This window comes from Dendrobates tinctorius, unplaced genomic scaffold (assembly GCF_039654945.1).
Source record: "Dendrobates tinctorius isolate UK_male_01 unplaced genomic scaffold, ASM3965494v1 ptg000073l, whole genome shotgun sequence".
Lineage (NCBI taxonomy): Eukaryota > Metazoa > Chordata > Amphibia > Anura > Dendrobatidae > Dendrobates > Dendrobates tinctorius.
In genome coordinates, this window is record NW_027361741.1 from 37,328,946 (window position 1) to 37,473,124 (window position 144,179).

The 144,179-nt window shown below is 46.5% G+C and overlaps 2 protein-coding genes across 6 annotated transcripts; one reads left to right on the forward strand and one right to left on the reverse strand.

The window, feature by feature from the left end:
• Positions 1-25,638: 25,638 nt before the first annotated feature.
• DRG1 (developmentally regulated GTP binding protein 1) lies at positions 25,639-33,485 on the forward strand. Its single transcript, XM_073582790.1, has 9 exons — positions 25,639-25,884; positions 28,559-28,682; positions 29,781-29,956; positions 31,185-31,254; positions 31,342-31,511; positions 31,823-31,953; positions 32,034-32,201; positions 32,317-32,439; positions 33,251-33,485. Exons 1-9 carry the CDS (start codon positions 25,843-25,845, stop codon positions 33,348-33,350), a joined length of 1,104 nt encoding a protein of 367 aa, XP_073438891.1. The 5' UTR covers positions 25,639-25,842; the 3' UTR covers positions 33,351-33,485.
• Positions 33,486-56,420: 22,935 nt separating this feature from the next.
• Positions 56,421-113,626, reverse strand: EIF4ENIF1 (eukaryotic translation initiation factor 4E nuclear import factor 1). Of its 5 annotated transcripts, none has more exons than XM_073582792.1 (19): positions 113,363-113,626; positions 112,089-112,207; positions 109,412-109,485; positions 109,141-109,268; positions 107,288-107,580; positions 106,954-107,155; positions 106,633-106,799; positions 104,631-104,766; positions 93,073-93,249; positions 88,698-88,930; positions 88,184-88,255; positions 87,925-88,096; positions 86,626-86,705; positions 85,860-85,996; positions 85,686-85,773; positions 85,352-85,481; positions 84,935-85,264; positions 83,730-83,873; positions 56,421-57,103 (listed from the first exon to the last, which is right to left on the reverse strand). In XM_073582792.1, exons 2-19 carry the CDS (start codon positions 112,176-112,178, stop codon positions 56,898-56,900), a joined length of 2,859 nt encoding a protein of 952 aa, XP_073438893.1. In that variant the 5' UTR covers positions 112,179-112,207; positions 113,363-113,626; the 3' UTR covers positions 56,421-56,897. The 5 variants fall into 5 exon arrangements, with proteins under 5 accessions (XP_073438893.1, XP_073438895.1, XP_073438894.1 ...); XM_073582794.1 differs by having other exon boundaries at positions 87,925-88,093; positions 113,363-113,625; XM_073582793.1 differs by lacking the exon at positions 113,363-113,626 and adding an exon at positions 113,182-113,317.
• Between the last annotated feature and the right edge of the window lie 30,553 nt (positions 113,627-144,179).

Here is a 144,179-nt window from a genome sequence, read left to right on the forward strand (position 1 = left end):
AATAATTTTCATTATATTCAGTAACCTTGTTAATCACGTATGAATTTTATTGTAGGAATTGAATGGGGACTGTGATTGTGGACTTTTCCAATTGGGGTTTGTAGGCTCCTGTAAGTTGGAAGTTGTTTACATGCAATTGGAGTTATAAAAAAAACTCCTGTAAGTTGCTAAACTCCATAGTGAATGGGGTTTCTTTGTTCTCGTAAGATATTCCGTAGAATAATAATAATCTTTATTTTTTATTTTTGAATGGGTGCAAAGCCACTGTGAGAAGGCTACTGTGGAATAAAAAACTCTGTGTGTATGTTAAATTTGTCAGAGACACCGCACTGCACTTGCTCATAGAGCCAGTGCGCGTGTCCTGAGTACAGAAGCAGTGCTGAAAGTTACCTGGGGAGCAGGGCAGCAGAGGTGACCATGCGTGCTTCAGGCTAATAGTGTCAGGGTCCAGTCAGCGCTGGAAAGTAAAGAGGCATAGGACCTGCGGACACTGAAAATGAGTAAGCTTGCACGGGACCTATGGTCATGTGACTGCAAGGGGCGGGGCTTAGCGTCCTGTATTCAGATAGGACAGGACACCATACAACAACTCAGAGTCAGGCAAAACAGAGGTCACAGCAGTACGGGCAAACGAGGTACAGGAGGGACAAACAGACGGGTAGTCAGACAGAGCCAAAGGTCATACACAAGAGGGCGACGTGGTACCAAGTAGACGAGCAGAGAGGAGTCGGGTCACAAGCAGAGAGTCATACACGAGAGGTAGCGCTGTACAAGAGGGTCAGGCAGAACTCGTAACAGGGACAGAACCAAATCAAAACCACACAAGCAAGCAAGATATCAGGCACAAGGCACACGTATACAAGAGGTCACTTAACTCAGCCGAGGGCAGGAGTATAACTGATACCGGACCCAGGTCCAGTGAGCACTAAATAGCCTCCTGCTGCCAGAGAGAGGCAGCACAATTAACCCATAGTATAACCAGGACGGGTCAAAGCGAAATCCCGTCCTGGATCATGACAGTACCCTCCTCTCAATGGGGGCCACCGGACCCCCAGGTCTCTCAGGGTACTTGGCGTGAAAGGCTTGGATCAACCGATCCGCATGAACTGATCGAGCAGGAACCCACGAGCGTTCCTCAGGACCGTAGCCCTTCCAATGTATCAGATATTGAAGGGCGCGACGGACCAACCTGGAGTCGACAATTCGTTCCACCTCGTACTCAGCCTGCCCATCTACTAGAACCGGTGTCGGGGACGATGATGATCCCTCCCCACCGGACCTCACAGGTTTCAAAAGGGCCTTATGGAAAACAGGGATCCTTAGAGATGGCGGAAGACTCAACCGAAAAGCCACCGGGTTAACTGCTTCGGTAATTACATAGGGACCTATAAACTTGGGTCCAAGCTTCGCAGAGGGGACCTCGAACCTTATATTTTTGGTGGATAACCATACCTTATCTCCGACCTGAAACACTGGACCCACGGATCGTTTTTTGTCCGCAAAAAATTTAAATTTGTCCTGGGCCTTCGTAATGTTATTCTGGACCTCCCGCCATACCTCCCCCAACCGCTGGATCGTCTCGTCCGCCCCAGGACACCCAGAATTCAAGCGGGAAAATTCTCCAAAATGAGGATGAAACCCATAATTGCAAAAAAAAAGGAGATGTACCCGTAGACTGGTTAGTGCGGTTGTTAAATGCAAACTCAGCCCCAATGGTAACACAGAACACCAATCATCCTGTCGAGCTGAGGTCAAACAACGCAGAATTTGCTCCAGAGACTGATTGGTCCGCTCAGTCTGCCCATTAGTCTCTGGATGGTAGGCGGATGAAAAGGACAGACCAATACCCAACCTCCTACAAAAGGCTCTCCAAAATCTGGACACAAATTGCACTCCCCTATCAGACACCACATTCAGGGGTACCCCATGCAACCGCACCACATGCTCCACAAACAATCTGGACAATGTTTCCGCATTAGGTAGAGCTGCCAAAGGTACAAAATGTGCCTGCTTACTAAACCTGTCCACTACGACCCAGACCACGGTATTACCCTTGGAAGGGGGAAGGTTGGTGATGAAATCCATGGACAGATGAGTCCATGGTCTCTCAGGAATTGGCAGTGGTACCAATTCCCCGGCCGGCCGGTTATGGGGAGTTTTCGCACGGGCACAAACCTCACACGCAGACACATACTCCCCAACATCAGAGGCTAAAGAAGACCACCAGAATATTCTAGCAATGGCCTTCCGGGTCGCTGAGATCCCTGGATGTCCACCCAGAACTGAGTCATGGAACTCCAGGAGGACCTTGAGACGAAACTGAGCTGGCACAAAAAGTTTATCCACCGGCTTAGCTGGAGGTGCAAGAGCCTGGGCTTCTCGAATCTCCCGTTCCAACACATTAGAAACCTCTGCCACCACCACCCCAGGCTGAAGAATGGAGGATGGAGGTTCCGGGGGAGACACCGGATCAAGACTGCGTGACAACGCATCCGCTCTGATATTCTTGGATCCTGGCCGAAAAGTGATCGAGAAGTTGAATCGGGAAAAAAAAAGTGACCATCTAGCCTGTCTGGGAGTCAACCTTTTAGCTGACTCAATGTAAGCTAGGTTTTTGTGGTCCGTGATTACCGTTATAGGATGAACAGCCCCCTCCAAAAAATGCCTCCATTCTGCAAAAGCCAATTTTACGGCCAGAAGTTCCCGATTCCCCACATCATAGTTTCTCTTCGCAGGGGAGAACTTCTTTGAGAAAAAGGCGCAAGGTCTTAAATTGGTCAAAGTGGCGGGTCCCTGGGACAATACCGCCCCCACCCCCACCTCTGAGGCATCTACCTCAATAATAAATGGTTCAGAGGGGTCCGGTTGGATAAGAACTGGGGCCGACATGAAACATTTTTTCAAAAACTGAAATGCCGCTACCGCTGCGGTTGACCAATTCTTGATATCGGCCCCCTTTTGAGTCATGTCTGTCAGGGGTTTAACCACCTGTGAAAACCCCCTTATAAATTTCCGATAATAATTAGCGAACCCTAGGAACCGTTGCAGACCCTTCAAATCACACTGTTGAACCCACTCGAGAATGGCCTTCACCTTATTAGGATCCATGCGATACCCTTCAGCAGACACGATGAACCCCAGAAAGGACAGTTCCTGAACAAAAAATAAACATTTTTCAAGTTTAGCAAACAGACAGTTCTCCCTGAGCCTTTGGAGAACTGCCCGAACATGACCAATGTGAGTCTGTTTATCAGGCGAGTAGATTAAAATGTCATCCAAATACACCACCATAAAACGTCCAATCAAATCGGAGAACACATGATTTATGAAATTTTGGAAGACCGCTGGAGCGTTGGTCAGGCCGAAGGGCTGACCAAATTTTCAAACAACCCTTCAGTAGTGAGAAAAGCGGCCTTCCATTCATCTCCGTCCCGGACTCGGATAAGGTTATACGCTCCCCGTAGATCTAATTTCGAAAACCACTTAGCTCCGGACAACTGATTGTATAAATCAGGAATAAGTGGAAGGGGATAAGTATTCCTCACAGTTATTTTATTTAACTCACGAAAATCGAGGCATGGGCGCAAACCACCGTCTTTTTTTTTTACAAAAAAGAACCCTGCGCCACAGGAGAAACAGAAGGACGAATATGTCCCTTACGGAGGCTCTCGGAAATATATTCCTTCATCGCAGCCCGTTCCGGACCCAAGAGGTTATACAGGCGGGCTTTGGGCAATTTAGCACCTGGAACCAGGTCAATGGCACAATCAAATGGGCGGTGTGGTGGTAAAACCTCAGCCTCTTTTTCGGAGAAAACGTCAGTATAATCTATCAGGCACTCCGGAATGCCTTCTAGACCCACGGACGACACAGACACAGAAACAAGACATTTCTCAGAGCAATAGGGACCCCATTTAACAATATCCCGAGATTCCCAATTAATCACAGGATTATGCAGCTGTAACCAGGGGAACCCCAACACCAGTCCCGCAGGCAGGTTGTTCATTACAAAACATGAAATACGTTCCTGATGTAAGGAACTCACTTTAAGGAGAAACTCTTCAGTACAAAACATAATGTCATTCTTAACCAGTGGTGTTTTGTCAATAGCAACAAGGTGAATCGGAGTCTCCAACCTAACTGTCCCTAACTTACACCTGGCCACCAAGTCAGAGTCAATAAAGTTCAATGATGAACCGCAATCCACGAAGGCAGAAGTGGATGTGGAGACACCCCCACAACAAAGTTCCACTTGAAATGACATTTTAGAAAATGCAGAAAAGGGTACCTGAGAGCCTGGGTGACCTCCACGATAATCACCCGGGCTCAGTCGCTTGTTGGTTAGTGGCCAGAAGGGGCAATCCTTTTTCCAATGTCCAGACTCGCCACTGTGAACACAGCATTTTCTCACATGCCGTTGTCTCCTTTCTTCCTCCTTAAGGTTGATGGTTCCCATCTCCGTGATTTTCAATGAAGAACTGGCTCCCCTTCCTTGGGAGAATAATGATGTCTCGGTTTGTATCACTCCCCTTGCCCGTAACCTGCGATCCATTCGGACGGCCTGTGTCATAGCTTCCTCCAGGGCATCAGGTGGGGGGTGGAGAGCCAAGGCGTCTTTCAGATGCTCAGACAGGCCTCTACGGAACAACCCCCGGAGAGCGGCGTCGTTCCAGCAGACCTCAGCAGCCCAGCGTCTGAACTCTGAGCAAAACCACTCGGCTGAGTGTTTCCCCTGGCAAACATTCATCAGCCTGTCCTCAGCCATACGCACCCGATCAGGCTCATCATAAATATGTCCCAGGGCCTCAAAAAATGCATCCACAGTCATACGCTCAGGGGCCGTGGTAGGAAGGGAGAAAGCCCAGGCTTGGGGGGCTCCCCTTAACAGAGACATAATGACCCCCACTCTCTGACTTTCATCCCCAGAAGAGTGTGGTCTTAAGGAAAAAAAAAGCTTACAGCCCTCCTTGAAAACTCTGAAGTCATTTTTATCTCCAGAAAAGGTATCTGGTAACTTCACTGGAGACTCAGGGGAAATTAATGTAACATCCCGAGCCCCCAATGAAAGAACTCCCTGCACAGCTGCTGAGACTGAGCCAGGACTCTTTGTTCTCCAAAGAGTCTCTGAGACATCTGCGCCAGATGCTTAACCTGCTCAGAAAGAGTGTGCACAGGATCCATCACACACACAGGTGAATGGGAGCAGAGAAAAAAAAATGGTATGGGTCAGTTATAATGTCAGAGACACCGCACTGCACTTGCTCATAGAGCCAGTGCGCGTGTCCTGAGTACAGAAGCAGTGCTGAAAGTTACCTGGGGAGCAGGGCAGCAGAGGTGACCATGCGTGCTTCAGGCTAATAGTGTCAGGGTCCAGTCAGTGCTGGAAAGTAAAGAGACATAGGACCTGCGGACACTGAAAATGAGTAAGCTTGCACGGGACCTATGGTCATGTGACTGCAAGGGGGCGGGGCTTAGCGTCCTGTATTCAGATAGGACAGGACACCATACAACAACTCAGAGTCAGGCAAAACAGAGGTCACAGCAGTACGGGCAAACGAGGTACAGGAGGTACAAACAGACGGGTAGTCAGACAGGGCCAAAGGTCATACACAAGAGGGCGACCTGGTACCAAGTGGACGAGCAGAGAGGAGTCGGGTCACAAGCAGAGAGTCATACACGAGAGGTAGCGCAGTACAAGAGGGTCAGGCAGAACTCGTAACAGGGACAGAACCAAATCAAAACCACACAAGCAAGCAAGATATCAGGCACAAGGCACACGTATACAAGAGGTCACTTAACTCAGCCGAGGGCAGGAGTATAACTGACACCGGACCCAGGTCCAGTGAGCACTAAATAGCCTCCTGCTGCCAGAGAGAGGCAGCACAATTAATCCATAGTCTAACCAGGACGGGTCAAAGCGAAATCCCGTCCTGGATCATGACAAAATTGATCTAGATGGGAGAATCAAGGGCGATTCTCATCAAATTAAGGAATCCAGTATAAGATTAATTTTTGCCGGTATTCTGTATTGTCTTCTGTACTTTGTTGAATGTTGTTTCCTGTTAAATGTGCTGTTTTTGTCTGTCTTTAAAATTATATAGAACTAAAACACCATAAATATATGTTTTATGTTACACATGAGACTCCTTGAATGTTCTCTTGAGTGAATGTATAAGGATTGAAATATAAAATCCTGAGTGTATAAGGGAGTCCAGTAGGTGTGGTTGACAGTCATCTGTGGACTGGAGACAAATCATAAGTTATTATAGTGGTATAAAACACCTAGGTATATGCCACCTTATCCCCATAGAGAATATTTTATGTTGTTTTGTTATATGTTTTTCTTTAAATAGCACAGAGTGACTGAACCCTCCTCATTTAATCCCTTTCCTACATTAGATGCACAGTTGTGGCCAAAAGTATTGACACCCCTGCAATTCTGTCAGATAATACTCAGTTTCTTCCTGAAAATGACTGCAAACACAAATTCTTTGGTATTATTATCTTCATTTAATTTGTCTTAAATGAAAAAAACACAAAAGGAATTGTCCTAAAGCCAAATTGGATATAGTTCCACACCAAACATAAAAAAGAGGGTGGACAAAAGTATTGGCACTGTTCGAAAAATCATGTGATGCTTCTCTAATTTGTGTAATTAACAGCACCTGTAACTTACCTGTGGCACCTAACAGGTGTTGGCAATAAGTAAATCACACTTGCAGCCAGTTGACATAGATTAAAGTTGACTCAACCTCTGTCCTGTGTCCTTGTGTGTACCACATTGAGCATGGAGAAAGGAAAGAAGACCAAAGAACTGTCTGAGGACTTGAGAAACCAAATTGTGAGGAAGCATGAGCAATCTCAAGGCTACAAGTCCATCTCCAAAGACCTGAATGTTCCTGTGTCTACCGTGCGCAGTGTCATCAAGAAGTTTAAAGCCCATGGCACTGTGGCTAACCTCCCTAGATGTGGACGGAAAAGAAAAATTGACAAGCGATTTCAACGCAAGATTGTGCGGATGTTGGATAAAGAACCTCGACTAACATCCAAACAAGTTAAAGCTGCCCTGCAGTCTGAGGTTACAACAGTGTCAACCCGTACTATCCGTCGGCGTCTGAATGAAAAGGGACTGTATAGTAGGAGACCCAGGAAGACCCCACTTCTTACCCCGAGACATAAAAAAGCCAGGCTGGAGTTTGCCAAAACTTACCTGAAAAAGCCTAAAACATTTTGGAAGAATGTTCTCTGGTCAGATGAGACAAAAGTAGAGCTTTTTGGGCAAAGGCATCAACATAGAGTTTACAGGAGAAAAAAAGAGGCATTCAAAGAAAAGAACACGGTCCCTACAGTCAAACATGGCGGAGGTTCCCTGATGTTTTGGGATTGCTTTGCTGCCTCTGGTACTGGACTGCTTGACCGTGTGCATGGCATTATGAAGTCTGAAGACTACCAACAAATTTTGCAGCATAATGTAGGGCCCAGTGTGAGAAAGCTGGGTCTCCCTCAAAGGTCATGGGTCTTCCAGCAGGACAATGACCCAAAACACACTTCAAAAAGCACTAGAAAATGGTTTGGGAGAAAGCACTGGAGACTTCTAAGGTGGCCAGCAATGAGTCCAGACCTGAATCCCATAGAACACCTGTGGAGAGATCTAAAAATGGCAGTTTGGAAAAGGCACCCTTCAAATATCAGGGACCTGGAGCAGTTTGCCAAAGAAGAATGGTCTAAAATTCCAGCAGAGCATTGTAAGAAACTCATTGATGGTTACCGGAAGCGGTTGGTCGCAGTTATTTTGGCTAAAGGTTGTGCAACCAAGTATTAGGCTTAGGGTGCCAATACTTTTGTCTGGCCCATTTTTGGAGTTTTGTGTGAAATGATCAATTTTTTGCTTCATTCTCTTTTGTGTTTTTTTTCATTTAAGACAAATTAAATTAAGATAATTACAAAAGAATTTGTGTTTGCAATCATTTTCAGGAAGAAACTGAGTATTATCTGACAGAATTGCAGGGGTGTCAATACTTTTGGCCACAACTGTACTATTCCGTCCATGTGCCCTGGGACCTAAGTCCCAAGGACGGAATAGTACGTCTAGCGCGATCAGCTGCGCGGGGGGAGCGCAGGGGGGGAGCGCAGCTGATCGCGGCCGGGTGTCATCTGATTATCACAGCTGACACCCGGCACTATGTGTCAGGGGAGGTCACGGACCGCCCCCGACACATTAACCCCCGGCACACTGTGATCAAACACGATCGCAGTGTACCGGGGTTTAGGGAAGCATCGGCAGGGAGGGGGCCTCCTTCCCTGCAGGTCCCCGGATCCAATATGGCGGCGGGGACCTTCGGGGGCCTGCAGGGAGCTGGCTTCCTCATACCTGCAAAGCGCTGGCATGAGGAAGCCTTCTGCACAGCCTGTCACAGATCGCTGATCTGTCACAGCGATCTGTGATGTGACAGATCAGCTATCTGTCACATGACAGTGATATCCCCCTGGGACAATGTAATAAAGTAAAAAAAAAAACAGTGAAAAAATAATTTATAAAAAATCGCTAAATAAATAAAAAAATATATATTCCCTAATAAATTCATTTTTTGAAAATAAAAAAAAAAACAATTAAAAATTACACATATTTGGTATCGCCGCGTCCGTAACGACCCGCCCTATAAAACTGTCCCACTAGTTAACCCATTTAGCGAACCCCTTAAAAAATAAAAATAAGAAACGAAGCAAAAAATAAAGCTTTATCATCATACTGCCGAACAAAAAGTGCAATAACGTGCGATCAAAATGACAGATATAAATAACCATGGTACCGCTGAAAACGTCATCTTGTCCCACAAAAAACGAGCCACCACACAGTGTCATCAGCGAAAAAATAAAAAAGATGTAGCTCGCAGAATAAAGTAATGCAAAAATAATTATTTTTTATATAAAATTGTTTTCATTGAATAAAAGCGCCAAAACATAAAAAAAGACATAAATGAGGTATCGCTGTAACCGTACAGACCCAAAGAATAAAACCGCTTTATCAATTTTACAACACGCCGAATGGTGTAAACGCCTCCCCCAAAAGAAATTCATGAAACGCTGGTTTTTGTTCATTCTGCTTCCCAAAAATCGGAATAAAAAGCGATAAAAAAAATGTCACATGCCCGAATATGGTACCATTAAAAATGTCAACTTGTCCCGCAAAAAATAAGACCTCACATGATTCCGGTGGGTCAAAATATGGAAAAATTATAGCTCTCAAAATGGGTGATGCATAAACTATTTTTACAATAAAAAGCGTCTTATAGTGTGCGACAGCTGACAAAAATAAAAACCCGCCATAAATAGTAAATCAAACCCCCCGTTATCACCCCCTTAGGGAAAAATAATAAAATTAAAAAAAATGTATTTATTTCCATTTTCCCATTAGGGCTAGCGTTAGGGCTAGGGCTAGGGTTAGGGGTGTGTTGGGGTTAGGGTTGGAGTTAGAATTGGGGGGTTTCCACTGTTTTGGCACATCTGGGGCTTTCCAATCACGACAGGGCGTCCGATCTCAATTCCAGCCAAAAAAGTCAAATGGCGCTCCTTTCCTTCTGAGCTCTGCCATGTGCCCAAATAGTGGTTTACCCCCACATATGGGGTATCAGGGTACTCAGGACAAATTGCACAATAACTTTTGGGGTCCTGTTACTCTTGGGAAAATAAAAATTGGGGGGTGAAAGGATCATTTTTGTGGAAAAAATATGATTTTTTAATTGTATGGCTGTATGTTATAAACTTCTGTGAAGCTCTTGGGGGTTCAAAGTGCTCACCACATATCTAGATAAGTTCCTTGGGGGATCTAGTTTACAAAATGGGGTCACTTGTGGGGGGTTTCCACTGTTTAGGCACATCAGGAGCTCTCCAAACGTGACATGGCGTCCGATCTGAATTCCAGCCAATTTTGCAGTGAAAAAGTCAAACGGCGCTCCTTCCCTTCTGAGCTCTGCCATGCGCCCAAACAGTGGTTCCCCCCCACATATCATGTATCGGCATACTCAGGACAAATTGCACAATAACTTTTCCACTCCAATTTCTCCTGTTACCCTTGGTAAAATAAAAAAAATTGAACCTGAAGTAATTTTTTTTGTGAAAAAAGTTAAATGTTCATTTTTTTTAAACATTCAAAAAATTCCTGTGAAGCACCTGAAGGGTTAATAAACTTCTTGAATCTGGTTTTGAGCACCTTGAGGGGTGCAGTTTTTAGAATGGTGTCACATTTGGGTATCTTCTATCATATAGACCCCTCAAAGTGACTTCAAATGTGATGTGGTCCCTAAAAATAAAATGGTGTTGTAAAAATGAGAAATCGCTGGTCAACTTTTAACCCTTATAACTTCCTAACAAAAAAAAAAATTTTTGCTTCCCAAATTGTGCTGATGTAAACATGTGGAAAATGTTACTTATTACGTTTTTTGTGTGCCGTATCTCTGTGATTTAAGAGCATAAAAATTCAAAGTTGGAAAATTGCAAAATTTTCAACATTTTCGCCAAATTTCCGTTTTTTTCACAAATAAAGTTATATGAATGAAATTTTACCAGTAACATGAAGTACAATATGTCACGAGAAAACAATGTCAGAATCACTGGGATCCATGGAAGCGTTCCAGAGTTATTACATCATAAAGGGACAGTAGTAAGAATTGTAAAAATTAGCCTGGGCATTAACATGCAAACTACCCTTGGGAGTTAAAGGGTTAAAAGGTGGACATAAAGTCAGATTTGTGGCAGTCAATTAAGATCTTATAACGATCACTGAGGAGAGTTTGCACCTGTGGTGCTCTGAATACCTGATTTTAAGAACGGGAACGTCTCTAGATATAAAGAAGCGGTGTCATTAGACTTTATCTCAGCACTTCAGGTGTAGGAGTACAGGGAACTTTAATCTCTTGTCTTATATGTCTGTGTATGTGTGTATGTCCAGTTCCTAAATGTGAAAATCGTTGTGTGTTTGTACTATTCAAAAGCTCTTGTAAACATACGCATCTTTGTCATATCAGTGACCATAGCCCTTGGGGACTTTCATGTTTGTTACACTGTGTTGTCATACTTGCCCCTTACAGGCCTTCATTGGATGGAGGTGGCAAGATATAGAGATACACGCTGGTAAATACCTAGGACATAGTGTAATCAGTGAGGATTATTTAGATCCTGGATATTAGTAACAATAATTGAATTGTTGCTACTTGTTTCTTATCTTCTTGTTGACATATGAATTTCACTGATATTTGTCAGACTTCTTATAAGTGGCTAGAAATCCATTGTGCTCCAGGGTTTATATTGTGTATAGTCCTCATCTTGTTGTTTGTCTTTTTCTTGTGTATAAGAATTTTACGTAACATCATTACAGAACGTAGGCCCACAAATATATTTTAAGATCTTGTCCTCATTGTAAGGCAGAATTGTTATTGTCCATTTTATCTGATGGCTGGAAAGTTATTAAGATTGTACCAAGAAGGTATCTTTTGAACGAAACTGGATATGGTCCTTTCTCATCAGGTACCCAAAGAGAACAGTCTTCAGATTAAATGTGCAATGTGTTCTTTTTGATTATAGATTTATAAGCCTAACTTTTGCACCACATAGAGAGTAAAATTGTATGTCTTTGAAAATAGAACATTCAGATGTCTTTTTAATCATGAACAACTAGGAGAAGGTACCACACAAGCTGAACTAACAGCTTTGAGGTTGTGAGATAAGCTGTGAACATGGGGAACTTAATGGATAGAGTAAGGACAAGGTACACAGGTACAGCAAATTGGACATAAATTAATAGGACTATACAGCAGGATGACGAGGATGTCGATAGATATTATCACAGAATTAAAGAGGTATTTGACATCCATAGTGGCATAGTCCCACCTGCTAACATGATGAACGATACCCCCTATGAACAGCAATTAAAACACTCCTTCTTAAAGGGTTGTCAGTCCCAGAGAAGTGAGTATATTGCCAAGCACATGGTTACGCACAGGACAGCCTGACTTTTTGAAGTTTTAGATTACGCCAGACATGCAGAACGGTATTTCAAGGACAAGAAAATAACAAAGAAAAAGGGACAGGTATTTTTAGTTGATATAATAGGTGTGAGATCTTCTTTGCCCAAAAAGAGCCAAATAAAGGACAAGGACACAGGGGTAGAGGAAGAGGAAGGGGGAGAGGTAAGAGAGTAGGAGACAGACTATCTTGTTGGCATTGTGGGATGACTGGACACCTTATCCGACAATGCCCAGATAGACAATACGCCCCAGACATACAAAACCAATGACTAAATGCAACTGATAAAAACAACACCACATCACAAATATCAGGTCTCTTTTTGCCAGAGGAAAAAAGTAAGATTCCTGAAGTAATATTTAACTTGGATGAAATAGAAATGTATATACAGAACACTTCACTTCCAGAAGTAACTCTCCTTGTGGGAAACCATGAGGACACTTTTCTTGCTGATTCAGGAGTCACTAGAACCTTAGTACATCCAGAAGAGATACCGACTATTAGACTGTCTGTTGCAAGCATAATGGTAAAAGGAGCAAGACACAGAGAACCATTGTCTAGGCCTGTGGAGATACCGGGCCCTCGACACAGGTAAAAGTGAAGTTGCACAAATTATATTATCAACTGTGTGGGAGGGATATGATGCATACCCTGAGCCCGGGAATAATTCCTACTGCTGCAGGACTATAGGTAAAATCCATGGCTGAGACAATGGTGCTCCAGAGGTATGGGGAATCTAGATATTATTACAGTCTAAATCTAATAACTGCAGGACCATCCTTAGTTACTGAGTCCTTCATCAAGGAAGCAATAGATAAAGGTATACAAATGTAGATATTCACATACCTGAAGAACTACACTGCACCATGTACTATAGGTATTTTAGGGGTCCTGATGTAAAATATTAAAATATGCTGTGGAGTGTTCTTGGACACTCTATGCTGGGATCATAAAGGGAACTGTGTTATTAGTTTTAAACTGTCAGAACAAATTAAATTGTTGTTTTTGCTTCTTAGAGCTACTGTGCCACATGTCCAGATGTAAAGGTAGATCATGGAAATTCCTTGGTGATTTTGTTGAAGAGTGTAAGGAAAGTAACAATGGGAGGTCTTGGGTGATGGCTCATTTTACAATGCCAGACTGCAGGCATGTTCACAAGTACTAAAGTGGCGCACCATTTCTAAACCCAGTGTCCACCTGCAGCGAGGCAGGGTAATGAGTGAGAAATGTTGATCCTTTCCCAGAATTAGAGGAAGAATTGACCACATACCCAGAATCTTTGTGGTCCACATGACCTGCAGATGTGGGATTGATAAAAGGGGTGATTATACCCTGTCCCAGCTCACCCCATCTGTAAACGAGGCTGTGATTCCAAGAGCCCCCACAGTACCAGACCCCCAAGCTCTGCTGAATAACTGGAGGCTGGAAAATAAGGTCTTTACAGTTACAGATATCAGTAATATCTGCTTCAGCATCCTGGTACATCCAGATAGCCAGTTTTGGTTTGTATTCACATATAAGGGGAGCAGGTATACATTCACTAGAATCCCACAAGGGTACTGTGAACTACCTACTATTGTTTTCCAGGTAAAATTGGCTAACCTAGCTCAATGTGAGTCACCAGAAGGTAGCCAGATGCTCTTATATGTGGATGACATGCTACTGGCATAAAAAATAAATCAATTAATTAATTTAAAACAAATTGGTAACAAAAGGGGTTATCTTTAAAGATTACTTATATGTATAAACTGCTCAGTAACCTCCTAAGATATGTCACAGTATTGAGCCATGTCATAAGCTATGTCTCAACAGGAGGGATGGTAGAGATCATATTGTCACGCTCACGCCTTGGCTGAATGGCGCGAGCCGGGGGTTTGTGGCCCCACTGTGCCACAAACCAGACTACCCTGGAAGGGGCGTGACTACGACAGCTACCTCGGTCTTCACTGGAGCCTCTGATGGTGAGGTCAGGCTTGTGCGGCAGGTAGCTGTCGGGTGCCACTCCAGGGTGGTGTCTGGCTGTGGCTGCTGATCCCACTCAGGGACAAGTCACTTGGACAGGTGCTATAGACAGGCAGGCAGACACGACAGGCACTGCTGAGACACTGGGCAAGCAGGCGTGGCTTGGAGACACTGGGCAAGCGGGCACGGCTTGGAGACACTGGGCAAGCGGGCACGGCTTGGAGGCACTGGGCAAGCGGGCACGGCTTGGAGGCACTGGGCAAGCGGGCACGGCTTGGAGGCACTGGGCAAGCGGGCACGGCTTGGAGACACTGGGCAGGTAGGTGATGGCTTGAGACACAGGACAGGCGGGCGTGGTATGAAAAGGGACAGGTAAGAACCTGTTCACACAGCAGGTGTAGGCAGGAGGGAGTGGTGTATGCTGGAACAGGATTTGGACCTGTTCACACAGGAGGTGCAGGTATGGATATAGGCAGGAGTGTGGAGTAGGCTGAGCCGCAGGAGTGCGGCGTAGGCAGAACCGCAGGAGTGCGGCATAGGCTGGGCAGCAAGGGAGCCGGGCAGGCTGAGCGGCTAGAGAGCCGAGCAGGCAGAGCGGCTAAGGAGCCGAGCAGGCAGAGCGGCTAAGGAGCCAAGCAGGCAGAGCGGCTAAGGAGCCGAGCAGGCAGAGCGGCTAAGGAGCCGAGCAGGCAGAGCGGCTAGGGAGCCGTGCAGGCAGAGCGGCTAGGGAGCTGTGCAGACAGAGCAGCTAGGGAGCCGTGCAGACAGAGCGGCTAGGGAGCCGACGCACAGATAGGGAGGTCACAAGGAAAGACACGGCAGAGAAGGAACCACAGACAAGGAGACTGACAGACAGAGGTAAGACTGAGTTCAGACAGAGACACAGGGACAAAGACACAAGGACCAGGATATTCTGCCTCCTGGCAGGCGGACAGAGAACAGACAAGGCACTGGAACAAGACTCAAGGGCCAGGATATTCTGCCTCCTGGCAGGCGGACAGAGAAATGCTAGGCAAGGTACCAAGACACAGGAATACACAGTAAGAGCCTACAGAGAAGGCAAGACATAGGACAGGGCCTGGCTGGCTCAGCAGCAAGGCGCTAACTGAGTTTAGACATTGCACAGGCAAAGGTCAGTGGGTGTGGTGAAACTAAATAGTCAAGGCCTCTTGGTGATTGGTAAGGGACAGATTACACAGGTGCACCCTGACTGCATAAGAACCAGAGAGTTCAGGCGCCGCCCCCCTATACACACAGTCTGGAAACATGGAGAGCAGAGGCACAGAGCTGGCAACAGAATTCACAGCATGGCTGGAAGCAGAAAGTAAGTTGGTGTGCGGGGGATGGGAGGCCATGCAGTGATGCCAGCAGGGTTGTTACACATATCTTAAGTATTTATGATGTATGGCTTTACTAACTATTACAATTTTTGTATGATCTACATTACTTGTGCAAAAAACTAATTCCTAAGGGAACTTGAGACAAAAGAGAGGACAATTTTCTCACCCTGAATACTTATTCCAACAGATTTGTATGGATTTTATTGAACAAGTGTGAGGGAAAAAGTACTGCCTTGTTATTATGGATGCTTTCAGCAGGTAGATTGAAGCTGTCCACCCTGATGCATTAATAGTAGCGAAGGCCCTTCTAAAGGAAATCATACCCAGATTTGGGGATCCAGAAAATATATAGTTACAATGGTCCACACTTTATAAACTAAATAATATCATTATTACCTAAAATATTGTCAATTGAACTAGGAAGCCCACTGTGCCTGTCATCCTCAGTCAGCTGAACTGGTTGAAAGACACAGTGGGATCTCGAAAAATAGGTTGGCAAAGACCATGCAGGAAACAGGAAAAATTGTTTGCACTGTCTCCTATTGGTTGTACTAAACATGTATATCACACGGACATCTGTAGGACTGACAACCTTTGAAATCATATATGGGAGACCTTTTTCTGTTACCTCAGCTAAAACTCTTTAGAAGGATAGATGAGGAAGTTGATTGTACATTAGCAGAATATATGTCTAAGCTATTAACTCACAAAGAAGTTTCTACTTGTAGTTTTGTTCCAGGAAACCCACTAACTAAACCTGAGATTGTGAAACCTGCAGGCTGGGTACTGGTGAAGGTGATAAAGAAGAAACACTAGCACCATCCTAAGTGGAAAGGTCCTTACCAAGTCCTGTTGACTTCTCCTACTGCGGTCAAGATTCCTGGTCCATCTCTCACACTGTAAACTTGTCAGACAGGTAGGGACAGAGCAGGATCTGACTTGATTGTCATAGTCCAGCTACATAGTGAGGTTTTCCACAAGGGAAAGCTTGTCTCAAACTGGTGAAGTCTCCCATTCATCCCCCTACCCGGACAAGACGGTCAGATCTAGGATGTGTACGTCAGGGTAAGGGTACTGTTACACATAACGATGTCCCAGCGATCCCACCAACGATCCGACATGGATGGGATCGCTGGGACATTGTTAGCTGATTGCTGGTGAGCTGTCACATAGACAGCCCCTCCAGCGATCAGGACCAGCGAGCACGCTGGTTACCAACGTAAACATCGGGTTTCTAAGGGCTGCGGGGCCCTTAGAAACCCGATGTTTACCCTAGATACCAGTGTGCACTGCAGGCAGGGCGGGAGGTGGAGGCAGAGCGGCGCAGACAGACCGGCGTAGCTCTGCTATCTGCTATTCCAGTCTGACAGACTGGACATTGTAGATGACATTGTAGTTCCCAGGGGAGTGCCCAACGAGTACAAGGCTAGGATCCAGGTAGCAGCCAGGTGGGAATCCATAATTTGGTGGGTGATTATAAAAAATGAATGTAGATTGGATAAACTACTTATACTATAACCAGCAGAGATTTGTTAATTATACCCAAGATGCAGTTAAATGGATAGTTGAGTAATTAGGACCAACTTCTCTCATGGCTTGATAGAATAGGATGGCATTAGACAAGTTCTTAGCAGAAAAGGAAGGTGTATATAAAATGTTTGGAGGATTTTGTTGCACCTTTATTCCTAATAATACAGATCCTGATGGAAGTTTCTCCAAAGCTCTTGATGGACTGGCTGCCCTGTCTAATGAATTAGCTGAGATCTCTGGATATGATGACATATTTACTTTCTGGACTGAAGGAAGGTTTGGGAAATGGTCCGGATTATTCACTTCTGCGTTGACATCTCTTACCATCGTGGCCAGAGTGCTGATTGTTTGTGGATGCAGTGCTATTCTATGCATTAGAGCAGGGGTCCCCAACCACCTGTCCGCGGCCCAGCACCGGGCCGTTGCAGTGCCCTTGCCAGTCCGCAGACAGAAGGGGAGCCAGGGGGCGGTGCAGCAGCTGATACTCACCTAGCGGTCCCTGTCGGCGCGGCCGAAGCGCTTCATCCAGCGCTGAGCGGTCAAGTGTGCCGCTCATTTAAGGTCATGAATATGGACGCCACTCATCTCCCATAGGCGTGGCGTCCATATTCATAGACCTTAATGAGCGGTAGCACGTGACCGCTCCGCACAGGAGCTGAAGTGCCGCGAGATGCAGGGAGGGAAGTTCAGCGACGGGAAGGAAGGTCAGCGATGTGAGGGTAAGTATGATGGGGGAGGATGGGGGAGCCGAGTGGAGCCATACATACAAGGGAGGGAGAGTGGGAGCGGAGCCATATATAAGGGAGGCCGGGAGAGTGGGAGCGGAGCCATATATACAGGGGAGGGAGAGTGGGAGCGGAGCCATATATACAGGGGAGGGAGAGTGGGAGCGGAGCCATATATACAAGGGAGGGAGAGTGGGAGCGGAGCCATATATAAGGGAGGCCGGGAGAATGGGAGCGGAGCCATATATACAGGGGAGGGAGAGTGGGAGCGGAGCCATATATACAAGGGAGGGAGGGTGGGAGCGGAGCCATATATACAGGGGAGGGAGAGTGGGAGTGGAGCCATATATACAGGGGAGGGAGAGTGGGAGCGGAGCCATATATACAAGGGAGGGAGGGTGGGAGCAGAGCCATATATACAAGGGAGGGAGAGTGGGAGCGGAGCCATGCATACAGGATGGGACAGGGGAGCCATGTATACAGGATGGAAGAGTGGGAGCAGAGCCATGCATACAGGATGGGAGGGTGGGAGCAGAGCCATGCATACAGGATGGGACAGGGGAGCCATGTATACAGGATGGGAAGAGTGTGAGCGGAGCCATGTATACAGGATGGGAGGGTGGGAGCAGAGCCATATATACAGGATGGGAAGAGTGGGAGTGGAGCCATGTATACAGGATGGGAGGGTGGGAGCAGAGCCATGTATACAGGATGGGAGGGTGGGAGCGGAGCCATGTATACAGGATGGGAGGGTGGGAGCGGAGCCATGTATACAGGATGGGAGGGTGGGAGCGGAGCCATGTATACAGGATGGGACAGGGGAGCCATGTATACAGGAAGGGAGCAGAGCCATGTATACACGATGGGAGGGTGGGAGCAGAGCCATGTATACAGGATGGGAGAGTGGGAGCGGAGCCATGTATACAAGGATGGGACAGGGGAGCCATGCATACAACAGGGGGAGCCACACAGAGCTGGACAGGACGGGGGGAACCACACATACATTTTCTGATGATTAGAAAATAATCAGCATGTACAGTACTCCAGTACAATTTTTCTTAAGTGCTCAATGCTCCATTTCCTTGTAGGTTCCAATCATCATTAGCAGTGACGGTCATCAGTAGAAGTAGCCCAGTGCTCCCACTGAAACAGAGAAACAAGCCAGGTGCTCCCACTCATTCAAAACCTATGGTGAGTTGAGTCACATTATAAATGTTATAATTAAATGATAAGTATGCACTGCTAAACTACAACCGTGTCCATAGCCCCACCCCCTTATGACCAAAGCCCCGCCCCTGTCACACCTCCATCCCCGCCCTGCTGGGCCATGGAAGAATGGTCTTGCTTCAAGCCGGTCCCTGGTGCAAAAAAGGTTGGGGACCACTGCATTAGAGGACTTGTTCAAAGACTGATTGACTCTGCCATAACAAAAACTATGCATCAAGGAATGGAGACCTTGGAATCCAATGAAAGAATGAAAATTTTGGGAGTTAATGATAAATATACTGAACATATTAATCTCCCTCTAGATTATATGAAGATCTTCTGTAAAATCTGACAAAAAGAAATCTGTCTCCAATGTGTACAGATAAATGATTTTATTACAAGATGAGGGAATGTTTTGATAATTGTAATAAAGTCTTTTCTTTTATGTGCGTGTATGTGTATATATATATATATATGTATACCTGTATGTGTGTGGGTATATATATATATATATATAAATATACATGCACATGATTGCATATATGCCATTATTATGCTTAGACTTAGAAACTCTTTTCAGCTGACGTATTGAGAACATATGGGTGTTACCTTTGGGTGTTACTTTTGCGAACGCTAGCTGGCTTTCCTTGTCTAACGTACAAAATAAAATGTCATATCTTTACTTCTCAGGGTAACGTAGATAAGGATTGCTAACAGCTAAGCATATTCCAATGTATGTACTATTTTGCAAGCGTAGTATTTTGAACGCCCTCTTCTTGTTCTATTTAAACTCTAAGAATATGTATTGAGTTAGACAGATGGCTGCTCACAGCTGGTGTGGCTGTCATTCTTTCTCCATGTCGTCATGATCAATAAAGAAACATCTTACTTATTCAGGTCTGGACGATTTCTAATTGGAAGACTGAAACTCCACTGACAGAAATCTATCAAAATTCAGAAAAAAAAGAAATAATAAAAATAGTATTAAACATTTTTTTTATAATTTTCAAATACCATTTTAAAAAATTCTGAGTTATCGGAATGGAGTCTACACCTAAATTTTCTGGTCTTACCCAAGAGGGTGTGGCTCACAGGATCCTCTGGGGCGTGTCTAAAGGCTGCGCTGCATAACTACCCTGTGAGCCACGCCCTCTCGGAAAAACACTAAATATTTGTGCTTAATTAAAAAGGCCAATAACTCTGGAACTGGATGAAGGATTTATAAAAAAACAAAATTCTCAGGGGAGCAAGAGAGATGAAATAAGAGCAAAAACTGGCCACATTTGACCTGGTGACAGGTCCTCCTCAAATTTTCCAATTTCTGGCATTAAGATGTGGGCAAGTATGATGCTGCCAAGTTAATTTCCTTAAATCGCCCGTGTTCTGCGCTAACGCTTACACTGTCCCATGATGATTTTCTGAGAAGACTCTCAGGGCGAAATCTCATCAACATTGGGCTCAAAGGAGAACGGCACCACTATGTACTCTCCTTGGGGGAGCTTGGTCCGAGTGCTGACTTCTCGCAGGTTAATGAATTGCTCGGATCACGCACGTGACAAATTGTATAGGAAAAATTCACGTTTAAGGTGCACGATCTACTGTCCCACGAACTAGTGAAGCAAGAGTGAACATATTTCTGGGAAAATATCAAAAATTACCAATATACAAAAATTATATTAAAGAAGCGCTGAATGCAATCCAAATATCACGGATAAAGGAATGTACATTAAAAAAAAAAATTAAAAAATAATCATTTGATTTTTTTTTTTTTAGAGAAGTCAATTAAATACATAGAAAGTCATTAAAGAATTCGGGGGAAGCAAAGTGTGAGATATAATAGTTTGTTAGGCAATTACCAAAAACTGTCTATAAAACTGAATTAATATGAATACTAACAAATAAAATGGGTAGGAGAGAGAGGTACGGCGCTGCAAACGTTGCAAAGCACAACCAACATTCAAAAGTGACCAAAACATCAGCCAGAAAGCATTGGTACTGAGATATGGTCTGTGGTTCCCACCTGCAGAACCACTCCTTTATTGAGTGTGTCTTGATATTTGCCAATAATGTCCATCTGTTGTCTATTCCATTTGCACAACAGCATGTGAAATTGATTGTCAATCAATGTTGCTTCCTTAGTGGACAGTTTGATTTCACAGAAGTTTGATTTACTTGGAGTTATATTATTGTATTACATTATTGTATTATAGAATACCAGCTACCTGCTTCTTCCCTAAATAGTTCTTGCATAGTTTGGAGGTGTGTGTTGGGTCATTGTCCTGTTGTAGGATGAAATTGGCTCCAATCAAGCGCTGCCCACAGGGTATGGCATGGCGTTGCAAAATGGAGTGATAGCCTTCCTTATTCTAAATCCCTTTTACCTTGTACAAATCTCCCACTTTACCAGCACCAAAGCAACCCCAGGCCATCACATTACCTCCACCATGCTTGACAGATGGCATCAGGCACTCTTCCAGGATCTTTTCAGTTGTTTTGCATCTCACAAATAATCTTCTGTGTGATCCAAATACCTCAAACTTGGATTTGCCTGTCCATAACACTTTTTACCAATTTTCCTCTGTCCAATGTCTATGTTCTTTTGCCCATATTAATCTTTTCCTTTAATTAGCCAATCTCAGATATGGCTTTTTCTTTGCCACTCTTCCCTGAATGCCAGCATCCCAGAGTCGCCTCTTCATTGTAGACGTTGACACTGGAGTTTTGCGTGTACTATTTAATGAAGCTGCCAGTTGAGGACCTGTGAGATGTCGATTTCTCAAACTACAGACTCTAATGTACTTGTCTTGTTACTCAGTTGTGCTGCGGGGCCTCCCACTTCTCTTTCTACTCTGATTTGAGCCTGTTTGTGCTCTCCTCTGAAGGCGGTAGTACACCTCTTCAGTTTTTTGGCAATTTCTTGCACGGAATAGCCTTCATTTCTAAGAACAAGAATAGATTGTTGAGTTTCACATGAAAGTTAATTTTTTCTTGCTATTTTGAGAGTTTAATGGAACCAACAAATGTAATGCTCCAGATTCTCAACTAGCTCAATGGAAGGTCAGGTTTATAGCTTCTCTAATCAGCCAAACTGTTTTCAGCTGTGCTAACATACTTACACAATGGTTTTCAAGGGTATTCTAACCATCCATTAGCCTTCTTACACAGTTAGAAAACACAGAGTACCATTAGAACACTGAAGTGATGGTTGTTGGAAATGGGCCTCTATACACCTATGAAGATATTGTATTACAAACCAAACGTTTGCTGCTAGAATAGTCATTTACCACACTAACATTGTATAGAGTGTATTTCTGAATCATTTAATGTTAGCTTCATTGGAAAAAACTGTGCTTTTCTTTCAAAAATAAGGACAATTTTAACTGACCCTAAACTTTTGAGTGGTAGTGTATGTATAATATATATCTATATATGTAATTGCCTTAAATTGTCCGTCATCCACTTCCGTCCGGATGTCCCCGAATCCCACAATCCACTTCTATTTTGGAACACCCAAGTAATGCCGCTCGGATCTAGGACGCAGCTGCGATCCCGAACGCCGCTGCGATCCCAACCACCGCTGGGATCCCAGCTGCCGCTCGGATCCAGGCCACCACTGCGATCCCAACCACCACTGGGATCCCAGCTGCCGCTCATATCCAGGCCACCGCTGTGATCCCAACCACTGCTGGGATCCCAGCTGCCGCTCGGATCCAGGCTGCCGCTGCGATCACGAGGTTGTGAAAGGGGTGTAACAAGGTGATATAACGAGAGGGGTGTAATAAAGGGGGGTATAATGACCTCCGCCAAGACCCACCGCCTGATTAAACGCGCCAGATCCCGCCGCTGCCTGCCCAAACACCTCCGTGCAGTCACAGCCGGCAGGAAAGACGGCGGCTTGAGACCTGTGCTGGAGATTGGGTGCGGCCACCCTCTGGTGGCGCCGCACACCATCTCCAGCACAGGCCGCAAAACACCGTCTTTCCTGCCGGTTGTGGCTGCATGGAAGTGGGTGGGCCGCCACTCCCAGCGCCACAGAGCTGCCCCCATCGTGATGTTACTGCCCTCCCGATGCGATAGCATCGGGCACACATCTAGTATATATATATATATATATATATGTATTCTATGTGTATATATCTAATGTTTTGTGAGCTGTCAGTGTGATTTTACAGTAGCCGGCCATGAATTGCCGACTTTTCAAAGGACACCGGTGCATGAAAATCGGACAGCACTCGCACCCACTGACTTGCATTGGCGAGTCTCATCCGAGAATCGCAGCAATATGCAGCATGCTGCGATTTTTTTCTCAGTCCAATTTCGGCTGAGAAAAAACTCGCAAATGAGATGTCACCTATTGATTGAATAACATTAGTCCGAGTGCAATCTGTTTTTTTTTTTTTTTAACGGATTGCACTCGTCCGTATTTCTCGCAACTGGGTATGAGCCCTTAGTAGTAGACTTTCCATGATTTCTGTTATATTTGGGGGGTTTTAACAGAACCCAATGAGAATTTTGTTACTATTTTTCCCTCCATGTATTAGGCTGAGTGCACACGTACTTTTTGGCCCTGCGGATTTTTCCGCGCAGAATGGAAGAAATCCGCAGGTCAAATGACCTGCATTTTTCCCGCGGATTTCTTCCATTTTTCATGCGGTTTTTGTGCGGTTTTCCCCTGTGGATTTGGTGACAGGGGAGATGGAAAACCGCACAAAAGAAGTAACATGCTGCGGATTTTGTACCGCGGGAAAACCGCGCGGAAAAATCTGCAGCGTCTGCACAGCGTTTTTTTTTTTACATTGATTTTAAGGCTACTGTACATCACAATGCGGATATGCAACGTTTCTGCGCGGTAAAATCCGCTGCGGATCCGCTACAAATCTGCATCGTGTGCACACAGCCTTAGACCCATATGGACTCGACATCCTCATTCCCTTCGCTAATATCCTCCCTTAAAGTGAACTTTAGACAAGACTTTACATAAAGACAAACCCCTCCTCCTCTCCGATTTTTACGATCCTTTCTAAACAGACTGTAACCCTGTAAGTTAACTGCCCAGTCATAGCTTTCATCTAACCATGTCTCGGTTATTCCCACTATGTCATAGTTACACATACACCTGAAGGGAAACTCCTGTCAGTTGTCGTGATTATTGTGCCGTGCTGCACATTGTTCTTTGGGGTATATGCAGACATCTTGGGGTAGCATGGTGTCTTAGTAGTTAGCACGGTATGGTGGCTCAGTGGTTGACACTTGCTTTGCTGGGGTCCTGGGTTCAAATCCCAAGGACAACATCTGCAAGGAGTTTGTATGTTCTACCCGTGTTCCTGTGGGTTTCCTCCCACACTCCAAAGACATACTGATAGGGAATCTAGATTGGGAGCCCCAATGGGGACAGAGATGATAATGTCTGTAAAGCGCTGCAGAATATGATGGCGCTATGAAAGCAAATCATAATAAATTAAAATAATCTTTAATTATAGGGATTATCAAAGCTAAAAACATTTTCTTTGTAGGCATGGAACAAACTCCCCTTTTATTATCCCCCATAGATGCAGCGCCGGGCGCTCTCTCTGCAGGTCTGTGCTGGCTCCATAGGCAATGTCTGCGAATGTATCCGATAATGCACTTTTCTAGGCACCTGACCAATCACCGTTGTCCTGTTGAAATCCGGACTGGGCACACTTTTGCTTTCAGAACTGGCGCTGACCTCCGGAGCGGATTGCACGGAAGTGATGGAACGCGAGTGCGCCTCCGCTTATTATTAACATCCATGCCTATAATAATATAATCTATACCTAAATCATAATGCTTGGCGGAACATGCAAGAGGGTCCACAGGAGGTTTCATCACAATTAGGCCTGATTCACACGTTTTTCATCTACGAGTGCTATCCATGGTTCTCACTGACGGCTCTCGGAGCTGTGATAGTCTATGGGGCTGTGATATTCCATGGACCAAGTGATCCTTGTAAAATCACGGAGACATGTCCGATACTGATCCAAGTGTCGGATCAAAATAATGCAAGTCTATGGGTCCGTGAGAAAAACGCACAGCACTAGCATGACTTCTGAGTGGGGTCCGATTTTCACAGACTGTCACATTGGAGGAGGTGGATCATTTTTTATTTTTCTCTCCTCATATGAGAATAACGGATGATACTTGGATCACTCGCTGATCCAAATAATCCATTGTTCTGATGTGTGAAAACAAACGTCTGAATCAGGCCTTACAGATGAAGCACCTCACATACTACGGCCGCGATTCATCATTTGCCCTATAAAAAAGGGGGGCAATTTTATTTTTTTTTTGTCTAGCGATATTAGTTGCCGTTTTGCTGCGGCACATTCATCAAAATGGGGCACACAGATCGTGAAATGTGCGCGAATTCAAGAACGGTCTTTATTTGGAACATCAGATGGAAAACACTAAACCACCGGCCAAAATGGTGGAAAACCAGAACATGCGAACGCATAAATAAGTGACTTTGAAAAAAAAACAGGCAAAAATGCACAACGTAATGATGACTCAGCGCCAATGTGGTTGTCTACTTGGTTTGGAGCAAACCGCATGTGTCTCGCCTCCATGTGTGAACACTGTCTGTACTGAATCCTGAAACCTCATCAGATCCAGAACGGAGGCGAATTAATGGATGCCCACTACACACCACAAAACCCCAACACCTAAATAAAACTTATAACGATTTCAGCAACTGGATTGCAAAGAGAGAAAATTCTGCAACGTTTCTGCAGTGAATGTTACATGAGCAGAAGCGGCTCTGGATCTATCAGACAGCGCAGCACAGACTACATTTCCCATCAGCCTCCTAGACCTAGACTGTATGGGCTCCTTCCAGCTGTGACATCATTTCCGGGGGAGTCGGACTGACTGGACGACTCAGGAAGCCGCGTATCATAGAGAGCGCTGATAGAAAGTCTGTACTGTACGCGGCATAGTCATCTCGTTTCCCAGCTCGCTCTTACTGCGCTTGCGCAGTACAGTCGTGTGCGGTGCTGTGCTCTGCCGGTCACATCGTTGGAGTGCGCAATACCGGCTCAATCATGAGCGGGACACTGGCCAAGATCGCCGAAATTGAGGCCGAGGTGATTCATTTGGGGCTTTATCTGGGGGTATTGGGGACTGTGGAGCACTGACTGTAGTCAGGGCCTGACATGTGTTTGCCCACCAGGCGCTGGGTGACAGTGGCAGAGACGTGTGGGGCACAGGCTTGGAAGGCAATGCTGTAAAATGTAATTCCCAGTGTTTGACTGCTGACACTCACTGTGTATCGTGCTGAGTGTATAAAGGCGCTGTCTGCTTTCAGGAAAGGTTACCCTAAACACCCTGAAATAATAGAGCAGGTACTCGCCCTCCCCTGGCCCGGCAGCGGCTCCTCGCCCTCCCCTGGCCCGGCAGCGGCTCCTCGCCCTCCCCTGGCCCGGCAGCGGCTCCTCGCCCTCCCCTGGCCCGGCAGCGGCTCCTCGCCCTCCCCTGGCCCGGCAGCGGCTCCTCGCCCTCCCCCCTCACCCTCCCCTGGCCCGGCAGCGGCTCCTCACCCTCCCCGGCACCAGCTTCTCACCTCTACTCATGTCTCTGACATCACCATTGGGGCCAATCACAGATCAGCAGCTATGTAACTCTGCGTAGCCTCGGATCCCAATTATTTGCTACAGCGGTGATATTAGCAGTGGGCAGTACGGTGGCTCAGTGGTTAGCACGGCAGCACTAGGACTCCTGGGTTCGAACCCCACCAAGGACAACATCTGCAAGGACTTTGTATGTTCTCCCCGTGTTTGCGTGGGTTTCTTCCCACATTCCAAAGACATACTGATAGGGAATTTAGATTGTGAGCCCCATCGAGGACAGTGATGATAATGTATGCAAACTGTAAAGCGCTGCAGAATGTTAGCGCTATATAAAAATAAAGATTATTTATCGCCGTTGCACATAAAACACCGAGGACAGAGGAGCAGTGGGGAGCCAGGGAGGGGGGAGACTCTGCGCTCTTAAATATCATACAGCATTTGGAGCCCCCTTTCCTGTAAGTGGACAACCCCTTTAATAGTTATATATTAGATGTGCCCATTAAATCTTGTTTTCTAAAGTACCGTAATAGTTGCAAATGTGATTTAAAAAAAAAAAACAACAGTTACTTATCAAGAGCTACCCATCACTGACCCTGATTGTCTTCTCCCACTCTCCACTGATTGGCTGTGCTGGTCACGTCTGTACAACGTGTCATCACTGCAGCAAAGCAGTAATTGTAGTCCATCATAGACGCTGTATATCCTAGTGCTTCTGCATTATACATCATTAGTAGTATAGAGCAGGTTTGCAGGGAATGGCGGCACCGACCAGCTGCAGTGCCTACTGAGTCCTAGAATTGATGCAGGGTTACTGTACTGCACCTGTCATGGAGTCTGCAGAAATTTCTCTTGTACAAATGCATTTTTTCATGTGTGGATAATATTATTGAGCTCAGCCTGGATGCAATGAAATTCCTTGTAATTATGTGTGAAAACCCTAATCTGTGATGGCAAATATGTTACAGCTATATAAGCAACATGGTGGGTAATATTCTCATGTAAGATGATGATGCATTCATATGATATGTAATTGATGCACAGTCAGCAGGATCCGTAGATGGATTAGCCATCTATAAGTGTAGTGCAAAGGATTATTGCCAGTCGCCCGCTGCCTGTGAAGTGCCGCAAACTGCTGCCAGTCGCCCGCTGCCTGTGAAGTGCCGCAAACTGCTGCCAGTCGCCCGCTGCCTGTGAAGTGCCGCAAACTGCTGCCAGTCGCCCGCTGCCTGTGAAGTGCCGCAGACTGCTGCCAGTCGCCCGCTGCCTGTGAAGTGCCGCAGACTGCTGCCAGTCGCCCGCTGCCTGTGAAGTGCCGCAGACTGCTGCCAGTCGCCCGCTGCCTGTGAAGTGCCGCAGACTGCTGCCAGTCGCCCGCTGCCTGTGAAGTGCCGCAGACTGCTGCCAGTCGCCCGCTGCCTGTGAAGTGCCGCAGACTGCTGCCAGTCGCCCGCTGCCTGTGAAGTGCCGCAGACTGCTGCCAGTCGCCCGCTGCCTGTGAAGTGCCGCAGACTGCTGCCAGTCGCCCGCTGCCTGTGAAGTGCCGCAGACTGCTGCCAGTCGCCCGCTGCCTGTGAAGTGCCGCAGACTGCTGCCAGTCGCCCGCTGCCTGTGAAGTGCCGCAGACTGCTGCCAGTCGCCCGCTGCCTGTGAAGTGCCGCAGACTGCTGCCAGTCGCCCGCTGCCTGTGAAGTGCCGCAGACTGCTGCCAGTCGCCCGCTGCCTGTGAAGTGCCGCAGACTGCTGCCAGTCGCCCGCTGCCTGTGAAGTGCCGCAGACTGCTGCCAGTCGCCCGCTGCCTGTGAAGTGCCGCAGACTGCTGCCAGTCGCCCGCTGCCTGTGAAGTGCCGCAGACTGCTGCCAGTCGCCCGCTGCCTGTGAAGTGCCGCAGACTGCTGCCAGTCGCCCGCTGCCTGTGCAGTGCCGCAGACTGCTGCCAGTCGCCCGCTGCCTGTGCAGTGCCGCAGACTGCTGCCAGTCGCCCGCTGCCTGTGCAGTGCCGCAAACTGCTGCCAGTCGCCCGCTGCCTGTGCAGTGCCGCAAACTGCTGCCAGTTGCCCGCTGCCTTAGTGACTATCAGTAATTAGCCTTACATCACAGACGATTGCTTTAAACCACTGTGATTCCTGTGTCTGCATTCCTGGGTGCCAGTCTCATATATTTATGGAAAAAACTCATGCACTTTGCTTTGCAGATGGCTCGGACTCAGAAAAATAAAGCCACCGCACATCATCTTGGTCTCCTAAAAGCCCGCTTAGCTAAACTGCGGCGTGAACTCATCACCCCAAAAGGTGGTGGAGGTGGTGGTCCTGGGGAAGGTAGGTGTGATTTTGAGCTTTCGAAGGTGACCTCTTTGTATGCAAATGTAATCACGAATGCGTGTACTTTCTGGTTGCCCACTTTAATTTCATGGTAACCTTTGCAGATTTGCTGACCCATTTGCTGCTGCCAATTATTCAAGAGGTGGTTGCATTTATAATGCATTTTGGACAACTGAGTAACCAGGAAGTTACACAGGAATCTTTATTTTTCCTCCGCAAGTAAGGATATCTTCAGTTAGAATAGATCCATCAGCAATCCGCTGTGCTGACACAACTTTTTTTTGTCCAGTTAAAAAAAAAAAAAAAAAAAATTTCAACTGGATGTTTGTTTTTTGTTTAAACATTGGAGTCTGTGAAAAACAGATCCGTTAATTAGCCATCAGTTTTTCTTTCACTTGAAAAGGACTAGTTTTAAATTGAACATTATGAATGGCTATTTCATGGACCTGTTTTCCATAGACTTCAATGTTAGGCTGTGTGCACACGCTGCAGATTCTGCTGCGGATTCGCAGCAGTTTTTGCTTCAGTGTACAGTACCTTTATATTCTATGGAAAACAAAAATCACAGTGCAGATTTTTCCGCACGGATTTGCTGCGGTTTTAAAACAGCAGCATGTCACTTCTCTGTGCGGAATCTGCAGCGGTTTCACACCTGCTCCACTGTACAGGTGTCAAATCACAGGGGAAAACCGCAGGGTAATCCGCAGATAAACCTGCTGGTCTTTTGATCTGCGGATTTTGAAAAATCCTCGTGGAAAAATCTGCAGCAGAATCCGCAGCATGTGCACACACCCTTAAATGGATCCAGTTGAAATCAGTTTTTGCAGGCGGGCAAAAATCTTCTGTCTGCACAACTTTTTATCAATAGATTGCTGCTGGCTCCGTTCTAACGGATCGTTACTGGACATGGGAGCATAACCTTTCATAGACATTAGTATGTCTTTCTTTCTGGGCTCCTTCAATCTGGATGGCACACACTTGCAGCACACACACTGCCAAACCATAGCTGCTTGTGCTGGTTTGCCTAACATAAGCTTGTGATGCAATATTCTTATATATAGATGATTTCATTTGATCATGGATTTATTCTTGTAGGCTTCGATGTTGCAAAGACTGGAGATGCCCGAATTGGATTTGTGGGATTTCCATCTGTGGGAAAGTCAACACTTCTCAGCAACCTGGCTGGTGTTTATTCTGAAGTGGCAGCTTATGAATTTACTACATTGACCACAGTACCTGGGGTTGTGAGATACAAAGGGGCAAAAATTCAGGTAAATATGCTCTCGTATGGTAAGACAGGCATAGCTCCTAACCACATAGCATTAGCTTACTTACAGAGAAGAGACAAATAAATAATCATTTGTGTCTTTTGTCTTCAATAGTACACATGCATGAAATACCCTTAAAAGGAATCTGTCACCCCATTTTCTGCCTATAAGCTGCCGGCACCGCCATCAGGGGCTTATCTACAGCATTCTGTAATGCTGTAGATAAGCCCCCAATGTAACCTGAAAGATAAGAAAAACACGTTAGATTATACTTGCCAGGGGGCGGGGCGGTGGGTGTTGCGGTCCGGTGCCTCCCATCTTCATACGATGTCCTCCTCCTTACTTCTGCCGCGGCTCCTGCGCAGGCATACTGTATCTGCCCTGTTGAGGGCAGAGTAAAGTACTGCAGTGCGCAGGCCCCGGGAAAGGTCAGAGAGGTCCGGCGCCTGCGCACTGCAGTACTCTGCTCTGCCCTCAACAGGGAAGATAAAGTGCACAGGAGCTGCGGCAGAAGTAAGGTGGATGTCATCGCTAGAAGATGGGAAGCACCGGACCGGACCACAACACCTATCAGGCCAGGCCGGACCGGATCCCCAGGCGAGTATAATATAACTCGTTTTTCTTATCTTTCGGGTTACATCGGGGGCTTATCTACAGCATTACAGAATGCTGTAGATATGTCCCTGATAGCGGTGGCCGCATCTCATAGGGGAAAAATGAGGTGACAGATTCCCTTTAAAATCAGCTGATGGCAGCTGTGAAGACCCTCCTCCTTCCAGCAGATTTCACTTTGTATGCTTTCTGAAGTTAGGAGCAAATGTCTGTACCCCGTAACAAAACAGGGACCTGTTGACATGCTGTAGCGGTGACATCACAACTACAGCTCACGTGATTGCTACAGTCAGTCACTTGGCTCAGAGGCTCATGCCATCTACATCACCATCACTACTAAGGCCAGTTATAGGCTGCAGCGACGACATCCAACTACAGCGCGCTTGACCGCTGCAGGCAATCGCTGTGCTCGGTGGCTCACCCCATCTGCATCACCTTCTATTAGCTGCAGCAGTCATGTGCACTCTCATTGTCACGTTACTGCTATAGTCTGTCAAAAAGTCCTGTGCAGCAGCGAAGAGTCAGCATAGCTATGATTGTTAGTTTTGTTTCCTAACCTAAGGGGAATTAAAAATGAATCATGGACATCCCTCTTAGTAGTGTTTTTTTTTTCCACCAGTTGCTTGACCTTCCTGGAATCATTGAGGGAGCTAAAGATGGAAAAGGAAGGGGACGCCAAGTCATTGCAGGTGAGTTGGCTTGTGCTGATTCATTTGAATACAAAATGTGCAATATTTTATCATTTTTTTCAATATATAAATATTTTTAACACACAGTGGCACGTACATGCAATTTGATCCTTATTGTCTTGGATGTTTTAAAACCTTTGGGACACAAAAAAATTATTGAAAATGAACTGGAGGGCTTTGGTATCCGACTCAACAAGCAACCACCAAACATCGGATTCAAGAAAAAGGACAAAGGTGGCATTAATCTTACTGCTACTGTGAGTATTGTGGCAACATTAAAACCTGCAAGGAACCGGCAGTGTTTCAGTACAGACTCGTAAGGGTTTGTAAGAAAGGGAGCGGTAAATGAATGTGTGCGCTTCGGAACAGATTGTAGCTGTCGTTCCTACATATGGCTTCTTCTAAAACTTTTAATACAGGTCCATACTTGGTAAGTAAATGTTAGTAGATGCATCTTTGCACTCAAGCCAGAACATGAGCGAGAAAACTGATAGATGTAGTAATTTGCGTGTTGGATGAGATTTTGTTTAATTTTCTCCTTATATTCCTTTCATTCTTAAACCCTCAGTGTACCCAAAGTGAGCTGGATTTGGAGACAGTAAAAAGTATCCTGGCAGAATATAAAATTCACAATGCAGATATCACCCTGCGCAGTGATGCTACGGCTGATGACCTTATTGATGTGGTTGAAGGCAATAGGTATTTTAACTTTAAGTGATGTTTCATTATGGAAGTAAGTTGTTTGTTGTCTTTTTCTATCCTGCTCGTCTTTCTTCCAGAGTCTACATCCCTTGCATCTATGTGTTGAATAAGATTGACCAGATCTCATTAGAAGAATTAGATGTTATTTACAAGGTGCCACACTGTGTTCCTATCTCTGCCCATCACCGCTGGAACTTTGATGATCTTTTAGAAAAAATCTGGGATTACTTACGATTGGTTCGAATGTAAGTGGTAAACCAGATTTGTTATTGTGTCAGACTTTGTCTCCTGTGACTGATAATGTTGTATGGTTTGTAGTACCCCTAAAGACGATCCTTTTATGCTTTATTTTTACTTCAGCTACACTAAACCCAAGGGTCAGTTACCGGATTACACGGCACCAGTTGTGCTTCCTGACAGTCGCACAGCAGTTGAAGACTTCTGCACAAAAATTCACAAAAACCTCATCAAAGAATTTAAGTAGTGAGTATCTTGTGGATCTGTGCTTAAGAATAATGCTTTACCATTTTCCTTAATTCATTGGTTTCTGAAATTACTGCTGTTGATTTTTGTACATCTGCCTTGGTCTTTTATCTTTGCTGCTTTTACATCAGTATACATTTTTGCTATTCTGCATATTCTAAACTCAACTTCCTAATTGCTCACAGAGCATGGCAAAATCCTAGCAAATAAGTTGTGGTACACCTCACCAATTAATTGGTGGCTTATGTACCAAACTTGTGGAGGGCTGAGACTATGTAGAAGCATATGTAATGCAACAAAACTGAGGATGGATTGAGTGATGGTAGTAGAGAGGATGTCATCTTGTGAAGTCAGTCACTAAAGAGGTTGTCCACTATATCATTGATGACCTGTTTCTGATTGGTCAGAGTTTGACACTAGGCCCTTCGGACAATCAGCTGTTCTCGCTGTATGTTGCGACTGCCATCCGGAAATACTCAATTGTGGAGCTGCTCCATCTGCTAATAGCGGCCGGGTACTGCACATCTGCCCCCCTATTGATTTGAATAGGAGGCAGATGTGCAGTACCCTGCCACGGCCGCTATCGGAAGACAGAGCAGATCCGCAATTGAGCATTTCTGGCCACCGAGAACAGCTGAACGGGTGTCAGACGCCAACCGATCAGACGTTTGATGACCCTATCCTAATGATGGGTCATCAATGATAAAGTGGTGGACGACCTCTGTTTATGCTTGTCACTCTTACATGACATGCAAAGGAACTGTATTGAAGTTGTATTATTGCTGATTTTCTTTCTTTATCTTGCCAACAGTGCATTGGTTTGGGGTTCATCTGTAAAGCACAATCCACAAAAAGTTGGTAAAGATCATGTAATGGAAGATGAAGACGTCATTCAAATAGTAAAGAAGTGATCAATACAATATTGCCTTGTTACCTATGGCTGCAGTCATTGAACATCCCCGCATCATATTTCTGTATGTAGCTGGTCACCCATCTGTAAATATGTCTTATGCAAAAGTGTCAATAAAATTTTGTTCCACAAACCATCCATTAGTGTTATTTTTATAAAAACAAAATGGTGAAATGAGAATATATGATATGCACCAGCGTTTATATCAGATTTGTTTTTTTTTTTTTTTTTACTTCCCAATCAAAGGGGAAAAAAATGCTCTATATGAAATCAGAAGCATAGAGATGTACAATAGGGCCCTGTAACATTAATGGGTGATGTATTGGTTTGTACAACTTTGAGTTTGCAAGGAGCTATTATAAAGTTATAGACTGCCTCTGCTTGCATTGCTCCTCCTTCCAATCAAGATCCTGGGATGACACTCAGTGACATCAGCATGTTAGAAGTCTGACTGAAGAAGATTGCTCCCTCTGTCAGTCCAGCACACCGGAGACACAGACAGGAGCAGAAGCAGAGTGCCGTGGAACGGTACAGAGGTGAGTATGTAGTTTTTTTGTTTTTTTTCATGTGTATGGGATGTTTGGGTGGGCATGGGGATGACATGCTGCACATGGTGCTTCTCTGCATATGGGGGTGACATGCTGCACATGGGGATGCTATGGGGGCCTCATGCCGTGTATATTGGGGTGACGGTGCACATGGTGCTTTTCTGCATATGGGTGTGACATGCTGCACATGGGGAGCTAATGCAGTGCATATAGGGAGGCTGTGTTGGGCTCATGCCATGTATATAGGAAGGCTGTTGGAATGCTCATACAATATACAGAATGGGCTGATATACTTATTTCTGCTCAATATTAACTGATACTATTATTAATATAATATTGAGTCAAATTAATTTCAGCCTATTGGTTCAGCCCTCCACAACAGTCACAATCTCTCATGTAAAGGAAAAACACTGTATGCACAACTTCAGAAGGGGCTCAAGTAGGGCCCCACACCATACATGAAAAATAAAGAAAACTTGCCACTCAACTTCTAGAATATTTTAGGATTTTTTAATGCAGCCAGAAAATAGACATTTCTCCTATGCCTCATTAGGGGACACAGGACCATGGGATGTCCTAAAGCAGTCCCTGGGTGGGAAGCAATCACAACTGTTACTACCTAATGTACCACTGGCTTACTGCTGTGGTACTGCCAATTGCAGAATGCGCCTGCCAAGAGCTGCATCTGCAGAGGCCCGAGAGTGAATTTGGTAGTGCTTTGTAAAAGTATGCAAGCTGGACCAAGTCGCAGCCTTGCAGACCTGTTCTGCTGACGCCTGGTGCCGAATGGCCCAAGAAGCGCCCACTGAACAGGTAGAATGCGCCTTAATCCCTGCTGGGACAGGTGTGCCCCTGACACTGTAGGATTCCTGAATAGCCGAGCGAATCCACTTGGCTAGTGTGGCTTTTGAGGCGGCTAGACCCTTCCTATGCCTCTCTGGAAGCACGAACAGGGCATCTGACTTGTGGAAGGGAGCCGTCCGCAAGATGTATCGTCTAAGAGCCCTAACCACATCCGGGGTGTGGAGGTCCTTCTCGACACGATGGACTGGTGCCGGACAGGAGGAAGGCAAAACAATCTCCTCATTGAGATGAAAGGAAGACAAGACTTTGGGCAGAAAAGACGGAGACGTTCTCAAAACTACCTTGTCCTGATGAAAATTCAGGAACGGAGGGCGGCAGGACAGGGCCGCCAACTCTGAAACTAGTCTGATGTAATCGCCACTAGGAAAACCACCTTCCAGGAAAGAAAAGTTAGAGATATGTCCTGCAGTGGTTCAAAAGGGGCTTCCTGTAAGGATCCGAGGACCAAGTTAAGATCCCATGAGTCCAACAGCCTTTTATAGGGAGGCGCCACATGGGAAACTCCCTGAATGAACGTCTTCACCTGCAATTTGGTGGCAATTTTGCGTTTGAATAGAACTGACAAGGCCGAAATTTGACCCTTGAGCGAGCTAAGCGCGAGACCTGACTCTAATCCGGATTGTAGGAATTCCAAGATGGAAGGGATGGAGAACACCAGAGGGGAACAACCATGGTCCTTGCACCACGAGAAAAAGATCTTCCAGGTGCGGTGATAAATGCACATGGACACGGGCTTCCTAGCACTAATCATGGTGGAGATCACCTCGTGAGAGAAACCAGCTTGTGCTAAAATCCAGGATTCAACAACCACGCCGTCAAAGACAGGGCCCCTTGAGTTCTGGTGGTAAATCAGGCCCTGTGAGAGTAGATCCATGCGATCTGGAAGTCGCCAGGGAACGTCAGCGACAAGTTGGACTAGTTCTGCGTACCATGCCTGGCGCGGCCAATCCTGCGCGAATAGGATCACTGGTACCCCCTCTGCTCTGAATTTCTTGATGACCCTTGGAAGCAAGGGAAGAGGGGGAAAAAAATGTACGGGAGTCAAAATCGGTGCCACAGCAGAATTAGGGCGTCTGCTCCGATGGCGCATGGATCGCGCAATGAATTGAGGAACTTTGTTGTTTAGTCTTGACCCCATGAGATCCATATCAGGAGTCCCCCAGCGATGGCAAATCTGCTGAAAAACTTCCAGATGAAGAGACCACTCTCCTGAGGTGAGGCCCTGGCGGCTGAGAAAATCTGCCGCCCAATTTTCTACCCCCGGGATGTGGATCGCCGAGATGGGCGAATGGTTGATCTCGGCCCAACGGAGGATGTGACTCAATTCGTGCATGGCCATCCTGCTCTGGGTACCCCCAGCCGTGACATTGTCGGATTGGATCCTGATGGGGTGACCTGCGAGGAGATGGTGGAAACTCAGTAGGGCTAGTCTGATCGATTGTATCTCCAAGATGTTGATGGGGAGACGTGATTCTCGAATGGACCAACGACCCTGTGCCATGTGGTAGCGAAAAACCGCACCCCAGCCAAGAACACTGGTGTCGGTGGTCACCACCAACCATCGTACTGGGAGAAAGGACTTCCCTTAATTCAGGGAGGATTTCCGTGTCCACCACCTGAGGGTTTGTCTGACCCCCGCAGGGGCAGAAGGAACCAAATGGTCCATGGAATACGGGTTCTTGTCCCAAGTGAACAGCAGCACATGTTGCAAAGGGCGGAGATGAAACTGTGCAAATGGGACCGCTTCTATCGCTGCTACCATCTTTCCAAGAACCCTCATGCTGAAACATATGGAGTGAGAAACTGGTCGGGAAAGAGTCCGCGCTCCCTGTTGTAAGGCTCGGACCTTTTCTGGAGGGAGAATGACCAACCCGCGGGAAATGTCTAAGATCATTCCCAAAAAGGAAAGCAGCTGAGCTGGTGCAGGAGAAGACTTTTCGAAGTTTATCTTCCAACCCAGGCGAGAACGTGTATTTACTGTGATGCCTATGGATTCCTCACTGGCTGGAAGGGACGGGCCTTTGATCAGTAGGTCGTCCAGATACGGGAGTACCACCACTCCCCGAGCGTGAAGGATGGCCATGACAGCCGCCATGACCTTGGTAAAGACTGGGGGCGAAGACCGAAAGGCAAGGCAACGAACTGGAAGTGTTCCTCGCGAATTGTGAAACGCAGGAACTGCTGGTGGGATGGACAAATCGGGATGTGCAGGTAAGTATCCTTGATATCGATGGATGCTAGGAACTCTCCTCTTTCCATGTAGGAGATGACTGACCGGAGAGATTCCATTCAGAATCGCCATATCTTGACAAACTGATTTAACAGCTTGAAGTCCAGTATGGGCTGCATCATTCCCTCCTTCTTTGGAACCCCAAAAAGGTTTGAATAAAAACCCTTGAACCTTTCGTCTTGAGGGACTGGAATGATGACTCCGTCCCTTTGCAGCGCATGGACGGCCCGAAGGAAAGCTGTTGTCTTTGTTTTGGGAGGTGAGGACCGGAAAAATCGTGTCGGGGAGGGGAAAGAAAATTCTATTTTGTATCCGAGGACACCAGCTCTCTGACCCACTCATTGTGGACGACCGCGAGCCAAGTCTGACTGAACGAAAGCAGATGACCGCCTACTTTGTCGGTGTCCGCCGGATACCGCAGCAAGTCATTGGGTAGAGGATCTATGGGACCTGGCTCCCCTAGATCCAGATGCCCTTGGCCTGGGTTTTCAAGAACGGTTAGGTCTGTATGAGACCTGGGAACCTCTGTCTCAACGCGGGGACCGACCTGATCCAGAAGACAAGGTTGTGGAGGACCAGCTGTAGTTGTTGCGAAAGGGCCGAAAACGAGTTGGCTGTTGATTTCTAAATGGCTGAACAGCCTTTGTTGGGGAAGAAATTTACTCTTCTCCCGGTAGCATCAAATGAGCTGATCCAGTTTCTCTCCAAATAGATGACCAGTCCGGTAAGGCAGAGAAGTTAACGATCTTTTGGAAGCGGAATCCGCTCGCCAGTCGCGGAGTCATAGGGCCCTTCTAATGGAGACTGCATTTGCGGCTGCATGTGCACCACAATTGGCGGTGTCTAAAGAAGCATCCACTACAAAGTCTCCTGCGTGAACTGATTGGTGATACTGGCTGCCTCCGGAGGAAGGTTGCTATCCTGGATGGCAGTAACTAACACCTCTGCCCAAGCGGCCATAGCCTTGGCCACCCAAGTCGCCGCGAAAGATGGAAAGAGTGCCGCTCCTGAAACTTCAAAAACTGAGCGAGCAAGGTAGTCAATTTGACGATCAGAGGGGGTTTCTGACTGAAGAACCTTCAGAAACGGATTGAAGCATTTTGGAAGCAAGACACTATATAGGAGGATCCACAGAAGGGGACTGTAACCAATCCTTCATTAGATCTGGAGCAAAAGGGTATTTAGCCTCAATAGGCTTTTGACCCGAGAACCGTTTATGTGGTCGGTCCCTATGTCTCTGGACAATGCCCTTAAACTCTGGATGGCTGGCAAATAACCTGCGCACGCGTTTTGACTTCTTAAAGGAAATGTGTTCCGGAGCGGGCATATTTTCCTCGTCCAACTTCAGAATCTTGTTGACTGACTCTATAAGAGAATCAAGCGATTCTTGATCATTTGGGGGGTTCTGAGGTACTGACGTGTCAGACTCGTATTCAGTCATGATCACTGCAAACATTAGGAGAGGGAGAGCGAGAGACGGAGCTCGCAGATGCAGAAGCGCGAGCATGACTAGGGGACGTATCATGGGTCCGCTTTTGTACAGACCTGACCATCCCTTGAGCGAGTACGACCCCTGCTGGTGGACGGTTCCCGGCCGTCGCCAGAGCCCTCTTCGGGCGGCAATGACACATTCTGACTTAGGAGTCCCGGAGGGAGTCTATATCCTTGGTCAGTGACTCCACGGACCGTGACAGGGACGCAGACCACTCAGGGCGACTAAACTCAGAGGGCACAGTAGCAGCGGCGGCACATGGCATTTGAGCACAAGCTGGGTCACAATCCGTGCATAAGAACAGTGTGTTTCTTGGTAGCTTCTTTAGATTGAGACATAGTGCCCCCAAAGGGTTACAGGCAGAGCCTGGGCAGCAGATGTCAATGTGCAGAGAAGGGGTTAATGTCACTGCTGTGGCACAGTGCAGCTTACCCGGGTCCTAGTCCTGATATTCCCAGGGGGGTTCCAATATTCCCAGGGGAGCTCTCCGCAGTGCTTCTGCTCCTTTTATCGTTAGTCACGCAGTAATAGGGCAAAGTATGGCCAGAACGAGAAGTGCCAGTAACGTGGGCGGTACCCACTCGCGGTGGGTGGATCTGTGGGACTGCGACCTAGCGTAGCCAGAAGCCGGGGCCTCAAGTTATGGCGGCCGCCGGCGATGTGCTCCGGCTGAAGAGAGGCGCCAGACACAGCGCAAATGCTCGCCTTAAAAGGTACATCACTCAATCAATCCCCCTTTACAGAGGGGGATGGAGAGATTGCCGCTTGTATCCATGGGCTGCAGGATGGGTCCGGGGGAGGAAAGATTGAAGGAAAACCTCGATTTGCCTCTGCTGCCGTTGGTAGACCGGCAGGAACAGTTTTCCTAAATGAGCCTCTGCATGACCCCTTTGTCGCAGGAGAGGGTATGGGGAGGTATACTACGCGTTCTCGCCTGTTGAGGTTTCGGGGGAGAGCGAACCCCATAAAAAAGGTCTTTCGCACCCTTCACTCAGTTAGCTAAAAAATAAAAATTTACAGAAAATTGAAAATAAAAACGGTGGGGTCTGAAGCCAGACACAAGTGCCTCCTGCAGACACTAAGCAAGAACTGGGGAAATCTCAGCCAGCAAGAGGGTTTAAAATGCACAGAAGGAGTTAGTTTTTCTGTGTTCACTTAGTGTCCAAACAAGGAGAATTGGAACTACTAACACAGGAAAAGAAATATGATGTCATTGGAATCACTGAAACTTGGTGGGACAATACACATGATTGGAATACAAGACTAGAAGGATACAACTTATTTGCAAGAAACAGACTTGATAAACGAGGAGGGGGTGTCGCATTGTATGTTAGAAATGCGTATATCTGCACAGAGATTGAAGCTTCAGAGACTGGGAGTTCTGTGGAAACTTTGGGTAAGAATACAAGGACAGAACAATGGAAAGGACACCATTGTAGGCATTTACTACAGGCCGCCTGTGCAAGCTGAAGATATGGATGAACTCTTTATGCATCAAATGGCCAAGTTCTCCAAAAAATATGACATAGTTGTCATGGGAGATTTCAACTATCCAGACATTTGTTGGGAATCTCTCTCAGGCAAAACTAACAGGTCAAGGAAATTCTTATCCTCTCTTGCTGACAACTTTATCTTCCAAAAGGTAAAGGAGAAAACAAGGGGAACTGCTACCTTGGATCTAATCCTTATAAACAGGGAGGAAATGGTTGAGGAGGTAAAAGTGGCTGGGACCCTAGGAGGTAGCGACCATGCTATTTTAGAATTTTGGATAACTAGAGGCGGAAGACCTGTGAAGACTCAGACGTCAAGGTTAGATTTCAGAAAGGCAGATTTTAAGGGATTCAGAAAGAGAATTGGAGGGATCCAATGGCTGGATATCCTTAAAGACAAAAATGTCCAGGAAGGATGGGAAATCTTGAAAAATGAAATTCTCAAAGCACAGTTGTTAACAATTCCGAAAAGAGGGAAGAATAGGAAGCATTTAAGGAAACCAGGATGGATGAACACAGAACTTAAGCACATGCTAAAAAGGAAGAAAAAAATGTTTATAAAATGGAAAGAGGGAGGCATATCTAAAGAAGAATATAATGCTGTCTGCAGAACCTGCAGGGCACAAATCAGATTAGCTAAAGCTGAAAATGAATTGAGGCTTGCAAGAGATGTCAAAAGCAATAATAAAGGATTTTGGGGATATGTCAAAAGTAAAAGAAAAGTCAAAGATGCTATAGGATTTTTACAGGATGAAAATGATGAAATGGTAAGACAGGATGTTGAGAAGGCTGAACTTTTAAATTCCTATTTTGCATCTGTTTTCTCTCAGAAAGGAAATGTAACATCAACTGTTATTCACTGTCCTATTAAGGGAATAGAAGAATCCAGGATATCTATAAACAGAAAGATAGTGAGGAAACACTTAGCTAACCTAAATGAATTCAAGTCTCCATGTCCAGATGAATTACACCCCAGAGTACTGAAGGAGATAGCAGAAGAAATTTTTGAACCCCTCTCCATAATCTTTGAAAATTCTTGGAGAACAGGAGAAGTGCCAGAAGACTGGAGAAGAGCAAATGTTGTTCCTATCTTCAAAAAGGGGAAGAAGGTGGACCCAGGCAACTATAGGCCGGTGAGTCTGACTTCTATACCAGGAAAGATCTTTGAACAAATTATTAAACAACATGTATGTCAATACCTGGATAAGAATGAAGTGATTAAACAGAGTCAGCATGGGTTTGTAACTAATAAGTCATGTCAGACTAATTTAATTTCCTTCTATGACGGTATTACTGATTGGGTGGATCAAGGAAATGCTGTAGATATAGTATATCTTGACTTCAGCAAAGCATTTGACAAAGTCTCTCATACAATCCTTATTGAAAAAATGACTAAGTATGGAATGGACAAGGCAACTGTTAGGTGGATTCATAACTGGCTTAGTGATCGGACCCAAAGAGTGGTCGTAAATGGCTGCACATCCAGTTGGAAGAATGTCTCAAGTGGGGTACCACAGGGCTCTGTCCTGGGCCCTGTATTGTTCAACATCTTTATCAACGATTTAGATGAAGGAATTGAGGGTAAACTGATTAAATTTGCTGATGACACAAAGCTAGGAGGGATAGCTAATACTAGAGAAGAGAGAGAGAGGATTCATAAAGATTTAAATAAACTGGAGAAGTGGGCAGCAACTAACAGAATGGTTTTTAACAGGGAGAAATGCAAGGTACTACATCTGGGCAATAAAAATGAAAAAAGCATATATAGAATGGGAGGAATAGGGCTAAGTGACAGCACATGTGAAAAAGACTTGGGTATACTAATAGATCACAGACTGAATATGAGTCAACAGTGTGATGCAGCAGCAAAAAAGGCAAATGCAATTCTAGGATGTATTAACAGAAGCATACAGTCTAGATCACGTGAAGTAATTATTTCCCTCTACTCCTCTTTGGTCAGACCTCATCTGGAATATTGTGTCCAATTTTGGGCACCACATTTTAAAAAAGACATCAACAAACTGGAGCAAGTTCAGAAAAGAGCGACCAGAATGGTGACCGGTCTGCAAACCCTGTCTTATGAGGAAAGGTTGCAGGATTTGGGAATGTTTAGTTTGCAAAAGAGAAGACTGAGAGGAGACTTAATAGCTGTCTACAAATATCTAAAGGGCTGTCACATTGTAGAAGGATCAACTTTATTCTCATTTGCACAAGGAAAGACTAGAAGCAATGGGATGAAGCTGAATGGGAGGAGACACAGATTAGATATTAGAAAAAACTTTTTGACAGTTAGAGTGATCAATGAGTGGAACAGGCTGCCACGAGAAGTGGTGAGTTCTCCTTCAATGGAAGTCTTCAAACAGAGGCTGGACAGACATCTAACTGGGATGATTTAGCGAATCCTGCTTTGAGCAGGGGGTTGGACCAGATGGCCCAGGAGGTCCCTTCCAACTCTACCATTCTATGATTCTATGATTCTAGTGGCAAGCAGCATAACACCCATGGTCCTGTGTCCCCCAATGAGGCGTAGGAGAAATCTTGTTACTTCAGGATCAGTCAAATACTGGAGCAATCCAGCTGGTCACAAACTGCTGGAGACCAACCAGGATGGCGCAGATAACAGACAAAGATGGCAGCTGGTAAGTAGAAGACTGGGAACTTAGATTAGTAGAACCACTCCAGTGTTGAAATTAAATAGAACAAAAACAAAAGACAAATAGAGTGGTGGTTTAAGAGTTCCCTCTTTGTAACAGTTTATGGAGTGGCCAGCCTGTCACTATTTTGTTCGACTGGAACAAAGATTTTGCTCATTTACTGGTGTGTTTAGGGTCGTTGTCTTGTTGAAACACCCATTTCAAGGGCATATCGTCTTCAGTATAAGGCAACATGACCTCTTCAAGTATTTTAATATATACAAACTGGTCCATGATCTCTGGTATGCAGTAAATAGGTCCAACACCATAGTAAGAGAAACATGCCCATTTCATGCTGCTTGCACCACCATGCTTCACTGTCTTCAGAGTGTACTGTGGCTTGAATGCAGAGTTTGGGGGTCATTTGATGAACTGTCTATGGCCCCAAAAGTAGAAATTAGTACTACCGGTAATGGTATTTCCAGGAGTCCATCATCATCATGAAACAATCACTGACCTCAGGGAGACCAGTCAAAGAAAACACTGCGGCAGTCGGCAAAGGCGCTCAATCAGTGAAATCCTAGGTGCATTGCTCCCTGGGAAATACGAATATGCAAAAAAAGTCCGTGGAGCCTCATTTAAGAGTCTCAAACACGGGACTAGCCAGATCTTCCTCCAGGCTGGGTCCTTCCCTGGAGGAAGATCTGGCTAGTCCCGTGTTTGAGACTCTTAAATGAGGCTCCACGGACTTTATTTGCAGGAGTCCATCATGACAGCACCACCAGGAGGTTGTCCTTCTTATCCTTGATAGGGACAGGAACACAGAAGAGGTTAAATAGCCCCTCCCCACAACACCCTTCAGTGATTTTCTAAGTGCCACACCAGGATGTATGCAACGCAATTTTATTGAACTTCCATCTACGCGTGTTACACCACATATCAGACTAGAAGTCCAAGGGAGGGTATATAAGGGATGCTGTCATGATGGACTCCTGGAAATACCATTACCGGTAGGATTAATTTCTACTTTCCAGGACATCCCTCCTGACAGTGTTGAGGTAGGGCTAAATTAACCCTTCACGGTTGATCCAGTGATTTCCAAATTAGTTCACAGGATGTTGCTAGCAACTGAGAATAACCACACGGAGATGTGTCTCTATGGGAGGATCAAAGCACACCACTAACCCCGTTTATTGAATCTCACATTACATAGCATCCTGCTTAATTATGCAAAGTATACAGCTACCAATAGAATCGTAATACATTTAATCCAATAGTATTGCAAGAAAATCGGAATATGTCCCTAGCTGCGTGACGTAGAATATAGAACAATAGCACATTCTTTTAGGGTCTCATCTCATATCTCATACAAGCTGGAACAGTCTGGTTTCATAACAGCCGTGAACTTTCATCTAGTTAAGTTACAAAATTTAACTCGTAAACAACAAAATGTCATCGCAAGCACAAAAATGGATCCCGGAGAACAAGATGTCCCGTACATCTGAATACTGTACTTCACAATTCCCCCCTAGATAAATTTTGTTAACACATATGCAGCATCAGAGGTACTATCCCAAGCTAACAGCTTCAGGGGTACTGGTCTTCACATGACTGATGCCGTGTTACCAGCCATAGCTGTCGCGGCGCACCCGTCCCCCCTGTATACTGCAGTTCACGAATAACAATTTTTGATGACGGTGGTGGAGATCTTTTGTAGGTAGCCATGTGCTTGGCTTCAACATCTTCATCAAGTAGCCTTTTGAGATTGGTGCAGAGAAGAGCAGGGGCAACGACGCCTTTGGTATCATCATTAGCTGTCTTAGTGCAGAATTTCCTAATACATACAGAAATACACCAAAGAACAAGTTTTAGTATCACATATACAACAAGGATACAGGCAGCAATGTGTAAAGAAGCTTTGTAAAATCCCAGCTATCCAGCCCCCAATTCCCTTAAACCAATTGGCTGGATTGAGAAAGGAGAAGGTGGCTGACCACCAACTGTCCTTAGTACGATCATTGTCTTTATTATATTGATCTCTGAGTCTTTGAATATCTTCTAACTTCAACTTCATAGTACTGTTAGGATCTATATAATGACAGCAAGCGGGTCCAATGACCTGACACATACCACCTTGTGAGGACATTGTGATAGCAGACTCTGGTTGGCCACCCCTTCAGTATGGACGATTATCAGCACCACCAGGAGAATTACCAAATTACTTTAACTAGGGCGGGATTACAGCCTGGAGGACTTTCCTCCCAAAGGCTGTCTGAGGATTTGCCGTAACATTTAATTTATAATGTTTGCAAAAGGTATTAAATTTAGATCAGGTTGCGGCTTTGCATATCTGGTCCATGGATGCTCCCGCGCTCTCTGCCCATGAGGCAGAAACGGCTCTTAGAGAATGGGCCCTAAAGATTTCTTGCGGAGTCTCCCCCGCCGACACATATGCTGCACTGATGGTTGAAATCAACTATCTAGCTAGGGTAGCTTTCGATGCTTTCTTCCCTCTGTTTTTGCCTGCCATCTGGATAAAGAGGTTATAGTCTACTCTCCAGTCTTTTGTAAGATCTAAGTATTGGAGGACAGCTCTTTTAACGTCCAAGAGGTGGAGAGAGCGTTCCTTCTCATTGTTGTAATTCTGGCAGAAAGCAGGTAGTACTATCTCTTGACTCCGGTGGAAATCTGTAACCACCTTGGGAAGAAAGGCTGGATTTAATTTTAAGATGATGCAGTCTTCCTGGATCTTCAAATATGGATGCTCTATAGACAGGGCCTGAATCTCCCCTATGCGTCTAGCAGTAGTTATTGCTACTAGAAATAGGGTTTTAAATGTCACTGATTTTAAGAGGGTCTGCTCTAGTGGTTCATATGGGATTTTGCGTAGTTCATTTAGGACCAAGCTGAGATCCCAAGGTGGTATCGAGCTACGGATTGTGGTCTCATACGCTGTGTTGCTTTTATGAACCTCACTACCCAGGGATGATTGGCTAGGGGAAAGTCGAAGTATGAACCTAAGGCTGACACTTGCACTTTCAGCATACTAGGCCTTAGTCCTTTAGGCCCCGTTACACATAACGATTTCCCAGCAATCCCACCAACGATCCGACATGGATGGGATCGCTGGGACATCGTTAGGCTGATCGCTGGTGAGCTGTCACAGACAGCCCCTCCAGCGATCAGAACCAGCGAGCAAGCTGGTTTCTAATGTAAACATCGGGGATCCAGGAGCCGCGGCTCCTGGATCCCCGATGTTTACATTAGAAACCAGCGTCGCTGATCGCTGGTCTCTTGCTGCCACACGCAGCGATGCACGCTGTCCAGCGGGAGACCAGCGATCAAAAAATGGCCCAGGCCGATCAAGAACGATCAGCGATACCCAGCAGGGGGGCCGGTCGCTGATCCCCGTCACACAGCGATCTCGCTGGCGAGATCGCTGTGGCATCACAAAATGAGCGATCTCGCTAGCGAGATCGCGGTGTTTGACGGGGCCTTTTGTCGAAGCCTGCCTGGAGAAAGTCGAGACTATGCGGAATATTTGGACCCCGGGTGACTGATACTGGCACCTTACAATGAGAACAGAATGTTTTCCAGATTTTTCGGTATATAGCTGAGGTTACCGGCTTCCTACTCTTCTGCATAGTAGATATTACTGGGTCAGAGAGTCCCTTTGATTTTAGGATCTCCGCCTCAGGATCCAGGCGAATAGCTGTAGCATTTCTGGTGTACTAAGGGTCCTTGAGTTAAAAGGTCCCGTCTCACTGGTAGTAGTATCGGATCTTCCCGTGCCATCCATTTTAGTAGGGAGAACCAGCTTCTTTTGGGCCAGTAAGGAACAATCAATATCACTAATTCTCTGCTTTCCTGGATCTTTCTCAAGACCCTTGGTATAATAGGGAGTGGTGGGAAGGCGTAAGCGAGCTCCATGTTCCATTCCTGAGCCAAAGTGTATACTCATGTTGGGTTGTCTGCCGGGTTGAAAGAAAAGAATCTTTGTTTTTGAATTCTTCCTTGTGGCGAATAAGTCGATTCCTGGGGTCCCCCAGTGTTGGGATAGCTGTCTGAAGATTTCCTCGCTTAGTGACCACTCTGAAGTTTGGACCTTCTCTCTGCTCAGGAAGTCCGCTACCTGATTTCTGGATCCCTTCAGGTGGACTGCCGTAACTGATTTTATTGTCCGTTCTACCCAGCGAAAGATTTTGTGTACTAGGTCCTGTAGGTGACGGTGTCTGGGGCCTCCTTGATGTTGAAGGAAGGCAACTGTAGTTGAGTTGTCCGAGAAGATCTTGACATACCGACCCCGCAGTTCTTTTTGGCATGTCTTTAGCGCCTCCCAGACTGCTCTGAGCGCTCTGTAATTCGAGGACCGGTTGCGTATTGATGGGCCCCATGTCCCTTGGAGGTATCGACCTTCCATGTGAGCCCCCTGCCTCTGAGACTGGCGTCAGTAGTGATGTATGTACATGCCAATAGTCTCCAGGGTCTTCCTTTTCCTAGGTTTTGTGTGTTTGTCCACCAGGATAGGGACTGCTTTCCTTCCTCGGGAGAGTCTCATGTTTTTGTCTAGTGATGCTTCTCTGCCGTCCCAGGTCGCCAAGACTTCTTTTTGTAGGATTCTTGAGTGGAATTGACTCCACTGCACCCTGGAGATGCAAGAAGTCATGAGACAAAGGACTCTCATGGCTTTCCTTATGGAGATGTACTTGCATCTCTGGACCATCTGGACCTCTTGTTTGATTGCCTGCTGTTTGTGCAGGGGAAGGAAGGAACATTCTTTTCCCAAGTTTAGTATGACTCCGAGAAACACTTTCTCTCTTTCTGGTTTTAGGCTTGACTTCTTCCAGTTTAATACCCATCCTAGGTTCTGAAGCATTGATATGGTGGATGTAAAGTCCTGCTCCATCTGTTGAGGAGAGTCTGCCACTAGCAGCAGGTCGTCCAAGTGCGGTATGATGAGGGTATTTCTTTCCCTTAGATGGGCCATGATCTCTGCTATGAGTTTTGTAAAGATACGAGGCGAGTTATGGTAAGCAACGGAACTGGTAATGTTATATTCTCCCGTGATCTTTTATCGCGAACCTGAGGAATTTCTGGTGAGATATGTGGATGGTCATATGATAATAGGCACTTTTTAAATCTAGGGTGCACATGACCGAGTCCTTTTTTATTAATGGTATGACTGCTTTCAGAGATTCCATCTTGAATCTTTTGTAGGTCACCCACCGATTTAGTGGTTTTAGATTTATTATGGTTCGGTATTCTCCTCCTGTTTTTTTTTTTTTTTTTAAATGGAGAATAATGTTGAGTAGTGACCCTGAAATCTCTGAGCATGGTGAACTCTGGTTATGGCCCCTATCTCTATTAGGTCTTGTACATCCTTTAACAGTCTTTGGTGGGTCACCTGAGACTGGGTCTGGGTTACGCAGTATCTCCTGGGCGGTTGCTCGGTGAACTCGATTTTGTAACCTTCTGCGACCGTATTCCAAATCCACAGGTTCTGGGTAATATCCTGCCAGTTGTTTTAGAAGTACCAGAGTCTCCCTCCTATCTTCCTGGCGTAATTCTCTGGTAGGTCTTGCCTTCTGCTCCTGAGAACTTCTCCCTCTTCCTCCTTTTGGGTAGCTCCACCTACCGGACATTCCCTTTCCCCTATATTCCTGTCTGGGATGGAAGCGGGTCCTCCGAAAAAAAGGCATCAGTTTAGGCTTTTCCTTCGGAAAACCCTTCTTTTTGTCGGAAGCTTTCTCAAGTAGCTCGTCCAATACAGGCCCGAAAACATGGAGTCCAGCGAAGAGTATAGAGCACAGTTTGTTTTTCGACTGAGTGTCTCCTATCCAAGATCTCAGCCACAGCGCTCGCCTTGCTGCATTAGACAAGGCATTATTTCTTGCTGCAAAACAGACTTGAAGTCGGTAGCCATTCTCAGGAGAGGTAGTGATTTTGTCTCTAATCTGATCTTCTAGCTCACTCACCCATAAGCTCATTGATCGGGCTATCGAGGTGGCTGCTATGTTAGCTTTCATAACTGCTGCCGATGCTTCCCAGGCTTTCTTGAGGAGGTCCTCTGATCTCTTATCCATCGGATCTTTGAGGCCGGATGAATCCTCAAAGGGGTAAATCCCATATGTATAAAAGTACAATACTTTATTAGAAAATGTAATACAAAATCACAAACATGATTAAATACATAATATGAGGGAAAGGGTAAGCAAAAGAATACGTCACACCGGGTCTGGTAGCCACTAGGAATAAACGTTTCGCGTTGGCTTCCTCGGGGGGCTCGCGCGTTGGGGCTGCGTGTCCTGGGATTCTGGGAAGAGGGCCTATGGGTAAGGGTAGCAGTATTAACATTTGTGACTTTTTTTGTAATTTATTTGGATATTGTTTATTCCTAGTGGCTTGTTTCAAGCCATGAGGTTAATTTACATAAAATTCCCAGTATTGGTCTATTTATGACCTGGGTGTGTAATTACTAGTCTGATATTGTATGTGACCAAAAAAAATAGTATTATAAGTGTCTTTCTTGCACTTTTTTGATGGTCATTATGACTGATTTATAGTACTTGCCGCTCTCCCACCTCTTTATATATCTTTAGTACCAGACCCGGTGTGACGTATTCTTTTGCTTACCCTTTCCCTCGTATTATTTATTTAATCATGTTTGTGATTTTGTATTACATTTTCTAATAAAGTATTGTACTTTTATACATATGGGATTTACACCTTGTTTTTTTTGGTATCATAGTATTTATGGGTGTCCCGATTGTCAGATTTGGTCCTAGTGTATTTGATTCTGAGAATCAGTAATATGTCTATATAATGGAGTCTGTTCTAATTTGTTTCTGAATCCTCAAAGGGGATAGCCGTTTTCTTTGACACTCTGGCTACAGGTATGTTGATTTTCGGAACTGTCTCCCACTCTTTTGTTTCTTCTGCATCAAAAGGAAGACGGTACCTGAAGTCTTTTGGGACTATCAGTTTCTTCCCCCATTCTTCCAATATCATCGCTGTTATATGTTTATTAACAGGGAATACTGTATTTCTACGGGCTCTCAGCCCTCCAAACATCTCATCTTGGGTTGCTTGTGGTTCTGTAGAATCTTCTACCTTCATTGTATCTCAGACTGCCTGTAGGAGTGTGTCTGTATCTTCTGCTGAAAAGAGGTATCTCTTCCTTTCTTCTGGACGAGCTGCTGAGGAACATTCGCCAGAGTCAGGATCAGAGTAGTCTGACACCTCTCCTTCCTCAGAACTCTGTTCCAGCTTCCATCTGGGTCTCTTAGGACGCGGGGATTGTGTCGGTACAAGTGTTGCGACTGTGGACTGCACCTCCTCCCGTATCATAGATCTCATATTGTCCAGGAGAGAGGACTGCTCCTGTCTTAGGAGTCCTGATATGCAGTCCTCACAATTTGTGTGTCCCGATGGGAGCCTGGCCGAGCATAGGGGGCATTTACTAGGTTTCTTCCTGGTGGTCGAGGTGGATTGCTTACGTGCCTCCTTGGCCTGCAAAATATATACAGTGCCTACAAGTAGTATTCAACCCCCTGCAGATTTAGCAGGTTTACGCATTCAGAATTAACTTGGCATTGTGACATTTGGACTGTAGATCAGCCTGGAAGTGTGAAATGCACTGCAGCAAAAAAGAATGTTATTTCTTTGTTTAATTTTTTTTTAAATTGTGAAAAGTTTATTCAGAGGGTCATTTATTATTCAACCCCTCAAACCACCAGAATTCTGTTTGGTTCCCCTAAAGTATTAAGAAGTATTTCAGGCACAAAGAACAATGAGCTTCACATGTTTGGATTAATTATCTCTTTTTCCAGCCTTTTCTGACTATTTAAGACCTTCCCCAAACTTGAGAACAGCACTCATACATGGTCAACATGGGAAAGACAAAGGAGCATTCCAAGGCCATCAGAGACAAGATCGTGGAGGGTCACAAGGCTGGCAAGGGGTACAAAACCCTTTCCAAGGAGTTGGGCCTACCTGTCTCCACTGTTGGGAGCATCATCAGGAAGTGGAAGGCTTATGGAACTACTGTTAGCCTTCCACGGCCTGAACAGCCTTTGAAAGTTTCCTCCCGTGCCGAGGCCAGGCTTGTCTGAAGAGTCAAGGCTAACCCAAGGACAACAAGGAAGGAGCTCCGGGAAGATCTCATGGCAGTGGGGACATTGGTTTCAGTCAATACCATACGTAACGTACTCCACCGCAATGGTCTCCGTTCCAGACGAGCCCGTAAGGTACCTTTACTTTCAAAGCGTCATGTCAAGGCTCGTCTACAGTTTGCTCATGATCACTTGGAGGACTCTGAGACAGACTGGTTCAAGGTTCTCTGGTCTGATGAGACCAAGATCGAGATCCTTGGTGCCAACCACACACGTGACGTTTGGAGACTGGATGGCACTGCATATGACCCCAAGAATACCATCCCTACAGTCAAGCATGGTGGTGGCAGCATCATGCTGTGGGGCTGTTTCTCAGCCAAGGGGCCTGGCCATCTGGTCCGCATCCATGGGAAGATGGATAGCATGGCCTACCAGGAGATTTTGGCCAAGAACCTCCGCTCCTCCATCAAGGATCTTAAGATGGGTCGTCATTTCATCTTTCAACAAGACAACGACCCAAAGCACACAGCCAAGAAAACCAGGCCTGGTTCAAGAGGCAAAAAATCAAGGTGTTGGAGTGGCCTAGTCAGTCTCCTGACCTTAACCCAATTGAAAACTTGTGGAAGGAGCTCAAGATTAAAGTCCACATGAGACACCCAAAGAACCTAGATAACTTGGAGAAGATCTGCATGGAGGAGTGGGCCAAGATAACTCCAGAGACCTGTGCCGCCTGATCAGGTCTTATAAAAGACGATTATTAGCTGTAATTGCAAACAAGGGTTATTCCACAAAATATTAAACCTAGGGGTTGAATAATAATTGACCCACACTTGTATGTTTAAAATTTATTAAAATTTAACTGAGCAACATAACTTTTTGGTTTGTAAGATTTATGCATCTGTTAATAAATCCTGCTCTTGTGTGAAGTTTGAAGGCTCTAACTTATTTGCATCTTATCAAACCTGCTAAATCTGCAGGGGGTTGAATACTACTTGTAGGCACTGTATATAGGAAAGAGGGTCCTGTGTGTCTGTGTATAGAGACCTGTAAGGGACCCTACTAACCCCCTTTACTCACATGGTCCGTATCTGGCTCTAGGGACTGGACGTCTGGACAGCTACCACCTTCCATCTCTACTGAGTCAGTGTGTCTTAAGTAGTCGCCTTACCCGGCTTCAAGACATTTGATTCGTCCTCCTGAGCCCAGCTGCTGCTAATGTGGCTACCTACGCTCCTGGTGCGCCGATCTGTGGGGGTCTGTATCTTCGCCTTTCCTGACATCCCTCCATGCACAGGGTGCCAGAATCCATGCGACGCCGGCCCCGGTGGGATCCATAGTCTGCCTGGGCCGTGTGCCGCCATGTTTTCTTGGCCCAGCCCCCGGAAGTAGTCACCAGCGCTCCCCCCGATGACATGGCACGCTGGAAATCCAGGACATGAGGCACCGGTGTCCTGCAGCCTGGAGCAGCAGGTGCCGCGGCGCAGAGCCCTCTGAGGGGGATGCGAGCCGACGGGGAGCAGCCAGCTCGACCCCAGCGCTGAAGGACCTCCGGCGGTATCAGCGCTGCAGCGGAGGGGGATCGTGCCTCCTCCGCCGGGAAACCCTCTGGAGAGGGCACCGCTTGTCCTGGGAGCTCCTGCCCACCGGGTCTCGACACTTCACGCCGCCTAACAGGTACACGCACTGCAGCGCTCTCTGCGTCTGTCCCTGATAGGGACAATAAAAACACTGGAGTGTTGGTGGGGAGGGGCTATTTAACCTCTTCTGCATTCCTGTCCCCATCAAGGATAAGAAGGACAACCTCCTGGTGGTGCTGTCAGGAGGGACATCCTGGAAAAGAACAAATTTCAGTTTCATCAGTCAACAAAATGTTTCTCCATTTTTCTTTAGGCCAGTTGATGTGTTCTTTGGCAAGTTGTATCCACTTCAGCGTGTTTTTATTTAACAGTGGGACTTTTTGTGCAGAGATTAGCTTCACACAGGCAGATTCTGTCACAGTCTTCACAGGTAACCTGAGTCTTTGATCATCCTGGAGCTGATTATTGGCTGAGCCTTTGCCATACTGGCTATTCTTCCATCCATTCTAATGGTAGTCTTCCATTTTCTTCCCTGTCTCTGGTTTGGCTTTCTATTTGAAAGCATTGGAGGTCATTTTAGCTGAATATACCATCATTGTCTGCACGTTAAAAAATTCATTGGAGACGGTAAAACGTATAATCAAAGTACGCTGTTCTTCTGAACATGTCTCCAACCACCCATATTTCTCAGGCTTTCAAGGAGATATGCATGTACAACATGTCTTGGCTTCACCCTTAAATAAAGGGCACCTGATTCACACCTATTTATTCAGAGAATGATTGACCTCACTAATTGAACTCCACACTGCTATTTTGAACACTCCCCTATCAATTATTCTAATACTCAAAAACATGCAGATCATGAATGCGGAGTACTGCAGTGTGCAAGTGTTGGGAGAGGTCAAAGAGCACTGATGCATGCACACTGCAGTACTTCCCTCTGCCCTAGTCAGGGAAGAAAAGTACTCCTGCTCAGGAGCGCAATAGTGGGGAAACTGTGTGCATGAGTCATCCACACGGAGGATGGCCAACGTAAGAAAATGGGAGGCGCTGGACCAAGACCAGCGACACACATTGGACCCGACTGCCCGGCAGGAGAGTATAGTAAAGAGGTATTTTTTTTTTCTTGTCTTGCAAGTCACATTGGGGGCTTATATACACACACAGCATTATAGAATGCTGTGTATCAGGCCTGAAACAATCAAACCTGATGATCAGCCCCAGGTCACATCAACATTGAGAGGGGAGCTGGAGACACCACGTCTAAAGATATCTGTTGGCCGCTTGCAGCGGAGGAGTTGAGGGTGGCACTGGCGGACATTGCGGGTAGTAAGGCCCCGAGGGCGGATGGCATTCCGGCAGAGGTGTATAAAATTTTTAATGAAGTAGTAATAACTAAATTGGAGAAGGTATTTAATGAGTCGTTGGAGGGGAATATTACCTACATCTATGAGAGAGGCCATTGTTGTGGTCATTCCTAAAGCTGATAAGGATCCATTGAATCCAGAGTCCTACAGACCAATCTCACGCCTTACGGCAGATATAAAAATTTTGGCGAAGGCCTTGGCCAACAGACTGACCCATGTGATTGATAAAGTAATCCATCCAGATCAATCTGGATTTATGCCCAATAAATCTACAGCAATCAATTTAAAGGAGGCTATATTTAAATATGCAAATTCCAGCCAAAAATGCTGGAAAGAGAGTAGTAGTGTCTTTGGATGCCCATAAAGCCTTTGATTGTGTAGAATGGAATTACTTGTGGTCGGTTCTGTTGGGCCTTGGGTTCGGGCCTAAGTTTATATCTTGGGTGGGGTTGCTATACTCTCCAACGGCAAAAATTAGAGTAAATAATAAATTATCTGATAGTTTCTCATTACATAGGGGTACGAGGCAGGGGTGCCCATTGTCTCCGTTGATGTTTGCCCTAGCCATGAAGCCCCTGGCCACTAAAATAAGGGATGCACGAGAGATAAGAGGATTTGTCTATGGAACGAAAGAAGAGAAGGTGTCTTTGTATGCCGACAATATTTTGTTATTTTTGGGGGACTCCGGGGAGAATCTGGATAACGCGGTGGCATTGAGGAATTCGGGGAATTTTCTAGACTCAATCAATTGGGACAAATCGTGCATTATGCCCATTGATGAGGTAGATAGGGGTATGGGGGAGGTGGAAATGTCAGCAAAATTGAAGGTAGTTTTGAGATTTAAATATTTGGGGATACAAATCGTCCTTCTGATGAGGTTTGAAGAACTTAAATCTAAGCCCTCTGTTACAAAAAATACGTTCCAAAATTTCAGCGTGGAATAAATTACATCTTTCTGTAATTGGAAGGGTGAACCTTTTAAAGATGATTGTGATGCCACAGCTGTTATATGTACTGCATAATTCTCCAATTTGGATCCCGCAGAGTAGGTTCCGCAAAATTAAATTGCTGTTTGGCGAACTAATATGGGGGGAGCCCACGGTTTAAACAAGAAACTTTGCAGAGGCCAAAAGGAGGAAGGAGGCTTAGCGCTCCCTAACCCCTGGGTATATTTATCAGCACAATGTCAGCATATTGGAGGATGGGGTTTGGAGACGGGAAAGGGACAATCGCCCAGTAGTTTGAGATATTTGATTGGAAAATGGCCTCTGGGTGAGAGTTTGGAAGGGGGGCAGTTTTTAAAACTGGGTTCTCGGTTTCCTACTGTTCTCATTCATAAGGTATGGGAAAAAGTTAAACAGATTATTTGGTAAGGCCTGTGACACCCCTACTCTCCTATATGGGATAATATATATTTACAAGAATTTAAGCAAATTGAGGGATTTTGGCCCTGGAGAGAGGCAGGAATTAGAAGGATGGATCAGCTAATGTGTCAAGGGAGACTTAAGTCTTCTGTGGAGTTTCAAACAGAACTCCAGTTATCACATTTAAATTTATATAATTATAAAAATTCAGCATGCGTATCAGTTGCAATGTCAGAGAAAACTTATTGAGATCCAGATTGATATCACGCTGGCTTCCATTCTGGAGAACAGCGGGACAAAGGGGGCAATTTCATAAGTGTATAGAGATTTATTATTCACCTTTCTAGTCAAACATCCCATCAAGTCTAGAGTGAAGTGGGAAGCTGAATTGGGAGAGATAAATGACGATAGATGGGAATCTATTTTAGAATATGTGCCCAAGATCTCTATGAGCGAACCTGGGAGGATGTCTCAACTATACGTGATTCATAGAGCTTACAGAACTCCCGAGACTGTTCAAGATGGGTTTGAGGTCTGATTCCGAGTGTCCACGATGTTCGCAGGAACGGGCAGACATGCTGCACATGCTGTGGCATTACCCTAGATTGTCTACCTTCTGGACAGTTGTATTGAATTGATATATAGGTGTGTAATTCCCAGAGATCCTTTGGTCTGTATATTAGGTTATGTGGAAGAATTTGCAGCGGTATCCATGGTCAAACTGGCAATTGCTAGATTGTTATTCATATCAAGGAAATTGATTGCTCGGTTCTGGATCAGAGAAGAGCCTCCGACGAGACTTTCTCACGCAAGCAGATCATATAATTTTATTGGAAAAAAATTTATACTAAGAGAAATAAACTCAACGTATTTCAAAAGATATGGCAGCCATGGATAGAATGGAATTAGATTTGTGGGGAGGATGCATTATGTTATAGATGATGTTCATACTATACAATTGTATATGGATTTGAGAAAGAATATCAGATGGGAAATGAGGAAGACACTGAGGGTGTCTCGAAGGGGGGGGGGGGGGGGGGGGGGGGGAGTTTTGTTCATAAAAATATATTATATGTGAATAGCTTGATGTCATATGTTATAATTGTTTTCATTAATAAAAATTTATCTGATTAAAAAAAAAAAAAAAAAGATATCTGTTGGCTCATGTGCACGAGTGGCAGATGTTGAGCACCTGCCCATTAGGTTAGGATAGGTGTGTGATACCTGCTGCTTGAACAAATGACTTAGATGTGACACTGTCATGCTCACTTCTCCATGCAGAGTGGAGTAGGGCAGAATTTGCCACAAAAAACAAAAAAAAAAACAAAAAAAAAAAAACACACCCAACCAAGAATAAGCGCTTCATGAGCACAAGTAAAGTTATCCAGACACCACTAGCATTATGCAGATTTAATTGAAAGAAAAGACATGTACAAATTAAAGGGAGAGCTCAGACTTTGTAAGTGGCAAAACAGACTTCGCTTTCTCATCTGTACAGCTAGTCAAACAAAAACTATTCTAAATGTGAGTATATACAAACAAAAACCTTTTTACAAGTCTGTACACAAAGTTCATCTCTTGCCAGAGATCTCCTCAATCCCTTAGCAGACTGCCAAGTTGAAAGGGAAAATAAAATAAAGTGCCCCTTCCCCAAAAAAAAAAAAAATAAAAAAAAAATAAAAACAAAAATAAAGGCTTCATGGGCACATGAGATGAACCTTCCTTTATCAGATAGTCTGCATCAATACTGAGCAGATAGGAGGGTGATGCAAACTACTGAAAGTTGATTAGGTAGGCCTCCGAATAAGACAGTCCATATTCTGCCCAGAATGGCTCCAACTGTAGACCATGAACGACCAATTTACCGCCGCTTTATTGTCTGTATTCAAGTTCATCCACACTGATCACTTTAGCAGGCATAGAAGGGAGTGGCTGCTGCAAGACATCAGAACCAAACCACTTGGCTAGTCCCACAGGGGAAGAGCTCCTTGGAGGACGCTGATCTAAATGCAGATTGGGGCGGCTCTGCAAACCTTGTGAAGGAGCATGAATGCCAGAAAAATTTTGACTGCCAGATCCTAGGGAACACAAAAATGTCACATTAGGATTAGTAAATTTTAAATTTAATCTGTAAACAATTCTGAATTACACAGCAACCTACAAATTACTCCATTAAGGTTATGTAATCCACAAAACTATACAAAATCCATTAAACAGAAATAAATATAATGTATAAAATCAGTAAGCAAATATAAAGTTGCATAATAATGAGCACCAGTAAGTAACTGTCAGATGTATATCTGACTACATCTAGAGATCTGGCTGAAAAATAGTTATGCCAACATGCACGATCATGTAGATTTGTCATTTAGACCAGGGTTCCCCAACTCCAGTCCTCAAGGCCCACCAACAGGTCATGTTTTCAGGAATTCCTTTAGTATTGCCCAGGTGATAATTGCATCACCTGTACAATACAAGGGAAATCCTGAAAACAGGATCTGTTGGTGGGCTTTGAGGACTGGAGTTGGGGAACCCCGATTTAGACCACCTATGGGGTTTAAGGTGCTTACCCTCAATAAAATGCAAGATCCACCACATGCATGTTTCACGTAGGCCTTTTCCTCAGGTGTACAAATGTACTAAGTAAAATATATTGTAACAGCAGCACTAGCATGATGTACCATATCAGCAATTGTCCAACACAAATTTTGATTGACTATCGTTTGTAATATCTGACCCTTCTGATCAGCAGACCACAAGTACAGACCCAATAAACGATAGTCTAATCCTCAGAACCAGAGGGACTTCAGCTCAACTGAGATTTACCACCATGCATAGCACCTGGAACCACTTGTTATTGCAGTAGTGCATGCGATAGGGTGTCTGCACACGCTGCGGATCCGCAGCAGTTTCTGCTGCGGTGTACAGTACCATTAAAATCAATGAAAACCGCTGTGCAGACTTTCTGCAGATTCAAAACGGCAGCATGTCAATTCTTTGTGCGGATTCCGCTGCGGTTTGGCACCTGCTCCATAGCAGGTGTCAAGCCACAGGAGCAAAACCGCAGGCTAAACAGCAGAAAAAAACAGGTCTTTTCACCTGCGGTTTGACAAATCCGCGTGGAAAATTCCACAGGACAATCCACAGCGTGTGCACACACCCTTACAATTTGCATGAGAGTGACATATGCATTTTTCACAGAAGACGCATTATATTTTATGGGGCCCTTTACATAGCCATGTTTTATCATAAATTGAGTAGTCCGCAGAAGAGCACAGACATCAGATTTTCACCCATCTCAGCCCAAACTTGTCAAAGTCTTAAAGATGTTGTCCACCAATTTTACATTCATGGTACATTCTTACGCTGGAGTCAGTGTGTGGCACCGGATGAGATATGCTAATGACACTCTGCTCCTGCTCCTCTGCAAGCGTGAGCTGAGGGCCAGTGCTCTGAATCCTCTGGCACAGCTGCAGAGGAGACAGAAGTTTCTCTTTCTCCTCTATTGCTAGTGTCTATCACACTGCACTTGAGTGATATCCAAGTGCAGTGTGATGTTTCACATGCATCCATAGACTTATATGGGTGTGGGAGATCTGATTCATGGATACAATCGCAGAATGCGGTGATTGATTTTTTCTCATGCTGATTTTCGCATAGAAAAACATAGATGTGAGCTGCCCCATAGATTAACATTCGGCCGAGCACCCTCAGGATAGGTCATCAATGTATAGAATCATAGAATCGTAGAGTTGGAAGGGACCTCCTGGGCCATCTGGTCCAACCCCCTGCTCAAAGCAGGATTCGCTAAATCATCCCAGTCAGATGTCTGTCCAGCCTCTGTTTGAAGACTTCCATTGAAGGAGAACTCACCACTTCTCGTGGCAGCCTGTTCCACTCATTGATCACTCTGTCAAAAAGTTTTTTCTAATATCTAATCTGTCTCCTCCCATTCAGTTTCATCCCATTGCTTCTAGTCTTTCCTTGTGCAAAAGAGAATAAAGTTGATCCTTCTACAATGTGACAGCCCTTTAGATATTTGTAGACAGCTATTAAGTCTCCTCTCAGTCTTCTCTTTTGCAAACTAAACATTCCCAAATCCTGCAACCTTTCCTCATAAGACAGGGTTTGCAGACCGGTCACCATTCTGGTCGCTCTTTTCTGAACTTGCTCCAGTTTGTTGATGTCTTGTATGATCGGTGGGAGTACAACACTCAGCACCACCACTGATCAGCTGGTCTAGATGTCAGCAGCTGGTGAAGTACTCAGATCGCTGCCTTTATTAAATGTTATTTTATTTTTCTTCCCATTTAGCTGAACAGGAAGATAGACTTCAAGTGAGAATTGAAAACCGTGCCAAATAAGTTTCTCTGCTCCAAGGAGACTAAGAAAAACAGGGCTCCCATAACGCCACACCTACTCCCCATCAGCTTTACACACACACTCTAGTTTCTAACCATACATATGGATAATAATCCTTATGATCACCTTCTGAAGCAATTCCCTGGTTCCAGATCTATGCCAAACCTTATTCAACCCACCATCCTACTTGGTAAAACAAATCCAAACATTCTGTACTACAAGTTCTTGGCACTGTGGCTTTTTTGTTTTTAATATATAAGCCTGTTACAAGGGTGGCATGGGACTATTCGTGTCCTGAAGCCATGTCTGGTTCTGCTTCCAATCCAGCCATTGCCTACTACAACCCTGTGGTTCTAATCATATGGCCTCCCCTGTTGACCGGTATCACCTCTGATCAGTCACCTGGTCAGAGCTAAAAACAAACATGTTAATCCATGTGCCTAACCAAGATATCACATTGAGACTTGCAGTACATAGTCATGTTGCAATATATGATGAAAATCCATTTTACATGACTATTAAGCAGTCTGGACCCCAAACATTCTAGACATTTTAAGGTGGTTTTGAGTTCTAGGCACTATAGGACATCTGGAGGATATTTGAAGAGCCACTCATTTCCCCCCCCCCCCTTCCATCTCCGCTACACATTAAAAATGCACACTAGCACATCTTGAAGTTGACTTGTACCACCTAGGCAGAAGTCCTTCTTGCTTACTATTCAAAGCACCTGCTTTTACTTGAAGCTCTTCTTCCCATCTACTCTTCCATGAAAGTTACAGAGCCCATTTGTGCTTGAGTGGGTGAAGACTACACAAGTCATTACTTTACTTTGAGACCAAATCCACATGAAGTGGTCTAAGTTTTCCTTCTCTTAGCCTGTACCTACATAAGGATATTAATCTGGTGCTTCAGTCCTTTTTTTTTTTGAGAGATCACCAGAATTTGATTACAGCCTTTTCTTTCTTAAGAAAGTCTCATTTTTCCTCTGCCCAGTTGGACATCGGACATTATAGAATTAGAGTTGCAGGCAGTGGGTTGCCTTTCCAGAATGGCCCATTGCTAGGGATTACAGGCATTTTTTGTACTCACCCTAAATGGCGTTCACCCTGTATAGGAGTTTAGCCAGACTTCTTCCAAGTCCCACTGGATGCATACTTTGCATCTAGCAATTTCTTTCAAGATTGCATAGTTTTGCTGCATAAATACCATCTTGATCACCCTGTTCCACCCCTAGGAACAGCTTTTCAGCATCCCACAGTCTGTTCCCCAAAGACACAGCTGATAAAAGCATTTTATGGCAACTAAAAAAGTATCGTGAAACTGAACATCTCCCCATGAGTCCAGCTAAAGGTTGGGGCTTTAACAGATTTTGGCATTTCACAATGCACCATGTTTGAGAAGCTAGAAAGTGCTTATTTTTCTGCAGAAGAAAATCTCAATTTCAATGGATGCTCTATTTGCATAGGCCTGGACTTCCAGAGTGAGCAAATCATGACAACAGTATTCTGCCCTGTTAGACAGTTCAACTGCAATACTAGACACCCCATAACAAGAGTGGCACTTTTTTTTTTTTTTTTTTTTTTTACTATTGGCATTACAAAAATAAGTCAAGAGGCACCTTAATCCAGATCACTAATCCAATATTGTGTCTTATAGGGGACCCCCCCAACCTGCAACTTGTGGTTGTCCGCCAGTTTAATGCATTAAATACTAGATCTAGAAACTGGCTATGAAGTGAAGGTCTCTGGATAGTGACTTGCAAGTAGCCCTATAAGGCCAGGATCACACATCCAAGGAATACGGCCGAGTCTCGCATGTTAATACCCGGCACTCAGGAACGGAGCGTGTGGCCACATATCAACACATGGAGCCGCACGCTCCGCTACGGAGTGCCGGCAGCAGTGCCGGGTATTACCATGCGAGACTCGGCCGTATTCCTTGCATGTGTGATCCTGGCCTAAAGATGAGATCTGGATGTGCATACACCAGCAGGAGGCGGGGGAAGAAATATTGCAAGCTCAATATAGGAAGATGCAAGTCAAATCAGATACATTAGTGTGGAGAGTGCAGAATACAAAACTACTGAATGAAAGGGCATAAAGTGGGAACACTTGGATACAAGTATACTGCATAAATGGGAGGGGGCACAAGGTATTAAATTGCTTTCTGTGGGAAAGCTTTAGCCATTAGTGATCATGGTAGGTTATGAGTTACTACTGAAGGGTGGGGGCACGCTGGATGTAGCCTTCAACCGTCTCTTTAAGTTGAATGTGGATCTCTAGGCAAAATAAGTTGTAGAATGCTGGTGTACTGTATGTAACATTGAGTCACACCTTATCTACTTAAGTATAGAGCGTCACGCCATCATGTATGATAGCCAATTTGTACATGTGCAAATTTCTGACGGACACTCAACCTTCCTCTCGCAACACTCTGGATAGTCTGCATTCTGCTAAGAAGTGATGTTCTATCCTGCCCTACTATTAGTAAGTAGGAAAGGTTTGTTATTTTAAGTAAATCAGATCAAAGTTTAGGTGATCTGTATATAAATAGTGGCAGAACCTTACTGTGGCACAGTAGAAGGCACCCAGCTATCCAGGTATCATGGAACTCCGTTCCACCCAACCATACAATTATTTCCCATTTTTTTTACCTCACTGCAAAATTAGGTGGATTTACTTTTTAGAGTCCCAGGAAAGCCAAGTGATAGAACAGGTGGAGCTGTAATAGACAGCTAAACATTAGTGTTAGGGCTTCACAGTGACACTTATCCCACGATAGCAATTCTCTGAAAAGTCTATTCTAGAGCTGCAATTTTGCTGTAAACAGCTATGTCACTTGCAAGCGGCAACAGAAAAGTCAATACATTTGGAAACATGCGACTGTAGCCACATGATACCTTAGAAAATCATTACATACAGTATCACAAGTTGTGCCACAGCTATGCAGTTTGTTTTCCCCAGGATGCAAAACGAAAAAGATGAACAGTTCCTTCAGGGATATTTACAGCCATTTTTATGCAGGTGACAAAATAGGGATTTGTGTACTCACCATAAAATCCTTTTCTCCAAGCCTATCATTGGGGGACACAGGACCATGGGTGTTATGCTGCTGCCACTAGGACGACACTAAGTGAACATAGAAAGATTAACTCCTCCTCTGAAGTATACACCCTCCTGCTGGCTGAAATTGAGCCAGTTTGGTAACAAAGCAGTAGGAGCACACAACTAACAAGAATAAACTATGTCAAAACTAAGTACGAAAAAACAAACCAATAGGCTAACAGGGTGGGTGCTATGTCCCCCAATGACTGGCTCGGAGAAAAGGATTTTACAGAGAGTACACAAAAATACCCATTTCTGCTACGCCTCATTGGGGGACACATGACCATGGGACATCCTAAAGCAGTCCCTGGGTGGCGAGCAACACCTGCTAATACCCCATGTACCACCAAATTACAGATGTGGTACTGCCAATTGCAGAATTCACCTGCCAAGTGCTGCATCTGCAGAGGCCTGAGAATGTATGTTGTAGTGTTTTGTAAAGGTATGCAAGCTGGACCAAGTCACAGCTTTGCAGACTTGTTCTGCTGACTCCTGGTGCCAAATGGCCCAAGAGGCACTGAGTGGAGTGAGCCTTAATCCCTGCTAGACCCTTCCCATGCCCTTCTGGAAACACGAACAGGGTAACTGTGGAAAGACACCGTCCATGAGATGTACCTTCTGAGAGCTCTAACTACATCCAGAGTGTTAAGAGCTTTCTCGATGTGATGGACTGGTGCTGGACAGAATGAAGGTAAAACAATATCCTCGTTGAGATGAAAAGAGGAAACAACCTATGGCAGAAGAAACAGGGACGTCCTCGAAACTGCCTTGTCTTGATGAAAAATCAGGAACGGAGGCTGGCAGGACAAGGTCACCAACTCAGACCCGCCTGATTGACGTGAGCGCGCCGTGAATAGAATTACTGGTACCCCCTCTGCTCTGATTTTCTTGATGACCCTCGGAAGTAAGGGGAGTGGGGGAAATACATACCGAAGCTGAAACGGATGCCAAGGAAGAACCAGGGCATCCGCGCTGATGGCGACTGGATAGTGTGAGCGAGCAATGTACTGGGGAACCTTGTTGTTAAGCCTTGAGGACTTAAGATCCACATCCGGAGTCCTAATGACAACAAATCTGCTGAAAGACCTCTGGATAAAGAGACCACTCCCGAGGCAAGGCCCTGTCGACTCAAAATCTGCCACCCAATTATCTATGCCCAGGATGTGGACTGCTGAGATGATCAAATGGTTACTCTCGGCCCATCGGAGGATGTGACTCACTTCTTGCATGGCCATCCTGCTGCGGGTGTCCCTATGACGGTTGATACACACCACAGCCGTGGCAATGTCGGACTGGATCCTGATGGGGCGACCTGCCAAGAGATGAGAACACAGAAGGGTCAGCCTGATCGCTCGTATCTCCAAGATGTTGATGGGGAGATGCGACTCTCGAATGGACCAACGACCCTGTGCCATGTGGCGGTGGAAAACCGGACCCCAGCCAAGACGACTGGTGTCGGTGGTCACCACTAGCCAACGTACTGGAAGAAAAGGACTTCCCTTGGTCCAAGGAAGACTTCAGCGTCCACCACCTGAGTGTCTGCTTGACCCGCTGAGACAAACAAAACTGTCGGGAGAGAATGGGCTCCTGTCCCAAGCCAACAGTAGCACATATTTCAAAGAGCAGAGGTGTAGCTGTGCGAATGGAACCGCCTCTAGCGCTGCTACCATTTTCCTGAGAATCCTCAAGCTGAAATGTATGGAGTGATGAACAGAGCAGTAAAGAATTCGTGCTCCCTGTTGTAAGGCCAAGACCTTTTCTGGAGGGAGAATTACCAACCCACAGGAAGTGTCCAGGATCATTTCCAAAAACAAACTTGCTGAGCAGGAACTGGAGAAGACTTTTCGAAGTTTATCTTCCAGCCCAGGCAAGAAAGTGTATCCGTTATACTTATGCACTCCTCGCAGGCCCAAAGAGATGGCCCTTTGATCAGTAGATTCAGAAGTACCACCACCCCAAGCATGAAGAATGGCCATGACTGCCACCATGACCTTGGTTAAGACTCTGGGAGCGGAGGCAAGGCAACAAACTGGAAGTGTTCCCCACGAACCGTAGGAACTTTTGCTGGGGAGGAAAAATTGCGATGTGAAGGTAAGCATCCTGGATATCGATGGATGCTAGGCACTCCCCTTTTTCCCCCCCATCAAGGAGATAACTGAGCGGAGAGATTCCATACCTTGCCAAAATTGTTTGACAGCTTCAGGTCCAGTATGGGCCGCATCGTTCTGTCATTCGGTACCACAAACAAATAGACTCGAGTAAAAACCCCTGAATCTTTTGTCCTGAGGGACTGGAATAATGACCCCGTCCCTTCGGAGCACATCAACAGCTATGAAAAGGGCTGTTGTCTTTGTCTTGGGAGAAGACAGGAAAAATCATGTCGGGGGAGAAAACTATTTTGTAGCCGGAGGACACCAGCTCTCTGAACCATTCGTCGTGGACGACAGAGAGCCAGGCCTGACGGAACAAAAGTAAAAACGGCCGCCTACTTTTTCGGTGCCCTCCGGATGCTGAAACAAGTCATTGTGTAGAAGATCTAGGGGATATGGCTCCCTTTGATCCAGACGTTCTTGGCCTGGTTTTCCAGGTGCGATTAGGTCTGTATGAGACATGGGAACCTCTTTCCCTACGCGGGGGCCCACCCTGATCCAGAGAAAAAGGTTGTAGAGGACCATCTGGAATTGTTGCGAAAAGGCTGGGACTAAAGCTGTTGATTCCAAAACGGCTGGGTGGGCCTTTGTTGAGGAAGGAATTTGCCCTTTCCTCCGGTAGCATCAGAGAGGAGTTAATCCAGTTTTTCTCCAAATAAGCAACCACTTTGGTAAGGTAGAGAGGTTAAATCTTAAGAAAAGAGTTATATATGCTGTCTACATTGGGGGGGGGGGGGGGGGGGGGAGAACAGGGATGTTCAATTTGTAAATCTATTGTTTGTGGAAGATTTACTGTATAGTCTGTATTTTGCATTCTGATTAATAAAAATCTATTTGATAAAAAAAAAAAAAAAAAAGGCAGAGAGGTTAAAGACATCTTGGAAGTAAAATCTGCTCGCCGTTCTCGGAGCCATGGGGCCCTTCTGATGGAGACAGACTTTGCTGTCTAACGAAGCCTTTGCTACGAAGTCCCCGGCTCGAGATATCTGACTGGCGAGGCCGACTGCCTCCAGGGGAAGATTACTGTAATGAACAGCTGTGGTTAAAACCTCTGCCTTAGCCACCAAGTCACGGTAAGAGACAGAAAAAGGGCCGCTCCAGAGGCCTCAAAGACTGAGTGAGCAAGGTAGTCAATTTGATGGTCAGTGGGGTTTTTGACTGAGGAACTGTCGGACAAGAATAGGAGCGTTTTGGATGCAAGACGCGATATAGGAGGGTCCACCGAGGGGGACTGTAGTCAATGCTTCATTAGAGTCAGAGCAAAGGAGTATCTCGACTCAATAGGCTTTTAACCCGAGAACCGTTAATTTGGCAGGTCCCCAAGTCTCTGGACAATGTCCTTAAACTCAGGATGATTGGCAGACACTGTGAGAACGTTTAGACTTTTTAAAAGACACCGGGGGTCAGTGGCTGCGGCGGGTGGCCTCTGGGCACGTTCCGGGTCACAAGCAGTGCAGAATGGAGTATTGTGAGCTCGGGGGAAGGCAGCATTGCAAGTGGCACATGAGGTAAAGTCGGATTACTTACCGGTAATGCCCTTTTAGAGAGTCCACGACAGCACTCACTGGAGAGGGATCTGCCCCATAGGAAAAGGAAACCTACAGAAAATAAGGAGGCGGGGCGGTCCACCTCTCCTCCTCAGTTGGATTTCAAAGTACCAGGAGGACCGCCAGGTATTAGGCAAAATACTACCATTTCATGTTTAAAAACTTAATTTACTCTATATTTAAGGAACACACTCCAAATACATGCTATATTTAATTTTAGGGAGGGAAGTGAGCGGGTGCTGTCGTGGACTCACTAAAAACAGGATTTTTGGGTTGCTTACCGTAAAATCTGTTTCTCGGAGCCTTCATTGGGGGACACAGAGACCTTGGGTGTATGCTGCTGCCACTAGGAGGCTGACACTATGCACAAAAAAAGGTTAGCTCCTCCTCCGCAGTGTACACCCCACCGACCGGCAGAGAGATTTCCTCAGTTAGTGAGAAAGCAGTAGGAGAAGTAACAGAATAGGTTGACAACATAAACAACTCAACTGTAACCATTCAACCAAAGTAAGAACAGGAGCTGTAAAACATGGGAGGGTGCTGTGTCCCCCAATGAAGGCTCCGAGAAACAGATTTTACGGTAAGCAACCCAAATATCCTGTTTTCTCATTCGCCTTATTGGGGGACACAGACCTTGGGACGTCCCAAAGCAGTCCCTGGGGTGGGAAACAAACTTTCATCAGGCCAGCGGACTCACCACCGCGGCCTGCAGAATCCGTCTACCTAGGCTGTCGTCCGCCGAAGCGCAGGTGTGGACTCTGTAGAATTTCACAAACGTGTGAACGGATGACCATGTTGCAGCTTTGCAAAGCTGCAGTGCGGAAGCTCTGTGGCGCACCGCCCAGGAGGCACCCACTGCCCGAGTAGAGTGGGCCCTGATACCCGGAGGGGCTCCGCGACGCTTAACACGGTAGGCTTCCAGGATAGCCGATCTGATCCAGCGAGCAATGGTGGCCTTTGACGCCGGGTGATCTTTCAGCGCTCCATCAGGGATAATGAAAAGAGACTGTCTTTCGCAAGGAAGTCGTCCTAGACAGATAGACTCTTACCGCCCTAACCAGGTCCAGCTTGTTCAAGGACCGCTCTCGGGGATGAGTTGGATTCGGACAAAAGGACGGTAGCACGATATCCTCGTTGAGGTGAAACGAGGACACCACCTTCGGAAGGAACGAGGGCGGAGGCCGCAGAACTACCTTATCCTGGTGGAGAACCAGAAAGGGAGAGCGGCACGAAAGAGCTGCCAATTCCGACACGCGCCGGACGGAGGTGATGGCCACCAGAAAGGCTACCTTCCAAGAAAGGAGAGAAAGGGAAATATCCCTGAGGGGTTCAAAGGGCGGACCTTGCAGAACCTCAAGAACCAGATTAAGATACCATGGATCCACGGGCGCCCGGTACGGCGGGACCGTGTGAGCCACGCCCTGAAGAAAGGTCTTAACCTGAGGACGGGAAGCCAACGTTTTCTGAAACAGAATGGACAGCGCAAAACTTGACCCTTCAGGGAACTGAGGGCAAGCCCCGCATCCAATCCTGCCTGAAGAAACGCTAGGACTGAAGGGAGCGAAAAGGACATGGGCGCGACGTCATTGGTCTCACACCAAGTGAAATAGGCCTTCCAAGTACGGTAGTAAATCTTGGTAGATGATGGCTTTCTGGCTCAGATCATGGTCTGAATTACGTGGTTGGAAAATCCTGCTCGTTTCAGAACCTCGGTCTCAACAGCCACGCCGTTAAATTGAGCGGCCGAGAATTGGGGTGGCAAATCGGACCCTGAGACAGCAGATCTGTTCTGTCTGGAAGCTTCAAGGGGGCGTCCGCGAACCAAGACCGTCTGGGCCAATTCAGGGCGATGAGAATGACCGGAAGTCCTTCTGCCTTGATCTTCAACAGCTTGGGAAGAAGAGGCAGAGGAGGGAACAGGTAGGGAAGTTCGAACTGGGACCAAGGAACGGCCAGGGCGTCGGCGCCCACTGCCAGAGGGTCCCGAGACCTGGACACGAATTGTGGGACTTTCCTGTTGAGGTGAGACGCCATGAGGTCTACATCCGGGGTTCCCCACCGAAGGCAGAGCAGATGAAACCCTTCCGGATGTAGGGACCATTCTCCCGCCGCGAGACCCTCGCGGCTGAGAAAATCGGCGGCCCAGTTGTCTACGCCGGGAATGTGAACAGCGGAAATTGTCGGAACGGAAATCTCCGCCCAACGAAGAATCTTGGACACCTCCGCCAGGGCTGAGACACTCAGTGTTCCCCCTTGGCGGTTGACATAAGCCACCGCTGTGGCTTTGTCTGAATCCGTACCGGCAGTCCCTTGAGGAGCCTTTCCCAGTGGACCAGAGCAAGATGGATCGCTCGAATCTCCAGAACGTTGATCGGCAGCGCCGATTCCCGATCCGACCATCGACCCTGAACAGTGTGGTTGCGGAACACAGCACCCCAACCGAGGAGACTGGCATCTGTGGTTACTATCTGCCAGTGAATGGGAAGGAAGGATCGACCCGATAGAATGAGAGGTGACGACAACCACCAGTTGAGAGACCGCTTGATCCGGTAAGAAAGATGGACAGGGCGATCCAGGGACCGAGGCGACCGTTCCACTTCGACAGAATGGCCTGCTGGAGAGGCCTGGCGTGAAATTGGGCAAAGGGAACTGCCTCTATCGCCGCCACCATCTTTCCCAGGACCCTCATGGCTGTACGGAGGGATGGGAATCGCGAGGTCTGCAGCGATCGTACTTCCTGCTGCAGAGAGAATCTTTTCTTGTGGGAGAAAGACCCTTGACTGACGAGTGTCGAACAGAAGACCTAGAAAGACCAGGCGTTGGGTAGGAACCAGACAGGACTTTTTCCTGTTGACGATCCACCCGAAATTGGAAAGAGTGTCCAGGACGATTGACAAACTTTGGTTAGCCTGTTGGAATGAGGGAGCCTTGATCAGAATATCGTCTAGGTACGGGAAAAGAAAGAGGCCTCTGACTCAACAAAGCCATCAACGCAGCCATGATCTTCGTGAAGACTCTGGGAGCGGTGGCAAGACCGAAGGGCAGTGCGACAAACTGGTAGTGGTGCTGTCGAATTGCAAAGCGCAGGAACTTCTGATGTTCGGAGAAAATTGGAACATGTAAATAGGCATCTTGGATGTCTATTGAGCACATGAATTCCTGCTCCTCCATGGAGGCGATGACCGAGCGAAGCGACTCCATGCGGAAGTGGCGAAGGCGGACCCTCTTGTTGAGCAGCTTGAGATCCAAGATGGGTCGAACTGCGCCGTCTTTTTTCGGCACTACAAACAGGTTCGAGTAGAACCCCGTGAAGCGCTCTGATTCGGGAACGGGCACAATCACCCCGGAACTGAGGAGAGCGGCGATAGCCGTAGAGAACCCCGGGATCAAGGCTGGATCCTTTGGAGGCTGGGATTCGAAGAAACGATCCCGTGGGAGAGAGACAAACTCTATCTTGTATCCTGAGGATACGACCTCCCTGACCCAGGCGTCCTCCACGGCGGCCAGCCAAACGTCCCTGAAGGAAAGAAGTCGACCTCCCAATTGGAAAGGCCCCTCGCGTGCCCGATGATAGTCATGCTGAAGTAGACCGTCCAGATCTAGATCTGGACGGTCTGCCCTGGGATGAGTGGGGTCGCCAGGAAGGAGTGGGTCTGAAGGAAACTTTCTTTCTCTCCTGGCGGGCCTGCGGTCTCTGTTGGCTGGAGGAGTTGTCCGCCGTATTGAAACGGCAGAAAGTCCGAAAGGGTCGAAACTGACGCCTTAGTGGGGGTCTGCGAGGCTTGGACTGAGGGAGGAGTGAACTCGTGCCTCAGGTGGCGTCCTTAATAATCTGGTCCAATTGGGACCCAAAGAGGCGCACCCCCTTGCCGAAGGTAGTCTGCCCACGTGGCTATGGCCTTTGCTGCCCAGGATGAAGCAAAGATTGGACACACCGCCGCTGAAGCCGCTTCAAAGGCAGACTTCGCCAGGGATTCTATAATCCTGTCATTAGAATCCTTTAGGGACGCCACGCCTGAAAGCGGGAGAACAGTGTTATTGGATAGCCTGGACACGGGCGGATCGACCGAGGGAGAGGCCGACCAGTTGTCCGTGAGCTCCTTAGCAAATGGGTAGAGTATGCCGAGACGTTTTCCCTCTTTGAAAGCGTCTGGTCGGATCCTCTTTCCTTGGTAAAAATTTTCCCAAACTCAGAATGGAAAGGAAAAACCCTGGAGGGAGTTTCTGCCCGTCTGAACGAAACCTCCTGATCTGAGGATTTCGCAGGGGAGTCAGCAATATCGAAGGTATGATGGATCGCAGCAATGAGGTCCTGCACTGTGACCTTCATGCTTGCATCCTGGTCTGAATCCAGCTCTAAAATCCCCTCAGATGACCTGTCCGAAAGCGCTTCCCCTGACTCGGGAGAGGAGGCCCGAGAGGGAGGCTGGTGAGAAGGGCTATGCGGTGAGATGGGACTAGGAGAGGATTCCGGCTGGGAATCTTGCCTGGGTCTTTTGCGACTACCGCTGGCTGATTCAGATGGAACAATTTGGGACCCGCTTGGCCCTCCTGAAGAGTCCAGGGGCAACTTATCAAGAACAGCCACCAGGGACTGAGACACCCTGGTGAGGTCTGCCACTGATTGAGATAGCGAGGAGGCCCAGCCAGGCATGGGGGGGGCTCACTCTCACCTGGGGCCGCAGATGTCTCCTGGACGGCGTCAGGCTGAATTGCATTGCTACAATCCAGGCAGAGGGGAGTGGACTGGCCTGAGGGAAGTTTGCGATTGCACGAAGAACATGCAAAGTACTTGACTAAAGTGCAGGGGGGGGGGGGGGGCGGTAGAGCGGGTACGATCAGACTTAGAGTTAGACATAGTGAAAAGCTGAGGTAATGCCGGAAGGTTGGGGGACAGAGGGCGGAGAAGGGTCAGTCTGCAGTGCAGAGCTACTCAGGGAAGGGGGGGGATGCCCAGCAACTTTGAGCTGCCTATAGCCTTGTGGCGACTGCGAGCAACCGCAGCGCCTACAACCGGGGTTCCCCTGTGACCATTGAAGAGGCGACCGTCGGGAATGGGCAGCCAGGTAAATAAATAAAAAAAAAAAAAAAAAAAAAAAAAAAAAAAAAAATCACCCATCCACGATCCATTACCTGTCTGAAGAAGTCTTGCGTCTCATCCAACCGACAGGCTCTGGTAGGCGAGTGGGAGGGAGACTGGCGACAAGGACCCCTGGAGTCGCTGGCACGTCTTGGTGTCGGCGTCCGTCTGGCTGGTCCTGCCGCGGAGAACTGCAAGGATACGGGGTGGCAGTACATGCCGTACTTGCAGACTCCATGTGGGAGTACAGATGTGACTTTTCACTCTGCATCCCTCCGTAGAACCTGAAAAGGAACGACGCACGACGAGGTAGATATGGGTCTAATGAAAGACCCGTGTCCACCTCCTACTGACACTAAGCTAAACTGAGGAATTCTCTGCCGGTCGGTGGGGTGTACACTGCAGAGGAGGAGCCAACTTTTTTTTGTGCATAGTGTCAGCCTCCTAGTGGTAGCAGCATACACCCAAGGTCTCTGTGTCCCCCAATAAGGCGAACGAGAAAAGTGCATTACCAGTAAGTAATCTGGCTTTTTACCCTTTGTCACGACAGCACCCACTGGAGAGATTTCCAGAGACCATCAATGGGTCTGTAGTGATTATAGAAGGTAGAAGGAGCTGACCACGTTGCCGCTTTATATATGGCTGGAACATCACCCCTCTTGGCCTGGGGCGGATGCCATTGCTCTAGTAGAATGTGTTCTGATGCTCTTCGGAGGATTTTCATTAATTGCGGAGTAAGTTAATCGGATGGCGTCCCTGATCCATTGGGATAAGGTGCTCTTTGTGATTCCATACCCCTTCTTGCAGCCCTGAAAGGATATGAACAGAGCCCTACACTGCCTCGGTACCATTACACTTAGCGATGCACCAGCGATCCCGACAACGATATGGATCGCTGGTGCATCGCTAAGTGGTCGCTAGTGAGCTTCTACACAGGCAGATCTCACCAGCGACATCGCAGGGGTCGCTACTTACCTGTCAGACGCGTCGCTCTTCGGCACCACAGGAAGCCCAGCAGGAAGTGCCCGATGAGAAATGATCCAGGACCTTCTCGCGCGACCAGCGATGAGCAGCGGGGGAGCCGGTCGGATGCAAGTATCACATGTAGTGATAGCGATTATTGCTAGCGATAACTCACAAAATCGGTGACTTTACAGCGATATTGCTAGCCATATCGCTATGTGTAACGGGGGCTTTACTCCTAGACCTTTCGATGATTTTAAATACTATTCTCCTAACATCCCGGGTGTGAAATTTCTGTTCTTTGGGAGTGGAGGGATCCCTAAAGAAAGTGGGGAGAAGTATCTCTTGTGATCTATGGAATCTTCCCAATACCCTAGGAAGGTACGAGGGGTCTGGTTTTAAAACCAACCTATCCTGAAATATCAGTAGGAAGGGTGGATCTATGAATAGAGCTTGAAGGTCACCAACTCTCCTAGCAGATGTTAGTGCTACTAAAAAGGCCGTTTTGAGTGACAAGTATTTCACAGATACTGTATCTGTTGGCTCAAAGGAACGTCTAGGACCAGGTTTAAGTCCCAAGGAGGGACCCTAGGTATGTGAACAGGAGTAATCCGTTCACAAGCCGTGATCAATCGGGACACCCATTTATTTCCTAATATATTATAGCCACAGAGGGCCCCTAGTGCTGATACATGGACCTTTAACGCATTCACTGATAGACCCAGTTGTTTCCCTCTTTGTAGAGATTCCAAAACAGGCACCAACGTAACTTCTGTAGGATTAGAGGTAAGGAACTGCATGGCATTTTTCCTTATTTTGGTGGTAGACTGCTTCCTGCTCTGCAGGAGCGTACCAGTGACTTTCCGAGAATCCCCTTGATATTAGTAGCTGCCTCTCAAATTCCAAGCAGTCAAGTGTAGGCTGTCCACTTGAGGGTGGGAAAAAAAAAAAAAAAAAAAAAAAGATTTTTGTGTACTCACCGTAAAATCTTTCTCTTAGCCTCTAATTGGGGGACACAGAACCATGGGTGTTATGCTGCTGTCCACTAGGAGGCGACACTATGCATAATCTGAAAAAGATTAACTTTGGCTCCTCCTCTGCAGCATACACCCCTGGACGGCATCAGCCTTCTCCAGTTTTGTGCAAAAGCATGAGGAGGAACGTAACCAAACAACATAACCATGCCTGTGAGAAGGCTACTATGTACGAGCTCAAAGAACAATATGAGAACTCAACCGTAAACAACGGCCCATAAGGGCAACAGGGTGGGAGCTGTGTCCCCCAATTAGAGGCTAAGAGAAAGATTTTACGGTAAGTACACAAAAATCTCCTTTACTCTGTCGCCTCATTAGGGGACACAGAACCATGGGACGTCCCAAAGCAGTCCCTGGGTGGGAAGCAATGGACGAATAATGTGCTAGCAGGTCCCTAAATTTGGGGCACTGCCGCCTGCAGAACCAGTCTAGCCAGGCTCGCATCCGCTGAGGACTGGGTATGAACACTGTAGTGTTTCGTTAACGTGTGTAGGCTAGTCCAAGTGGCCGCCTTACACACTTGTTGTGCCGAAGCCTGATGCCGAATGGCCCAGGAGGCCCCTACTGCCCGTGTAGAGTGCCGTGATACCGGCCGGAAGAGGAGAACTGTTAAGTCGGTAGGCCTCATGTATGGTGGACTTGATCCACCTGGCAAGGGTAGCCTTGGAAGCCGGCAGTCCCTTGCGACTACCTTCTGGAAGAATGAAGAGGGAATCAGACTTCCGGAAAGGTGCAGTCCTGGACACGTAAATCCGCAATGTTCTGACGAGGTCAAGCGTATGCAGAGCTTTCTCCACTCTACGAACCGGAACCGGGCAAAGGGATGGCAGTGAAATCTCCTCATTGAGGTGAAAGTTGGACACAACCTTCAGAAGGAAGGATGGTACCGTGCGGAGAACCACCTTGTCCTGGTGAAAGGCTAGGAAAGGCCGTCTGCAGGAAAGTGCTGACAATTCCGACACTCTGCGTAACGAGGTGATCGCCACTAGAAAAACCACTTTGAGACAGAATGGAGAGTGGAACTCCTCTAAGAGGTTCGAAGGGTGGAGCTTGCAATGCTGTCAGGACCAGATTGAGGTCCCACGTATCCAGCGGACGTTTGTAGGGAGGAACCAATCGGGAAACTCCCTGGATGAAAGTCCTTACTTGCGGTTTAATAGCAATGCGCTTTTGAAAAAGGACTGAAAGCGCCGACACCTGACTCTTAAGCGAGCCTAAGGATAGCTTGGCGTCTAGGCCCGATTGAAGAAAACCTAGTCCCTTCGGGAGGGAATAAGGGAGTGGGACTTGTCCATGAGATTCGCACCAAGAAAAGAAAGCTCTCCAGGTACGGTAATAGATCTTGGCGGAGGCAGGCTTCCTTGCCCTGATCATAGTTGCAATGACTGCCGGTGAAAAACCTGCCTGGGTTAGAACCCAGGTTTCAAGGGCCATGCCATCAAATTGAGAGCCCCTGAATTCTGATGGAAGAACGGACCTTGAGACTGAAGGTCGTGACGGTCGGGTAGATGCCAGGGGACGTCTGCTGTAAGTTGAACGATGTCGGCGTACAATGTACGTCTGGCGCGATGAGCATGGTTGGAACTCCCTCTTGCTTGATCTTCCTCACGACCCTGGAGATTAGGGGGAGGGGTGGAAAAATGTACCGGAGTCGGAACTGGGACCAGGGCATCCGCTCCGAGCGACCACGGGTCGTGTGTCCTGGCCATGAAATTGGGGACCTTGGTATTGAGATGGGATGCCATTAGGTCCACCTCCGGGGTTCCCCAGCGTTGACAGATATGGTAAAAAAATCTCGGGATGGAGAGACCACTCCCCAGAGTCCATTCCTTGCCTGCTGAGGAAGTCTGCTTCCCAGTTTTCTACACCCGGAATGTGGACCGCAGAAAGTACCGACCTCGTGTCTTCCGCCCAGCGGAGGATATGCGCCACTTCTCTCATCGCCTGGGCCCTGCGGGTCCCGCCTTGGTGGTTCACGTATGCCACAGCCGTGGCATTGTCCGACTGTATCCGTATGTGCGAGGCTGCAAGCAAGTGATGAAAGGCTCTCAGTGCCAAGAGGATGGCCCTGATTTCCAGAATATTGATGGGCAATGTCACTTCCCTCGGTAACCACTCGCCTTGTGCCCTGTGATGTAGGTGCACCGCCCCCCAGCCTGTCAGGCTTGCATCGGTAGTCAGGATCTTCCATTGTCCTGAGAGATCCATTGTCCTGAGAGAAAGGGCTTCCCTCATGTAAGCGAGGTTGGTTTGAGCCACCAATGCAGGGACCCCCTGGTTGACGTCAACCTGAACTCCCTGTCGAGGGAGAAGGGATTCCTGTCCCAAGATCTGAGTATGGCTAGTTGAAGGACCCCGAGGTGAAACTGGGCAAATGGCACTGCCTCTATTGCTGCTGCCATCCGGCCGAGGACTCTCATGGCAAACCGGAGAGATCGAGGAGGACTGCGAAGGAGTGTGCGAACTCCCAGACGGATGGCCTTGTCTTGTCCTTGGGAAGGAGCACCAGGCCCCTGGAGGTGTCGAATAACATTCCCAGGAATGTTAGAGTCTGACTTGGGATAGTCGACGATTTCTGTAGGTTGACTAGCCATCCCAGGCGACTCAGTGTCTCTATTGTGATTGAGACACTGACCTCGCAGTCTTTGAAAGTGGGAGACTTGATGAGGAGGTCGTCCAGGTACGGGATGACTAGAATGCCTCTTGAGTGCAGAACGTCCATGGTGGCCGCCATGACTTTGGTGAACGTTCTTGGAGCCGTGGCGAGTCCGAACGGAAGGGCGACAAACTAGTAGTGGTTTTGGTTGACCGCGAACCTGAGAAACCTTTGGTGGGTGGGAGCAATTGGTATGTGCAGATACGCATCCTGTATGTCTATGGAGGCAAGGTATTCTCCCTGCTCCATGGAAACAATGATGGACCAGAGGGACTCCATGCGGAAATGACGGACCCGTACGTAATTTTTGAGCTGTTTTAGGTCCAGTATGGGTCGGACGCTGCCTCCTTTCTTGGGGACTACGAACAGATTTGAGTAGAACCCTCGGAATCTCTCGTTCGTGGGAACCGGCACCACAACTCCTGCTTGAAGGAGAGAATAGACAGCTTGGTGGAAAGCACGAGCCTTGTCTGGTGGTGTTGGAGGAATAGAAAGGAAGAACCGGTTCAGTGGAGCGGAAGTGAACTCCATCTTGTATCCGGAAGACACTATTTCCCTGACCCACCTGTCTTCTGTAATATGCAGCCAGACTTGCTGGAAGAGTAAAAGTCGGCCGCCTACTGGTGGGGTGTCTTCTGGAGTTCGTGAGTCATGATGAAGCGACATTCTGAGGTTTTCCTCCCTTGGGTTTCGCTTGGCCTGCTTTCAACTGCCAAGACCTGTCCGGTCGCTGCTGCGTCCGTGGGTTGTCCCTGCGTGGAGAGCGGTTACGGTTTTGCGCTGGGCGCGAGACGGACCAGCCCGAGGAATTCCGAAAGGATCGGAATCGCGTCTGGTTTCTTCGTTTAAACGTGCGCTTCGGTTTTAGTTGAGGGAGAGAGGTACTCTTACCCCCAGTGGCATTGGCCATCGTGTCCAACTTTTCGCCGAAAAGTCTTCCAGTAAGATACGGAAGTCGCGTGAGGGACTTCTTCGAGGCCGTATCAGCTTTCCATTCTCGCAGCCAGAGGATGCGTCGGATCGTGATGGCGTTTGATGCTATTCCCGCTACACCTCTTGCGGAATCCAGGGCTGCATGAAGCATGTAGTCTGCTACCACTGCTATCTGGACCGCTTGATCCGAGAGCTCGGGATTTGAAGCTTGAAGACCCTCCTGTAGTTTTTTTGGCCCAAGCCAGGATGGCCTTGGCCACCCAAACTGAAGCAAACGCAGGGCCCAGAGAAGCGCCTGCCGCTTCGAAAATAGAACGAGCCATGCATTCTACTTGCCGGTCTGCTGCGTCCCTGAGGGTTGAGCTATCTGGCAGAGAGAGTAAGGTCTGCGCTGCTAGCCTAGAAACCGGGGGGGGTCCACTTCAGGTGGATCTGTCCATTGTTTGGTGTCTGTCTGTGGGAAGGGGTACTTCGCTTCCAAATATTTGCGATTAGCAAATTTTTTCTCAGGCTGCACAAACTGTTTGGCAAGTATTTTCTCCAACTCATGGTGATTAGGGAAGACCTTAGGTGGTTTCTGAACACTTTCAAAGCAAATCCTATGTTCTGGGACTTCCGGGGCCGACTCTGGAATTTTTAGCACCCGATGAATGGCAGAGATTATGTCCTCAACTAGCGCTGTATTGCTAGGGGGAGAAGGTACCACGGACCTCTCCGTTTCGTTATCTGAGTCGGAGTCACAGATGCCCTCTGAATCCTGTGCCTCGCTAAGGTGATCCCTGGAGGGCGACCTGGGGCAGGGGATCTCTGTGGTAAATTGCACTGTCTGTGACAGGGGACTGCCTAGGAGACCTGGAATGACGCTGTCTCTCCCTGGGGGGCGGGGGGGGAGGAGAACGACTCAGGTGATCGAGACCTGTGGGTCCACTTATGTCTGTGAGTCGGAAGCAGCATGTTCCTGAGACAAGCTGTCCGTCTGTCCGTTTGCTGTGTAACGTCCATAGCCGGGGCCCGACTCTGCAGAGCTTGGCTTGCAGCAATGTGGCAGTTAGGTTGTCTATGGACTGTGTCATAGACTGGCATCTGAGTTGCCCATTCCGGCGTGGCCTCTGACACTGAAGCATCAGTAGGGACTCCCTGGGTTCTGACCCAGAGTTCTGGATGCAGTCCTGGCAGTGCGGATACGTGCTGCCACTAGGGAGCGTGGCTTTGCAGGCTGTGCAGAATGCATAGAAACATTCCTGCCTGGTTCTCTTCCTTGAGCCCGGCATAGTGTACAGAGGCTGGCTATCAGGGATCGTACAGGGGTGGCTACGCAGAGGGAACCCACAGAGAGCTTTCTAGGAAGTATGGATTCACAGTTGAGTAATGAGAACCCAGCTGTGAGCTTACCCCACCGGTGTGCCCCTAGGTCCAGCGCCGACAGATCCCAGTTCTGTGCCCCCCGGAGACCGCTGTGATGCTCCTCTCCTGGATCTCATCCAAAAAAAAAAAAAAAAAAAAAAAATGGCCACCGGGACGCTGAGGAGAGGGAGGAGGGGGCGGAGAGCTGAAAAGGGCGCGCTGGGCTGTGTAAAAACGCGCCCTTTCTGCCTCAATCCGCCCCTCCTATGACACTCCAGCGTGTCATTTTAGTCATCTGGGGGGGCGGTGAAAAGGCGTCGGCTTCGGCTAGGCCGAAGCCGCGGTCTAAATTAGAGGCCTGATGCCCAGGAGGGCTCCAGAGCGGTGCGGTAATTTGCACCAACCCCCCCCCCCCCCCAGAATGGTCAACTGGATAGCAGTGGGGGTAGCAGGGACGCAGAAAAGCCCTGTCTCTGCTGTGCCATACCAGTCGGCACCCTCCCCCGGCCCAAACAGGATCCCTCAGCTGGTCTGGGGTCCCTGAAAGCTGCGGAATGATGCCTATTCTCCGACCCTACCTGAGGCGTCTCAACCTAATGCCCCCCACAGGGGATTAGGGAGGGTGCGTCTGTCACCATCATGGGGTCTTCATCCTCGCCTCAACCCAGACCCCAAAGGGTGGGGGGGGTTGAGACTCAACTTCGGACCAGTACCCGCAGGACTGGGGAAGGAGCGACATGGGGAACAGCCATCTCAACTTCAACCGGTCACCCCTAAAAAGGGGGCCAAGGAAGGAGCCATGTCGGGAGTTTCGCTGGAGACCCACTTTTCTACATCTGTTCCTGACAAAAAAAAAAAAAAAAAAAAAAAAAAAAAAAAAAAGAGGTGTGCCTCCTTGCGACACTAGGCAAAAACTGGAGAAGGCCGACGCTGTCCAGGGGGTGTATACTGCAGAGGAGGAGCCAAAGTTAATCTTTCAGATTATGCATAGTGTCGCCTCCTAGTGGACAGCAGCATAACACCCATGGTTCTGTGTCCCCCAATGAGGCGACAGAGTAAAGGGAATTAGACCTACTGGTAATTCTGTTTCCAGTAGTCCCTCAGGACAGCACCATGGAGGAAGTCCTCCCTTGACCTATAGCGGGACAGGATCACAGAGGTTAAAAGGCCCCTCCCACCTCCACCCTCTAGTGTTTTTTCAAAGTACCACCGAGGATGGATGGAAATGGTCTACACGCCCTTACAAACACGTATATAAGACCATTTAACAGCTTCATCTTAGTCTCGAGCCATGGCGACCTGACGGACGAACGATCTGCCAGAAGATTAATCCCATGTAAGCCTAAAGCCAAAACATAAGGGAGGGAATTAAGGGTGCTGTCCTGAGGGACTACTGGAAACAGAATTACCGGTAGGTCTAATTCCTTTTCAATTTTGTCCCTCTGGACAGCACCATGGAGAATATCAAAGGAAAGATCCCAGGGTGGGTACAGAAACTCAAGGACCAAAGTCCCAGGCAAGAACCAGGCCAGATATAGAAATGATCTGAAAGATCAAAAGAAATCTAGATATCTAAAGAAATCCGCAAAGATAAACACCGTAGTGAGTGTCTGATCTATGTCTATAATTGCCAATTTCAGTATGAATGTGATAAAAGTATGCAGCAGAAACAAAAGTGAAAACACACCACTTGTATCCCAATACCAATAACGAACCGCAGTGAATTATAGTTTTGACAGATACTTATAAACACCGCTGCAACAGAATAGGTTTAAAAACCTTATTGCCCAGCAAAGTATGGTGATAGCCACATGCAGCGGACTACTGGTCTGTACAGTCCTCATGGTGTTGTGGCTGTGGCTAACAACAAAAGACTGTTCCTTCATCGGTCCTCCTGGGCTCAGGTTAAACCCTGGTTAGAGATCAGCTTACCATAGAACAAGGAAACCTGCAAGACAGACCGTGGACTGCGGGAAGATCAAACCAGTAACAGTTAGTACATGGATAATGGCAGAGTAATTGGGATGCACATATATTACTCATCCAGGAGATCACGTCTATTCCGAATCCTTTGATGTCTAAACCCCAAGTAAGGGTTTTATATATTCTAGAAACTAAGAAAATACGCCATCTGGCAGGTAATATCTCCTACCATTACCAACATCAGGCTTCTCATTAGAAGCACGGAAAGGGAAACGTGGATCACCACTGTTTTACCTACAGCATGTTAGACACAGGGGAGTCTGGAATCGATGAAGTGGTGTTGGTGGGGGTCGTTAGTAAAAATCCTCTGATACGAGAGATTATTTCAAACTGCCTCTATACGAGTCATTAGTCCAAATGTTATACAAGTCAACCTATCTAGCCATCTACACACATATACCCACATAGCCTAAAAGGCAATCTTCTCAGTGACATTTATACACCCAGACTGCCATGGTGGGAGTAACCATACCCTATAGCTAGAGAGTAGTTTTCTCCCCATCACAGAGGGGGATTATCTACTGTGAGGCAATGGGACTATGGACTGTAATGGTTACCGATTCTTTATCTCCGGAGCCCTAACTGCTGTAAGAACAGTGGGTGTGGGATCATATGCCACCTGACTCAGTGCTGCTTTTTCCCCAACAAGGTACAAAGGCAGTGATGCAGTCCCTGGTAAACATAATACAATAGACTTATGTGACTAGAATCAAGGCAACTAGTCTGATTGCTGTATGTGGAGCTGAGAAGGATTCTGTCCTTCACCCTCCTGGGATTTACTGCTCCCAGGACAGTAGTATGTCCTTGTAGGATGAACCCAAAGATGTATGTATCCCTTTAAAGCCAATTATGAAATAGACTTGCTTTTAGCACTCAAGGCAGTAGCTCTGTTCCAGACAGAAGAAATGCTATTATACTAGGCCAATTCAAGCATAGGTGGGGTTTTTTGCTATCCCGGATGCCAAGAATGAAGCAACTGAAGTTGGATCTGGGTCCAAAACTCAAGGACTCTGGGCCAGAGACAAAATGAAAAGTGGTAGGCCAACAATACAGGGTGCGGCCACGCAACAAGGCACAAGTCAGATGGTCCAAGCCAGAGGCACAAAGCCACAACGCCCGAAGTACTATGAAGCACTATGAAACACTAATGATACACCATGAGGCACAGGGGCACCAAAGCACCGTGATGCCATCTGATGCACCGAAGCATTATGACGCAATCTGATGCATAGAGACGCTATGAAGCACTATGATGCCATATGAAGCAAAAAAAGCACTTATGAAGTGCTATGATGCATAAAGCCACTAGGAAGCACTCCGATGCAATATGATGCACAAAGGCTCGATGAAGCACTAATGGAATATCATGCACGAAGGTACTATGATACAATATGATGCAGAGGCACTGTGAAGCACTATGATGCAATATGATGCGGAGGCACTATGATTAAAATGTGCACAGAGGCATTATGAAGAACTATATAGCAATATGGTGCAGAGGCACTGTGAAACACTATGGTGCAATATGATGCACAAAGGAACTATGATGCGATATGATGCAGCATCACTGTGAAGCACTATGATTCATTATGCAGAGGCACTATGATGCAATGATGCGCAGAGGCCCTATGATGCCATCTGATGCATAGAGGCACTATGACACCATAAGGTGCAACCTGATGCACTCAATATAATGCCTAGAGGCACTAGGATGCAATATGATGCAGAGGCACTGTGAAGCACTATGATGCAATATGATACATAGAGGCACAATGATGCAATATGATGCATAGGGGCACTATGAAGCCATATGGTGCAACCTGATGCACTCAATATAATGCCTAGAGGCACTATTCTGATGCAATATGATGTACATCATATACTATAGACTATACTATTGGACCAGCCGCCCGATCCCCCTGGGCCCCGTCAAACATTCACCTTCTATCTTCACTCCTCATGGAGCAACCCCTCATACAACAGTCCCCTTTGGGACAGGAAAAACACTGGAGGGTGGAGGTGGGAGGGGCCTTTTAACCTCTGTGATCCTGTCCCGCTATAGGTCAAGGGAGGACTACCACCATGGTGCTGTCCGGAGGGACGAAATGGAAAAGGGCCTTGGAAGAGTAGAATGGGGATCAAAGGGAGGACCCAGGGGTCTGATATCGACATTGTTTGTAGCCATGAGAACCATGGTCTCTTGGGTCAAAAGGGTGCCATTAATATTATCCTCACCCTGTCCTCTGATTTTCCAAATGACTTCTAGTAGTAGCGTTATCGGCAGGAAGGAATATGCCATGTTGAATTGCCATGGAACCTGAAGGGTGTCCAGCATGTCTGGATGATCCACCAAGGATAGGGAGGCAAATTCCTGTACTTGTTTGTTCAAGGCAGAGAGGTCTATTTGAGGCTGCCGCCACAGAATTACTATGTCTTTGAAGATGCAATGATTTAGGCACCACTCCTGCTGCCGTAGTGTATATCGACTTAAAGAAGTCCACTTGATGGTTTTCTCCCTTGATGTGGAGGGCAGAAAGGGACAACAAATACTTTTCAGCCAGGGTTAAGATTTTTGCTACAGAAGACAGTCTCTGATGAGTACCTCCCTGTCTGTTTAAATATGCCACTGTGGTGGTGGTGTCCAATAAAATCCTGACATGTTTTCCGCGAAGCTGTGGAAGAAAATCATGTAAGGCACAATCTACTGCACTTAGCTCTTTTAGGTTAGATGAATATTGGAGTTCCTCTTTATTCCACCTCCCCATCAATGGGGGCTAGCGTCGGTGGTTAAAGTATGGGATGGTGATAGTGCCCATGGAACACCCCCGGCCAAATGGTTACTATCTAGCCACCATACTAGAGAAGTCAAGTCTTACTGGGATAAGGTTATCTTCTTCACGAGGTGACCACAAAGCAGTCTTTCCTCTTGGAGAATGTGATGTTGCAGTGTGCGAATGTGATATTGGGCCCACTTAACTGCCGGGGTACAAGAGGTGAGGGACCCCAACAATGACATTGCTTCTCTCAGAGACATGCGTGGTCTGTCCATTGCTGCTCTAACCTTGTTTTTAATGAGCAATATCTTTACCTGAGGAAGTAAACACCTTTGGGTCATGGAGTCTAAATGGAACCCTAAAAATGTCTGGAGGGAAAGTGGGATAAGTCTGGACTTCTGGAAGTTGATGATCCAGCCTAGAACCTAGAAGGATCCGTCGCCCCCTTCACTCCATTAAATAAAAAATTTACAGAAATAAAACAAAGATTGAAAATAAAAACGTTGGGGTCTGACACTAGACCCAAGTGCCTCCTACAGACACCAAGCAAGAACTGGCTCAATTTCAGCCAGCAGGAGGGTGTATACTGCAGAGGAGATAATCTTTATGTTGACCTAGTTTCCTCCTAGTGGCAGCAGCATAACACCCATGGTCCTGATAGGAGGCATAGGAGAAAGGACTTTACCACAAAAAAAAAAAAACACTGTATAGCACAAGCCTTAAAAATCAGAACAAATATTCTCCAATATACAGACAAGAAAAAACATAGGATACCTGATCGCTGCATCATTGCAAGTTGGAGATGATTTGCTGGTCGTTGATTAAGAAGCGGATGCCCGGTCTGTGCCAGTGGGTAGAACTGCTGACCAAGGACCGATGGAGAGAGAGCATGCAAATCAATACCTGAAGGCAGGAGACCTTAAGAGCAAAAGTTAAAAAAAAAAAAAAATTGATTAAAAAAAATTAAATCGTGCATCACAATAGGGAACCAAAAACCATGGAAAAGGTAACCCAACATTCTCCTGAATACCATGTTGCAGTAGTATGAACATGTAACTTGATTGAAGTGCATAATACAACACCAAATTGAGACCAGCTCATAATAAAATAGGCTATTCACTCATACACAATATAATCTACTCAGACAGTGAATAAACCAAAATAAGACAATATAAAATGTAGAATTTTTTATTATTAAAATTTAAAGGACATAAAAAGAGGTAAACCAAATGACAAAATATGCAAAGCCACAGCACAATAATTGTGGTGGGTACTAGGACACAGTTACAACCTCATATTTCAGCAAAACCCCATAATAACCTATACATTCATTTCAAGTAAATATTGCAAACATGCATTATATATGAAGAGGCAAGAAAGATTGTGCAAGAAAATATATTAAAAATACCAATAGTCCGTACCCCGTGGCTCCTGTAACACCGCACGTTTTGCCTAGTCGCTTTCTCAAGTTGACCCAGTTTTTTGTGGCAAAATTAGGTGCCTCGGGCTTTTACTCGGGTCGGCTTATACTCAAGGATATACAGTAACAGAACAGGCGAAACGAAATTGGACTTCTTACAAACACATGGTTTGCTTCTCTCAGCTCTGCTGTATTGCAGTCTGCCTATGAAATGGAACCTGGAGCCGAGAGGAACCTGCAGATGTGTCAGGTATAATCACACACAGCTCTGCAGTGACATCAGGAGAGCAGAGGGCAGCCATTACACATCACACTGGTAACTATCCCTTCATGTAAAATAAGCTCTGGAGGCAGTGTTATCTTGCAGCCACCATCTGCCCCAGAGCCTGGAGGAAGAGGTCATTTATATAAAGTCATAAAAGATGCCTCAAAAAGGCTTCTGGTACGAGGAATACAGATTGGACTGTTTTCAGCATTCTATAACCTGTATGCTCATAGTTTAGATCAGTCAAATGTGGTGACAGGCTCCTTTAAAATTTTACAGGTGCAGTATACTGACCTGCTTGCAGAAGAGAGAGATGTTGTGGAGGTACACCCTGTGCCAACATCTTCTGCACCAAACCGGGATGCAACTGGTGGGATGGCCGAACTGGTACAACAGGTACTTGGTGGAGAGGGCGTAAAAAGGATGCTCCGGGAACTGAGGAAGTCATAGTTGGCGTTTGCCTCCCAGAAGATTTAACCCGACATTCTTGATCTTTGGTGTAGCGATTCTGGTGGGGTAGTGGTGGTGTACACCCAGTGCGTTGAGAGTTGGGAAACCTGGTTCCCAGGACTGGAGAGGTGCCTTGGACAGCATTCTCAGATAAATGACCAGATAAGACTCCATCTGTTATCACATAACGAGTAGGGGTAAGAAAAGTTTAGCAGAAAGCTACTGTATTCAGTGCCCAGGTATGCAGCATAGTTTAATTACCTTCCTGCAACCTTCTCCCATCTTCTTTGCCCTGGGAACTCTGCTTTCCAGAAGGGGTCTCATCTTTGCTCTTCTCCTTGCTTTCATACATTTTACGGATAACTGAGGTAGGTGTAAATGATGGGGACAGCTAAAAAGAAAGCAAAATGGTCATTAACAAAACCTGGAAAAATAAAGTTGTTTTAGTCTAAGTGTCCATTTCTCTGTAGTAATCACTACATGTTTTTACACTTGTGGCATTATCTAACATGGGTAACAATCATTACTTTGAGCAAGTGGAAAAGAGTTCAGCTTTAAGTCAGTTATTAAAAGGTTATTATTCCACCACACTTACCATGCTAGTAACAGGAGCTCCAGGGCCTGGAGATACAGCCGATGCACGCATGTTGCCTACGGGAGATTTATTTATTCTTTGCGGCGGTCTAAGTATAGAAAAGTAAAAACAGCCATCCCTTAAGACCATGGAAACCACAGCTTAATACTTGACATGTTCAAGTCTTACACTGACCTGATACGAATACCATCCCTTCCTTTATCCATCTGCATTTTGCTATAAACCGATGGATAGTACCCAGCAGTTGGGAAGGCAAGATCATGGGGTACCAAGCCTTCCAACACAGCCTGCTGCAACTCCATTGGACTAACCTTTTAAGAGGACAAAAAAAAAAAAAAAAAAAGTCAGTACAAATATTTCTGTACATGAGACAATAGTTTGCACCTTGATAATTCATCACCAGGGTATATATTGTACATACACAGCCTTACATGAAATAAACTTTTCTAATGGCCCAACAAAAGTTTCTCTGTAGTTGCTGGATTGTCCAGTCATATATAAATTAAGTTTAAAAGGGGTTTTGAGGGGGTCCAACATCTGAGAGCAACATAATCTAGAGGCAGAGAGCCAGTTATGTGTCACTTACTGGGCTGGTTGCTGCAGTTTTGATAATCTCCTGCTGATTAATACATTGATTTTAATCACTAAAGAACTAGAAATGCTGCTGCAATGCAGTCCTCCATATTCCTGAGCTCTGTGTAAACTTGCCCCACCACAAGTTAACAGCTTGCTTCGTACACTGGCAGAAAGTTAAGTCAGTGGTGTGAACAGGGCTCAGTATTTAGAACTGATTGGCTGCAGTTAAATACAGAAAGAAGGACTACATGGCACAAGACAACTAGTCCTATATTGACTCAATGTCAGAAGAGCCAAAATAGAACTCTTCATAGGGAGAAAAAAAAAAAAAAAAACACATGCGTGAGACCCAAATGAAACACACCTGTGCCATTAAAGGGCTGTCAGCCTTCGGCATTCCCATGGAAAACTGTTCTCCTAGGAGTTGCTGATGACCTGAAAAACCTATATACAGAAATTATAGATTAAGCATTTAAGAGTTTAAGTAAAATTGCTAACACATTATATATACACACACATCTCTATATATAAAAGTGAATGTATGTATGTGCATCACCAACCAATCACGAAGCATCTCATTTCACCAGAGCTGGTTAAAAGAAGCCGAGCTGCAATTAGTTGCTATGAGCAAGTTTTCCCACTTGACAACACCTCAGCAGACACTGACATGGTGGGAGAAATCAAGTATCCCCAGAAACATAAGCTCCAGCCATAGTCTGTCCCCCAGAAAGGAGCACATGACAAATGAATCCCCCCCCCCCTCCCGTGCCTATATACCCATCACACATCTTCCATCTCATAGTCACATCTTCCCTCTTAAAGGGATCATTAGTATGGAAGTCAGAGCAAATCCATCCAGCACTTTGGTTTTGACCCCAGGCCTCTCTTAAAGGGATCCCCAGTACAGAAGTTAGGACCGTTCCACTCAGCTCTGTGGTTCTGACTCCAGGGTCTTTAAAAGGGATCATTGGTATGGAAGTCAGGGCAAATCCATCCAGTGCTTTGGTTCCGACCCCAGGCCTCTCTTAAAGGGATCCCCATTATGGAAGTCAGGGCAATTGCCTTCAAATGCTCTGGTACGGACCCCAGGCTTACTTAAGGGATCTCCTGTATGGAAGTTAAGGCAAATCCCTCAGCGCTCTGATTCTGACCCCAGGGTTCTATTAAAGGGATCATTGTTATGCAAGTCAGGGCAAATAAACTCAGCGCTCTGGTACTAAGCTCAGGCTGACAGGATGATGTGGGATATTAGAGGTAGTAGTCCAGCGGCTGTGAAGGGATGATGTGGGATATTAGTGGTAGTTGTCCGGTGGCTCTGGCTGATGGGATGTGGGATATTTGAGGTAGTAGTCCGGTAGCTCTGGCTGACGGGATGATGTGGGATATTACAGTGAATGTGGCCATGTGGAGTGGGCGGGACTCTACACTCTTCCTTATATATAGATATTATAATTTGTTATAACTAACCATAGTTAGTTACTATGCCCGGGCAGCGCCGGGCTCTTCAGCTAGTATATAATATATACATTTATCAAAGACTTTGCTTATGTGAGAAGAGAAAAAAAAAAAAAAAAATTTAAACACAACAATCAAAAATCATCCATCCATAACAGAAAAGTGAAGGCCAGTTCTTTCAGATAACATCCTGCAGAATGCCAGTTACCTAATGGAGAGGGTATTCTAGTTCGAAGATATTCTGCAGAGGAGGCACGTGTAAGAAACATTGGTGGTATTTGAGGAGATGGAGTCCGTTGCCTTAGAAGCGATGCTGTAGGGTCTAGGGCTCCGAGAACATTGGAGGACGGATCAGAAATGGGAGGCCCAAGAAGCTCCTGCTTAAGACAAATAGGCTGACAACTTAAGACTTGAACAAGCTAAACCCCAACATTTAGCTGGCCTGCCTGGTCATTATGACCCCTTACCTGCAAAATATTCCGCTGCAGGGGAGAAGGACTGGTGACATCAGAGGACATCAAATGGCTGTCTGCATTCCTCTACAGAACCAGAAAATTTGAACAAATGCTATGAAAAAAAAAACCCACACAAACACCAACACCATACCCACACAACAATTTGTGTAAGAACCCAAGTGAGACATCCTTATCAGGTGAACACAACCAGGCATGATATGTCACAAGGTGGGATATTAAGCAGAAAAATAGCTGCACAGATTTCAATAAACTCAGATTTCAAAACTCATTGGCACCTACTAAGAACTTTACTACAACGTACAAATGCAGTCCAAGCACAGGGAAGACTCAATCTACACTACTAAAAAAAACAAACACCCCTATCCAACTAATACACTACCAAAAACACAACTAGCCAGACACTTGCGCAAGCAGTGACAGCTTGTCCACTGAACATATGTAAGTATTAATCACGTTACTCTGTACTATGAGGAAAAGCTTAACAGGCCTTTAAAACTGTACTTACATTGACTTTGGGTTGGTTAGGTAGCGTTCCACTTGCCTTCATACTGCTTACAAGTTTGTTAAAAGCGGACATATCTCCATCTCTCTGTGGCTTTCTTGGTCCAGCCATTACTGTTAAAGCTTCTTCCAGTTGTTCCGCCATGAAAGGAGTTGCAACCTTCCCCTCTTGCTCAACTTTCAAACCCTTGAGTCCAGCTTCCACCTCTTCTACTGATAAGGCAACTCCAGAATGTGCTGCAACCAAAAGAATTGGTTATTGTTGTGAAACATTTACTTACACTAAGGGTCTAGTTTCACCAGCGATCCCGACAACGATACGACCTGGTAGGGATCGCTGGTGCGTCGCTAAATGATCGCTAGTAAGATGTCAAACAGGCAGATCTCTTCAACGACGCACCATCGATCCCGACAACGATACGACCTGGTAAGGATCGCTGGTGTGCTGTCACAGCAGCTATTCTGAACGATTCCAGCCTGCGTTCCTGAGTTCTGTGTCGCCGACGAGGTCGCTTGTCAGCGTCAAACACAGCGATGCATGCTGGCCAGCAGGACGCTGGCGATGAAAAAGTGGCCCAGGACATTCGGGCACGATCAGCGATATCCAGCAGGGGGGGCGCGTTTGCGCTATGTATCACATTTAGCGAGATCGCAGGCGACAGTTGTTGCGTCACAAAATCAGTGACGCATTAGCAATCTCGCTATGCGAGACGGGGCCTTAAGGCATTAGTGTCTGCTCCAAAGATCTGCTGATCAAGTCTACAGAAATTTAAGATATTGTCCAAGAAACTTTAAGTTTTGCCACTTAGGTTTTCTGAACCTAAATTCCCAATATACTTTCACAATTTTAATAGCCAATAGACTTAAATTCACCAATAGTCCAAGATTACAGCTTGTCGTATGCTCCTGTAAGTGGAGCTTATGCAGAGTAACCAACGACCAACACAAGCAGCACTGTCCCTGTGTGTGGCTTGGATATTAATGGGTTTAGGTGTAGCCGAACACACCTCTTTGCCTATGGCTGTCAGAGAAAAAAGGGGTGAAAAGCGTACGACCAACACACAAGGAAAGGGACGTGTTTTGACTGTCAAAAAGTCACTTTTACTAGAGAATCTCTATTACCAGGAGAGTGGCAAACACCTATGGTTCCAAAGTAACATTTGCTGAACAGCACAAAGTGAGTTTTCCTTCTTTTGTGTCGACTATTGTGGCAAGTTTTTCCATTGAGAAATTGACGTGCAGTGCATTTGCAGAAAGTGATTGGCAGCAATGTGTCAGCCGTCACAATGGGTGGGGTGATCACAACGTCACCTCTCCTGATTAACTCATTTGGCACTGATTGTTCAGCCAATCAGTGCCAGATGGGTTAACCTAAATAATGATCCTCACCTCAGAGGTGGCATGCAGAGAGGATGCAAGACCCCACGTTACCTAGGATAAAGATTCATCGGTGGCCAGTGGAATCCCCCTACGATCTGTCGCCAATCCCTGTTTCAGCACACACAAACGTAGTTTTGCACCGCATTAGTGCAGCGTATGTTGCATTGTTGATGACGTCCATTTCTCTTTAGTAAAGTTATACATTTTTTATTACATATGTAAGAGCACCAAGTACACCCCCCGGGGTTATGAAAAAATAAAAAATTAGTCAAGATGCTATTCACCAGAGGAGGAATACGCTTTCCTTGCCTCTGACATGGATTCAGCCAGTGAGGAAGATTACTCTAATCCCTCTCCTAGTGAGAAAAGACCCCCAGCATCATATAGATAGCATACTCTGAAAAATATCAGCCTGTTATTCTAGATTTCATCAGCCGCTCAGGAATCCAGCTTACCACTGGCTTCACTGAAATGGACTTCAAATTATTTTTCAACAAGGAAATAAATTGTGGTGACTCAGATAAACTTATGGCCCATCAATTTTTCACCCAAAATCCTACATCATATGCCAAATGGGACTCCTGTAACTGCAGCAGAGATGACATTTTAGGGAGCTGTGCTTCATAAAGGCAGTCAGAAAACCAGATATTCGCCAATAATGGAGTACTGATCTTCTCTTCAGTACACTGGTATTCCGTATTGTCATGACAAGGACGTTTGAAGCGATCCAAACGTTTTTGCATTATAGTGTTAATGCAGTGTCTGCCCCAAGAAGATCCAAACTTTGATAGTCTATACAAAATTCAGCCAGTGGTTGAACAATTCAGCAAAAAATTTGATGAGGCGTACACACTCCAGAGGGACATCGCTACGCTACAGATCAGTGGTCCCCAACCGGTTCGCGGTCCCATGAATTGTGGCTCGCAACTGTCTGCCAGCTTGGTGCATTAGCTCCAGGTCTAGCTAACAAGTATGAAGAGAACATCTCAAAATGGTGAATTTTGTGAGTAGCCCTGCAAAGAAGAGCAGATCTGGATGCACATATACTGGTCTTAAAAAAAAACAAATCGAAACCACTAAGTATGGTATGCTGGAAACCAGATGATACTACCTGTCGGAGGAGGTGCCTGAAGCTCGATGTGACTGTTGGGAGAATACTGAATGGAGGAATTGTGGGGACCACTGGATCTTGTTATACAGCTTCTGGGAGATTTCTGTGGAAGAGCTTTGGTTATTATACCTGTAATGGGAGCTCTGGTTGCCACTACTGAGAGGGGGCAGGAAGCTGGAGGTGGCTCGCAACCCTCTCAGAGCTGAAGGTGGCTCTCTAGGTCAGAAAGGTTGGGGACCAACTGCTACAGATGAATCTCTGGTTCATTTCAAAGGGAGGCTAAAATTCCAACAATACCTGCCCTGTAAGAGGACCAGTTACGGAACTAAACTGTGCGAAAGAACCTCAGATGTAGGGTCTTTGACTAAAAATTGGTAGATGGGAGAAGGGGTGGGTAGATCTTTCAAATTAGGAAGGCAAGGGTTCCAGTACATCTGGAACCGATAATGTCCTGGTCAACATTTTTCCAAACAGAGAAGAAAAAGGGAAAAAAAAAAAAAAAAAAAAAAAAAAAAAAAAAAAAAAACCACACACCTGCCATGGGAAACCTTGCTTCTGCATTAAAGATTACTTTTGGCTGAGTGCAGACAGTTTTGAGCCCTGCGGATTTTTCCGTGCAGAATGGAAGAAAACCGCAGGTCAAATGACCTGCATTTTTCCTGCGGATTTCTTCCATTTTTCACGCGGTTTTCCATTGCAGGTTTCCCCCTGCGGATTTGGTGACAGGGGAGATAGAAAACCGCACAAAAGAAGTAACATGCTGCGGATTTTGTACCGCAGGAAAACCGCGCGGAAAAATCCGCAGCGTCTGCACAGCGTTTTTTTTTTCCCATTCATTCAAGTACTGTACATCACAATGCGGATATGCAACGTTTCTGCGTGGTAAAATCCGCTGCGGAAACGCTGCAAATCTGCATCGTGTGCACACAGCCTTAAAGCGCATTACATGTCCACACATTAATAAAGTTAGTGTTTACCCTGTTGACACAACACACTTTTATAGTCTGATGTACACCGTACAACACCACATTATAAATTCACACACAAATGCATTCTAGTCATTAGTATAAAACGATGCCCCTAGATAAATTCCTTCAGGGGTGTAATTTCCACGATAGGGGTCACGCGCGTGCGTGTATTTCCACTATTTAGGCACATCAGGGGCTCTGCAAACACAACATGGTGTCAAATCTTAATTCCAGCCAATTTTGCATTCAAAAAGTCAAGAGGCGCGCCTTCCCTTCCGAGCCCTGCACTCAGTGGTCTCCCCCACAAATGGGATATCTGTGTACTCAGGAGAAATTGTACTAGAGCTTTTGGGGTTAATTTTCTCCCGTTACCCTTGTGAAAAATGAAACAAAACGCAGGGCTAAAAGATCTTGTGAACAAGGTTCATTTTTTAAGTGACAGTGGTCAGAATAAAGAAAAAACAAAAAAAGCGTTGCAAGAAGGTGTAAACAGACTTCAGGGTGAAGGGGTTAAAAGTCAACAAATAACCTCCAGTGAAATCTGTTCTGCAAATCTTCAGATCGTGGACATGTCTTAAGGCTCATTCACACGTCAGTATTTTGCATCAGTGTTTGTATGCCTAAGCCAGGAATGGAACTTACCGAGAAACTATATGATTGAAAGACTAACTCATGTTCTTTGTTTTGGAGACACTCCTGGTTTTGGCATACAAATACTGATCAAAAATACTGATGTGTGAATGAGGCCTTAGGCAGTATTATTCTGGAAACCAGTAATAAGAAAAGGTGATCAAACGACTAGATCTGCTTCTAAAACGTGAAATACAAGCTCAGGGCACCATCTGTGTAGTAGGTAAATTGCACAATTCATATTGTTTTCATAAGATGAAAAGGCACAAAGTATAAGCTGAATAACTTACTGCTCTCCCGTAATTTCTCCTTGTTAGCAGTCAGGCTTGACAACAATGGTTTCAAGTCAACTTTGGCTTTCTGCAACATTTCCAAGATATCAACTTTGTCAGCAGCATCTTCAAAATGAATGGGAGCAAAATAGTTTTCAGAGTTCTGCCCACGACTGGGAAGAACTTGTTCTAAGCCTGCAGACAGAGATAATGGATCATCTTTTCATGTCCATCATTGCAATTCTGGAATATTTCAGAAGGCTACCACATATTCAAGGAATTACTGCAATACACAGACTTGAGATATATCAGTGCTTTAAAAAAAAAAAAAAAAAAAAAAAAAGCACTAACAAAAATTAAGAAAAATTGTTGGATAGTAAGAACAGATGATGTATTCTGCGCTTTTATGATGCATCTAAATGATAGAGGTTGCACATGTGCTTTTTTGACTATAAAATACTAACCAGTATTTGCGATTTTAAAAGTTTGACAACAACCGTGACTTACGTGTTCACGTAAGAAACATGCAACTTTCAAATTACATTATATGGATAGTGTCTTGAGTATTATTGTATTTCTTTTGTTACATTTTGGAAAATGGAAGATCTAATGTAGTTCTAAAAAAAAAAAAAAAAAAAAAAAAAAAAAAAAAAAAAAAAAAAAAAAAAAAAAAACACCAAACACAAAAGGTCTTGAATTTATTTTTTGTGTGGAAATTGTTGTTCATGAAATTTAGAAGAGGGAAAGAGGTTGTCCCAAAGTTTTGTTGAAAGTAATCTGAAGATCAAAGGCCACTATAAAAATGCAAATTAATTTCCTAAGCCTTGATTACCCAGAAAAATAAGCAGGTGTACTAGCACTTCTGGCATTATCCAACCCCCTCCTCCCAGATTACCCCATTCACACCGTTTCTGTATTATCTTAGTGTGCCACTGCCGCATAATTCTGTTCAAACCACATTAAAGGATTAGGTCACCGAGTTCTCTCTACCCCCATCCTTATATCCTGACATGGTCTCAAAACAGTTGGAAGGCCCAAAAACAGGGATTTGTGTACTCACCGTAAATTTAATTTTCTCCAATCCACTCATGGGGGGGGGGGGGGGGGGGGGGGGGGGAACGACACAGGACCATGGGGCGTCCTAAAAACAGTCCCTGGGTGGGAAACGGCAGAATAGAACAACCCCACGTACCCAGTGTCTAGAGTTGCTTCAACACAGTCTGCACAACCCGACTACTCAGACCCGCATCCAAGGAGCCTGAGTGAAAGTTGTAGCGCTTTGAGAGTGTATGCAGACTGGACGTAGTCGCAGCCTTGCAAACCTGTTCCGCTGACGCCTGGTGCCGAATGGCCCAAGAAGCATCCACCGACCAAGTGGAGTGTGCCTTAATCCCCTCAGGGATCAGCTGGCCCCTGAGGTGGTAAGCCTTGAACAGCCGAGCATATCCACCTAGCTAGAGGGCTTTGAAGCTGCGAGTCCCTTCCTGTGATCCTCAGGAAGAATGAAGGCGGCGTCTGTCTTACGGAAAGACAATAGTCTGTGCGACATACCATCTGACAGCTCTCTCCAGATACGGAGTGTGAGGAGCCTGCTGACCACGGAGTACTGGTACCAGGCAAAACAAGGGCAGGACAATGACCTCGTTAAGGAGAAAGGAGGGAACCATCTTGGGCAAGAAGGACAGACGGCCAAAGAACCACTTTATTCCAGTGGAAAAACCAGGAAGGAGCTCGACAGGACAGGGTGGCTAGCTCTGAAACCCACCGCAACAAGAAAGGCCACTTTCCGTGGAACGTGGGTCAGAGAAAAAAGGTCCTGCAGCGGCTCGAAGGGAGCCTCTTGTAGAACACCAAGGACCAAGAAAAGGTTCCAGGCATACAACGGTGATCCATAAGTGTATCACATGGGGGACCCCCTTGACTGACCGTCCTCAGCTCTAGCTTGGAAGAGATCCTGCACTGGTACAAAGCAGATAAAGTAGAGACCTGGGCTTGAAAAAGCCAAGCGCTAGGCCTCATTCCAAGCCAATCTGAAAGAACTCTAAGCTGGTGGGAATGGAGAAGACGAGAGTACGGCCGAGGTCCCTGCACTATGCGAAAAAGGTTTTCGAGGTATGGTGATCGATGTGCACCAATACTGGCTTACGAGCGTTAATCATGGTGGAAACCACCTCCAGGGAGAACCCAGATTGGGTTAAGGCCCAGGATCCAATGGGTAGGCTGTTAAAACACAGGGTACCCGAGTCCTGGTGGAAAATAATGATCTGGGAGAGCCAGTCTGGCCAATCCGATAGTCGCGGGGAACTTTGACTACTAGCAGCACCAGCTCTGCGTGCCATGCCCGGCGCGGCCAGTCTGGGGCAACTAGGATCACTGGAATTCTTTCCGCCCTGGCCTTCCTGAAGAGCCTCGGGAGTAACGGTGTGGGGGAAACATGTACAGAAGCTGAAACAGATGCCACAGAAGGACCTGTGCATCTGCCCCAATGGCTTCTGGATCCAGGCTATGAACTTGAGCACCTTAGCATTCAATCTTGATGCCATGAGATCCACGTCCAGAGACCTCCGCATAAAGAGACCACTCCCGAGGGGAGACCTGACAGCTGAGGAAGTCTGCCGTCCAGTTTTCCACACCCAGAAAGTGAACTGCTGATATAACATAATGGTTCCTCTCAGCTCAGGGAGATGTGTTCCCCTTCGTGCACTGCTGTCCTGCCGCAGGTGCCCCCTGGGAGACTGATGTGCAACTGTGGCATTGTCCGATTGTATTCGAATGGGGCGACCCGTCAGGAGGTGATGGAACCGCCAGGACAGACGAATCGCCCGAATGTTGATCAGAAGGTGCAACTTGCAAGGTGACCAGCGCCCCTGGCCAGTGGGATGACGAAAGAGCTCCCCAGCCAAGAAGACTGGCGTTGGAGATCAGCCAATGAGCCGAAGAAAGGATTTCCTTTGGGTGGCTGCTTGACCCAGGGAGGAAAGCTGCACAGCTGGTTGAGTGAGAACAGGTTCCTGTCCTAGGGTGCCAGAAACGCATGCGGCAAGGGACAGTTGTAGCTGGCCAAAAGGAACAGCTTCCATCACTGGCGACATCTTGTCAAGGACTCCTGTGCCGAATCGGCTGGAATGATGATATGGGGACAAGGTACCTGGGCTTCCTGTCGTAGAGCTAAAACCTTGTCCCGGGGGAGGGAAAAAAAACAAACAAAAAAAAACCCCATACACAGGTGTCCAGGGTCATTCCTAAAAAGGAAGTTTGCTTTGCTGAGCTGGACCCGGGGAAAGATTTGGCTAAATTTTTGAGTCAGCCTAGATGAAAAATTGTGTCCAAAGTGATAAGAACGCACTCTGCGCAGGCTTGGAAAGACAGGCCCCTGATTAGAAGGTCTTCTAAATAAGGTAAAACGACCATGCCCCCGAGAGTGCAGAATGGACAGGACAGCTGCTGTGACCTTTTAAGAACACTCTGGGGGCGGTGGAGAGTCTGGTGGGTAAAGCCGTGCAGGGGGGGGGGGGGGGGGGGGAAAGAGAATTTATTTTGTATCCGGAGGATACCAGCTCCCTGGTCCATTCGTCAAAAAGAACAAAGTCGGCTATAAGCTGATCCAGCTTTTTCCCCGAATAGAAGACCACTCTGAAAAGGCGGACAGGTTAGGGACTGTAGGACGCAGAGTCCGCACACCATTCCCTGAGCCACAGTGACCATCTGACGGTGATAGAGGCTGCAAGTGCAGTACAGTTAGCCATATCCAGGAAGGCATGCACCAAAGAGTCTGCTAGGGAAATCTGATTGGCCAGAACATGCCTCAAGGGGCTTTTGACTTGTGAAGCATTTGTCTGGCTGCTCCCTATGCCGCCAAAATACAGCATTTGCTGAAAGTCAGGGTGGATGGCAAACAATGAGGACGTTTGGTCCTCTTGAAGGACACCGTGATCAATCCGATGCAGGGATAGGATCCTTGTCCACCTTCAAAGTCTGGTTGACGACGTCAGTGAGAGTATCCACCATCACCTGATACTCCAGGCGAGTCCAGGATGAGAGAACCATCAGACTCATACCCAGAGTTCTGGTTGCTACGAACCCCTGGTAAGGGGAGGGGAAGCAGGAAACGGAACACAGATGCTGAGGCGCAAGATGGCCCGGGAGACATGCTATGGGTCCTTTTCCTAGATGCCCATGAAGAAATGGGCTGAGGGCTGACGGTTCCCGAGGTAGAAGAACCCTCTATACAGGCAGCTGAATGCCCCTACCCATGGAGGGATCTTGTAGGGGCTCAATCACTTTAGCTTGTGAAGCCATGGATTGTGACAGTGACGAAGCCCACTCGGGGGGGTCCTGGGTACACTGGGTTCAGTAGTGGCGGAGGACATCTGAGCGCATTCGGGATCACAGGCTGCAGAATGGCGTATTCTGTATGTGCCTTGTTAGTCTTTTTGGATGCCTAAGGCTACTTTCAGACTTGCATTATGAGGCTTAGCGCAGGGCCGCCGCTAAGCTCCGCCCTCGGCTGTGCCTCCTCCAGTCAGCTCCTATGGGCACATGACGCTGCATGCGACTGGCGTACCCTATATTTAGTGTTGGGTACGCTGGCATGTTTTTGCCGCTGCGCTGACATGCTCCAAACGCATCTTGTTGCATTTTTGTGCGCTGGGCGCAGGCAAAAACATACCAGCGCACGGCCAGCGTACCCAACGCTAAATATAGGGTATGCTGGTCGCATGCAGAGTCATGAGGAGGAGCTGACTGGAAGAGGCGCGGCCGGGTGCGGAGCTTATGACAAATACATGATCTCACCCTGCTGCCCTAAAAGCTCCATTCTAGAGACATCAGCCTTACTCTTGTAAAGGCGGGGAGGCAGTGTAGATCCTCCTATGCATTTGTCAATGGATCCTGGGACCATACACACATGACATCGGGTGCACATTGCACACATGAGGCCCATGGCAAACAATGCCTATGGCGCACAGCACAACAAACAGGTAATTATCCCTGTGTGTAGCTTAAATCGTACCAGGTCCCGGTCCCCCCGGTGTTCTGTGGTCCTTGAGCAATTGCTCAGTCAGAATACGTGAACGTTGGTATGCCGTTCTGATTGAACAGAGAACAGAATGCAGCCCCAGGAAGTAACAATTAGGAAGGCAGCCGGTGTTAAAAAATGACCGCCAGTAATCTCTTAAGGTGGCCTTGCCCCTTGAGATAAGCGTTGAGTGGGCGGGGCCGCCTGTGTGATGCCAGCAAGAATGAAGAAAAACTGGATGCAGCACCGAAAACAATGCGCGCTCAGGAGCTCCCTCCTGCCGAACCTGACCCGGGCACTTAGTACTATCAGCTCAGACAAACTGGGTCCGCGGGGTTTCTTGCTCTTTTTGGCACCTCCTGAGGCGAATTTCTTCGTCCCATAGGCTCAACTGGCCCGCTGTGATCCAAAGAGGCCACCTCATCTAACATGGAGAAGAAATGCAGAGCTTGACTGCTCTGCCTGCAGGTCAGGTGCTGCAGCATGGATGGTGCAGGAACAACCCTCCATCCACCATCCCTTTGTCAGGGAATCATAGAATCGTAGAGTTGGAAGGGACCTCCTGGGCCATCTGGTCCAACCCCCTGCTCAAAGCAGGATTCGCTAAATCATCCCAGTCAGATGTCTGTCCAGCCTCTGTTTGAAGATTTCTATTGAAGGAGAATTCACCACTTCTCGTGGCAGCCTGTTCCACTCATTGATCACACTCTCAAAAAGTTTTTCTAATATCTAATCTGTGTCTCCTCCCATTGCTTCTAGTCTTTCCTTGTGCAAATGAGAATAAAAAAAATGATCCTTCTACAATGTGACAGCCCTTGAGATATTTGTAGACAGCTATTAAGTCTCCTCTCAGTCTTCTCTTTTGCAAACTAAACATTCCCAAATCCTGCAACCTTTCCTCATAAGACAGGGTTTGCAGACCAGTCACCATTCTGGTCGCTCTTTTCTGAACTTGCTCCAGTTTGTTGATGTCTTTTAAAATGTGGTGCCCAAAACTGGACACAATATTCCAGATTAGGTCTGACCAAAGAGGAGTACAGGGAAATAATGACTTCACGTGATCTAGACTGTATGCTTCTGTTAATACATCCTAGAATTGCATTTGCTTTTTTGCTGCTGTATCACACTGTTGACTCATATTCAGTCTGTGATCTATTAGTATACCCAAGTCTTTTTCACATGTGCTGTTGCTTAGCCCTATTCCTCCCATTCTGTATATGCTTTTTTCATTTTTATTGCCCAGATGTAGTACCTTGCATTTCTCCCTGTTAAAAACCATTCTGTTAGTTGCTGCCCACTGCTCCAGTTTATTTATATCTTTTTGAATACTCTCTCCTCTAGTATTAGCTATCCCTCCTAGCTTTGTGTCATCAGCATATTTAATCAGTTTACCCTAAATTCCTTCATCTAAATCATTGATAAAGATGTTGAACAATACAGGGCCCAGGACAGAGCCCTGTGGTACCCCACTTGAGACATTCTTCCAACTGGATGTGCAGCCATTTACGACCACTCTTTGGGTCCGATCACTAAGCCAGTTATGAATCCACCTAACAGTTGCCTTGTCCATTCCATACTTAGTCATTTTTTCAATAAGGATTGTATGAGATACTTTGTCAAATGCTTTGCTGAAGTCAAGATATACTATATCTACAGCATTTCCTTGATCCACCCAATCAGTGATTCCATCATAGAAGGAAATTAAGTTAGTCTGACATGACTTATTAGTTACAAACCCATGATGACTGTTTAATCACTTCATTCTTATCCAGGTACTGACATACATGTTGTTTAATAATTTGTTCAAAGAACTTTCCTGGTATAGAAGTCAGACTCACCGGCCTATAGTTACCTGGGTCCACCGTCTTCCCCTTTTTTAAGATAGGAACAACATTTGCTCTTCTCCAGTCTTCTGGGACTTCTCCTGTTCTCCAAGAATTTTCAAAGATTATGGAGAAGGGGGTTCAAAAATTTCTGCTATCTCCTTCAGTACTCTGGGGTGTAATTCATCTGGACCTGGAGACTTGAATTCATTTAGGTTAGCTAAGTGTTTCCTCACCATCTTTCTGTTTATAGAAATCCTGGATTCTTCTATTCCCTTAATAGGACAGTGAAGAACAGTTGAGGTTACATTTCCTTTGAGAGAAAACAGATGCAAAATAGGAATTTAAAAGTTCGGCCTTCTCAACATCCTGTCTTACCATTTCATCATTTTCATCCTGTAAAAATCCTATAGCATCTTTGACTTTTCTTTTACTTTTGACATATCCCCAAAATCCTTAATTGCTTTTGACATCTCTTGCAAGCCTCAATTCATTGTCAGCTTTAGATAATCTGATTTGTGCCCTGCAGGTTCTGCAGACAGCATCATATTCTTAGATATGCCTCCCTCTTTCCATTTTATAAACATTTTTTTCTTCCTTTTTAGCATGTGCTTAAGTTCTGTGTTCATCCATCCTGGTTTCCTTAAATGCTTCCTATTCTTCGCTCTTTTCAGAATGGTTAACAATTGTGCTTTGAGAATATCATTTTTCAAGATTTCCCATCCTTCCTGGACATTTGTCTTTAAGGATATCCAGCCATTGGATCCCTCCAATTCTCCTTCTGAATCCCTTAAAATCTGCCTTTCTGAAATCTAACCTTGAAATCTGAGTCTTCACAGGTCTTCCTCATCTAGTTATCCAAAATTCTAAACTAGCATGGTCGCTACCTCCTAGGGTCCCAGCCATTTTTACCTCAACCATTTCCTCCCTGTTTATAAGGATTAGATCCAAGGTAGCAGTTCCCCTTGTTTTCTCCCCTACCTTTTAGAAGATAAAGTTGTCAGCAAGAGAGGATAAGAATTTCCTTGACCTGTTAGTTTTGCCTGAGAGAGATTCCCAGAAAGTGTCTGGATAGTTGAAATCTCCCATAACAACCATGTCATATTTTTTGGAGAACTTGGCCATTTGATGCATAAAGAGTTCATCCATATCTTCAGCTTGCGGTGGAAAAGCACCGTCCGCCTCCTTCCATCACTGCTGTTCCATCAGTGGTGATGAAGTGGGTGCCGCACAGATGCCTTCCATGCACTGGGATTGTTTTTTTTGTTTTTTTCCCCCATACATCTTTGCTTTAATATAATGGCTTAATAAATGTCAAGTTTTAAGAATCTTATTTCCTATGGTCACTGGATACAACTCTCCTTGCACATTGGATTTCCTTACCACCGGGACCAGGGTGGCTCCGTGCGCCAATGACCAGCCAAGGAACCAGGACATAATAGAGAGCTGAACAATTTCCTTTACATATTCCACCAGGATGGGACAGGGCTATTGTCCGGCTGCAAGTCAGGCTGCAGAAGGAGACACTCCATGTTCCCGTTTGTTGTTGGTATGCAGAAATCAGTACCCTGAAGGGATCCTTCGCCCCTAAAATCAGCTCAGACATGGCTTTCAACGGTGCGGTAGGGGGTACGTGGAGGTGACACTCCACGTTCCCACCTGTTGGTTTGGGGAGATTGAAACCCTGAAGGGATCTGTCACACCCTGTAATCCATTAAAAAGATTGGCATAAAATAAATAAATAGTGGTCTGAAGACCAGACCCATGTGCCTCCTACAGACACTAAGCATCAACTGGTTCGGCATGAGCCAGTGGTAGGTGTATACTGCAGAGGAAGAGGCGCTAACTTTTTCTATTCACTTAGTGTCAGCCTCCTAGTGGCAGCAGCATAAACCTATGGTCCTGCATCCCCCAATGAGAAGGAAAAATAAGCAGTGGGTTCAGACATTTAGCTAGTGTGAATGAAACATTTCACCTTTCCCCAAACCCGATCTTCCTTTTGATAATATAAATTAAAATCTACAGTAGTTGATGCCCAAACAGGAAGTAAACGGAATCTACAGTCTGTAGCGCAATTTCTCAAGTAATTTTAGACCAAGTAAATGGGCATGCTACATAGTCAGTGCTTCCGCAAGTGGGATGGGGAAGGAAAACATTAGGAATAGATACACCCTGTAATGTACACTGTGGGCGAAGTCATATGGCTGTATAAAAGTGGACTGCAACGCTCAGACAGGCAGTGGCAGTTTTTTATATTTCTGTGCCCTAAGGCAGCAGTCGTTGGACACTACAAACCTGAAAGAAAAATCCCCTTGGGACAAACATCCGCGTGAATTAAACAGTTTCAGATATAATTGCCACACTATTGGTCAAACAAGATGGAGTAAAAATCGTAGTATTGCAACAGCTTGGTTCATTAGTAGCAGAGGGTCAGGACCATGTAAAATATATTACCGTATATACTCGTGGATAAGCTGAGATTTTCAGCCCATTTTTTTTGGGCTGAGAGTCCCCCCCTCTCGGCTTATATAGGAGTCATATACCTGGGGTCGGCGGGGGAGCAGGGGTGTCAGATCATACTTACCCCCCCTGGCGCGGTTTCTGCAGCACCCTGTTATGAATGGGTCACCAAGAAGGATAGGAGGACCAGGCTAAGCCACCAGAAAACCAGAGAGGTTGGTAACTAAGCAGATTGCAGACCCCTGATCCTATCCACACAACTAGCAGTAGCCGTGGAGCGTTCCTACGATGCCCTAGATGCCTCGGCACAGCCGGAGAAGTAACTCAGCCTAAAGCAAGAAAGGTGAAATCTAAACTGCCCCGGAGCAGACCCCAAAGGAATAGACAGCCCCCAAACACATTGTCAGTGAGACAATATGAAAACATACGCAGGCAGAAAAATAGACTGAGCAAATGGGGCCCAAACTGACTAAACAGGAAAGGAAAGACACGCTCTGCAATCACGCAGAAACCCTGAAAAATTCAACACGTCTGACGCACAAAAAACACTGAAGTCACGACTTCGCCCCCACTATATCAGCACTCTGGTATATACTGAAAGTAAAGCAAAAAGAGACCAATATAACAGGTGACAGAACAAACTGACAAGCAGTAACATATGGGCAGTGATCCAGCACAGCCCCAGCAGGAGCAAGCTGACCCGCACAAAGCAGAGAGACAAAACCAGATCAAATGCAAAAAGATTAGCAAATGAACCACTTAGCTGAACCATGCAGGAACAGAGTAGGAGACAGACCTCAGAAGGCACAGGAAGAAAATCACTAGCAGGGATTAAAGGAAGTCAGCTGTCTTAAATACACTAGTCAGAAACCCCAGATCTCCAATCTTCGGGTGGCAAGCCTGTCAATCTGACCAGCTCCACTACCTCCAGTAACCAGAGGGAGCCCAGAAAATGAATTCACAACAGCCCCCATTTGCTTCTCCACGGTCTCCTTTCCTGCCTTCAGCGGTCACGTGGTACTGCTCATTAAACTTATGAATATGCACATATTCATGTGTAATGAGCGGTATCACGTGACCGCTGAAGGCAGGAGGGGAGACCGTGGAGAAGCGGGGCTGCAGAGACTGCACCAGGAGGGGGTAAGTATAGCGATATTCACCTGTCCGGGGTCCATTGCTGCTTACCGCTGCATCCTGTCAGTGATGTTTAGGCAGCAGAGGGCGTGGTGACGTGGTTAGTGCGCGCTGCGACCTCTGCTGGCTGAACAGTCACTGACACAGGAAGCGGCAGACAGCGGTGAGCAGCGATGGACCCCGGACAGGTGAATATCTCAGGTGGCGGGTCTTGAGCAGGAGAGGATGGCATTTTTTTGCAGCAGCATAGTCTATGGGGCAGCATATGAGGGCATAATCTATATAGCATCTTATTGGGGCATAATCTATGGAGCATAACCTTTATGGAGCATTATATGGGGCATAATCTATGTAGCATCTTATGGAGCAGCATATGGTGCATATTCTAAAGAGAATCCTAAGGGGCCATTTTTAACCTTCATGCAGCATTATATGGAATGTATTTTGTATGGAGCATCTTATGGGACCTATCATTAACTATATGGAGCATTATATGGGGTTCCGGGTTCAATATGGATATTCAAAAACATTTAACCTACTGATGTCTCAATTAATTTTACTTTTATTGGTATCTATTTTTATTCTTGAAATTTACCAGTAGCTGCTGCATTTTCCAACCTAGGCCTATACACGAGTCAATAAGTTTTCCCAGTTTTGTGGCAAAATTAGGGGCGACTTATACACGAGTATATACGCTGACACATTTAATTTGCACATGCCCATCAAAGCCAATACCAGGACGTCTTAAAAAAAAAAAAAACCATACCAAAGAGACAAAAACCATGCATAGGGAAAAAAAAAAAAAAAAAATGCAAGTAACCCAATTTTAATACAGCGGATGCAGAAAATCTACAAGATCAATTAACTTTAGGAAATTCTCATTGTGGGAATGTAGCCCAATGTCAAACAACTCACTGTGTTTATACTCCAAAAGGCACAACAGAAACATAGTATGCATTATACCCAGTGGGGGAGGGGGTCCCATTGTGGGGCTTACACCTTTCATGTTTAGCATTCTTAAGGCCTCATCAGAATACCAGCTTAACCTCTCAAAACATTAAATTAAGTCTACTTAACATACAAAAAAGACAAACAGTTATTTTGTGGTACACAGCACATTTTGATTTGTTTTTGTTTTTTACCTGCTAGACTTTCTAACTCCTCATGGGGTGTGGACCTCAGACTGCTGGATCGACTTCCAGAGTGACTGTGATTGGAGAACCATCTGCTGAATCTGCTAGCAGACACTGAACCCTCCCCTAACACATCCTCAATCATCTGTAGAAAGAAAGATGCCAATCAATCTCAAGTTCCATAGAGCCAGTTGGGAGACGGAGATCTTGAGCTGCCATGGAGTTGCACTTACTTGTAGGCGATGGGAAAGTTCTGGAGCTACTCAATATCTGCTCTGAGCACGAAGTCCTTTATTTTGCAGTAGTTTAATTCCCAACCCACAAAAATCACACTTCACAGGAAAATTGTACAAATCTTGCAAACCACAGATCAAAGATACTTTGATCACACATCTTATTTGAATTATTTTTATCACAATTCAAGATCTTCAGGACCAGCAGTTTTAGAAGAAGCCATAAAAAGCAATATGGCGTAAAATTACCAGCAGAGCCAAAGTACAAGTCACATTTTACAAAACACATCTGTATGGAAGAGCATAAAATCAAGTGAAACAATATAAAGCCATGTACTAAGCCACACTATGACAACTGTACTAAAACAATAAGCATACTATGAAGCAGGGACAGCATCAGAAACCTAACTTTTCTGGATATAAAGGCAAAGCTGAATTAGAACGTCCTATATTTTTGGGAACATTGAATATAGGGGGGGTGAGATATCAAGCCAGGTTTAAAGCCAAAAATATCCAACATTAAACCCACACCATCTTTGTGCACACGTGATTACCCACCACAAGCAACCACCAAGTGAAAGCACCTTTTCGGACACATTCAGATGTCAGTCAAATTTTGCAGACGTAAAAACATCTGTTAGGGTTCGCTCACAGTAATGTATAATAAAAAAAAAGTCACATTCTCCTGCATAAAAGTGCAACAATTTCTCACTTGTCATCTGTGTGATGTCCATATACAATAAGTTTGTTTTACTTTTAATATTTTATGCCTCAGCAGCTATTAATCTTTTACAGGACTATTAACAGTTTACCCCCATAATACAGAATTGCAATATATCTGTAAAAATCAGAGGCTATACTAATGGTCCATGACAGATTTTTTTTCCTGACACCCACCAGATTTCTGAATGAAATTGAAGCATGCTGTGTTTCTCCTGTCAAATACAGGTTGGGGGGGGGGGGGGGGGGGGGAAATAGAAAAAAGCAGATCTGCACCGCCTCATTAAATAACATTGGTCCGACAGCATTATTGCTTTTTGCTCACATTGTACTCGTCTGATTTATACACTAGTGTGAGCAAGGATGGGGCTTCCATTGCCCTCCATTTTTAACAGAGCCTCATTTCACTGTATGGAAAATCAGCAAAACATTAGAATTGGACGTGTAAAGTTTAACTGAACTGACACATCCATAGAAAAAAAAAAAAATCTAGTTCCATTACATTGTATGACTTAATGTGCTGTCAATTTAACAAACTGATGAGCAATATTGTCTTGCAAATATGCCCAAACTCACATGCAAGGGTAGTGAATATTATCCTGCTACCAAATATACTCTTCACACCCACACAAAAAGAAGCCTTAAAAAGGGAATGTATCATTCTCATATTAGTAATAAAAAAGTAATATGATACTCTAATCCATTTTAAGATTCAGATTAGAATTTTTTATACATCTTGCCAGATCATTCCTAGACATGCGTTATTGCAGTCATGGACCTGTGAACTACAGCTGTTCATTTACTTTTATGGGAGAATTTACTAGGTATGCCCTGGTCTGCGGAGCCATGTGTCCGTCTATTACGTGGTTCAGTGGCCCAAGTAAAAACGGCTAGACAATAGGAATGATTTTTTTTTTTTTTTTTTTTTTTAAATAGTGATATGGAAGCTTTAATTTAAAAGTTTAAACACAATAAGTCATTTTCTAAAGCAGATGACACATTCCCTTTGATTCCAGGCATCCATGGAAGCCATGTGCAGTCTATTCTATGAGACTCACCGAAGCCAAGCCAGGCACACTCTTGTCCAGGTTAAAAAATTCATTGAAGTCAAATTCTCCAGGTGCTGGTTCTGCCAGAAAGGCCTCTTGAGGCACTTCCTGGTCAGCTGTAGATGCCGGTGGAAGAGGTCCTTCTTCCTCCAGAACTCCTCCATTGCATTCAAACCCTGGAAATTGAATATAAAAGCCTGTTAATACTGCTTGTCAGTTTACACAATTGCACACACATTAATGTTCTTTAACAATTTTTTTTTTTTTTTTTTTTTTAATTAAAGGACCCAAATTGTAAAATGAAGACCATAGCAATATTCCTTGACTTGCCTTCCTTCACCGAAGATACTCGTTTTCGAGTTCTCTTTCTTCCCTTGTGATCCTCCTCTAAGATTTTGTCATCAAATCCTGTAAGTTCTATTGTCTCTGATTGGCTTGTGGGTCCACCAGAAAACCACTCAGGCTCCTCTTCTGTGTACGAGTCATTTCTCCTGCGTTCACCAAACACTCTCTTGCTGTCACCATAATCCCTCTGTTGGGAAAAAAAAAAAAAAAAAAAAAAAAAAAAAAAAAAAAAAAAGTTTAAATCTACATACAGCCACAAATCAATAAGACAGCTGAATCAGTCAGAATACAGAACTAAAAATGACCAAATTAATCTAACCCTGAATCGTTTATCCTTGTACTCCTTTTCTCGTTCTCTTCCATCACGAGTTTCTCTACCATCTTTTTCGCCACCACGCAGGTCACGTTCAAATACTCTACCAGTGATTATTCTGCCACTACCAATTCGTCGACCACCAGCGAGACGGAGGCTCTCATTTTCCTTATTATCTAGTGGGCTCCCCGCCCGACGTGAGCCCACAGCAGCTGTCACATGACAACCTCCCCCGAAACTTCTCCTTTGTGGACTGAGAACTACATCAAGGTCGTCTTCCTTAACACGCTCTCTGGGGTCTAAAAAGAAACAAAATTAGAAATACATACAGTGATCATTGCCATGAGCACAGGAGAGTTTCAAAATAAGTTATTTTAACGGATCAAAGCTGAGAAAGTTTGCCATTATTACACATCAGAATATTGACCAGGATCCTGCAAATTTCAGGGCACAGCAAATTTGACACAGGTGTCCTGCTTTGAATACTTTACAGTGCCAAGTCTGTAAGAAGGGTGGGAGGGGAAGCAAGTGACAGAAGAGATTACATTGTTACCATCCTCTCCCATTTTGGACAGCCTCCTGCAACTCCAGAGGATGCTAAAGGTTCATGTTACCAATGTACACTGTCACAATAAAATTTATATAAACTCTGATGTTAACTGGCACCTGGTTCAGGAATATTTTTGGTCTCCTCAGTAAGGATGAATGCATAAAAATATGTGCGTGTGAATATGGGCATAAGCAGCACGTGTAAACTGTGCACATTTTGAGCTTTTTTTTACCAAACCAGAGCTTGAAATGTATACATCTTAGCCACAAAGCAAGTGTAGCCATTGTTTAAACTAGTATTTCATAAATCAATAGTACGCATAGAGTAATCCACTTCAGCCTCTATTAGGGCTGATTCATTCTCAAAAGTCTCAGATCAGGGGTAAAATCTGTATTCAGTGATAATAGATGATTACTGAGATATCACTGATAAGATTCTAACTTCTATGTGGAGGTTGCAGGGGAGGAACTAGAGAGTTTGCATTGGAGCTTTTGGGGGGGGGGGGGGGGCCTGGATTCAAATCCCACCAAGGATAACATCTATAAGGAGTTTCCATATTGTCCCTTTGTTTTTGTGGGTTTCCTCCTGGTACCTCCCACACACCAAACACATACTCATAAGGAATTTAGGTTGTGAGCCCCACTCAGGACAGCAATGACAATGTCTAAAGCACTGTAGAATGCGATTGCGATGTTTAAGCAAGCAAGCACTCCCATCAAAGTGTTCATCCTCTTACTATAGCAGTCAGCATATTATATAGCACTGTGTACTTACAGTTGCTCATTTCACCCTTCTACCCAGTTAATTATATGCTTTTCTCCGCTCTATGCAAAGACAGGAAGTCTCTTGTCCCTGCATTTATCATGACCCTGGTCAACTCCTGATCCAGCTGTCCAGATGGGAGAACATTGATTGTGGGGATTCAAAAGTACAAACAGGAAATCGAAACATTCAGGCTGTGTGCCCAAGTTAGCGTTTTTTTTTTAAATGCTCAGGAAACGGGTCTCCTTCCCAGAAAACGCGTGTTTTTACCGCACAAAAACCACGCGTTTGATACGGGGGTTTTTTTCGCACGTCTTCTGGACTATAGGAAATAGCCAAAAACGCAATCCTAAGCGGAAATTAATGAACATGCTGAGTCGCTAAGCATTTCCTTAGCGGTAACAAACGCATCTATTGGCACAAAAAGGCCAAAGTGCATTAAAATGAATGGGATGCTTCTTTTAAGTGTTTTTGATGCGGTTTGACCCCGAAAAACGCAACATGGGAACACAGCCTTAAAGCTTGTGCAGAAAGTTAAACATTTTACCTGCTATCCTGCGCTTAAGAGAAGTTCTCTCTGTGTCAGATTCTCTTCTTAAAGAGTCAATGGGAGAACTGCGACCAGAATTTGGGTAGAGAGATGCATGCCACTTCTCAGGATCCCAAACGCCATCACTATATACAGACGAACAAAAAAACGTTACCAAGACAGGAAGAATCATAGAATGGTAGAGTTGAAAGGGACCTCCTGGGCCATCTGGTCCAAACCCCTGCTCAAAAAAAATAAAATCTTTATCTAAAGGCATCATTATACATACCTGTCATATTTATCTGACAAGCAGGACGGCCTCTGTTTTGAGTGTGGACGCTCCTTAATATCTAGAAGGTCTTCCTGTTGAAGTAGAACAGAAAATGTGGTGTCTCGGCTTAAAAAGAGTAAATCAATACATAACGCAACATTTACAGTAATTTCAAGTGTAGTTGAAAAGTAACAGCCCGCTGTGCTTTTTAATGAATCGAGTTTTACATAATACTGAAACATCATTACTTATAATTCTGTGTTCTGCCATGAACGCACTGAGCGTTACACCAGCTGTAGGGGGCAGGGAGTGTGCCCTTTTGTCAGACCAACTCATTTGAAAGGAGGATAACGCACATTTGTCAGTATATTCATGTTTTTACGAGAAACTACACAATGCTCATCTACAATTTAAAAAAAAAAAAAAAAAAAAAAAAAATCCCCCTAATGTAACAATTCTGAAGTGGGGTACACAGTTAAGATAAAGGCCCCGTCACACTAAGCGACTTACCAGCGATCCCGACACCGATATCAAGGTGTCAGGATCGCTAGTAAGTCGCTATGTGATCGCTGGTGAGCTGTCACACAGACAGCTTCACCAGCGATCACATAGCGATGCCGAGCGCCCGGCATCGCTGGCCATCCATGTAAAAAATAGAATCAAAATAAAAAATATTGTTGTTATTCTCACCTTCCGATGTCCCGCGCAGTCTTCCGGCCTCTCTCCACGCTCTGGTCCCAGTGATCCTTTGCGAGAATGACCGCGAGATGTCACGGTCTCGAGGGATAAAGTCTCGCGGTCATTCGTGCAAAGGATCACTGGGACCGGAGCGTGGAGAGAGGCAGGATGGCTGAACGGGACGTCGGAAGGTGAGAACAACTATTTTTTTTTTTTTTTTTAAACACCTGATCGCTGGTCTCCCGCCTGTCACACACAGCGATGCGTGCTGGCCAGCGGGAGACCAGCGACCAAAGAAATGTCCAGAGGTTTCTTCCAGCGATCCCGGCAGGGGGGCCGCTCGCTGATCGCTGTCACACACAGCGATCTCGCTGGTGAGATCGCTGTTACGTCACAAAAGTTGTGACTCAAGCAGCGATCTCGCTACCGAGATCGCTTAGTGTGACAGGGCCTTAAGAGCTGGCAGGTTTGCTTTAAACCAAAGACTGGCCAGCTAGGTTTATGAAATGCTGTGAGATTAAGCATTAGCCCCTAAACAAGACCGGGTTTAAACCATGCCAAAGGGTCCACCCAGCTTTTACTTTATTTAAAGAGCGTCAAGCACAAACGCAGCCACTTCTAGTTCCGGCACTGGGGGTAGATGTAAACAGTCAATGGAGATAGAATAGCGCAGTTCCTACGATACAATATTTAGAGGCCATTGCATAGAACTCTACTGAATAGGAGTTGAGCTGCAGTTCTTGGTAATTTCCCATATACACTAAAAGTAATGCTCTGGCTAGCACTCAAAACTTCATGGTGTATTGGACCCCCACAGACGATATTGATGACAACTATTGTTTTCATATGTCATCAACATAGGAAAGCTGGACAACCCCTTTAACTTGAATAGCATCACTAAGACAATGGCATTTTTGACACTGAAAGAAACATCCAACAAAAATTTGTTACCATATGAAACAGCCATACAAAGCCATTTTTGAGAGCAAAAGTAATTAGAGTGGATCAAAAAGATTCAAATGCTGGTTCAGCAGCTACCAGAGCCCTGCAAAGGCTCTACCATCTACATCCATGGTGCAACTTCTGATTAGTTTGCCTGGTGCATTATGCATCAATTACATCCCAATGAGACCTCTGCACCATGCCTTCTAATCAGAAAACATTCTGTGGATGCTGGCAAGTACTCGGAGGTTTGCCAAACTCTGGTCAGTGACCATGGACTTCTGATTTTGCTGTTGGACAAGTCGTGCAAATCTTTTGCACAACACCAAGGAAAGGTTCATGCTAACATATAAGAAACTATTCCGAAAACTCTGACTATTTTTTACTCATTTATTCGTGCGCAGTCAGTAAGTTATCTGTTTTATTTACAGCAGCAGTTAATTTACTAGACTTTTTTTTTTTTTTTTTTTTTTTTTTTAAGTTACAGATTTGCAATAATCTGTAAAATAACTGTTGAAATACCTGTGACCCTGTATGGCAACCACCTTTTTTGAACACCCATAGACTACAATGAGTGAGTCTACTCTGATATACAAAATGTTAAACGAATGAAAGGAGATTTTTTTTTCTACACATAGATGCAGTTAGTAGAGAGAAAATGTGATCTGCACTACCCAACTGAACAACATTGGTCTGAATGTGATCATTTTTTTATGGATACTGTCATGTGAATGAGCCCAACAGTACACTTGAAAATCCTAGAAGATAAAGCAGCCAGCACTCCAAAACTACATTTAGGTCTCAGCAAATCAGGACAATCCCAGGTTCATGCAAACAACTCTTATTAAGGCAATGTTAAACAAATGGGGCGTTTTCAGAAGAAACGAAAGTGTGGTTTTACAGAGCAGAACTGCTAGTGTTATCTAGGCGTTACTGGGAGAGGGATCTTGAGGGGACATAGGAGATGGATTCCAACTGATCAGTAACTGACAACCTAGGTAAGGGATATCGCTAGCAATACAAGTCCTTAAAATACATTTCTTAGCGCTGTAACATATCAATACAGCCATGATACCTTTGAGTATCTGTGATGAGACTTGAATCGGGGAGCCTTCCTGAAGTCCGTAAAAAGATCTCTACTGTCCGAATCTTCTTTATGATCCATCCCGATAAGCCCAAAAAGCCAATGAACACCTGAAGAAACAGTACAAATACATTATTCATGAAAAAAAAAACAGCCAACATGTGAAAAGATAAAGTTAGCTTACTATACAGCTATTAAACAGCAATATGTGATAATCCTGAAACCACTATCCGCCTTACTTTTACAGCTGGACTCTTAAAGAAGTCCCTGATCTGCAGTTCCACTAACAGCTGATGAAGCCCCTTCTCTGGTAGCCCCTGAACGGTTTACATCTGAAGCTTAGAACAGCTGAATGGGAGTATGACACCTGGCATCCCCACCAGATATTGGTGATCTACTCTAAAGATTGGTCATAGGAAAACCCATTTAACGGGGCTTCCAGTTTCAGAAAATCCTTGTCCCCCAGCTTAATAAAGACAGTTCTTTACTCACCCTCCTTGCATCCAATCAGGGAGCCCAGCTCTACAGGTGACCACAGATTACTCAGAGCCACTGACCTCACTGATTGGTGGCAGCGCTACTGATGTGATATCAGCACTGACAATAGCAAGACAGTGAATGAGTAACGCACACAGTCACTATAGCCTATTCCTAGAATACACTCAATATCTGACTGGTGGGGTCCAACACCTCGTATCACCCCCAATCCACAGGGAGTGACAAGTAATGCAGCTTGTTTTTAGAGAACAATCCACAGACGGAGTATAGGGGTTTTCTGAAGCTGGGAACTCGCAGTCAGCTTTCATTTCCTACAACCAATGCCACTACAGAGGAATCCAGAGCCTGCTGGTGCACACAGGTGACAGAGCCACGTCTTGCTGTGGGCAGACAAGCACCTGCAGTCTGTGTCTCAACAGCGAGCAGACAAGCCAGGTCCCAGTCACACTAGATAGGCTGATAACTGCAGACAATAGCCCAAACTGAAGGGAACCAGAGGCCAGGTCTCCTCAGCACTACATAGGGCTATGACGGCTGCGCTGCTGGTGTGGGGGTCCCAGACCCGGCAGGAACAGGAGCCCCTCACCTGGCGAGCACGTCCCGAGCACTACCGTCTGCCAGGGAGCAGAGTCGGGCACCTGCTGCGTGTCCTGCCCACCTCACCTGAGTACACCCCCACTTAATCCCGGTCCCCCTCCCTCTAATACCCCCCGCCGCGTACACACGCCGCTTACGCACAGCACGCAGGGCACGCACACAGCACGTACCGGCCCCGCGGCTCCCCTCCTTCCGCCGGTCTACTCTCTACTGGGAGCTTTGGGGCCTCCTTTGTCTTCTTGTCTCACGTCACGCCGGCCTGCAAAAATTCAGCTACCGGTCAACTCAGGCACCGAAAGCCGCCTACGTCGCGAGGACCCCGAACGTGCAACGTCACTAGATAACGTCACGGGGCGTGCTAACCGAATGATTAACCCCTTAACTAGTGGCAAAGAGCTGATCACGTGATGCGGACGATAGGTGAAAGTGAGGGCACAGCCGGCGTGTGCGCTATATAGTGACCGGAAAGCCCCGCCTCTGTGTCCGCCCCGGGCGGCAGCGGCTGGGTGATAATAAAGAGGAGCATGGGGCGCGTGTGAGCCAAGCGTGGGTGGGCCAAGCTGTGACAGGGGCTTACTGCTTAGCGCCCCCTGCGGGTCTGTGCTGGCAGCTCGAAAGTAGTGTGATCACTGGGCTATTTGCGGGCGGGTGACCTGGTCATTGTTGTCATTGGCCACAAATGGTTAACCCTGCTGGGAACGTGATCTCGGCTATAAGGCCCCTATCACACATCCTTGTCTCCGGTACGTGTTGGTGACAGGTTTCACATGTACCGGAGACACGTACTCACGTAGACCCATTCAAATGAATGTATCAGTGTGTTTCCACGGACCGTGTGTATGTGTGCAAAACAGGCTGACATGTCCGTTTTTTGCCGTCATCACGGACTGCAAAACATTCCGCACACGGAGAACACACATTGCTGTCCTCTATGAGCACGGACGGCCGCCAGGGTAGAAGCGCTACTGTAAGCGCTGTTCACCAGCGGCAGGTGCTGAACGCGGCTGTCATTCTCCCCTGCTCTGCCGGCGGTCAGCGCGAGCAGAGGAGAATGAATGAAAAACCCCACGTGGGTTTCCCCTATGTTTTTGAACCAACCCAGAAAACTCACAGGTGCGGGCTGCTATTCTCAGGCTGGTAAGGGGCCATGAATAAGCCTAAAAACAGCAGCTTACAGTAGCGTTTCTTCCCCGGTGGCCGTCCATGTGGTACTGATGCGGCACACAGTTGCCACACGTGTGCCGCACATGTTACACGGATATCTCCGGTACTGGTTTTTCCGGTATCGGAAATATACGGACGTGTGAAAGAGGCCTAAACTTCAGCCTGTGTCAGTGGCTCATCACTCTGTAGAGTGGCTAGAGCTGATCGTCATCCCTCCGGCGGTGGTCCCAAATGTCCATCCTGTGTCAGTGGCTCATCACTCTGTAGAGTGGCTAGAGCTGATCGTCATCCCTCCGGCGGTGGTCCCAAATGTCCATCCTGTGTCAGTGGCTCATCACTCTGTAGAGTGGCTAGAGCTGATCATCATCGCTCCAGCAGTGGTCACACATGTATGTCCATCCTGTGTCAGTGGCTCATCACTCTGTAGAGTGGCTAGAGCTGATCGTCATCCCTCCGGCGGTGGTCCCAAATGTCCATCCTGTGTCAGTGGCTCATCACTCTGTAGAGTGGCTAGAGCTGATCGTCATCCCTCCGGCGGTGGTCCCAAATGTCCATCCTGTGTCAGTGGCTCATCACTCTGTAGAGTGGCTAGAGCTGATCGTCATCCCTCCGGCGGTGGTCCCAAATGTCCATCCTGTGTCAGTGGCTCATCACTCTGTAGAGTGGCTAGAGCTGATCATCATCGCTCCAGCAGTGGTCACACATGTATGTCCATCCTGTGTCAGTGGCTCATCACTCTGTAGTGGTGGCTAGAGCTGATCGTCATCCCTCTGGCGGTGGTCCCAAATGTCCATCCTGCGTCAGTGGCTCATCACTGTAGAGTGGCTGAAGCTGATCATCATCGCTCCAGCAGTGGTCACACATGTATGTCCAGCCTGTGTCAGTGGCTCATCAGTTTGTAGTGGCTAGTGCTGATCGTCATCCCTCTGGTGGTAGTCACACATGTCCAGCCTGTGTCAGTGTCTCACCTCCTACATACAATCTCTTGTCACTTGCACCTGAAGAACAGCTCTAGAATCCACCTTTCTTTATCGCCTTATTGGGGGACACAGATTACCATGGGTATATGCTGCTGCTAGGAGGCTGACACTATGCAAAAAAACAACAGAATTGGCTCCTCCCTGGCAGTATACACCTACCGACAGATACCAAGTACCTCAGTTTGTGCTTAGTGTCTGTAGGAGGTGGACCGGGATTTCCTCAGATCCGCAGTTACTAATTCTTTTCTTTCCTTAGGTGTTTGTCGAACTTTTTAATCCTTTCTCGTTTATTTTTCAGGATTCTCCTTCGGGAAACGGTGTAGTTATCACCCTGATTTCCCATATCTGGCGGCTGAGCAAGCAGTGTGGTGTCATCCACATCGCAACTCTCAGTACCGCAGGCAGGACTTTTCCCCTATCACCATTCGGTGCTATGGGCTAATGACGGGTGGCCGGTCCTTGCCAAAGCAACTCCTCGCCCCTCTCCCGGGACAGGGCTGAGAGGAAGACGGCGGCAGCCAGTGGGCTATCCTTCGCTCCCAGCAACAAAACGCCGCCTTCTGCATAACAAAGGGTAAGAGGACCTCTCCCAGCGGCCTGTCTGCTCGCATGGCCCCTGCGGTCATCCTCTTCAGGGACGTCAGGTAAGAGTCTGATCGTTCCCTTCAGCCCTGCATTTCTCTGAGCACCATTTGAATTTCCCGCTCCTCCCTCCCCACTACAAGCCGCGCACCTCACAGCTACAGCCGCGCTACCTTCTGTGCAGAGGCACACAGCGGTCCCACATGGAGCGGTCTCCTAAATTATCTGCAGAGGTTTTATGTTAGTTTATGTTATCACAGGGGGAGTTGTCTCAGCGGTGTGGCGCTGGCTCACCTCTATGTATCGGCGCCGTGGCCATTTCAGTTTACAGATCCAGGCGGGGGAGGAGACAGCGTCACTTTCGCTTTCTCTCCTCCCCGCTCTGGACGCGCTCATTTCCCCACTCTGGGCGCGCGGTTTTCGCGCCCATTCCACCCTATCACAGGTTGCCTTTCTTTTTAGAGGCACCAATCTCCTTTATTACCGCGCCCCCCCCCCCCCCGCTGCCATTGTCCAATCACGGCCTGGCGCTAAGCTCCGCCCACCAGCTTCACCGTCAGCTTCCAGCCTGCAATTTCTCTTGCTTCCACGCTGCTTGGGGGACACTTCAGGGTCCTGCTGCTCGTGAGATTCCCGGTAGGCTCAGCGCTTTATGGAAAATTGGCTCTCCTCTGCAGTCCTTGTCTATTTAGTGCGGCCATAACGAGTAACTCACCTATGCCCAACCCTTCAACGGCGCTTTCTTTCAAACCCACCGTTACTCACTACGCCTGTGCACGCTGTAAAAAGAAGTGGGCTTCGGGTCAGTCATCACCCTTCTGTCCGTCCTGCAGAGTTTGACACTACACAAAGCCCCCGAAATGGATCCTCCTGTCTCTCGCATAGCCTCTAAGACGGTTCTATCCCTCCCAGATGGGGCATCGCTTAAGGATCCAACAGACAGGCAAATAGAATCTCTGGCGAAGTCAATTTTCGAGGCATCTGGCGCCTCCCTCTGTCCGCGTCTGCCTGGGTGGCAAAAGTCATCTCGGCTTGGGCTAAGATCCTTCGCAGGGGCATATTAGCAACAGCTCCTCAGGACGAGTTGGCAGATCTGGCAGATCAAATTAATCATGCGGGTAAATACCTTTTGGCCGCCTCCATGGATGCGGCCGGGTGCGTGGCAAGGGCTAACAGCAACATAGTAGCCGTACGCCGAGTCCTTTGGCTAAAGTCATGGAATGCGGATACCACCTCTAAAAAGTTTCTTACCAACCTGCCATTCCATGGCTCTAGGCTCTTTGGAGCTAAGCTGGATCAAATAATATCCGATGCCACTGGTGGTAAGAGCACTTCTCTTCCCCAGTCTCAACCAAAACGCTTTAACAAAAAGGGTTTCCGTACGTTTAGGCCCTTTCGTCCCTTTTCGTCCACTGAGAGATCTACCCAGCAAGATCGGCCTTCCGCCTCTAGGGAGTGAGAGCAGAAAAAACCATCTTACAAACCTGCTCCCCACTGGAGATCTAGGGGACAATACTCCAGGGCTTCAGGCGGCCGTTCCGGTAGGTTTTCCTCAAAGTGACGGGTCACCCCCACCTGGAAGCTCTTCCAGGGTGGGAGGCAGACTTTCCTTTTTCATGGACGCTTGGCTGTCCGTTGTCGACGACGCTTGGGTCAGGGAAATCATCGCATCCGGATACAAGATCGAATTTGCTTCCCCGCCAAACAGACGATTTTTCCTGTCTCGCCCTCCAAGACAGCGGTCTCATATTCCGGGTTTCCTTCAGGCCGTCTCCTCCCTTCTCACCGCCGGAGTGATCGTTCCTGTTCCCCCAAACGAACGATATTCAGGGTTCTACTCAAATCTCTTTGTAGTCTCGAAGAAAGACGGTTCCCTTCGGCCAATTCTGGACCTCAAATTGCTCAACCGCCACGTGAAGATTCTTCACTTCAAAATGGAGTCTCTTCGGTGGGTGATAGCCTCAATGGAACCCGGATAATTTCTCTGCTCTGTGGACATACGGGATGCCTATCTTCACATCCCTGTTTGTTTGCAACATCAGAAATATCTTCGTTTTGCGATTCAGGAAAATCACTACCAGTTCACGGCGCTTCCTTTCGGCCTGGCCTCCACTCCCCGGGTTTTCACGAAGGTGATGGCGACAGTCATGGCCATCCTTCGCTCCAGAGGGATCCTTATCATCCCTTATCTGGACGATCTCTTGATCAAGGGCTCGTCCCGGCAAGACTGTCTTCAGAGTCTCCAGATAACCCTGGACACTCTTTGCTGCCTCGGATGGATAGTCAACAGAGAAGAGTCCATTTTGAGCCCCACTCAGCGTCTGACCTTTCTGGGCATGGAATTCGACACGAATCTAGCCCATGTGTTTCTTCCGAGGGAAAAATTTGCTGCTCTTTCCAAAGGAATCCGAATGCTAAAAAGTCCGACGCCCGTTCCCCTTCGATACTGCATGAAGGTCCTGGGGAAGATGGTATCCTCCTTGGAAGCAGTGGCCTTCGCACAATTTCATCTTCGCCCCCTTCAGCTGGCTCTTCTTTCAGCCTGGGACAAGACCACGCGGTCTTTGGACCGCCCCATTCTCCCTCTCAGAGTGAGGCAATCCCTGACTTGGTGGGCAATGCCAGAGTCAGTCCTTCAGGGAAGGTCTCTTCTTCCGCTTCAGTGGCAAGTCATCACCACGGATGCCAGCCTTCTAGGATGGGGAGCGGTGTTCCATCAGAAAACGGCCCAAGGACGCTGGAACCCACAGGAGGCTCTTCTCCCTATCAATCTTCTGGAGATCAGAGCAATCTTCCTGGCCCTTCTTCATTGGCAGCCTCTCCTCGTCGGCAAGCTGGTCCGCATTCAGTCAGACAACGCCACGGCTGTGGCATACATAAACCACCAGGGGCAGCAAGCAAGTAATTGCAAAAGTGGCCAAGATTCTGCGCTGGGCGGAACGTTACGTTCCGGCAATCTCCGCCGTTCACATTCCAGGGGTGGAAAATTGGGCAGCTGACTTTGAGTCATCAAGGCCTAGCATCAGGCGAATGGGCTCTCCATCCCACAGTCTTCGATCAGATATGCCAGCGCTGGGGCTTACCGGATGTCGATCTCATGGCATCGCGGATGAACCACAAAGTTCCGCGCTTCGTAGCCAGGTCCAGGGACCCTCTAGCCGTCGCTTGCGACACCCTAGTAATTCCGTGGGCCCATTTCCATCTTCCTTATCTGTTTCCGCCTCTTGCCTTGATCCCACAAGTGGTCAAAAAGATCAAATCGGAAGGCGTACCAGTGACTCTAGTGGCTCCAGACTGGCCAAGACGTCCTTGGTGCGCGGAGCTAGTGAACATGCTCGTGGACGTTCCTTGGAGGCTTCCAGACCGTCCAGATCTTCTCTCGCAAGGCCCCCTTTACCACGAGAATTCTCAGTCTCTGAGTTTAACGGCATGGCTATTGAGGCCGCGATCCTGAGAGAATCAGGCTTGTTCGACCAGGTGATTCAGACTATGATCAGAGCCAGAAAACCGGCCTCTTCCCGCATTTACCATAGGTACAGGAAGGCTTTTTTCCATTGGTGCGACGATAAGAAAGTCTTTCCCCATGTCCTTTTCCATTCCATCCATTCTTGGTTTTCTTCAGTCCGGTTTAGATGCGGGTCTGTCCCTCAGTACCCTCAAGGGCCAGGTCTACGCTCTGTCTATCCTTTTCCAATGAGAGCTCGCTTCCTTATCGCAGGTTAAGACCTTTCTCCAAGGGGTCGCCCATGTGGCTCCGCCTCATCATTCGCCAATAGATCCTTGGGATCTTAATCTCGTCCTTAGCGCTCTTCAAAAGGCGTTCGAGCCAATCCAGGACATTCCTTTATCCTTTCTCTCGTGGAAGGTAACCTTTTTGATTGCCATTACATCTATCAGAAGAGTTTCTGAGTTAGCGGCCTTATCATGTCGTTCCCCTTACCTGGTTCTTTATCAGGATAAGGTCGTCCTCAGGCCCGTTCCTTCCTTTCTTCCTAAGGTGGTATCCTCTTTCCATATCAATCAGGATATCGTTCTCCCATCTTTTTGTCCTGCTCCTTCTCACCCTCTTGAGAAGTCCCTCCACAAACTGGATGTAGTCAGGACCTTGCGTGTCTATCTCGCCAGGACTGCTTCACTTCGTAAATCCGATTCCTTGCTGGTCATCTCTGAAGGTCGCCGGAAAGGGCTTCTGGCGTCCAAATCCACGATCGCTCACTGGATTCATTCTACCAGTCTGGAAGCGTACCGACTTCAGGAAAAACGGCCCCCTCCGGGAGTGAGGGCTGACTGCACCCAGGCTGTGGCAGCTTTGTGGGCCGCTCGTCACCAGGCTTCGGCTTTACAAATTTGCAGGGCCGCGACCTGGTCGTCCTTACACACTTTTGCGAGGTTCTACAGGGTTCATACCCTGGCCTCGTCTGATGCAGTTGTTGGTAGGAAGGTTCTGCAGGCGGCGGTGGCGCACCGACCGACCTAGGCCCTACCTGTTCTTTCGTTCCTTATTGCTGTTCCCGCCCTTGGGACTGCTTTGAAACATCCCATGGTAATCTGTGTCCCCCAATAAGGCAATAAAGAAAGATGGATTTTTTGGTTCTTACCGTAAAATCTCTTTCTTGGAGCCTTCATTGGGGGACACAGCACCCTCCCTGTTTAAGTTGTACCGTGTTGGGCTTTGAGCTCCTTGTTGGGTTGGTACATATGTTTAAAGTTCCGTGGCTTCTACTGCTTTCTCACCAACTGAGGTACTTGGTATCTGTCGGTGGGTGTATACTGCCGGGGAGGAGCCAATTCTGTTGTTTTTTTGCATAGTGTCAGCCTCCTAGCAGCAGCAGCATACACCCATGGTAATCTGTGTCCCCCAATGAAGGCTCCAAGAAAGAGATTTTACGGCAAGAACCAAAAAATCCATCTTTTTTCACCATGGAAACCACAAAACCCCTCACTGTTGCCCCGATCCACTCTCGTCTTGACTACTGTAATGCTCTAACTGGCCTTCCCCTCTCCAGTTAATTCTTAATGCAGCAGCCAGGGTCATCTATCCGACTAATCTTTACTCGGACACCTCTACTCTGTGCCAGTCATTGCACTGGCTGCCCATTCATTATAGGATCCAATTTAAACTGTTTGTTCTCACCCACAAAGCTCTGCACAGTGCGTCACCCCCCTACATCTCCCTCAGGCGACTTTCAACTAACCTTTGCGCTAATCCATACCTCCCACTCCCGGGTCCAAGGCTTCTCCCGAGTTGCACCAATCCTCTGGAATGCTCTACCCCAAGAAATTAGGACTAACCACAACTTACACAGCTTTAGGCACTCCCTAAAAACACCTGTTTAGAGCGGCCTATCACGGTCCCTAACTGAAGTCCATTTATACTGTATATAACCCATGTGTGGCGCCCCCAGGAGTATGGTCGCCACACTGGCATTGCCTTCCTCCAGGGAGGGTGATGTCAGGCTTGGAAGCGATGAAGGGTCTCTCTAGCAGTTAACCATGTCATGCAACACAGTTCCCACTCTAGGCCAGCAGAGGGAGATCTGAACCAGGATTGGGGGAGGAGTGCTCTCTGAGGGCCAGGAGGGGAAATTAGTCAGTGTGAGGAGGGCAAAGAGTGTAGACATGTGGCGAGAAGCTGGAGGTTGAGCTGAGGATAGAGAGCTCCCTCCCAGTGATAGCGCATGATCTGGAGCCTGGTCTCCACTGTTGTATGGATACTGAAGGTCCTGCAACAGAAACCAGAGGAATAGGAAGCTGTAAATGCTCTATTCCCACCTAAGATTCGGAGGCACAACAGCGAAGGGTGAGCTGTTATGATTGAGTCACCGAGGAGGAAAAAACAAAACACAAGCTCAGCCCAGAAAATCAGAGAGGTTGGAAACTAGCGGATTGCAGACCCCTAATCCTATCACACAACTAGCAGTAGCCGTGGAGTGTTCCTACGGTGATCCTAGACATCTCGTCACAGCCAGAGATCTAAATAAGCCTAAAGAGAGAAAAGGGAAAAACTGACTGCCCCAGAGCAGACCCCAAAGCAATAGGCAGCCCCCAACATATAATGACGGTGAAACTAGATGAAAACACTAACACAGACAGAAAGATAGGTTGAGCAAACGATGGGGACCAAGCTAACTAAAAAGGACAGGATAGAAAAGCTGCTGTCTGCAATCCAAGAAAACCCTGCTAAAAATATTACCAACATAACTGATAAGCAAAAAGGACCCTGAAGTCACTAGACTTCAAACCCTATAACAGCACTCAGAATATTCTGAAAGCAGAGCAAAAGAGAACACTGATCAATGAATAAGAATCCAGCACATCCCCGGCCGGGGATGGCTGAACTCAAAAAACAAGGTAAACAAAACCAAAACTAATAAGTTCAATAGCAGAGCAAAAACTTATCTTTGGGAAGCAGGAATCAGACTGGTCTCCAAGAATCCAGCAGAGAAATCACCAGCCACTCAGAAGGGCTTCGGCTGCCTTATATCCAATCTGAAGTTCCTGTTACCCAGTCACAATCCACCTGATCAGGTGTTTGGTTTCTTTCATCCAAATCAGCCTCACTACCTTCCTGCACCAGAAGAGGGAGATCCTCGGACACAAAAGGTGAATGTACAGATGAGCTCACAACAGTGAGCCAAGAGAGACAGAAGGCTACGGCTGTCTGCCATACGAGGTAGATCCAAAAGTGAAGAAGAAGGAGGAACGTCAGTGTAACACTGTACTGCATGTACCTCAAGTAAGCGCTAGAGAGGAGACTACACAACCCATCTGACAGAGAGATTCCTAAGTTGCTTCCAGGCTAATCATCTCCTGTGCCATCTGTAATCTGGACCCTGGACTGCACTTACAAGTAAAGGTAAAGAAACTACATTCCGCTGTGTCCTTGCCTTCTTCCTGCACTGCTACATCTCTGTGCCAGACACTGCACCCTCTTCCCCAACACCTATCTACACTGCCCTGGGACCAACAGCCCTGCCTGTGGAGGGCTACAACATCCTTGCTGCACTACACCATCTGTCCCAGAGGATCTGTCTGCAGCGTCGGCTTAACACCTTCATTGCCGAACACCACAGGTGGCGTCACAAATCACTCATAAACTTTATTTCACCACTCAAACCCCTTTTTACATGGGCACCCAGGGCCACGGACCGGGTCACCGCTGCTGTGACATTCCCCTCTGAAGGACCGGCCCGGTACCGAGTACCCCACAGCCCTGGGAGGGTGACCCACATGCGCTATTTCTCTGAACATAACTCTCCATCAAGCTTCACCGCCAGGGCTGCCATCAGGGCATTACTGCCCTTACTGCTGTATGGGGCCTGGTGAGCAGCAGTACACAGAGGGGCCCGCAGATCCGGGGCCCCACTCTTATGCTTCTCCTGATCGTGCAGTAAAATACTGTGTATTGTGGTGTACACGTCGGCGCTGGGGCCCAGGAGCCTTCTCGAAGCTGTCCACGGCCATCTAACCTTGACCGCTGCGCAGCTCCCTAAATACGGTATGAGCCCCCATATGGCCTATATACAGTGCTAGCCACTATGTAGCTTCCTATAGACCGTGTGAACCCACACATAAACTCCTATATACAGTGTGAGTCTGCACATAGCCTCCGATATACAGTATGAGCCCGCACATTGCTTCCTATATACAGTATGAGCACTCACATAGCCTCCTATACAGTATGAGCCCGCACATAGCCTCCTATATACAGTATGAGCCTGCACATAGCTCCCTATATATAGTATGAGCCTGCACATAGCTTCCTATATACAGTATGAGTCTGCATATACCCTCCTGTATACAGTATGAGCCCCCATTTAGCCTCCTATATACAATGTGAGCCCCTGTTACCTCATATTCAGTGTGAGCCCATATATAGCCTCCTATATACAGTATGAACCTGCAAATAACCTCCTATATTTAGCACTATATTTAGTGTAAACCCCAGTATAGCTTCCTAAATACGGTATGAGCCCCCATATGGCCTCCTATATACAGTGTGAGCCACTATGTAGCCTATAGACCATTTGAACCCACACATATGCTTCTATATACAGTATGAGCCCATGCAATCTTGCAGAAAGTAGAAAGGCAGCACTCAGCGATTCCTTTAAAGTTAAAAGTCCTTTACTTTAACCAATATGGAAATCCGTTCAGCGGTGTAGCAGCGTGTAAAGGAAGACATGCGTGGAGACAGGTGGACCATGTGAGCCCATTTATAGCCTCCTTTGTGCAATATGAGTCTGCCTATAGCCTCCTATATACAGCGTGAGCCTCCACATAACCTCCTATATGTACGAGCCCCTAAATACAGTGTGAGCCCTTATGAAGCCACCTGTATAGATTGTGAGCCCCCATATAGCATGCTCTATACAGTATGAGCCCTCATATAGCCTTCTACATATAGTATCAACCCACACATAGCCTCCTGTATAGAGTATGAGCTTCCATATAGCATGTGAACCCTCATATATCCTCCTATATACAGTATGACTCACACATAGCCTCCTATATACAATGTGAGTCCTCATGTAACCTCCCATGTACAGTATGTGCCCGCACATAGCCTCCTATATAAAGTTCATGCCCTCTTATAGCATCCTATATCTAACTGCAATTACCTCTGTATCATTCATTCGCTATGGGACTGCTCTGTACTAAGGGAATTATTGTGCGTTTTACACATCAAATCTGTAAATGCGATCACTAAATAAGACTTTGGTAAGGGCAACTTTAAAATATAATAATGATAATGGTCCTGCCTAGTGACAAGTTTATTTTACAGGCTTCTGGAGAAAGGCCCAATGCCAGTCATTCAAGGGTTAATGCTTTTGAACACTAGGTGGGACTTTCTAGCCAATGAAACCACAGTATAAAACATCTGTGGTAACTATGACAACTGCGCTGATGTCATAAACACATGCATCAATAATACAGGAGATGATTCCAGAACCTCAAGTCATTCAGCCGTAGGAGGAGCCGTACTTGATGTGTCCGGATACCTGGAGCTTCATCACTCCACAATGGGAGGAAGGGGACACCGCCTAGCCAGCCAGATCAGCCATAGCGCCTAGCCAGCCAGATCAGCCATAGCGCCTAGCCAGCCAGATCAGCCATAGCGCCTAGCCAGCCAGATCAATGGGGTGACAGATGTTGCAGCCAGATCTCCCTCACGTCCGGTACTCGCCGCCTTCACCTTTATATGGACGGCCTGGAGAGGTCGCATTAGGCTTCTCCATAACAAATATGATACAATGTACAAATTCTGGTACAATTTGCTGTTACATGTTGGCATTAACCTTCTAAGCCCAAGGGAAGGGCAGTCCTACAGCCATGGTTCCCTAGAGGTTTCCACCACAGGGGGTTTTTCCTCTCCTGAGTGCTGAAGGATGATTCTTCGTGAGTCGGGGGTTCTGCCATTTTCAGTGTCTTTTTCATAGTAATTGGCTGATTCTAAATTTCAGACACTGAATGAAATAATAATTATGAGATTTGGAATAAAATTCGGTCGATTTAACATCCAATAAAAGTGTTTTGTGTGTTTCTTTCACAATCTTGGGTTGGTGGGATTTTGTTGGGGATCAGGATCCAGCATCTATGATCAAGCCATGAAGCCAGATATGGAGTCGGAGCAATTTAACCCTGCGCTGGAAGACAGGACGGAGCAGAGATGACAAAGTGTTACTGCACAATTAGCACAAGTTCACACTCTTCCTTACATTCAGATAATGGGGGGTGGTGGACGGTACATAAACCTTTTAATGATTTGATGCTCAGAGATCATTGGACACACCATGTAATTTTCCAGAGATCCTCGTTTGGTACTCTATAACCATTTACATTTCAATGTCAGTTTTGCTTTATTTCCTGGAATTCCCTTAATTACAGCCTTTTCATTTAGTCTCTATTCTGTCCTCTCCATTCCCTAGAGCCTGAACTGGGTGAATCAACCTGTGTTTTTTTCAGTGACACTTTATACTAGATCAATTTCTATTTTCTTTCTATCATGGATCATACCTCACTTGCTGCTGAAAACTGACATTGCGCCCCAGTCATATTTACTGCAAACATCGACTCTTTGCATTCAATGCTGTAAGTTTTGTAATGATATCGGTCTCATAGTTGCACCAATCTTCCTGTAACATGTACAAAACAAGTATAGAACAAGATTGGATGCTAATAATACACATTATTATGACCACAATTCTTTACACACTCACTAGTTCCATGGACTTTGGATGGGACAACACGGCACATGAATGACCATTGATCCATTCGAACACTTTACCCCAAACTTCACCGGTGCTAGAGGTGTGACAGCCAGAAATCCGATATTTAGCCTCAATTATGTGGATATTGGACAATCCCTTTAACTGAATAGTAAAATGCAAGCAGTAGGCTAGGTAAATTTTAAGTGAATATACAATTTCTATAGAATTATGGTACAGTCAGGGCTGAAAGTGTTGGCACCCTTGAAATTAATCCAGAAAATGAAGTATTCCTCCCAGAAAATTATTGCAATTACAGGTTTTGTTATAGATATGTTTATTTCCTTTGTGTGTATTGGAACTTCACAAAAACCAGAGGAAAAAAAGGCAAATTGGAAATAATTTCACACAAAACCCCCAAAATGGCCAGGACAAAATTGTTTGTACTTTTCCAAAATTGTGGCTAAACAACTTTGTTTTCAAGCTTGTGATGATTGTTCAAAATGACCTGTGGCAAGTAACAGGTGGGGACAATATGAAAATAACACCTGAAACCAGATAAAAAGGGGAGAAGTTGACTCAGTCTTTGCATTGTGTGTCTCTGTGCCACACTAAGCATGGAGAACAGAAAGAGAAGAAAACTGTGAGGTCATGAGAACCAAAATTGTTGAAAAATATCAACAATCTCAAGATTACAAGTCCATCTCCAAAGATCTTGATCAGGCCCGGATTGGGCATCTGCCAAGGCAGGCAGATACCCTGTGGGCCGTCTGCGTGAAGGCCCTGTGGGCGCACGCTCTCTAGTTGCACGCACTGAGAAGAGCTGTGACTGCCTGCGTCAGAGCACGGCTACGGTTCTCGTTTGTGCGTGTGTGCGGCTGCTGCCCTTGTCAGCGCAGGCAAGCAAAAGACCGTATGTGCACACAGGGCAAAGTTAGAAATTTGAAAAAGCCGCCGTCAGAGAACACTCACCAATTCCAAGGATCCTCTCCTCTTCACCGCTGATGCTGGACAGTGGACCCACCTCATCTCTTCAACCTCCCCCCCATCTCAGGGACCTGGGTGAGCCCCAAGGTGAAAACTTTTTTTATGTATACACAGCAGTTGCACCTATAGAATGTATATAGACTGCTGTAACATAGTAACATAGTTATTAAGGTTGAAGGAAGACTTTAAGTCTATCTAGTTAAACTCATATCCTATCCTAACTTGCCCTAACATGTTAAACCAGAGGAAGACAAAAAAAAAAACCATGTGGCAAACAGTAAGCTTTACATTGGGGAAAAAAATTCCTTCCCGACTCCACATACGGACTAGCTTCCTGGATCAATGCAATATTAAGGAAACTAGTGCATATACCCTGTAATATTATACTTTTCAAGAAAGGCATCCAATCCCTTCTTAAATTTTAGTAGGGAATCACTCATTACAACATCAAATGGCAGAGTTCCATAGTCTCACTGCTCTTACAGTAAAGAATCCGCGTCTGTGAGTATGCTTAAACCTTCTTTTCTCCAGACGTAGAGGATGCCCCCTTGTCCCCGTCACAGGTCTAAGAGTAAAAAGATCATTAGAAAGACCTTTGTCTTTGTATTGTCCCCACATATATTTATACATTGTAATAAGATCACCCCTAAGCCTTCGATTCTCCAAACTAAATAACCCCAAGTGTAATAACCTGTCTTGGCATTGCAGACCCCAGAGTTCCCTAATAACCTTGGTCGCTCTTCTCTGCACCCGCTCCAGTTCAGCTATGTTTTTCTTGTACACCGGAGACCAGAACTGTACGCAGTATTCTAAGTGTGGTCGCACTAGTGACTTATATAGAGGTAAAATTATGTTCTCCTCATGAGCATCTATGCCTCTTTTAATGCATCCCATTATTTTATTTGCCTTTGCAACAGCTGCCTGACACTGGCCATTAAATGTGAGTTTGTCGTCCACCCATACACCCAGGTCTTTTTCAGTGACAATTTTGCCTAGTGTTTTACAATTAAACACATTATACATCTTGTTCGTTCTACCCAAATGCATGACCTTTCATTTATCCCCATTAAAGCTCATTTGCCATTTATCAGCCCAAGCTTCTAGTTTACATAAATCCTCCTGTAATATAAAATTGTCCTCCTCTGTATTGATTACCCTTCAGAGTTTCGTGTCATCTGCAAATATTGAAATTCTACTCTCTATGCCCTCTACAAGGTCATTAATAAATATGTTAAAAAGAAGCGGGCCCAAAACTGACCCCTGTGGTACCCCACTGCTAACCGTGACCCAGTCCGAGTGTGCTCCATTAATAACCACCCTTTGTTTCCTATCCCTGAGCCAGCTCTTAACCCACTTACACATATTTTCCCCTATCCCCATTGTTCTCTTTTTATGTATCAATCTTTTGTGTGGCACCGTATCAAAAGTTTTTGAAAAGTCCATGTACACCACGTCCACTGCATTTCCTTGGTCCAGTCTGGAACTTACCTCTTCATAAAAGCTTATCAGATTAGTCTGACAGAAACAGTTCCTCATAAACCCATGTTGATATTGGGTCATGAGGTTATTCTTCTCCAGATACTCCAGTATAGTATCTCTTAGAAAACCCTCCAGGATTTTACCCACAGTTGAGGTTAAACTTACAGGCCTATAATTTCCAAGTTCCGTTTTTGTCCCCTTTTTGAATATTGGCACCACATTTGCTATACGCCAGTCCTGTGGTACAGACCCTGTTATTATGGAATCTTTAAAGATGAAAAATAATGGTCTATCTATGACTGTGCTTAATTCCTGCAGTACTCAGGGGTGTATCCCATCCGGGCCCGCCGGATATTTGTCAATTTTAGTGATTTTTAGATGCCGCTGTACTTCCTGCTGGGTTAAGCAGGTGACATTTAATGGAGAATTTTTATCCCTGATCATGTTATCCGTCACGGGATTTTCTTGTGCAAATACTGTTGAAAAAAAAAGTCATTTAGCATATTGGCTTTTTCCTCATCCTCATCCACCATTTTACCCAGACTATTTTAAAGGGGACCAACACCATCATTTTGTAGATTCTTACTTTATGTAGTTAAAGAATATTTTGGGATTATTTTTACTTTCTCTGGCAATGAGTCTCTCTGTCTCAATCTTTGCTATTTTGATTTGCTTTTTACAGAATTTATTTAATTTTCTGTATTTATTTAATGCCTCACTACTACCTACTTGCTTTAATTCTCTAAATGCTTTATTTTTGTCACTTATTGCTCCCCCTTACAGCTCTATTTAACCATAGTGATCTCCTCCTATTTCTAGCATGTTTATTCCCATATGGTATACCGTATATACTCGAGTATAAGCCAACCCGAGTAAAAGCCGACCCCCCTATTTTTGCGACAAAAACTGGGAAAACTTATTGACTCGAGTATAAGCCTAGGGTGGGAAATGCTCCATAGATTATTCCCCCATATGGTGTCCCCAGAAGAAGCTCCATAGATTATTCCCCCATAAGAAGCTTCATAGATTATTCCCCCATATACTGCCCCCATAAAAAGCTCCATAGATTGTTACCCCATATGCTGCCCCCATAAGAAGCTCCATAGATTGTTCCCCCATATACTGCCCCCATAAGAAGCTACATAGATTATTCCCCCATATGCTAACCCCATAAGAAGCTCCTAAGATTATTCCCCCATATGCTGACCCCATAAGAAGCTCCTTAGATTATTCAGATTATTCCCCCATATGCTGACCCCATAAGAAGCTCCATAGATTATTCCCCCATATGCTGACCCCATAAGAAGCTCCTTAGATTATTCCCCCATGTGCTGCCGCTGCTGCACTGCACGTAAAAATAAAAAAAATGACATACTCACCTCTCCGTCGCTGGGTGTCAGATACCTGTCCTGCGTCCATGGCTGCTCACCGCTATCTGCCACGTCATCGGTCAGTGACGTTCAGACTGCAGGTGGTGCGGCGCGCACTAATCACGTCACCGCGCCCTCTGCTGTCTGAAGTCACTGACCGATGACAGACAGCAGCAAGCAGCCATGGACGCAGGACAGGTGAGTATCGCTATACTTACCCGTCCTGACGCTGTCTCTTGAGCCCCCAGCTTCTCCGCGCTCTCTCTTCCTGCGTTCAGCGGTCATGTGATACCGCTCATTAAAACTCATGAATAAGTGCATATTCATGAGTTTTAATGAGCGGTACCACGTGACCGCTGAAGGCAGGAAGAGAGAGCGCGGAGAAGCTGGGGGCTCAAGAGACAGCGTCAGGATGGGTAAGTATGGCCTGACACAGCTCCATTTACATGGTGCTCTTCAAAGCTACGTTTCCCAGGATCATGGGGGTCCCAGCGGTCAGATCCACAACAAACAGAAAGTCATCCCCTATCCCCACATAATGCTCCATACAGTATTATGGGCCCCATATAATGCTCTATACAGTATATTGGGCCCCCTATATTACTTCATACAGCATAATGGGCCCCATACCATTCTTCTCACCATACCTCACTGCTCTCGTCTCCTCAGTGTATTCTGATCCTCCGCACAGCTTGGCACAGGGACATCATTAACTTTATGCATAGAATTGTCCACTTGGACTGATAGTAATAGTAATTGTTTGTACCCTGTTGTCTGGGGCTGGCCCACTTTATGGGGGTGCTCAGGGCATATGATTATACTGTACACCAGTAAAAAGTATGAAAGGCTCAATGTGACCAGTGCCACCTAGTTTCCTACCCCTCTTATTCTACCGGTACTGTGGGCACACTGACTGGTACTGAGGAAAAGGAAGAAAGAACAGAGAGAGAGAAAAAAGAAAAAAGAGATAGAAAGAAAGGGGGAAAGAAAGAAAGAACAGAGAGAGAAAGAAAGAAAGAAAGAAAGAAAGAAAGAAAGAAAGAACAGAGAGAAAAAAAGAGGGGACAGAAAAAAAGAACAGCGAGAGAGAAAAAAGAAAGAGGGGAAAGAAAGAAAGAACAGAGAGGGAGGGAGAGAGAAAAAAGAGGGGAAAGAAAGAAAGAACAGAGAGATAAAGAAAAAGAAAGAGGGGAAAGAAAGGGGAAAAGAAAGAACAGAGAGAGAGAAAGAAAGAAAGAAAGAAAGAAGGAGGGGAAAAAAGAAACAACAGAGAGAAAGAAACAAAGGGGAAAGAAAGAACAGAGAGAAATAAAGAAAGAGGAGACAGATAAAAAGAACAGAGAGAGAAAAAAAAGAAAAGAGGGGAAAGAAAGAACAGACAGGGAGAGAGAAAGAAAGAGGGGAAAGAAAGAACAGAGAGAGAAAGAAAGAAAGAACAGAGAGAAAGAAAGAGAAATAAAGAAAGAACACAGAGAGAGAGAAAGAACAGAGAGAGAAAGAAAGAATAGAAAGAAAGAGGGGAAAGAAAGAGAACAGAGCGAAAGAAAGGAAGAACAGAGAGAGAAAGAACAGAGAGAGAAAGATTACAGAAAGAGGGGAAATAATGAGAAAGAAAGAAAGAAAGAGAAAGAAAGAACAGAGCAAAAGAAAGAACAGAGAAAGAAGGGAAAGAAAGAACAGAGAGAGAAAGAAAGAGGGGAAAGAAAGAAAGAACAGAGAGAAAGAAGAAAGAAAAAGAACAGCGAGAGAGAGAAAAAAAGAAAGAGGAGAAAGAAAGAACAGAGAGGGAGAGAGAAAGAGAGGGGAAATAAAAAACAGAGAGAAAGAAAGAAAGAAAGAGGGGAAAGAAAGAACAGAGAGAGAGAAAGAAAGAAATAGAGGAAAGAAAGAGAACAGAGAAAGAACAGAGAGAGAAAGAGAGGAAAGAAAGAACAGAGCAAGAGAAAGAAAGAATGAGGGGAAAGAAAGAGAACAGATAGAAAGAAAGAAAGAACAGAGAGAGAAAGGAAGAACAGAGAGAAAGAAAGAACAGAGAGAGAAAAAGCAGAGAGAAAAAGAAAGAAAGATTAGCGAGAGAAAGAAAAAGGGGAAAGAAAGAACGAACAGAGAGAGAGAGCAAGGAAGAGGGGAAACAAAGAACAGAGAGAAAGAAAGAAGAGAGAGAGTAAGAGAGGAAAGAAAGAACAGAGAGAGAGAAAGAAAAAAAAGAAAGATTAGCGAAAGAAAGAACAGAGAGAGAAAGAAAGATTCTATAAAGATACTATAGCAGCCCGGCTCCCATTGTAGTGCCCACCTGAGCCTCCCGATGCAGGACATATCATGATCCGCTCACATGGCCGGCATCCCCGAGTCCAAGGCAATCCCACTGTCGGAGGACACGGTGATGGATCTGAACCATTCCCTGAAGTGCCTTCATGGTTCCGTCACAATATCCTCCCGAAATTCCCTAATTTCCGGTCAGCTTCTAGCATGTCACTTCCGGTGGAACGTCATGTGCGAATTTTAAAGTGCTCCTCGGGGTTCCACCATGTACTCCTGTGTCCGCGGGAAAAGTAAGCTCTAGGCCGGGGCAGACTCTCTCTCAAAATCGGGACTGTCCCGCTGGGAGGTATGGATGCTCCCCACCATACACCTTGCACACGTATGGCTCCGCACACCTCATACACACACGGTTCTGCTTTTTATGCTTCTCACACACACGGCTCCACTCAGTACACACGGCTCCACCTAAACCTCGTACACATGCGGCTCTGCTCCGTACACCTTTTACACACGTGGCCACGCTCTGTACACCTTGTACACACATGGCTCCACTCCGTAAATCTTGTACACATGCGGCTTTGCTCCATACACCTCGTACACACGCGGTTCCACTCCATACACACGTGGCTCCACTCTGTACACACATTGCTCTGCTCTGCTCCATACACACACAGCTCTGCTCCACACACACGGCTCAGCTCCGTACACTTTGTACACACAGGGCTCCGTTTTGTACGCCCCATACACACACAGCTCCACTCCGTACAACCCTTACACACGTGGCTCCGCTCCGTACACATGCGGCTCCACTCTGTACACCTCGTACACACGCAGCTCCACTCTGTACACCTCGCACACACACGGCTCCACTCCGTAAACCTTGTACACTTGCGGCTCTGCTCTGTACACCTTTTACACACGGCTCCACTCCGCAAACCTTGTACACATGCGGCTTTGCTCCATACACCTCGCACACACGCGGCTCCACTCCGTACACACGCTGCTCCGCTCCGTACAGCCGCGGCTCCACTCTGTACACCTCGCACACACACGGCTCCACTCAGTACACACATGGCTCCACTTTGTACACCTCGCACACACGCGGCTCCGCTCCATACACACGCGACTCCGCTCCATACACACGCGGCTCCGTTTTGTACGCCCTATACACACAGCTCCACTCCGTACAACCCGCACACGCGCGGCTCCGCTCCGTACACCTCGCACATGCACGGCTCCGCTCCGTACACCTCGCACATGCACGGCTCCGCTCCGTACACCTCGCACATGCACGGCTCCACTCCATACACCTCGCACACACATGGCTCTGCTCCGTACACCTCGCACACGTGCGGCTCCACTCCATACACCTCGCACACACATGGCTCTGCTCCGTACACCTCGCACACGTGCGGCTCCGCTCCATGCACCTCGCACACGTGCGGCTCCGCTCCGTACACCTCACACACACATGGCTCTGCTCCGTACACCTCGCACACACATGGCTCTGCTCCGTACACCTCGTACTCACACGGCTCCGCTCCGTACACCTTGCACACACATGGCTCTGCTCCGTACACCTCGCACACGTGCGGCTCTGCTACATTCACCCTGTAAACCCCTCCTGAACCCACACAGAAACTTGCGTCATTCAGCACGATGACAAACCAGCACAGCAGAGTCTTGCTAGAGACGATGCAACACTGAGGCCCCTGATCATATGACCTCGACTCCTCCCCTCCTGTGACCTCATCACAGGTCCTTGGCAGAGAATAGAACGTAGCGGCAGAGGAGAGCAGGGACGGAGATGATTGATAGACCGAGGGCTGATGCGCACAGGACCTGTGATGAGGTCACAGGAGGGGAGGAGTCAGGGGTCACATGATCGGGGGCCCTGACTACTTCCCTCCTGTGATCTCATCATTTACAAGCCTTTGCACGCTACCAGCAGCACCAGCGTTCAGGCTAAATTGTAGGTGCTGCTGGTAGCAGAGCACATAATGCCGCCCCCTGCTGCCTGCCGCTTGAGCAGCTCACTCAAATGGCCTCATTATAGGTGCGGCCCTGACTGCAGGTTTCGGTTCCCCAATGTATTTCAGGGTAGTTGAAGTCCCCCATATTAATGACTTCTCCTTGAGTCTCCGCTTCATCTATTTGCTTTATGAAGATATTCTCTGTTGCTTCCATTATTTTTGGAGACTTACAGCAAACCCCTATCAGTAATTTATTATTTTTTCCCCCTCCCCTTATTTCTACCCTCAGGGACTCTACGTTTTCATTAGATTCATATATATTATCACGCAGGATGGGTTTTAAGAATGATTTTACGTATAGACACACACCTCCCCCTCGCTTATTTGTACGGTCATTTCTGAACAGACTATAGCCCTATAAATTAAGCAGTACATACAATATATGAGTGATACTGGCTTCTACTGCTGTATATAATCGCAGTATCAACTATATAATGTATGTAGAGCAGTCTATATACAGTACATTATAGGTGATACTGCTGTGCCTCATATACTGTATATGCAATGTGCTGCGACTATACACAGCAGTATCAACAATATAATGTAAATACAGCAGTCTATATACAGGGCCGCCATCAGGGCATTACTGCCTTTACTGCTGTATGGGGCCCTGTGAGCAGCAGTACATAGCGGGCCCGCAGGTCCGGGGCCCTGCTCTTGTGCTTCTGCTGATCGGGCCCCATCGTGCACTAAAATACTGTGCACTGCGGCACAAACGTCGGCGCCTTCTTGGAGCTGTACACGGCCGTCTAACCTTGATAGCTGCGCAGCTCCTGCTTGGTTGTAGCTAGACTGTATGGGCTCCTTCCAGGTCCTGTCAGCAGCCCATATAGTTTAGCTGGTTCATTGCTGAAAACACTAGACGTCCCGGGAACGACTGAGTTAAGTATAAAAAACGTTTTTGTTTTTTTTAAATGGGTGAGGTGGGGGGAGTGAGACTGCATGTGATGAAGTGTGTTTGAGGGGGTACTGCACATGATGAAATTATAGGGGTATAGGGGGCTGCAAATGATGAAGTAAGGGGGACTGAAGATGAAGTGAAGGGGGGATAGGGCACTGTAAATGATGAAGTAAGGTGGACTGTAAATGATGAAGTGGGGGTGATGCTGACTGCAAGTGATGATATGGGGTGATGGGGACTGCAAATGAAGTGGGGGTGTTGGGGACTGCAAATGATGATGTGGGGTGATGGGGACTGCAAATAATGAAGTGGGGTTGATGAGGACTGCAAATTATGTAGTGTGGGTGAAGGGGACTGCAAATGATGAAGTGGGGGTGATGGGGACTGCAAATAATGAATTGAGTGAGGGAAGGGGGGCAGCAATTAAATTGAAGGTGGGGTGGGGAGAGCAAATGGTGAATTGAAGGTGGGGAGAGCAAATAATGATGAATTTTGAGGGTGGAGGAGTAAATTATTTATTGAATGTGGGGGAGAGCTGTTGATAATGGATAGAGGGTGGGAGAGAAAGACATGACAATGAATTGGGGAGGAAGGGGCATGTAAATATAATGAATCAGGGTAAGGTCGGGGGTCACACTGCGTTTAGGCTGTCCGTTAGACGGACTGCGCTACACCACAGTATAACGCAGTTTAACGCAGTCCGTTAACGCTGCCATTGAGCCCCATTGTCGGGCGCAACGCGACGCATGCCGTAAAGCTGCACGCGTTCGCGATGTTCCATCATTCACTGACGGAGCCTCGGACGCGGGCTACAGCATATAAGGCCATCGCGTTATGCTATACCGTTAACGCTATGCGTTGAACGGGCTGCTTAACGTAATGTGAACCTAGCCTTTCTCTCCCACCCAATATTCATTATCAACAGCTCTCCCCCACATTCAATACATCATTTACTCCCCCACCCTCAAAATTCATTATTTGCTCTCCCCGCCCCACCTTCCATTTAATTGCTGCCCCCCTTCCCTCACTCAATTCATTATTTGCAGTCCCCATCACCCCCACTTCACCAGGTGGGGGTGGAGAGAGCAAATGGTGAATTGAAGGTGGGGAGAGCAAATAATGATGAATTTTGAGGGTGGGGGAGTAAATGATGTATTGAATATGGGGGAGAGCTGTTGATAATGAATAGAGGGTGGGAGAGACAATGACAATGAATTGGGGATGAAGGGGCATGTAAATATAATGAATCGGAGTAAGGGTTAGTGCGGGAGGATTTGAGGATAAAGTCACTGGCAATGAATTGGTGGAAAGAGTACAGGGGCTAATTAATTTATATATTAAATGGGGAAAGTGGTTATGTATTGTATAGCTAGTGGGTACACAGTAGAGGATTATAATTTATATTTGGAATGGTGGGTTGCATATTAAACAGTTATATGTTAATTGTGGCACACGTCTGTATTTGTTAGGTGTCAGTTTCCTGCAGCTGCACAGCAGGAATCCAGAGCCATGCAGCCAGTGGTCTCCCATTCCCCTCCGACCTCTTATGGACCTGCACAGCACTCTGAGCAATCCAGACTACCTGCTCAGACCAGTTCTCTGGGTCTGGTTGTTGCTGCCACCTCTGGACCAGTAATAGTAGCGCAGCCTGCTCTGCAGCAAGCCACTTCAGAGGTTAAGTCCTCTCGCCGCGCTACTGGGCATGCTCACGAGACGATCTCCCATTGGAGATCGGGAGTCACGTGCTCAGGTCCTTCTCCAGATCTGATTGGTCCATCTCAGAGATCTGGAAGGTCACAGAAGCGCACGGCTATAAAAGGCCCACATGGCCACTCGGCCATGCGCTAGTATAGACTCTAATTGCTATCTGTGTGAATGATGATGAATGCATGTGCCTGCGAATGACTCATTAAGATCCCCTCCCTCTGATATTACGTGTGTTGATAGGGACTTAGTCATAGAGTCAGCGCCAGTCAGTGGCGCGCTACAGGCCACAGTTCACATCTTACAGCACTAGCGTCCAACAGTGCGCCCGCTCTTGGGCATTGTCGTGTGGCGGCTGAGTCGGTCGCCGCGCTGCAGTCAGCAGCACTTGTTGGCGTCTGCAGTAGCGCCGCCGCACGCACGGTAGGTCTAGACGGAGATTGACCCTGAGTCTTGGGCCTAGTCCTGTGACCGTATACTGTGTGTACACACCACTGAGACCTGTGATGTCAACAGGCTCGGCATTTATGTTTATAACTTAGGCGTCTCTGTGAGGTTAACAGAGCTCGCCAGCGCACAGCGGGTGACGTATAACCTGCATGTGCTATACCACCATATAGTGCATCTGCCATTATATAGCAGCAGTTTAACACCTCTGCACGATGGGCCCCGGGCGGCGAACGCACTTTCTCTTATTTAATATTTAGTGCGTTCCGCCGTCCCTAACATTATACTAGCGCCAGGGTCTGGCTAGTAATGGCGGACCTGCAGCAGCTACAGCGGTACAGTCTCCTGCTGGATAGCAGGTTGGCGGCCATTGAGTGCTCCACCTCAGCTGCGAATGCTACAGTGGCTGCTGCTCAGGCAGTCGCAGAGGCTGTCTCAGGCGTGTCCACACCCACATCTATGCCGACAATAACCCGCCTCCCGTTGCCCGATAAGTTTTCCGGTGACAGCACCGCCTACAGGGGTTTCGTGAGTCCGTGCTCTATCCAGCTTGAGTTACTGGCCACGCGATTTCCTACAGAGCGGGCTAAGGTGGGATTCATTGTTTCTCTCCTATCAGGCAGGGCGTTAGAGTGGGCTACGTCATTGGAGGAGCGTGATGACCCCGTGGTTCAGGGCGCTGCTCAGTTCCTCACGGCCCTGAAGCAGGTCTTTTTGTGACCATGGATCATGCACGACACCTCTCTCCAATTATTGGCCCTAACACAGGGGTCTCTCTCGGTCAGCCATTATGCCGTCCGATTCCGGACATTGGCTTCCGAACTGGAGTGGCCTGATAAAGCACTCGTCCCTGTGTTTTGGAGAGGGTTAGTGGAGCATGTCAAAGATGCTCTGGCAACCAGAGAGGTCCCCACAAGTCTGGAGGAATTGATTGCCATCTCCACCTGCATTGATCTCCGGTTTACGGAGCGCGGGCTGGAACGTGTGCAATCCAGACGAAGGGTTAACTTGGCTCCCACCTTCCCCAAGCCGCTAAGATTTGCCGCTCAGGAGCCTACACCTTCTGAACCCATGGAGGAGTCTCGCGCCGGCCCCAAGCCACGTCTTGTGCGAAGCTCTGCACGTTGTTACCAGTGGCGTCAGTTTGGTCACTCGACTAGCACGTGTCCTATGCGGTCGAAAAAACGATCACGTACAGTGGTCGTAGGTGGTGGTCTAACTAATATGAAACCCTTTTCCCCCAAACCAGTATTCTGAGGGACCTTAAACAGCGGAGCTTCCACCTGTGAGGTAGAGGTCACGGTGGATTCTAGGGCAGAAGGCAACTTTATGTCCTCGACCTTCGCCCTAAAGTACGCTATTCCTATGGTGTTACTGCCCTAACCCCTGACCATCAGGGTGGTTAATGGTGCACCTTTACCTTCTCAGGTGACCCACCAGACAACACCACTCAGTCTCTCAATCTCACCGTCCCACCATGAGATTTTGTCCTTGTTCATTTTGCCTGATGACATCGACCAGGTGCTTCTCGGAGTTCCCTGGCTCCGTTGCCATTCCCCTCATATTGATTGGGCTTCGGGGAATATACTGGGTTGGAGCAAGGACTGTGAGGGAAGGTGCCTGAAGGGCAGTGTTCAGGTAGCTTCCACTGAAGTACCTGCGGATCTCTCCGCGCTTCCCAAACCGTACCATCAGTACGCGGACGTCTTCTCTAAAAAATCTGCGGAGACACTTCCGCCGCACCGTCCTTACGATTGTCCGATAGATCTATTGCCAGGCACGGAACCTCCTAGAGGCTGCGTGTATCCGCTATCACTCCCCGAGACGGAGGCTATGTCTCAGTATATCTGGGAGAACCTGGCAAGAGGTTTTATCAGAAAGTCGGTGTCACCGGCTGGTGCAGGGTTCTTCTTCGTGCAGAAGAAGAGCGGAGAGTTACGTCCCTGCATTGATTACAGAGGTCTCAACGCCATAACGGTTAAAAATAAGTACCCTCTTCCATTGATCTCTGAGTTATTTGACAGGTTGCGAGGGGCCCAGATCTTTACAAAATTAGATCTACGGGGGCGCACAACTTGATCCGCATTCGCGAAGGAGACGAGTGGAAGACAGAATTTAACACCAGGGACGGCCATTATGATTATCTGGTCATGCTCTTCGGCCTCTGCAACGCTCCTGCTGTCTTCCAGGATTTTGATAACGACGTCTTCCGCGATATGCTCTCTACCTCGGTGATGGTCTATCTGGATGACATCCTCATCTTTTCGCCAGATTTGACCTCTCACCGGAGAGACGTCTGCAAGGTCTTCGATCGTCTGTGGGCGAACTCTCTTTTCGCCAAGCTGGAGAAGTGCCAGTTTGAGCAGGAGTCCTTGCCGTTCCTGGGCTACATCATCTCAGCCCAGGGGTTGGCAATGGATCCGGCCAAACTGCAAGCGGTAATGGAGTGGCAGGAACCACATTCACTCAAAGTGGTGCAGCGCTTTTTGGGGTTCGTCAACTATTATCGCCAGTTCATCCCCGATTTCTCCACGCTGGTAGCTCCTTTGGTCGCTCTCACAAAGAAAGGAGCTAATCCTAAGGCTTGGTCTGAACAAGTCTCCAAGGCCTTCTCGTCTCTAAGATCCCATTTTGCTGGCGCTCCCATCTTACACCGTCCCGATGTGGATAAACCTTTTATCCTAGAGGTAGATGCTTCTTCCGTCGGTGCAGGAGCAGTCCTTTTCCAGAAGTATGCTCAAGGTCGGAAGCATCCCTGCTTCTTCTTCTCTAAGACCTTCTCACCGGTGGAGAAGAACTACTCCATCGGGGACAGGGAAATGCTGGCAATGAAGTTGGCCTTTTCCGAGTGGAGACATCTCCTGGAGGGAGCCCGGTTTCCCTTCCAGGAGTATACGGACCATAAAAATCTGGTCTATTTACAAACGGCCCAGCGCTTGAACTCTCGTCAAGCTAGGTGGTCACTCTTCTTCTCCTGCTTCCGCTTCACCTTGCATTATCTCTCTGGAGAGAAAAATGTCCGTGCGGATGCTCTCTCGCGCTCGGTGGTTTCAGCGGAGGAAGAGGAGGCAGAGCCTCGGCTAATTCTCCCTACTGAGAGTTTTAGGACCGTGGCTCCATTTGCTCTCGAGTCAGTGCCGCCAGGCAAGACCTTTGTCCCTCCTTAGCTACGGCCGGAGGTTCTCGCGTGGGCACCCGCGTCCAGGGTGGGTGGTCACTTCGGCAATAAGCGGACCACAGAACTTCTGGCAAGGTCTTATTGGTGGCCGCACATGGCTCGAGACACGAAGAAATACATACACCCATGTGTCTCGTGTGCGCGGAACAGGTCCTCTAGACAGAGGCCGGCTGGGTTATTGTATCCTCTGCCGGTGGCAGACAGACCTTGGGAAATGGTTGGCATGGATTTTGTGTTTGGCCTGCCCAAGTCTGGTGGCAGTACGGTCATCTGGGTAGTCACCGACCATTTTTCTAAAATGGTGCATCTGGTGCCACTCACGCGGTTGCCTTCCGCTCGTGGTCTTGCCACACTGTTCATAAAACATGTATTCCGTTTGCATGGTATGCCGGACAAAATTGTCAGTGACTGAGGTCCCCAATTTGCGTCCCGGTTTTGGAGGGAGCTCTGCAGCCTACTCAGCATTGAGCTAAACCTGTCCTCTGCTTATTACCCCGAGACAAACGGGTTGGTTGAGAGAGCCAACCAAACCTTGGTCATGTACCTGCGGCATTTTGTCTCTGCCAGGCAGGATGACTGGGCATCCTTGCTACCATGGGCTGAATTTGCCCTGAATAATGCAGTTGTTGATTCCACTGGTCAGACGCCGTTCCTTCTTAATTACGGCCAGCAGCCACGCGTCCCTGTGCCGATGCCAGTGTCCTCCACTGATTCCAGGGTGGCAGACTGGGCAGTTGAGGTTCGCGACATTTGGGATTGCACCCAGGATGCTATTCGAGCCTCTAAAGAAAGAATGAGGGCATCCCTCTCCAACTTTTTCCCCCGGCGACTTGGTGTGACTCTCTGCTCGAAATATCAAGCTGCGGGCCGAGTCTACCAAGTTCGCGCTGCAATACATCGGACCTTTCAAGGATCTCGAGCAAATCAGCTCAGTGGTCTACCTCCTGGCTCTTCCACCACATTTGGCCATCTCTGACGTCTTCCACGTGACCCTTCTCAAACCTGTTCACATGGCCCGGTTCTCGGAGTCATCTGCCGGCTCATCAGACTTGTCTTCCGATGAGTTTGAGGTTAACGCCATTGTGTGACGCAGGATTGTGCGTGGCAAAAAATTTTATTTGGTGGACTGGAGGGGTCATGGTCCAGAGGCCCGGACCTGGGAGCCAGTGGAGAACATTCATGCTCCGCTCCTGACCGCAGCCTTTGAGCGTAGCGAGGCTCAGAGAGGGGCCCATGTTAGGTGTCGGGTTCCTGCAGCTGCACAGCAGGAATCCAGAGCCATGTAGCCAGCGGTCTCCCATTCTCCACCGACCTCTCAGGGACCTGCACAGCAATCTCGGCGATCCAGACTCCCTGCTCAGACCAGTTCCCTGGGTCTGGTTGCTGCTGCCACCTCTGGACCAGCAATAGTAGCGCAGCCTGCTCTGCAGCCAGCCACTTCAGAGGCTAAGTCCTCTCGTGCCGCTACTGGGCATGCGCACGAGACGATCTCCCATTGGAGATCGGAAGTCACGTGCTCAGGTCCTTCTCCTGATCTGATTGATCCATCTCAGAGATCTGGAAGGTCCCGGAAGTGCACGGCTATAAAAGGCCCGCATGGCCGCTTGGCCATGCGCTAGTATAGACTCTTCTTGCTAGATGTATGAATGGTGATGGATGTATGATTCTGGTGACTGACTTATTAAGATTCCCCTCCCTCTGATATTACGCATGTGGATAGGGAACTACAGAAAGAGTCAGCACCAGTCAGTGGCAAACCTTAGGCCACTGTGCACACCGCACCTCTACACTAGCGTCCGGTGGTGTCACGTCTCTCACGGCACTATCGCATAGCGGCTGTGTCTGCCGCCGCGCTGCATTCAGCAGCACTTATCGGCGTCCGCAGTTGCTGGTCTGAGCAGAGCGTCTGGGACGCCGAGATTGCTGTGCAGGCTCCTGAGTGGTCGGTGGAGAATGGGAGACCACTGGATGCAAGGCTCTAGATTCCCGCTGTGCAGCTGCAGGAACCCGCCGCCTAACACTGCATACTAAGTATAGATCTCCTGTGTATAATGGCACTTATGGTGATTGTATTTTTTTTTATTAATGATCAGTATTGTAGTATTCATTTACAATGTGGTGGTAATATGTTGTCCGGCCGTGGTGTGGTGGTATTTGTTCCTTGTATGTGCTATTAGTCGGTCACTATGTGGTGGTAATATGTGGTCTGGTCATGGTGTGGTGGTATTTGACCCTTATTTGTGCTATTATTCGGTCACTGTGTGGTGGTAATATGTGGTCTGGTCATGTCGTGTTGGTATTTGTTCCTTGAATGTGGTATTATTGATCACCATGTGGTGGTAATATGTGGTCTGGACATGGTGCAATGGTATTTGTCCCTTGTATGTGATATTATTCAGTCACTTTGGTGGTAATATGGTGTCTGGTCATGGGGCGGTGGTGTTTGTTCCTTGTATGTGATACTATTCGGTCACTGTGGTGGTAATATGTGGTCTGAACATGGTGTGGCAGTATTTGTTCCTTGTATGTGGTATTATATTTCACTATGTGGTGGTAATAAGGTGTCTGGTCATGGTGTGATGGTATTTTCTCCTTGTATGTGATATTATTGGTAATTTTAAAAATTGAAAAATAAATAAAAATATACCTAAATTGTATTGCATATTTTAACAAATTTTTTTTTTTATCAGGTAATTTTTTATTAAACATTTTCAAAAACTGAAAAAAAATCAGGTAATCACATACAGGGTAGTTCTCAAATAGTGTATTACATAAACACAATAGAACCCCACAAAAATCCCTCCCATCTTACCGCCACCCTCACCCGACAAAAAAAAAAGAAAATCTCTCTCGATGCATTTGGTCTCTCACAGCCAGAATTTTCCAGTTATATCCTCCTCAACGCTCTCATCCATGTTAATCTAGAAGGAGCCAATCCGGGTGTGTCCAACCAAGGCGCCCATATATCCTCCCACTTCTTAATTGTTCTTCTCTTTTGGTACACATATTTTTCCATATCTATATTATTATTAACTGCATCTGTAACTTCCGTGATTGTGGGTACAGAAGATCCCTTCCAGTGAGCCGCCACTCTCTTACGAGCTTGATATAATATTCGTGAGACTTCCAGCTGGTGTCCCTCCGAGAGCGGCAAATTCTCCACCCGACCCAGGAGAGCAATTTTGGGGTCTAGTACCATTTGACATTGATAGACCGTATTAAGTAAATCAGTCACATCCCCCCAAAACCTACATAGCCGGGGACAGTTCCAGGTCATGTGTATCAGATCCGCATTGGGCATTCCACACTTCCAACAATCAGCCTCTCTAGCATAGCCCATTTTCAACAGCCGTACAGGAGTTCGATAAACTCGAAGCAAAAAAAGATGTGACACTCTCTGCGCTTCATTAACCGAGACTTTTGTGACTTCTTGCAATGCATCTTCCCATTCATCATCTGTTAAATCATCTACATCAACTTGCCACTTATTCTTCAACGCTTCCAAGCTTGCCACTTTCTTTTCCAACATTGTTGCATATATCATGGATATAATACCTCTTGATCCTCCTCCCCCCACTACTCTATCTAACAGCGGAGTTTTGGCTGGGTTACCTAGTGGAATGAATCGCTGTTGTGTTTCACAAGCATGTCTCAGCTGGAGATATTGAAAAAATCTTGCATTAGGAATGGAA

Coding starts and splice junctions, on each gene's coding strand:
- DRG1 (XM_073582790.1), top strand. CDS start 25,843: ATGAGCGGGACACTGGCCAAGATCGCCGAAATTGAGGCCGAG. Junction 25,885..28,558: donor TCGCCGAAATTGAGGCCGAG/GTGATTCATTTG, acceptor TTTGCTTTGCAG/ATGGCTCGGACTCAGAAAAA. Junction 31,512..31,822: donor GCATTAATCTTACTGCTACT/GTGAGTATTGTG, acceptor TTAAACCCTCAG/TGTACCCAAAGTGAGCTGGA.
- EIF4ENIF1 (XM_073582792.1), bottom strand. CDS start 112,178: ATGGATCATAAAGAAGATTCGGACAGTAGAGATCTTTTTACGGACTTC. Junction 93,250..104,630: donor GGAGTTAGAAAGTCTAGCAG/GTAAAAAACAAA, acceptor CTCTGTCTGCAG/GCTTAGAACAAGTTCTTCCC. Junction 83,874..84,934: donor TCTCTCTCTTCTGCAAGCAG/GTCAGTATACTG, acceptor TTTGCTCTTAAG/GTCTCCTGCCTTCAGGTATT.